We start from the raw sequence: 136,003 nt of genomic DNA, 5'->3' as shown, positions 1-136,003 counted from the left end.
GGGCAGGGAGGTTTTCGGGCTTGCATACGCTCCAGCTCGTGTCGCTGTGTGGTGTGCAAAGGCCTCTCTCGTGCCTGTGTGTGCGCACGCGTGTGCACGTGTGGTGGGATGTGTTTAGATTTACATGTTGTACAGAACATGTCCCTCATGGCATTTACATCGGTCGTTGTGGTTAGTTCAAAGCGGACTCAGGCCGGTTCTCGTCTGGTATTTACACTGGAAAAAAAGATGGCAGCCCGTGAGGTGGAAGGTCAACGGTAGAGGAGGTTCATAAAGTCAAGGGACGGGTGGGGTGGGGGGGTTGGGGTTAGGTTGGGTGGGGGGGAGGTGTCCAGGTCATGCACTTGTAATTTTACTTTGATGATTCATTACAGGTGAAAGATGAATTAACGCTCCCTGATGGTTTTACAGTGAAAGATGGGACTTTTCCCCTCGTGGTTTAAGATGTTTCAGCATTCTTGCTCTCTTTATACAACCTCTCACCTATGAAACATTTACTTTTTATATATTTATTTATATATTTTTGTGTTTTAAAGTCTTTCTCTGGTCCTGCTATATGTCACCTGGCTGCATGACCCACAGCAGTGGTGACTTTACTTTACGTTACTACACTACGTACTGTACAAGCACTGTATGCTACCTTTTTGGTTGAGAACACACACACACACACACGGTCCAGGTTTCCCAAAAGCATCTAAGCTGCATTTAAATACAGTCGACTTGATTTCTTTAACTCTCTGTGGCGCTAATGTCATCTGTCCTTTTCATGGCTGTACAGGCAGAAAAATGCCAAATTCTGACACCAGATCAGTGCCACAAAGGGTCAACAATCAGACTTTCTGACTGTGTGTAAATACAACCTTATTGCAGAGTCCAGCCTTTTGAGATCTGACCTCTTTTAAACACAGATCCAGAGGAAATGTCCTTAAATCTGACCCATTGTTCTATTGCAAACTAATAAACACAACAAGAGTTTTGTTCCAAAACATAATTTAAAAGAATATATATCAGATTTTTCACTTATGAAAAGTAGTTTGTGTTTCTTTGTGGGCTTAAAGAAGCTATTCCCGAGCAGATTTTGATTTGGAACACGACTCTATAAGTTTTATCTTTTGTTATCGTCTACGTTTGTGCTTCAGACACCTCTGATAAACCAGGCTGTGGCTCGGTGATTTTGCCCCCTGGTGATTGTTGCGGTCTGAACCGAAGTCCGTTGCGTTCCTGGATTTAGACAGACACCATGCAGAGTACAGACAGAGACTGGCTAGAGGGCAGTAACAGGATGGCTTTCTTCAGTGACTAGTATTGTAGTATAAAAGCCCTTGCTGCTATGCATATTTAAGTCACCTTCAGTGGCTGCATTCACACAGGAACAAAAAAATGTGACATTTTCTTTTTTTTAACGCAGATCTTGTTATTTATGACTTCAAGGCTGTGTCACTCAAATAGTACTGAATCCCTCTAGTCAACAGCAGTTATGGGAAGATCACATCTTTGTTGTTAAGTGTTAGAAATCTGATTTATTGCACCTGCATAAGCCCATCCATTATTTCCTATTGTCATTTGAACATCTCCGTTGCAATGCTGCATTTAGTGTGTGCTTTCCTGAGGCAAAAGTGATTGAGGAACATTATATTAAACCCTTTTTTTTATATATAAACTTCCAAAAACATACAACATACAATAGAGGAAGTTGGGAATAATTTGGGAAACTTTAAACTCTCTCTCATATTATTTGTTCTACCAGTCTAATTTTAAGCTTCTGTAGTAAAGCTACTGATCTGGCGGCTGCCTGTGAGGTGATGTCTCCAGGCTCGGTGCTGTTTGTCAGGGTCACAGCTGATGTGAAGGAGTACGGCCAGATCTAAACAGAGCCAGAGTAATCGGACTCTTGGCCAAGAAAAACGTGTGGAAGTCAAACTGTTTAAATGTTTTTAAAAATGTTTTTAAAAACAACCAATCACTTGACAGCACGTTAGCATTTCTCATATTCATCGCAAAGAAGAAAATGACGTTTTCACACCAAATGCTGAGGGAAAAATAAACAGACTGATGTATTGTTCTGTAGTGGCAGACTCTAAAACTTAAAAAAGAAAGAAAAATAGAATAATATTCAGATTAATTCATCTGATTATTTTGGTTGTGTGTAAATCCAGCGATCGATAACATCTGCATAAACATAATCTCTCACTCCACCTGTCTATAGATTTCAAACCTAAGTCTCTCTTCTTGCTTCACTCCCAGCCAGCTTTCTATCCCCTCTCAGTACAATAAAATACATTTTTAAATAGGTAAATCATCTCAGAAAAAAATTCACAAAAAATATACTCACTTCTTTTACAGTTTTAACGACTTGTTAGGCCATGCTGAAATAACTAGGTGTTGTAAAGGCGTCTGGGAGTTAGGGGATGTTTTCATACTGCATAAACAACCTCTTTTTAACTCTATATTTTCATAAATAGTTTCTATTATCTGTAAATTTGCAGATAACTCTGAGGTACAGAAACGTAGAAACAGTGTATTTAGCTTATCAATCCTAGTGTGTCGTGGCAGTGCACCTTCAAACACTCAAACACACACTCAAACAAACTCACTCTCACGACTTCATTTAATTTAGGAATGCTTTAAATTGAGCTGCGCTGGTTGCTTCCAGTAGCATTTTGGATCAAATAGATTCTATAAATACTATATTATAATCTGTTATATGTAGAAATGTTATATTATAATCTGCATTATGTATGTAACTGTATTTGAACTGGCTTGGTGTTGAACATAAATATTCTTTAAATACACAAGTGCACATTCATGTAGCCTGAACCTACGAGGAATTTCGGGCTGTAGTCATCAAAATAAATAAATAAATAAATAAATAAATAAATAACAGAGGAGCTTTCCTTCTTCACCCCTGAGCAGACACAAACCATTTTAGGGAATATACTTAAAACATTTATATATATATATATATATTCTATATTTAATAAACATCTTCATAAATGTATCTTTTTTTAAATAAATCTCTGGACATATTTTCTGTATACTCAGTTAACCCCTGCTTGAAGCAAAACAGAGCAAGATGGCCGACAGCCCTTCTGTGCATTCATGACAACCAGGATCTTTATGTACTGCTGTTGCAGCAGCCAAGAGTTTAAAATGTTATTTTAACTTTTATTTTTCTCTGTGAAATACTTCTCAAAAACTAGTGTTTAAAACAGCAAATGAGCCATTATTTAGTATATAACATCTTACTGAGACATTTAATGTTTATTTTTATGCAAGTTAACTATTCCCAATTGGAAACCCTTGTTGACGGCAAGGGTTGTAGAATTCAATTTTTATTTTACATGTTTTTGACGTTTTTTAGTTTGAAAACAGTGGTGCATCTCTGGAAGCAACACTGCTAAATCTTTACCCATCCACTAAGCTCTCACTGGCATTTTCCACCTCTCATGAACGCATGAGAGAGAAACTCCCAGTTGGGGAACAAAGGGGACCCTGAACATGCCAGGTTAACATAAGTAATACAGAGACCCTTCTTATTACTTCCTAACTTATACACAAACAAATTCACAGAATCGTCTTAGTTTGATCTACGAGGAATGCCATAACAATGCAGTCTTGATACCAGAATAACTCAGGTGTGATAAACAATGATTGTGTGACTTTTTCCATTTGTGTTTTCTCTTCGTTTTTCTCCTCATGTTTCTGTTTTTCCAAATATGATTCATTGCATAGAAGGACTGGAGATGAGAGGTCGCCTCTTCTGCCCACCATATTTGTTGTGGTTGAACTCGTTTGTTTTCTTTTCTTTTCCACATTAGATGATGGTCGTTAAATACACGCATACAGACCCCCACACACATACATACAAACATTAGGAACAGAACAATATAGAGGTGACTTTGAGGTTTTCTGCGCCGGGCGGCATGCGAAGGTTCCCAGCGAGCGTTCACACAGACAATATACAGCAGAAGTTGGTTGGTTCGTTGGTTTTGCTGAAGGCCTCGCAATGTTTGGCCCGACAGAGAATGTTTTGAGTACCGAACCGCAGATCCCACAATGCACTGCAGGAGCAACAGCAGGGAGAACACTGACCTGAGAAGTTTCCATGACAACTGACAGTCTGAGAGAGAGGTTTTCGGGGGTTGGGTTACAGGTCTGCACGCCACCACGATAGAAAATGAAAAGATAAAAAAAGGCGAGTGACTTTGTGACACAACCAAGTGTGTTATTTTTGGTTCCTCAGTCACATGAGTGCTGATTTTTTTTCTCTCTTTTTGACACCATTTTTTCGAGTGTGCTTTCACGTGCGCTGTGCACATTTGACAGAGTGAAGACACATGCTGATACACACTGATGCGTAAGGAGCTCGGCGGGGCTTTCTGCAAACTCCCAATAAACGTCCATCTTGGAGGGTCACATCGAAACCCAAACCCCCACAGGTTGACGATGTCAAGTCCAGTTCTGCCGCGATGTGTGACTGGTCTGCTTTTCAGTGCCTCTCTGCTGCCCTGCAGTGCTTTCAGATCAGACTCCAGCTGGCCAATACAAGCAGCGTATCACTCGATCCACTGACTGGCCGATTGAAGAAAGGATGTCTCACTGTCGGTTGGAGGAGAAGATCTGGGTGGTACCAAACTCTTGGTGAGCAGGTGAGCTCCTGCTCTCTGATGTATCAGTACAGCAGTGGTACAATATTAGAGTACATTTTGTGGTACGTTTAAGTCAGACTTGAGCGGTACATCAGTGGTAAGTTAGACAAACGGAGGCAACACATTTCTGTTCCACCAACTTTTGAAATGACACAAGATTGTGCTCTTTACTTCCCTACCTCTTACTCTATTGCTTTTATAAGTATTGATAATACATAAGAGTCAGAAAATTGACAGGGGGGGCTTGATGGAGGTAACAAAACATTACAAAACATAAATAAAAGAAAAATAATATCACAAACAATTATCAAAAACAAAGTTAATTCAAAAAATATAAATTAATCTCACTGTGGCCAGTGTTCCAGCTGATATTACTACATAAAAAAGGGTGTGATGAAAATATGTGTTCACAGGGTGTAATAAAAAATATGCCACTTTTACTTCAAAATAAAATATTTAAAAACGATTAAGGCGATATTGGTAACCTGCAACATAAAAACCAGGCAAATAACAAAACTGAAATCAGAAAAAAATTAAAAGAACAGAAGAGATGATAACTACCGACAACAACATGAGAAATATCTGAGAGCCAAATGTTGTGGAGTGGTTGGAGGAAACCCATCACCACAAGCACTGCAGGTAAGTGTTGTCTTAATGGCTTTGTAATGGCTGAAAAACAACCCAACCACATACGGCTTCACTCCAAATACCATTTTTTTCCTTAAAAAACAAAAGGCTCCTCTTATTCCCGTGGCCCGATTCCTGTGTGTTGCTCCGGAAATCTCTCTTCTTCCGTTATTGTTTACGTCGTCTAGCTAAGATGTGTTTCCCAGTGTCTTTATGGCCTCTGTTAAGTAATGATGAACAGTGTAAGGTCTTGGATATAAAGTTCCATGCATTCCAAATTCCTACATTTATTTTTAATCCACTATACACTTCTTTAAAGACATGGCAAGTTGAGGATCGTCGGGCGGGGGGTTAGAAAGAAAGAAATATCAGCATTCAAGAAACGCAGAGAGGTGAGGAAGAGGGGGAGCAAAAGGTTTTAACAGTTCCAATCTGGAATGTAGATAGAAACAGAGCAAACCGTGGAAAGAAGCATATGCCGACACACTTGTTCTCTCCGTGTGTCGGCTTCGTCATTTTAATTGTCTTATTCATTCAATGTGACATTTCCAAGAGGTCTTTCGTACCAGAAAAGCCTGCTTAGGCGAGTTTTATTCCATATTCCACACTCTTTTTTTTTACTTTGAGAAGAGATAGAAAAGAGGAGAGAGGCTTGGTTGTTGCTGAGTTTGAGGACAGGACTGTGAAACCAAGGATCCTAGCATGCCTGTGGTAACGCTACCAATTCCTGTTCGCAGGAAAAAGCAGCTCTCATATAAACAGCAAAGTCGTCGGCATATGGGAGTAGAATTACAGCACCCTTTTATTTCCTTCTTTTGAGGCTGCAGTGTTAAATCCACATGGAGTGCTGAGGTCAGAGATGGCTTTCATTGATTCTCCTTGTCTTCAGCAGACGGTAGATCTCTGGTGATGTAAGTAGAGCTCCCTCTACTGGCATGGAAGAGCAGCAAAAACAAAAACCTGTTTCTCTAAACTTGACAGACATTTTTGGCTGTCAGTTTCTTGTTTGTAAGGAAGGGGTGGAGATATTTCTAACTGCTACAGGTTGGATCTAGGGCTCCTTGGTCATCAAGGTGGAATCTAATTCTTTGGCTGGGATTTGGGATAGTCCTTCTGAAGGTGGATGTTGGCTTGGAATGATCTGTAAAAAACAAAAAACAAAAAACAAAAAGAAAAAGTAATTCAGTCAAAAAGATTGAACACAAACCTTTAGATAACCTTTTCTATGAGTTGATACAGGTCTTTGTAGATTACAGTATCAACAGTAGAATCTTTGCATGAAATGATTCAGTTGTCACTCCACCAAAGTGGCCACCTGTAACTGCCGTTTACCTTGTTTACAGTGTTAAGCAATAAGGGTTAGGGTTAGCGTGAATATTTCATGTAGATTAATGGCATAGCAAACATTGTTTCACACATAGCAACTGTTTTTTTCTTCCAACATGGTGGGACACTAACTTATAGAACAGAAGAATCTTCATTGTTACAGTGTACCCGGAGTACCCAAAAGTCATACTTGAGAGTCAAAGTAAAAATATTGTGTTAAAGGAGACTTAATATGCCTTTTGGTTTTCAGTGTTTTACATAGGTTTTTGTTGATGTAAAAGATCTTGAAACTTAAAAAGGTCAGAGTCTGCACCAACAGAAGCTCCTCTCTCCCACAGAAAACACTGCTCCTGAAGCATCTTATCAATAGTCCCGCCTTTAATTCTGTGACTATATGACATCATACTACATCACAAGGTCACACATTTGCATAATTTGTGCCTAGTGGCTAGTTTGGCACGTAAGAATTGATTAAGCACAGCTGCTCTGTTGTTGTTAGCATTTCTGGTTCAGATGTGTGAGCTTACCAATCAGAGGAGACTGGATGTTCAGGAGGGGGGCCTTAAAGAGACAGGAGCTAAAACAGAGCTATGACAGAGGGGGAATACAGAGCCGCAGCACTGGAGTAAAAAAGTATAATATTTAAATTAACAATTTCTTGGTGCATAAACCATTTAAAGTTGATAATGCATTAGGCACACAGGGAACCTTTCTACCTAAATGAAGGTAACTGCTGCATAGAGATAGAATGAAGCAAAATTAAGTTGGCCACTAGATGGTGGCTAAGTCTAAGAAATGCTCTGCTGATCTACAGTACTTTGTACACTAAGGTTCATAGTCATCAGTCAAAGGCAACTAGACTGTAATAAATCCTCTCTCAATTGTTCCCTTCAATAAAAAAGGGCAAATAAAATACATACATTATTTACATTTATATATTTATTCACCGTTGCATTCATACCACAGTGCAATGATGGGTTCTTGCTGAACAAAGCCTTTGTTTAATAAATCACCAGTGTCACTGATTTGTGTTCAGGAAGCCCACAGCACGCTGGTATCTGTCTTCCGTCCAGCATGTCATGCATCTTTGTGTGTCAGCATCTGGTCAGTGACTTGCATTTATTCAGTATAGGAAAATTCTGCCTTATGATCTTTCTACATCTAGTTGCAAAAAACAAGTATAATAGTAGAGCTGGAAGCAAATGTGCTTATCTAGACAAGAAAATAATGTGAAAATCCTGTGACAGCAAACAACAAAATTAAAACATGAACAGTATTTCGGCCATGTTTTATTTCACAATGTTCACAGTAGTGTTTCCAGCATGAACCAGCTGTACTAGGTAGCAGGAGAATGAGGCCAGAGCTATTCCTAACATCCCCAGACACCCTGTCAGCATGTGCTGACACAGCACTTGTCGCTATGATGGGACGGCCGCATGTTAAGTTGCTGCTTGAAATAACACAGCAGTGAAGTCACTTGTATGATCTGGCACTTCAACTTTGCTTCACAGCTCTGAGGTACAGTAGAAGCCCTTGATTGTGGAAAACAGTCATGTTTAGTGTTCCTTCTCTTATGTAGTGTTTGTTCAATTGTAATTTCTTTTCCATTCTTACTTTTGGTCATGGACCTTCTCCCTGCTTCAGGCTAACAGGGCAAACAGAATGAAAAAGCCCTTCAGTGCATACGTATATAGACAATGCAGTTATTAGCCCCAATGCAAAACACCTGTGTAGCCTGAACAAGACCTTGCTTCACCTGTGGCCACTTTGGCCTCCAGTGTCTACCAAAGTGCATTCAAACTCGGTGTCCTGCACATTTACATCTAAATGCAGATGTTCAATCTGGGATCTCTGGGCTTCTTGAGACTTGAATTCCATTTTTTCAGGGTTTTTTTTTTTTACGTTTAAAAACACCCCATCTACTTCAGTTGATTAGGAGAATGCTGGAACGCTCTTTTACTGTGAAGCTGCAGAAATGTTTTGTGGACTATGAAATTTAACCTGACTTTCCATCAGCATCAGGGTGAGCAGATGATGACTGAGTTTTTAAAATTTTGGTTGGTATGTCTGTAAATAACATAAATAATCATATTGATCTTGATAATCATCATGAAGAAAATAAGGTATTTCATAATAAATAAGGTATTAGGTATTTTTGAAGCTTTAGGACTCAGTCCCAGTAACAGGTTGTTTTTCTCCATGAAATAATGTTTCCTTGTAGGTCAAAGTACGTTTCCCAAATGGATGTACTGTATGCATCCTTTTAGAATCACTGCCTTCTGGTTTTCCCTCCCACTGTGCCTGACCCAGATTAACTGCTTCAAATATGCTGTATATTCATATGTGCCCAGCACCAGACTTAATCTGTTTCAGTGAATACAGGTCCCCCCAGGGCTAGTACACAACACTCACACATATACACACACACAAAGGCACAATGACGCACACAAAGATGTATGAATATAAGCATGGACACATACACACACACACACACACACACACACACACACACACACACACACACACACACAAGCTGAGTCACTGGACAGAGGAAGGAAGGGAGGACAAAACACTACATGGCCTAAAGTATGTGGACATGTACTGTTGTGTATTTATTATTTCTAATGATTTGGGTTGGGCTGAGATAAGTGGAGGCTGTTATGACAACTTATTAATATCCATGGTTCAACCATCATATTTGTGTGTGTGACGTTTGAGTGTCCACATACTTTTGGCCACATGGTGCACCAAAATGTAAGGATGGGGGATCAATGAGCGACAGGACAAGCAGGAAAGACACAGAATGGAATGAGAGAGCAAGGCGTCTTTCTCTCAATGGGTTAGGGGATAAAAGTAGAAATGGATGAGATGGAGAACTAAAATGGGGAGACCCTTACAGTTATAGAAGCAACAAGATAAGACACGCAGGGAGAGAAAAGCAAAGGAGTACGTGGGAATCTTGACAGAGAAAGAAAGTGAGAAAGCGAGAGCAGAAGAAGAGGAAAAAAAGCAGCGATGTTTGACAGCGGGAGTAGAGTGTGGGAGGAGAGAGCGTTCTCTTTGCAGCAGTCACATGAGGCAGTTAGTCAGCGCATGGCTGCACAGCAAACAGACACACACAGTCCAGGCTCACTACATTATCTTTTATGGCACATATGCAACATCAATGCCTGCTCATCCCCCCATTGTGAATCAAAAGCTTCAAAACCCACTGCACCAAGGCGAAGGACTGTACTACGGATGAACAAAACAACACAGACAGATTTTCCTAATGCTGGTTCTATCTTTACTGCCCCAGCTCACATCTACACCCTTTATCAGAGCCACATGCCATGTAATGAGCTGACACTGCTGTTCAAACCTGTCTGGTAAAATTTCAATCATACGTACACTAATGCTCAAACATTTGGAGTCACTTAGAAATTACCTTATTTTTTAAAGAAAAGCAACATTTTTAATTAAACAACATTACATTGATGAGAATTACAACCATTATTCATGTGGTAGATTGAAATGGCTGATTTTAATGGAATATGTACTTAGGTGTATAGAGGACCATTTTCAGCAACCATCACTCCTGTGGTCCAATGGCACTTTGTGTTAGCTAATACAAGTTTATTGTGTTAAAAGGCTAACTGATCATTGGGAAACCCATGTGCAATTATTTTGGCACAGCTGAAATTAGCGCTGATAAAAGAAGCAATAAAATTGATGGAAAAAAAGGAACTTTCTTCCAACACTCATCAGTCTATTCTTGTTCTGAGAAATGGAGGCCATACCGTGCAATAAATTGCCAGGAAACTAAATATCTCATTCAACGGTGTGCACTTCTCCCATCAAAGGACAGCTAACTGGCTCTAATCAGAATAGAAAGAGAAGTGGGAGGCCCCGGTGCACACCTGAGCAAAAGGACAAGTACATCAGTCTCTAGTTTGCCAAACAGACACCTCACAGGTCTGAACTGAACTGGCAGCTTCATTAATGGTAAATGAAAAAACACCAGTCTCAGAGTCAACAGTGAAGAGGCAACTCTAGGATGCTGGCCTTCTAGGCAGAGTGGCAAAAAAAAGCTCATATCTGAGACTGGCCAATAAAAAGAAAACATTAAGATGGGCAGATCACAAACACTGGACAGAGGAAGAAAATGTTAGGAACAGAAAATTCTAATTTTAAGTTGCTTGGAGAGAAGAACATTTGTGAGATGCAGAACAAATGAAAAAATCTTTGAGGAGTGCTTGACGCCATCTGTCAAGCATTATGAAGGAAATGTGACGGTCTGGGGTGCTTTGGTGCTGGTAGAGTGGGAAACTTGTACTGGGTTAAAGGGATCACTCCATTTTGTAACATCATGCCAAACCCTTTGAACGGCTCTTGACTGGAGGCAAATTCATCCTACAACAGGATAATGACCCGAAGCACGTATTGTTCTCATCAAACCAGTTCAACCTGTGGGAGGTGCTTCTGGAGGCATGAACTGAAATTTCTTCAGATGGCCTCAACAAACTGACAGCTAGAATGCCAAATTGCAAAGGTCTGCAAGGCTGTAAAAGCCCAAATAATTATTTCAAGTAAAAATCCTTCAGATGACTGAGATGATTCAAAACAGTAAATCCAGACAAGTCTAGTAAAGTGTAAAGGTAAATGATTGATAGTTGCATAGAATAAATGTTAATCGAGAATAAATGTGCGATACATTGAATCTCTTAATATCGACGTCTGGACCTTCCCACAACAAATTCTCTTTTTGTAAGACACTATAGAGTTGAAATTACTTAATGTGAACTGCAAAATATGGCAAACACCCAGGTACAGTCTGAATAAACTGGCACGATGCAAAACTGTTAGTTTGTTTTCATGTTTCAAACACACTTCTCTGCAGGTATTTTCAGGTTTGTATTATATAATAATAATAATAAGAACAAAAAAATACTTTTATACAATCTGAATCATTCGTCTCACTGGTTTATATTTGGGTTTGAGGTCTTTAGGTGTTCATCACACCTCAGAAATAATTACAAATGCTGTGATGTTGCTATCAAAGTGAAGATAGATAAACCCTAAAATATACCTTGAACATTTTTAGATTTTAGAAAGACACCAACGTGCATCGACATCACATCAGGTGCCCTTAGAGATGTCTCATACTGTTAGTCTGTTGGCTCAGTGTGTCACACTGAATGATGATTAAAGACAAACACTGATGCCAGTTTAGTTTGAGTTCAACATTTTACTTCGGTGCTTTCATCAAGAGACCGAATCAGCTACAAGCCAGATTCTGATCCTATTTGGAGTTTGATGTTTCATTGTCACTTTACTCTGATAGGTTAAAGTCACACAGTGGTTCATGGATCACTGGCATGCTCTTGGAACAACAAAGACTTTTGCTGATTCGTTTCCGGCCGAGCTGACTGCTGCAAAAACACAGAAGCAGCAACAAAACCGGCCTCAGGCTGCGCTGGAGGAACAGGCAACACAGGCAGCTTGTATCCACATGACAAAAATAGCGATCTAGAATTACCGATGTACAAATGTCCCGAAGACAAAGTGATAAGTAAATCAAAATTGTACTTTTGTACTCAGATTTGTTTCTGAAGGGTTAGTTTAATGTTGTTGTTATTCTTTAAAGGGGCCCTGTGGGGTTTCTTGTACAAAAGGTATGTTTACATTACATTAGGTGTTACTCATTAAAATGCACTGTATGTATTCTTGAGGTCTAAAAGCACATGTTGAACACATTTCCTTTGTAAAAAAAACAAGAGGTATCTAAAAGTATTTTTAGTCCTGCACTATTTACATCCTCCTTTACTACACCGCAGTCTTCTTCTTCTCTGCGTTTGTTGGCACACTGCAGCATATCTTAGTGCATTACTGCCACGTGTTGATCAGCAGAATAGTTGGACATTGTTTGCAGAATCAGTGCCAGCAGAGAGGATACACTGCTAAGATAACTTAGTTGTACAGCCAACCTTATTCACCCATCGTTACTGAAAAATCAAAGTGTAAAGCAGATGTTTAGATTTAAATTTTCTAAGGTCTTAGTGTCACAGTGTGGCTCTCTGCAGGTGTAAAAGATCTCAATGGGATGAGTTAGGCCAAGTTAAAGGTAACTTACTGTCTGGCCTGCCAGAGATAGCAGTGTGTTCTCTCTGCCAGCGTGTGCTCAGGCCTGAGACATGAAGTATCCAGAGGATTCCAGTCCTTGTTGGCTGCAACAGGAAGCAGCATTTTAGACTTAATGTTTTTTCTTCACAGTAAATATACTACAAGGAGTTCTCTATATGACTTAAAGATCAAAACAAGACTATCAGTGAGAAGATTGGCTATTCTTATATTTATTTTTAATTATTATAGTTGTTCTTAAGGCCCGTTACATTGTCAGATTCTGATACCCCTGCAGCAGCTGATTTGAATAATCAGCTGCCCTGGTTGACAATGAGTTAATTAATGAAAACAGTTGATGAAAGAAGACTGTTGACCATCTACTGTTTCTTGTCTGAAACTGAAGTACAAGATAAAATTAAGATTTACGATTCTGGCAGGTGAAACAGCAGTTTAAATACTCACCAGTATGCTTAGCTCTCCTCTCTGTTTCCCCCTCTCTCTCCTTCCTCTCACTCTCTCTTTAAGTAAAACAAAAGCAGGGGGAACTTCACAGGTTTTTCTGGTACGAAGCCTCGTGACTTCATCATTTGACATTTACATAGTCCTGAAAATACATGAATACATTCAGTCGGCTTACATCATTGGCTTCATCATTTTCTTTTTAATTTCATGTGAGACGGACTTCCTCAATCAAAGCAGCGTCGAGTCATTTGGGAAAAGTCTTCATAAACGCAAGTCAAGCTGCAAATCATTCACATCCCTAAACGCTGAGACCAATTCCTTCCAATTTACAGACCCAATAATTAAATATTTAAAGGCTGCGCAAGGCCATTGATTGCTGCTCTACTCATTGTTCATTGTTATGGGATTTAAAAACATCTAAACTTGAGAATTGTTTTTGCTTTCATGTCTTCGTATAGTCCAGTCTCAGGTAAATGGTGGTAGTGTGTCCAGTATATGTAACCCTTGACTTAATGCCACAACACTGTGTGTTCAGCAGTGGTAACCTGCTCTGTAAACACACACCCTGTTTGATGCAAACAGTGCGTCATGACAGGAATAGGATGTCATTGTCAGTGTTAAAATTTCAGAACCAAAGAATAAGAAACACAGACGCAGAAGAAAAGACACACACACACTCAGACAAAAACACACTGCTTTAGGAACACACCGCCTGTTCTGAGTAAACCACTTTAAGCCGCTCACTCTCTGCTGCCTACAAGAGTCAACACACAGCACGCTGTAGCTATCTGTCTACATCCCAGTAGACTTTAAACCAGCAGCATCTCAGAGATTTATCTTTGTACCTGATGTTGAGATGCACTTGTTCACTGGTGATTTCATTGATCAAAACTACCAGTGATTCCTTTGTATTCTTCGAAAGCAGAAAAAAGCACCTTTCTTTTTAGCCTTTTCAGATGTACAGTCATGCTATCGGCTCCAAGTGTGTGTTGACTTTTGTTTAAGACATCAACGCACTGCCTCTGCAAAAATCTTTGTATAGTTAATAAATAATGAACATGATCTTCAGCTCAGGTTAACCCGAGACAATAAAGTCAATTGATTTGAATTGCAAACTGCTCTTTACAAACTGCTTGAAGCTGTTTTGAATGTAAGAAACTCAGTGACAACCTTTCCCAGAAAATAAAGGCGCGGTAAAAAATAAATCACAGCCTGTTCTGTTTTCAGTGCTACGTTTATGAATGAACTGCAGCTCTGACTTGGCACATTACTCATTCAGATACATAGGAGAGAGTCAGGAAAGAAAAATACACACCTTAATGTTGGCAACTTAGAAGAAAGAGGTGAACTTCTTGCCAAAACCGGAGATAGCTGGAGGAGTGAACAAGAAAAAGTTAAACAGGTGTGAAATGAGGGGTGAGAACTGAGAACTCAGAAGTAAAACACCTCATTGAGATAAAAATGTATTGTTTGCATCGTAATGATGAGTTTTTTTTTAATTTTCTTTTAATTTTAACCTTCTCAATATGTCTGATGTAATAAAAAAAAACTTGTTTAAAGTTTGCTGTATGAGACGATTTGTTTGTGGTACCTTCTCCCAGTTTGCCGGCCTGCTCAGCGGCTCCTCCTGGCAGGATCTTGGACAGCATGCCTTCATCCATGCCAGGCTGTCCTGCTGCTGCACTGCCAATACCTCCTGGCCTAGGTGCTGCCTTGGAGCCTGGACAGAAAAACAGAGAGAAGACGAAAGGATGACGGTAGAGAGGAGAGCAAAAGAGGAGATGGAAGAAAAAGACAGAAGATTTAGACAAGAGCACATATTTTTTCTTTATGATGACATCTTTGGTGTCAAGTGCTGTTGCTGTGTCTTTTCATTGCACAATCCAGAGATTACTTGTAAATTAAACAGCGTGGACAGTAGAAAACAATATGTCAACCTTCAAATTGACTTGTAGCCCCTGTTAAATTTGTCCTGCCTTTTTCTGGGCTTTTGTACAGACTGATTACCTTTACCAAATTAACTAATTTACTAACTCACTAACTATGTAGTGACTTGGCACACTCAGGCTGATCGGCTGCCTTGAAGGGAAACCCCTCCCACTGTGGGATTATCTGCAGATTAATCTCAGCCTAGATGAGACAGCACACACCAGGTTACATAATACAGACACAGTGGGCAGCAGCTGGCCAGATGTGGGCGTAGTGCTCGTGTGATGATTATACTGTACCTATGCCTGTGAGCGGGGGCTGTCCGGCCTTTGTGGCCATGACAGGTGCTGCCTTTGCTCCAATGGCTGTTGCCGGAGGTGTGTCGATCTTGGCCTGCTGAAAGAGAGAGAGGGAGAGAATGAAACAGCTGGAGTGAGTGTGGAGGAGAGGCACACAAATCATCATTTAGTAACACAAATATCTTTTCACAATAAAACTGTGAAAGCTGTGAATGAGATGAATATGGGATTTTTCTCTATTTACTCAAAACAATAAAAATTGAAATGAGGGAGTGAGACAGAGACAGATAAGGAGAGACGGCAAGGAAAGGGAGAGAAAAGAAAGAGATGGAGCGATTGACCGAGGCCGAGAAAAGAGAAAGTGGCTCCACTATTGTGTTGTATTTTGACAGCTCGCTAAAAGACATGAACGATGACAGACTGAATGATGAGTTTCAACACTGTTGACACAGTCAGCTGTCAGTCTGTGGATCCCTGTTGAAAAAAGATCAGTTATCTACATCTTCCTGGAGGTCCATTCAGAATTTATGACTCAGGAAAAATCAGGTTTGCTTTGATCCAGCAAATCATATTTTATAATGAAACATTTTATAGCTTTAGGGGAAAAATCTCTTTTCAGGGGCCAAATATTTAATCACTGCATTTATAGTGTCTTGACAGCTCTCAGACAGATAGTTAAAATCGGCCATTAGACGATTGCTCGACTCACTCGAAGTGAAAAACAATCACTAATCACATGGACACATTTGACACATTCCCAGTGAAGTGATTTGGCAAATAAATACCATGATTTATGTACAGATGAATCAAAGAAGATCTGAGTCAAGCTAAACAGCCAACTTTTCAGTCTGGCATTTGATCTGGTTTTCTGTTATTGATTATTCTGGCTTAATTTTGATGCATTGTATTACTGTCTGTAACTTACTTCTCCTTTATCTTCATACTGGGAATTTCAATGTATCATTTATTATTTCTTTTGAAGAACTTCAAATTAAAGTTTGCATTTGCCTCTATTGTTGCAATGTTACACCTCCATGGCAACTGAGGAAACACTATCCTCAGATGAAGACCATGACATTCAGAGACAGATAAAAGCTAGTAGGTGGAATATTTTAACTAATATTTCAAAGGTAAAGAGTGAATATTCATGCACAAATGCTTGTGGTATTCATCATTTATTGAGTTCTGTTGTTGTTGTCAGTCCCATTTGCATTAAAGCAATTTTAATTACACTAACCTGAAAGAACTGTGGTGTATGAGTAAAGCGTTATTGATTGGCATTTTGCCTTAAAGGACAAGTAGTCGTTATCTACTGACCCTGATGTTGATGAAAAGTCTAGTGAAGTTTTGTAGTCGACAAAACATTTCTGGAGCTTCACAACAAAACATTGTTGAAGCATTCTTCTAAACAGTAGAGATAGATGGAGACTTAAATAACTGCCTGTAAATAAAACACACTTTTAAAAAAAACAAACATTTTAAAACAAGTCCCCATCTACTTCAGTTGTTTGCTGCAACACTGTTTTGCTGTGAAGCACCAGAAACATTTTGTGAACGATGAAATTTCACCCGACATAAAGGTGAATATATAATGACCGATGAATGAATTCTCATTTTTGGATAAACTTATCCTATAACTTCCACTTTGTCTTAGTGGTCTGGTTTGGAAATTTTGGTATCTGCTGAGTCACTGAGCAGTTTGAAAGTGTTTGTGTTGCTGTGTTTCTTTCCAGCTCTGACCTCAACATTTAAAGACTAAACTACAGCGGCTGCTGCTGCTGCACTAACAGAGAATAGCTTCAGGAAAGATGCAGACCAGACCTTTTCTGATATCCAGCACTGGTAATATCTGAGCACAGCAAGTAATCCAGTCTTTGCACTGATGTGATCTCTCTTTATGTTCTTACTTTGTGTGCTCTGTTTCCTGTAAAGCTCTTTGTGTCACTTACATTTAAAAAGAACTCCATAAATAAACAGACATTTGACAGACACGGGACTGATGCCAAATAATCACGTAATATTCTTTATTTGTTTCCCAGTTTGACTCCAGTTTAGCTGCAGCAAAGCAGAGGTAATCCATTACGATGCACCGTGCAGCACACAGCATTTCATCATTTACAGCCACTAAATCAATGCTTTTAATTACACAATGGACCTAACATAAGAGTGCAGCTGAATGAGTTTGCAGACTGAATAATAATCATATAACAAATTATTTTGACTGTTTATGGCCTCCTGTCAGAGATTTTCCACAGCAGAGCTTTCAGAATAATTTCCGAGACAAATTCCTGCATAATTTGATATCAGACCATATGAATTATTTCACTTTGCTTTCTTGCTGATAGTACAACAATGCAGCAATATGAAAATCACCAACGCCTTCCAGGAGCGAAAGCACATCATGAATAATTTAGGGGATATTCATAATGGACATGGTGACAGTAGCTTTGTGAACTTCACTGTCGGTTCATTCTTATATTTACTAGAGATGGATTTAATTCAGGAAGAGATCCATTAAACTATCTGAATTTCCTTGTTAAACATCATAATCAGATTTTTAGACTCCAATAGCAAATAGATTTACATGGATTTATGATTATGGAATAAAAGCTGGGTGAAATAGATTTTGCAGGGAGACATTTTTAGTGCCAATTTCTTGAGTGTCTCGCAGACAGTGAATCAGCTACATTCAGATATCAGCTGCCTCTGTGTTAATCACAGTGTTAGATAAGGCCTGCCAACAGAGGCACGGCAGAATATAAATAAACCATCTGAACCGGGAGAAGATGGACCAGCTCTTATCTCTGGGAGCATGGAGGGAGACGGGAGGATGAAGGGAAAGGAAGGGCTGAGAGTGAAGACTAGGGAAAGGTGAAAGGGGGAGGAAAGGTAGCGCTGGTGCAAAAAATTAAAGGAGACCTATAATGCTTTTTTGTTGTTTTCCTTTCCTTCAATGTTTTATATATGTTCTTGTGCATGTAAAAGATCTTGAAAGTTAGAAAGCCCAGAGTCAGTACCAACAGACCTCCTCTCTCCCAAAGAAAACACTGCTCCTGAAACACCTCGTCAGTAGTCCCGCCTTTAATTCTGTTACTTTGTGACATCACACTACGTCAGAGAGTCACACATTTGCATGATTTATGCGTAGTGGCTAGTTTGTCTAGTAAGAATTGATTTAGTGCAGCTCTGTTGTTGTTAGTGTGCTGACCAACAACAACAGAGGATGGGGCCTTAAAGAGACAGGAGCTAAAACAGAGCATTTCAGACAGAGGAGGAATACAGTGCTGCAGCACTGGACAGTATGAGAAAACCAACATGTTTTTTGAGCACTACAGCATGTAAACCTATTCTAGTAGTTACCCAAACTAAATTTATGAACTTAAAAATAAGCATAATATGGGACCTTTTAATGACTAGGAGGAAGAGGAGGACGGAGAGTTAAGGATTGAAAGGTGCAGGAGGTTGAACTAGCAAGCAAATTGTTTACAATGTTAAATTATTAAGATCAGGACAGATAGGCAGAGAGAGTGAACAACCTCCTCATCGTTTCAAAATATGATAAGACAGTTTTTTCATGATAATGATAAGTTTGTTTGAGAGAGAAATTTAACTACCATCTGTGGTGCATTAGTTCTGCAACACAACACCACTGACAGAGGAGGCATAAACCATGCTTCTCTTGTTTCAAAATGTCACATCAATCAAACACCACGTAATGATGGAGAAAAAAAGGAATCACTGTAAATCTGATCTGAATGCAGATAAGCTGCTGAACTGAATTTTTATTTTTGTTCAAACAGGAATACTAACCACATCATTTCTGCTATTTTCATGCCATGCCAAGTCAACTAGAAACAACCACTTAAAATTTGGTTCTCATTTTCCTTGTGTTTTCCTCTCTGTACTCACCATGGCGGGTGGTGTGGTTCCTGTTGGGCCTGTCTGCCTGGCCTGCCCCATGGGTCCACCTGCCGGTCCCATCTGCCCTGGCTTGGCCTGGCCTTGCCCCATGCCCATGCCCATGCCCATGCCCATGCCTTGTCCCTGGGCTGGAGGCTGCTGTTGAGGGCCGGTGGTTGCGACGGCACCGGGCTGCCCTGGCCTGGCAGCTGATGTCTGGGCTTGTTGTTGGAGCTGTGTCCTTTGTCCTGGAGCCCCGTCCGTCTGGGGACCTGTACCACTCTGTCGACCTGATCCCGTAGGGCCACCAGCGGGGCCCTGACCACGGGCAGAGCTGCCGGACCTGGAGGAGCCTGGATGGAGGGACATAGGGTGGATTTCTTTTTTTGGGGGAACAGTTTTGCACTCATTGTTAAAAAATTCAGCTGTCACCTCTCACAGTAGATAATAAAAAACAAGACTGAATATCAGCAGTACTCTGAGCCCTGCAGCCCTTTACATGGTGTTGAAATGCAGAGAATGATTGACAGGCCACAGTTATCATGTCTGCCAAAATAATTCAGTTGAGACATCTGTGATCTTCGCGTTATCTGTTCCCTGTCTTATGTGAACATTTCCCATGAAGAAAGCCTCAACTTATAAGCTACACTATGTGCAGTCTTACTTATCGAATCAGATTAGTTCATGAGTCTGCATCTGATAAAGTTCTGTATTTGTACAACAAAACTCTAATCTGCTGATTAAGGAACTGCAGTATTTATTTTACTGCATGGTTTTCTTCTAATTATAGAAGCCTTTCAGTGTTCGTTACAGTTTATACAATAGCAATTTGACAGGTGAAGCCAGAATGAAAGAGAGGACGACGTGCAACAAATGTTGTGAGCAAAGATCAAACCAACGATTTAATGAGTTCACTGCTAAGAACAGAGCCACAGCGCTGCCCTGGGAGAAAACATTTCCTTCAAAAGTTACGCTTGATATAGTTAATTAAAAACTGTTGATCCCTGAGGGGACAGTTGATTGTAAAAGAGCATCAAACTCAGTCTGAACAACAGGGGATATTAAATATTTGTGCCTCAGACCCAAATAAGAAATTCACAGGGATCTTATCCAAGGATCAAAGCTTATTATTTGTCCAGTAACAATCTGAGGGTGTAGGAAATGTCTTTAATAAATTGTCACTTCATTCAGGTTTGTAGTCTATTTGTAGTGTATTTGTAGCTGCCGCTAGCTAGTGAGCTCAGTTAGCCATGTAGCTAGCAGTCCAGACTGTGACCTCTGAGGGAGTGTTGGCGTTTACACCACTAGCACAAGAGCTTTGGACTGGGCAGAGGCTAGCTGCTTAGCAGGCTAACTTCATTAGATATCTTTGCTACACAATACACAGATTCCTTCACATTAAGTTGATGATTTTATCTAATTTTTGAACGTTTCCACTTAAATTCTTAGAGTCTCAGAATAACGTTGTCTTAATCATCGGAAAAAACACTATACAGTGCGTTTCTTATAATGTAACACAACGCCATTTTTTGATGTACCTGAGGACTCTGTTCTTGGCCCTCTGCCTTTCTCTCTTGGCCAAATCATAACATGAAACATATTTATGTTGGTCTTTTCAGCTGTATGTGCCTGTAAAGGCAGATGATCATACATATATATAAAATAAATATTAAATTCTGCTCCTACGTTGTGATAAAATTGAGATGATTGTCATCGGCCCTGCTCATCCCAGAAGTAACAGCGAACGTTTGCTGTCCAAGAATCTTGGCATTACGTTTGATTGTATTCTGTCTTTTCTGCCTTTGGCTGATGCAAAGACCCTAATTAATGTCTTTGTTTCATCCAGACTTCATTATTGTTAACATTTTATTGTCAGACCTGTCGTGTGCTTGTACTGAAAGTCTGCAAATGTTCAGAATACTGCAGCTAGAATTTTCATCTAAAACCTAAGAAATGTGTCCATATCTCACCAATTTTAACTTCCCTTCACTGTCCATGTCAGATCAAGGACTCTGAGGTGCTCTGAAGACTTACAAAACTGTATATGCTTGCCCCTTATACCCTTTCTGATCTTTTTAAAACTTTTATTCCTTTCTGTGTTGTCTGCTCTCAGAATACAGAGCTCCTGTTTGTCCTGTCTACAGAGGTAAGAAGAAGCCAGTGGGCTACAGGGTCTTTTACTCTCATGCCCCCTTCCTCTGGATTAACTTTCCTGTTGACATCAGATGGTCTGACTGTTGAGGCCTTTAAATCTAAAGTTAAAACTTGTCTTCTGGCCTTAACTATCAGTGGCCTGTTCTCTGACTACTTGAGGCATTGTACCTGTTACCATTATCCTTCCAGTGTGTCAATCGCGGTCTTAATTAATATGTTGAGTGTAGTAGTTAAAGTCCATGTTTGTCCTGCTGAGGAGAATACTGTAAACTTTCTGAGAAGCACTGCAGCTCTAACTCCCTCTGTTTTTTCATTGTCCCACAAGCACATGAGCACCCAAGCTGTCCCTCTTATCTGTCTCTTTCCCTTGTGTGCATGTTGTCCTTGTCTCTCTCTCCTTTTGTGTGTTTGTTTCCATTGTCCTATTGAATGGTGTGCTTGAGCTTTGCCTCTTGTGTAGTTGTGTGTCCTTTTTCCAGGTCCCAATGGTGGGGAGAAGATCATGTGGCTCAGGTCTGTTTTGACATCCTCCCATATCCATATTCTTCATATATGTTTACAATCTATGTATAATTTTCTCATCCTGATTAGCCATGCTGCAATCTTACAATTGCTGTCTGTCCTGGGTCCATGAGTGTTCGTATCCTGTATAGATTGTAAATAATATTAACTTAACTTGATTTTAATGTGATTAAGAAATTAAAGCAACATTATGTAGAAATTTACGAACAAAACTCATTACATCATAACAATGTTATGTGTTGAAAACTTGTATGTTGAAGTAAACATGTATGTAACGCTATGATCCCACCCTCTCACTGAAGTTACATAGTGCAGAAACAAGTGATAGGGGGACGGAGTGTGTACCATCAAAATGATTTTGAAAAGATATTTAAAGATAAGAAGCTTACATAATGGCTTACAACATTTTTACTGACCTAATTTTTCACTTTTATCTGATCAACTTTTACTTGAGTAAAATATTTTAGTACTTTTTCTAGTGCTACAAATACAAATTATCAAGTCACAGACATATAATGTGTTTTAAATTAAGACAGTTTGGCAACTCTCCTCATGCTGGATTGACTCCAGACTCCGTACACATGTACAAAATCTGAATGAGGCTTAATATTGTTGCAGTCATAAAATTGAAGGAGTAAATGACCTTTTGAGTGATCTATCTTTTACTACTTCTTCAGCATATTCCAAATCCCCAAATGACCTTACAATATATAATATTATACCATTATTTATAAGCTCTGGGTTAAATAGATGCTAAGTACTGTAGGTTAAAAAATGACTTTGCATCTATTTTGTAGAGTGTTTTGAGGTATAACTGAGACGAAAGGATATAACTATAGGTCAACTCAGTGCAAATGGGATGCTGTTACAGTACAAGCAGAGGTGCCCTGTAAGTACCTGGTGGTTGGCCCTGCATGTCCCCTGGCTGGGACTTGCTGCGTGAGGAGCGGTGTGGGTCTCCCTGTCTGGAGGAGCGCTGGCCATGGTGATGCCCAGATGGATCTCGGGAGTAGTCAGAAGAGTGGTAACTGCCAGACCTTGAGTCGCCACGCCTTCCTGCAGATGAGGATCGTCCTGAAGGGTCATGGCGCATTGATGGGTCTTTGGGGTGCCCCTTAGATGATCTCGAGGACCTTGGCTCATCTGAATGACGTGATGAGGATGAATGTCGGCTAGAGCTGCCATGGTGCCGGTGGTCACGGGATGAAGAGTGTCGCCCTCCATGGCCATACTCATCCTGGGGCCACAGGTCCTCCTCAGGAGGCTCATCATAATCATGGTAGGCGTGCTTGACACCGTGCCGGCTCCTCCCAGTCGAGTGACTGCTGTAGTGTCGAGAGCTGGTGCGTGGCTTCTCAAACCAGTCAGTTTCTTCTTGGCCCAGATGGTAGGCTTTGGAAACCGAGAGCAGATCACAGTCAATCTCCATGTCGTTTGGAGACAGCGGCATGCAGGCTGAGAGAAGGAAGGAGGCAGGAAGAAGAAGACCAACAGCATGCAAAAGAAAAGAATAGAAGGGAGGAGACACAGAAAGAAAGGCAGAAATAAAAATAAAAGTTTTACATCCATGCAGAATACACTTCACATCGCCTTCACACATTACAAGACGATATAAATAGGATAAAACAAACACTGCAAAACTGTCCGCTTTGGCAGCGGTTTATTTGCTCAAATGTTTCAGCTTCTAATTAAAGCCAACGACATGGAACATAATTTATGCGGGAAAAAACTTACTGTACTTTAAACAGCTGCCTTGCAGAGAACATTCACATGTTCTTTATTTCATATTTTCAAAAAGAGACAACAATACTGGCTATTTGTTGAAAGAAAAGGGTTTCAATATGGAAATGATTGTGCGCGACTGTTTTGCAGTGTAGACAAAGAATTAATAAATCAAAACACAGTAAATAAAACATCAATGCTAAAGACATAATTGAAGACCCTGTAAAGAAAAAAACAATGCATCTGTGTCGTGCAAAGAAGACCTTTCAGTGAATCAGAGTGTAGCAAGAAGAAAACGACCACGCCGAAGAACCATGCGAGTATTGGACAGACAGACGACTGGACGAACAGGCGGAAGGACGGACAGGCAGGCAGACAGACAGACAGCAGTCCACTGATATGAGAGCTCCAAGTGGCTCTCAGGAAGAAGTTAACATTAGCATGCAACGGCTATCTCTGTCTCTCTTTTTCTTTCTCTTTTTCCTTGCTAAGCCTAGCCTTTGGGTGGGTGGGGGACGTTTAGATATACGGTGGGGGCAGTAGTAGGTAGTGAGACTGTGTGGGCATTCAGCTCCCACAATTACCTTCGCTGTCTGACACAGCACAATGATAATCGTCTATAATGTATGTATCATCCGATTTGTAGACATGAGTCCGGGGAAGGTCCCGTATGTGGTCTTGTACATCTGGCAGCGAGTGGCTGGAACCATACTGGCCATAATAGTAATGATATCTACTGCTGCGACTGTCGTACGGGTCGGGACCTAAGCTGGATGATCGCCCAGAACCCATGAACCGCCCAAGGGGACTGAGCGGACTCTCCTCTTCAGAGTACTGCCGGGTTGGATGGCGCCCCCGGCTGTAGCCAGATCGGTAAGGGCGGTCGTCCCTCTCATAGGATCGGCTGCGATACCCAGGGTAGTCCCTGGATGAGATCTTGTCCATGCCGTAGCCAGTGGAACGGGAGCGGCCGGTGGAGGTGTAATAAATCCGATCGTCCTCCTCCATCCCTGAACCATAGTATCGACTACCATGAGTGGTAGTGCCACTGCTGCTGTCGTAAGGAGTCGTCTTAAAGCCGTAATCCTCGATCAGCTGGCGCCCTCGAATGTGAGTGGAGGGGTAAGCCCCACCTGTCGCTGAGGAATAGGAGGCCAGGTCTGCCTCCACATCCCGAGCCTCCTCAATGGGGGAAAACTTGGAGATTTTTTGCTCCATACTCCCCAGTTTCCTGTGCTTGCTGCGCTTGGTGGACATGACAGCAGGAGCCAGAAGGCTTCTGGCGGACGGCGAAGGTTTCTGTACCCCGGTGCGGATGCTGCCATGTTTGTAGTCGTAGTCATAGTAATAGGAGGATCCCCCACCCATGCTAGCGCTCACGCTGCTGCTGCTGCCCCCTAGTGGTCCGTGCCTGTAGCTGCTCTTACCCCTGCCATGCTGGTCGTACAGCTCTTCCTGCATCGCTGCTTCCTCTTCAGGTGCCCTGCCGTAGGAGGAGCTGCCAGTGCCCCCCCGCGTCGTACTGCCAATGGTGCTGTGGCCGTGGATGTCGCCTGGGTAACGCCCACTGCCGCCATGATGCATCATGTCCCCTGTCGTCGTGCCCAGCCCATCTTTTGCCGTCAGCTCACTGACATCGTCAATCATCATGTAGTTCCTTGGGATGTTTTGCTCTAAGCCAGGAGCCCCATACATTGCATCTGCAGTGCTGTAGGTAGAGGGACTGTCTACAGAGTGCCCATAGGCATTGGAAACTGTAGAAGTGTACTGTCCATAAGAGCTGGCTGTGGTGGTGGTGTAGCCATAAGTATTAGCAGTGGTTGTTGTATACTGGCCATATGAACTAGCTGAGGTTGAAGTATACTGGCCATAAGTACTGGGTGGCATGGTTGAGTACCCACCGTAGCTGCTGGACACTGGCGCTGAGCCATAAGGCCCATAAGAGCTGGCCATTGTTGTTGATCCAGTGTACTGACCATAAGAGGGGGCTGCACTGGAATAGGTAGCATCCTGGGCTGTGGTGGTGACCACAACTGTGGGGTTGCTGATCGTCTCGTAGTTGGTGGGCATCTTGTGCTCCAGATCGGCAAGAGAAGTCTGCCTTGGTCTTCCTGGATGGACTGTCAGGATATCAGCTTGGGGCTGCCCAGGATATGGGGTGGTCTGGCTGGGGTAGGAAGACACAGCGCTGGGATAGGGTGAGCTGTGGGTGGGGTATGGGGGCTGACCGGGTGGCGCAGGCCCAAAACCTGTATGCCCCGGCTGCGGCTGAGGTGCAGCTGGTATCCCCATGTCTGTCTGGGGGTATGGGGGCTGAGCTTGGGGGTAGGTATGGGAGGGGTAGGAGGATTGAGACTGGTAAGAAGGTCCAGGAGGAGGGACATGGCTCTGGAGGGGCGTAGGCTGTGGCAGTGCCTGGGACTGAGACACTGTTGGATAGGGAGGCTGGTTGAATGTTGAAGACTGGTATGGCAGACTTGATTGCTGAGATGGTGCTGCGGGTTGGCTCTGGGGGTACTGACAGGAGAGGAAGGATGAGGTGGGTGGGTACTGAGCTGCTGTATTGAGATCACTGGTGAACTGGCTGAGAGGGGCAGTGCTTGGCCTCGTTGACAGTAGCCCATTGGTCTCATGTGATGCAGCGGCAGCTGCTAAACGTAAGTTATTCAACTCACTATCAGACATATAGTCCCTAGTGTCCCCCATACACCTCAGGTAGGCAATATCCCTCCTCTCCCTCTCCTTGACCAGTGTCTCTTTCCTCTGATGGATCCCCAGTTCTAAATATCTGAGTTTAGCATCAATCTCTTTCTCCTCCTCCTCCAGTTCAGCTTGCTGCTTTCTCAGCTTGGTTGACTCTTGCTCCACGGCCTTCAGCTCGTGGGTGAGATCTTTGAGGAGGCTGGCTTTGGCAGCCAGGCCAGACCTGGAGCTGGGCTTGAGGCTGGGCACGGAGGGCAGGTAGACCTGTTGGAGGGCGGGTGTCATCATGGGCAGGTGAGCCGCTGTTGTAGTCTCGTCTGGAGGAGGGCTGGGCAGGGTTCGCTTGACTTTACGGAGCAGCGAGCTCTGCTGTAGGGCTGCCAGCTGGAGAGAGAGAGAGAGAGAGGGAAGGAGGGATTGGAGAGCAGGAGAATATGGGGAGACAAAGACACATGGAAAGCAAGGGATCGAAGCGATAAAACAGAAGAACAGGGGAGTGTAGAGAACGATCAATGGGAGAAGAGGATGAGTGAGTTCAATGTAGAGGGATGGGAGATGGGACATTAGTGAAAAACAAATGTCAATGTGAGACAGACAGGGACATGGAAGAGTAAGAGACAAAAGACATGAATAAGGAAGGAGACAGGATTAAAGAGATTGAAGGATGAAGAGAGAAGAGAAAAAGTGGAAGAAAAATGGGGAAGACAGAGAGGGAACAGAGGGAAGGTAGAGTAGAGAAGAGTTAGGAGGGGTAAGGAGGGATGTAGGGAGCAGATGAGTTGATAGAGAAAATCAAAGGAGTAAAGGTAAAAGGTAAAGGGGCAGAAGAGAAAGTAGAGGTGGTAGAGGGAGATTCATGGTGAGGGATCACATGATGACAACAGATGAATGGAACAGAAGGAAGAGGAGAGAGAAAAACTCAAAAAGAGAAAAAGGTCAAGGAACAGAAGAAACAAGGGAGGACACAAAGACAGGGATATACAAGGGAGACAAAGGAGACACATATAGACACAGAGACAAGGACAACAGGAAACAAGAGTGGAGCTTGTGTTAGAGGACATACAAAAACATTCAAATTAGTGATAATAGTGGTAAAGTATTTTGATAATCAATCGATTTATATTGTCGTAAAATATGGTTTCAGAAAAAGAAAGATGCAAGGGAATGATCAAATGGTCAAACCATCACTCTGATGGTCTTAAAAGGTCTTACGGGTTTAAACTGAATCCTGGTGCAGTTACTTGTTGTAAAAATGTATTAAAAAACAACAAAAAGAATTGTGATGTGGGGCATTTATATGAAAAGAAAAGCTTAGCCAAACAAATTTTGGAAATGCCTAGCAACTGTAAAGGAATAAATCTCCCTTCAGTTACGGATTATGAGACTAGCGACATGAACTCTTAGCCATTATAATAAATAGACGTAAACCCATTAGTGATGTCACCCCGTCACACCCTGTAGAGCACAAACTGGTGTTCTACCGCTTATACAGGTATACACAATAAAGTGGCCACAGATGTTTTGTAAATTTTCCATATGTTTGTAATATCTTTGAAGGTTGTTTCTGATAGCCTCATGTTTGTTGTGAACGGAAAACAAAAGACAAGAACTCTACTGTATCTGACAAGCATTTTAGCTGTGTATCTTAACTGCACAATATGGAACTAATAAAATACTAAATATGTGTGGGCTGCCGATTCTCCTGTCAAAAACAGCAAAGCAATTGTATCTTGTTCCGATGGGTCATTGTTTTCCTGTGGCTAATCAATATCATGAATGATAGGAACATCAGAGTGAATTGGTTTATCTTTGTTTTTTTTAATATGTGTAAAAACTGTATCTTCCCTTCTCTTACCAAACATGTTCACTGCATTTTGAATTTGTAAATAGATCACAGTGTGTGTCATGTGTTCTTTGTCATGTCAATATGTGTGGGGGCAACAACATAAAAAGGATGCCTGTTGGGACTTATTAATAATATAAACCTATCACATGGGCAGTGAAAACAAACTCAAAAGATTAGGAGAGAAAATACTGCACAGTTTGAACAAGTGATACATACCAAGGGGGTTGTTCATCACATCATTCATATAATACCTACTATAACTCAATATTGATGAGGGAAGATGGACCTTTCTTAATAAAATCAATGTTTTTAGGATTTTATTTTGCTGTATGCTGCAGATGTTGACACTGTTGATGGAAGTGATTTGACTATGCAACAGCCAATGATGTGAAAGACATCTTACATCAGCACTGGGAGCTTGCATAAGCGTTTTGAAAACAAAACACAAACTACTACACTATAATGCAGAAATGGTATTCAACTTCTCTAGCACACAAATTTTCTTTGAAAAATCTGATTCATTACTGAAAGACTCTTTCACAGGTCTAAAGTTTTTTGCAGTCACGGTTGCAAGACTCTGGATTGACCTGCCTAAGGAAGTAAGGCTGGCTGAGTACCATCTTTAAAATGAATTTCTAAGAGCACACATGCTTTTATCTGAATTTAAAAAAAAAAATAGATGTAACTTGAATTGTTTGTAAATTGTTTGTTAATTTATTATGGAAGTGGTTTTTCATTCTGGTCCAGTTAATTAACCCTAACCCTACATAAAAAACATTGACTCAATCTTTTTTCATTTTATTTTATAATCTGGTACCTTGTGCAAGGCACCTTTTGACTTTGGGTTTTAAAAGTAAATAAATTAAAATCAAGATCATTATTATTATGCATTGATTTAGCTATTAATATGATTTTTAATTATAAGTCTTAAGAAACAAAGCTTTTTGCTTCAAAGTCTGTTCATTGTGACAACAGCTTGCCACCTGCCATGTACCCTGTAAGAAGGGCACAGGGAGAGTTTTCATTTTAAAGATTTATCGCTCCTTGTTTGCAAGTATGATGACAATCAACTAGTTATTAACGTACAGAATTATGACAGCCTCAATCCAAGGTAAGAATTTTAAAGATGCCCAAAGAAACATTCAATAGCTACCTAGGTTAGTAATCAAATTGAGTTATTCCTTCTATAATAAAGGCTGGCAATAACTCATGAAAGCTCAACACTTTGTATTTCACTTTCATGGCAGCTATTCCTTCATAACACTTGGCCATAACAGTCACTTGTTCTAAACTGGGGATGGGGCAGACCTAATAAAGTAGGTACGCCCTAAAGGACGCACAAAACAAAACAATAGTAACATCAGAAACATAACAACAAAGGGAATTAGTCATCATAGTTTTCACATAAAATATTCATAGCACTCACAAAATAAAAACAGGGGCAAAGCGGAATGAAAGGAATGATTTCAATCAAAATTACATGGAGGCCATTCATTATTAATGCCTTTGGCAGATTTTGATGTGACTGCACAACATAAAAGTGAGCCAAACTATTGACAAGAGCCAACATAATGATTGTGAGAATGTTTGCTGGGGCCCTTTTCCCAGGTTTTAAAACATTATATAATAATATTTTTTTATTCTGTTGATGAACTTTTATATTGATTTATCAAATGTAGATTGTTGATGTTGATTTTGTTATTTGGGTTACTCCAGGAAGGCCTAATGATAAACTACCTCTCTAGGACGGTAGTATTAGCCACGATTACGAGTATTTCACATGAACATATGGAAAGAAAGCAAAACATCCAGTCTGATTAGTAGTTGGGGAGATGCATAAATGTGTTAAATATCAGAGGTGGTTGTGTAGGGTTGTGATGATGACAGTTTTGATATGTTTTTTACCGACCTGAACACTTTCTTTTTGACATAATTTTAGTTCATAATAGTGATGGGTTAAATCATATGCAAGGTACTACTAGTTCTATCAAAATGAATCAGATATTAGCAGTAATTTACAACTAAGCATTAATGCCTTACAGCTTAAAAACCTGTCCAAGTAGTCAATAAATAGTGTAATTTGTAGTCCAAAAAATGTCGTTGCACCATAATCTACATGCCTGTGTTTAAAAGAAACAAGTAGCAAGTAAAGCATAGATAGGCTTTTCTCAATCCAGTTGATAAAATGCATCATGCTGCCTTTAAAATATTCTCCCTTTTATTTTGAGAAAACCTTATCCTCTATCCTCACTGATCTTATCTAGGCTGTGTCATGAATCAATTTTAATTGCTTCATTCTCTACAATTCTATATTTATCTTCCAATGTGTGCTAATGCTTGTGTCAGCATGGTTTGAGTGACTTTACCTGGTTCTGAAGTGCTTGTTGTTGATAGAGGGACAGCCTGGCCTTGGTGTGCTCGTCTGTGGTGGGGCTGAGGGGCTTGGGATCTGACATGGACCTTTGGGTGCTCTTGATGGGGCGGGGCACAGAGGGGTGTCGCTGAGGGGACTCGGCTGTGTAGGACTTCTGCTGAGGTGTGACATGGGCCTTGTTTAGCCTTTCACTGGACAGAGAAGTCTCCAGCAGGCGATGAGGGGACACTGGCGAGACAGGCGAGTAGAGGACTTGGGGGGATTTGGGGGCTGTCTGCTGCTGACGGATGATGCTGGAGATGGACTCGTTGTGCAGGTGGTTGTGAGGCTGGTAGTTGATGTCGAGTGGGTCGGGGCGGCGTCGCTCAAACTTGGCTGCGTTTGCTGCAATATGCTGCTGCTGGCGCTGCTGGTTTAGAAGGTCGACGGAGCCGGATTGTTGTGTTCCGGTACTGGTAGAGGAAGAATATGGACTGACCGTGGTTGGTACACTGAGCTGGGGAGCTACAACACCCTGTGACTGGGCTTCTGGGTCAGTCTGACATGCTAGAGATTGTCCTTTTTGGGTTCGCTCAGGTCCGGAGATGTAGTGCACAATCTCTACTTTATTTGGGTCTGGTACTGTCACATGGATTGCTGGGGAGACTCTTCCTAGGTGCTCCACTTCTGTCTGGCAAGACATTTCCCTGATGGTCTGGATGGCGATACTGGAGGATACCATTTTGGAAGGGTCAGTTTTGGAGTCAGTAGCTGAGGTGCTCGTGGCAGCAGTGCTGCTGCCAGCGGCACTGGACTCAGAGTGTCTGGAAAATCGGGAACGTCTTCGTCGGACCGGCTGCTCTGTCTCAGCCTTGTCCTCATCGTCATCTGTCTGGACTGAGCAGTCAACACTGCGACCACGCCTTCTGGTGCGATGACGCATCATGTACCTGGTGATGGAAGGAGGAGAAGAAGAAAACAGTAAGTAAAAATAGCTGATTTCGTTTACACGCACACACATTTTCCACTATTATTCAGACTATGATATCCAGAATATACAAAATTTGATACAGGTCATGTAAACAGTATGTTTCGTTCGGATATTCCAAATTAGGCCTAAATCCAATGTAGCATTCTCCCATGAAGACATGAGGAACATGCCAAGAGTATTCAGGTTTTTTAGAGCGATCGATGAAAATGCATACAGTGCATTCAGAATATGTGTCTCATTTAGGGTTTTTATAGCAGTTTATGAGACACGGTTTCTTGCCAGTTGACAGTCAGCTCTGTGCGTTGCCTAGCCAACAGTGTGCAAAACTGAGGTAGAGATGTTTTTCTTTCTGTCCTTATTTCTTTTAAATACATCCAATGTATAGATCACAAAAGAAAAGGTCCATATTTCTATGAAAGACTTGGATATATATGTACTTGTATGTATATATGTATGTTAACATAATCATTGATGCTATATACAGTATTACAGCATGTAAATTACAACAACAATAATTGAAACTGGTAATTGTGACTCTCTTTTTATATTACTGAGTAACACATTGGGTGTGAGGTACAGTATTATTGTTACACATTAACACAATAAGTAGTGTGGTTAAACAGGGTATGATGTTATAAAGGTATAGGGTATAGAGTGTAATGTCATAAAGAGTAAACCTTATGATAAATTATGGTATTACGCCATACAAATATATTAAAGGATATATTATGAAGTGCTAACATAGCAACATATCATCGTACATTCATCTTCTAATACTAGATATTGTGTCACCTTTGTGTGTAACACAATGCTTTCACTCTCAGAAATGTGGTATCTTTATTCTCTGTGAAAATGTTTATAAATTATTCATAAAGTCAGCATCTACATCTCAGCTTGTGTCTTGTTTTTTAATTACAGAAATGTGTGAGGTAAATAGGAACACTATCAAGGTAATCCTTGCCTGATAAACACACACAAAACTGTCATCTACATCAACAACTCCACCCAATAAATACACACATCTATGTATCTTTCCACTCACTCCACCCACCAACACACACACACATCTCTACCTCTCTTCCCCATCTTCGTCGTCTGTCTGCACACAGCTGTCCACGATCCTGCGGGGGGAGCCGTAAAACACCACGCCATCGCCATCCAAGCTGTCCCTGCTCAGCCTGGTCATGGAGCTGTGTTTCCTCATGTTGCTCCTGGTCTCCATGTGCTCCTCCTGACTCCTCAGACACATCTCTGACGAAGAGTTGGGGAGAGAACGGGAGCTCATCTGAGAGTCGATGTAGGGGTTCAGTGGCTGTCCGTTCACATCCAGCTGAGGAGAAAAATATTTTTTTTTAGGGTTGTTAGTTGTTGATAGTGTTACCCCATCACCCATCTTGTTGTTCTGATTGATCTGATCTGATTTGATTCACCTAAGACATGGCATGTTTCCTCTGTATTTGGCACTCTCTATGCCATGACATCTTTTGCTGCTGCTGACCAAAAGTTGAAACCTTCAACATCAATACTTAAGTGTGTGTCACATAACTTTCCCTCACCGGTACATTGTGAGCTGCTGTTTTCTGTCTCTTCTGCTCTTCAAGCTGCTGCTGGAGCTGGTGCTGCAAAGACTGGATCTGGTCTAGCTGGGACTTCTGCTGGGCCAGCTGCTCCCTCTGGAGAACAAGTTGTTTCTCGCGTTCATGTTGCTGCTGCTGTAGAACCTAAAAAATGTTCAAAGGGGAACAGAAAGAAGTACACGTCGGCAAAAACAGAGTGAGAGGACAGGACAGACAAGTATGGAGAAGCATGGCACGAGGGAGGGGTAAGAGTGGGAAATGATTAAATAAATTATGGAAAAAGGACAAGATGGGAAACAAAGAGAAAAACAGACAGAGGGGGAGACAGTAAAGACAGAAAAGGACAAAGTTGTTGACTTTCGGCACATGTGGTTGTATAAAAGATGATCAAATCTCAAAAATGCAAACCAAGACTCCTGAAACTGAATGCGATATGGCGATGGATTAGTTTTGAAAATGGTTCCAAATTAGTCAAACTTCTATACATTGCAAAAACCAAGAATGGAAGCGCAACATAAATGAAGTGCAGCATGTACTGGTAATTGTTGTTGCCAGTCATACAATGCTTCTAAGAAAATATTGAATGTATTTTCTTGGTTGCATAAATGGCAGGCCGGTGCAATAAGGAGTTAGGGTTTTTGCTCATACGGTAGGTTATGAGATGCATATTAAACATTCCATCTCTAGTTCATTCTCATTAAGGAAGGCTTCCACACCTGTTTAACAGAGTTAACTTGAAAGATTTTCAACTGCTTGTTCTATCAAAAAAGAAGAAAATTGTCATGTTAGCCCTTATGTTTACTGTTAAAACATCTTCACAAGGCTACAAGGAGCTGAGAAAAGCCATATTTTCAAATGTGTTGCTATTGGTTATTAAATTATTAAATGTTAAGAACATAATGGGATCCATTTTTCTTCTGCATATAAATCAGACCAACAAATGGAATATGAAACCACTTTCCATTTTTCTTCTGAACATAAATCAGACCAATAAATGAAACATGAAACCACTTTACAAACACAATCAGAGCATTATCAGATTCTAGCACACATACATACTACAAGCATGTTCATGCACACTTCATATACAAGAAATGTCCAGTAAAGTGAACAACATACCATGCAGACTTTAGAGCTATATTTTGGGAAAGCAGGCTGGATGCAAATGTTCTTTGAACAAAAAAGCCATCAATCATTACATGAAAAAACATTTCGCTCACAATGACAGAATGTACCACCATCTTCTAAAGGGATATCTAAAGATCTCTCTCTGGTCAAAAATCTTCAATAAAACTGTCACAGTTTAAATGTACTTTTTTGTGGAATTGATAGAAGACATGCATTTACATACATGCATATACTCAATACAGTAAATAGACTTTTTTTTTGCATAATTATTGGGAGTTCTGTACTGTATCTTGCAGAGCAGGTCCATTTACTGGTTGCACATCAAAGATGTGATGTTGAAATAACAAAAGCAATTTAAAGAATATAAAAGGATAATAAATCAATAAGATACACCACAAGTAACACCACCACCACCACCACAATAAATATATAACACAAACCAATATCAAAAGCAAAAACAATAACCACAAAATATCAAACAAGACACCAACTATCAAATTCTCTATTCCTCCTCCTGTTTCCCCCTCTACCTGTTCCTTGATGTTCTGCAGCTCCTGTAACTCTCGATGCACCAGGATCTGCTCCTTCTCCCTGTGCAGCTTCAGCTCTATTCTTTCCCGTTCCAGCTCCTCCTGCAGGCGCATTTGCCGGAGTTTCTCCAGCTCTACGCGCTCCCTTTCCATCTGCAGGAGCTGCTCCTGCTGCCTGTGTAGCCTCTCAGCCTCGGTTTCACCCTCCTTGTGTATGGCACCTGGTGGAGGGAAGGGAGGAAGACCCCCTGCAATGGGTAAGCCACCGGTGGGGGCAGTGGGGCCCACTGGTGGTTGGGTGTATCCGTGAGTGTGTGAAGGAGCTGAGGGTGGGTAGGCATGCGCTGCTGGAGGTGGTTGTTGTTGCTGCTGAGAAGTTGTAACCTGCTGTTGTTGTTGACTGTGCAGGTGAGCCTGGGACAGGTTTATTGGCTGCTGCTGTGGCTCTGTTGGTATGACAACCATTCCTGGTGCTGAGGTGACCTCTGCTGTTGAGGTCAATGTAGCGCCTTTACCGAGGTAAACTGGTTCATCCTGGACTGTCGAGCTAGGTGTTGTCATGGAAACTGACACTGGTGCCGAAGTTGTGGCAGCACCAGCAATAGTGGCAGTAGTTGACGTTGTTTGGAGAAGACCTGGTGCTGGGTAACGGACTGGAGCTTGTCCAGCTATGGGCATTCTGGGGCTCATTGGAAGTCTACTAAGACTTGAAAGGGGCACAGGTGTCATGTTGGCAGAGGGGTATGGCCTGTAGACTCCCCTCAGTAGCGGGCGAAGAACAGAGGCAGGCTGGGTTGTGATGGGAAGTGTAGAAGCAATGGGGGTTTGAATGGTGGAGTAGATCATCCCATCAGAGGACCTAATAGCAGCAGGGTACATGGCTCTGAGACTGGCCTGCCTGGCATTGATAAGGTTGGTCAGTGCTTGACTGTGGGAGATTGGCTTCCCATCTAGTCCAAAGAGGAGGGTTTGTCTCATGCCGAGGCCTGCAAGTCTGGCGCTCCCAGGCCCAGTTCCTCTCCCCAAACTACCAAACTGCATCAAATCTGGGTTGCTTCCATACCGATCAATGGAATTAAGTGCTGCACACATTCGGCTGATCTCCCTGGCAGTTGTAGCACTATACTGAGCCAAGTTAGCTTCTTGGAAGCTAGCAATTTCACGAGGAGAGTAGCCGTAGTCTGTACTGATGTTAGATAGAGAATTATATCTCCGTATTGGCAGTGTTTGGGCTGCAATGTCTCCTCCATGCCGTAAATCTGTATAGGAGCCATACTGCATCCCTATATATCCTCCGTAGCCCTGCTTCATAGCAGTTAGATCTACAGCAAGTTCTCCAGGGGCTTGGATGTGTGGTTCCAGTTTAGAATGGTATGACTGTAGCCCAGCATCAGCTAGGTTTGTATCAGACATCGAAGGCTGGAGCCTACCAGGGAAAGGTAATGTGTAGGCCTTACGTCCATCCATTGGATACTCATGGTAGCCTCTAGGTTGGCTTTCTTGGTCAGACTCATAGGTGAGAGGTGGGGCAGAAGGAGGCCTTATGCCTTCTTGCTCAGATCCACCAACACAGCTTCCGCCAAATGGTAGTCTGTAAACAACATCACAGCAAGCTGGTTGGTTGTCAGGTTTAATTTGGCCTCCTGTGAGATCCATAGCATCCTGTCCCTCTTCTACCTTAACCAGCTGGGTCACTGCTCTGGCCTGCTCAGGCCCTCCATCCATCTGTACTACCATGCTATGTGGTGATTTACCTCCTGGCATCAAACCAGGAGGACTGGGCTTCCCTTTCAGCTCAATGGGACCAGTACCATACATCTCAGGGTTAATAACTGGTGATACTGCACTGACCACAGCTGACGCAGTGCTTGTCTGGCTGACTAGCAAGTCTTTTTTCAGTAAAGGTGAGATCTGGCCAGTAAGGTTGTATCTGGCCAAAGCAGATGCCTGATGCTGATGATGTTGCATCTGATGGTGGTGGTGCAGCTGCTGTTCAAGGAGCTCTTGCTGCTTCTGCAGCTTCTCTTGTTGTTTTTGTAGCTCTCTCTGTTGGACACTTAGGTCTTCCAGTTTGGCATCAATCTTTGGTATTGATGGGTCAACTGGAGTTGAAATTTGTGGTTTGTTCTGGGAAAGACACACAGCTGAACCCATGCCCTGACCCAGATCCACTCGGTTTTGATGGGGATCACCATAGACTGTTGGCTGTTTGGGCTGGGTCATGAACATGGAAGCAGCCACAGTTACACTCACAGTGGTTGGTGTGGTGGTCTCCTGGGTGTTCAGGTTCATAATCAATGGCTGTACAATTGTTGAATGTCTGCTACCTTCTGATCCACCATGGTATTTCCTGCTTTCAGTGGCCAAGGAGGTGAGATCCATTCCCTGGTCAGTCATGATAATAGGAGCAGGTTTGGTGGCTGTTCTGAGGTCCACAACACTTCCACCTTGGATCATATGGCCCTGCTCTACCCGAGATGTGCCTGGGACTGTTGAAATTCTACAGAGGGAGATGTTATCCATTGACATAGACCCTCTGGTGTAAATGCTGGCTGTAGTGACCATACTTGTTCCCACATTTACCTTCTCCACTCTTTGTGTTCGGTAGAAGCTGTGTGTTGGAGACTGTTGATAAGGTGGTGTGTCTGGAGGGCTGCCACATGGGGAGAAATTGTCAAACGTTGATTGGCGGCTAAATCTGGTAGGCGAAGACAGGGGAGAAGTAGCAGTGTTGACTGTCATTGGCCTAGCTGGGCTTGGTGGTGGGGAGTAAGGAGCATCCTGGGAAGACTGCTGTCGATAGAGCCGTGGGGAAACCGATCGATGTGATGTTTGGGTTCCCTGAGCCATGACTGGAGATGTAGGCCCAGAGCCAGACTCCATTCGTAATGCTGAACTGAAAGTCTGTGTAGAGAACTCAGCTGTATTCCTTCTGGAAGGTGAACGGGTAGGACTCTGTGGTGGTGGCGATGGAGAGAGAGGAGGACTGGTGCTCCTATAATAAGTAGTATACTTAGGAGAACGTGGCTCAATAATTCTCTCTGTAGAAGATGTTGAACTGTCTCGCACTTGGACACCCCTGGTGTCCCCTATCCTTCTGGTGATCACTTCTCTTTGACTGTAGGCCTGGGTAATCTCTGCAATCTTGCTGCATACACTTGAGACTGTGGCTGAGGATGTGGAAGTACTTCCAGTGTGCCGGCCATATATACCAGACTGAGTGGTGGTCATAGTGTGGCTTGTACTAGTCTGAGAAATAGTCACCGCATCTCTGGCATAAACTCCATAAGCCGCAATAGTGGTGGCAGCCACTGTTGGAGTTATTCCATTCTTTCCTGCTTGGCTTTTGATCCTGTCTTTGTGTCCGTCCTTTGTAGAGAAGTGCTGTGTTACTCGGACATCAGGAATCCGTCCACCAGTCTCAGCAAAGGAGACAGGAGCTGAGATCTGGGTGGGACTTGTACCTGGAGTTAGGAGGGCATTGCTTTGTTCCAGTAGCTTAGCAAAGGCTGAACCTGTGTCTAGGAGCTGTTTGTCCGGGTAGGAGCTTTCAATCTCAATCTCTACTTGCTCATCGGTGGCTTGCTGCATCTTGGTGATGTTCTGAGATGTTTGTCGGATCTCCTCATAGATATCTGTTTCTGTCTCTGCTGCCTCATTGTCATATCCTGTTTGATCTTGTTCATATTCGTACTCTTCATCATAACCTTGTCCATTAATGTCCTCCTCGTAGTACTGCCCATGCCTTCCATGTTGCTGCTGTTGCTGCTGTTGTTTCTGTTGTTTTTGAAGCATTTCTGCCTTCCTCATCATCTCCTCATAAACCTCCTCAGCGCTCTTTAGTGGTTTGGAAGTTGAAGATGGTGCTGTGGTGGTTGTTGTAGTTGATGATTTCTCCACTGGTGAATAAAGAGACATAAAGGTAGGCAGGTTGTACTCACTGCCTGACTTGTAAAGTTTGGACTCATATCCCTCAGCCTCGGAATCCAGACTCTGAGGGGAATATTCAGAGGCAGAGGAGCGATGGAGCTCTTCCATTTCTGCCGCTTGTCTCAGCTCTTCAGTTGGGGAAGCATCTTCAATAGGTGAGAGATTGCTTGGTGGTGTCTTTGACCTCTCTCTGCGCCTCTGAGCCCTTAGCTCCTCCTTATCCCGCTTGGTCTTTCGTGCTGTGCTCCTTATTCTCTGTTGTTCCACTTCCCTCATCTTCTCCTGCTCTCTCAGAAGTTCCTCTTCCTCTCTCAGCTCGTCCTCTTCTGAAGAGTCTTCGATAGTGGGGAGGAGAGGGCCATGGGAGCGGTGGCGTGCTTTCCTTTGCTGCTTGGCCTCTTCCAGCCTTTGCCTCCTGCTGGGGCTACTGTCACTGTCCTCCTCCATCGATGAGATCGAAGTTGGAGACTGACCTGAGCCATATGAGGATGAAGTGGCTGGCAGAGTGGAGGAGTAGTCACCCCGAGAACGCTCCTCAGGAGATCCTGTCAAACTCTCCATCTCTAGCTCTGGCTCCCGATCAAGGCTTAGGTCATTTTCACTACTCAGCTCCATGTCTCGGCTGTAGCTATTGGTGTTATTGAGTTCAATGGTTTTGAAGCGCCTCAGTCCTCCTTGTGATGCCATCAAATCTTCCTCACCCTCCTCCACTGAGCCTTTATAAACATCGGTAGAGCTCTTAGTTTCCTCCTCAAAACTACTGGAGTGGTGCTGAAGTCGTCTCTTCTCTTTCCCTGAGTCGGAGATGATGTGCTTATGGTGGCTCTTCTTGGGTTTCTGATAGCCATATCCTTCATCTTCCTCATCTTCCTCTTCCTCCATCTCTTCCTCCTCCTCCTCCTCCTCATTTTCTTCATCAGCGCTCATCTCCATTATTTGTCTCCTCATAAACTCCTCATCTGTCATCTCCGTGGGCTCAGCATCTTTCTCCTTCTTTTTCTTCTCCTTCTTCTCCTCCTTCACCTCCTTCCGTTTGCCTTCCCAGTCTCCTCCATCCTCTTCTTCCTCCACTATATCTTCTAGTTCTTCGTCAGAGTCGTATGCATCAGGTGGGATTGACAGGGAGCGTGGGCGTTGCTTTCCTCTGTCATCCAAGTCTCTGTCTCTGTGCTTCCTCCCCCTTCTGTCTGCCTTCTCTTCAGAAAGACTTTTCTCCAGCAAAGGCCTCATGGAGCTCTCTAGTTTAGTGATTTCAGATGGGCTTGGTGGGGAGCCCCGCCCACTGATACCCCTCTCACTCAGCTTCATCTCCTCTTCTTGGATTAGGCCTGTGATTTCACTATGGGAGCTGGAGATGCCATCAGAGGAGTAGCCGGTGTCACTGAGGCTCTGAGGGCTGCGTGACAAGTCATGGGTGCTGTTGTTTTTTGTATCCTATGGAAAAGAAGAAAGAAAGAAAAATGCATTACATTTGGGAAGTTAGAGTTTTAATTTAGGTCATAATTGATGCAAAGAGTTAGAATGTGTCGATGCTGGACAAGCATATGAGTATACATACAATTTAAGCCCACATATATTAAGATTCAGTTTTAAATTTAAATTTAATGTTTTGTTTTTTGTCTAATTGTAATCTTCATCCATGAACTAGTGTAAGTTTAAAAATTAAAAGTAGTTCTAGATTGAAGTGATAGATCTGATTATCGCCTGTGCAATACAGGACCTGGATATCTTGATTAAAATTTTTGAACATGTCATCATTCAGCTTGAACGAACAGACGTGCTAGAACTGCAGTCCTCTGGTTTTGATAAAAAGATTGGAGTAACTGTAGGTATGCACCGATCAGCCACAACGTTAAAACCACCTGCTTAATATTGTGTGGTTTTCCCTTGTTCATACCAAAATAGCTCTGACCCATCAAGGCATGGTCATAAGACCTCTGGGAGTGTCCTGTTGTGTCTGGTACCGGGATGTATGTAGTGGATCCATTGAGTCCTGTATGTCGGGTGATGGGGCTTCCATGGATCGGACTTGTTCCGGCACGTCCCACAGATGCGAGCCGTTCCTGAGCAGTTTTTGCCAGAGCTATTATTAGGGAGTGCCGTTGCCATGAGGGGGTGTACTTGGTCTGCAATGATGTTTGGATGGGTGTCGCATGCCAAGCGGCGTCCACATGAATGCCAGGACCCAAAGGTTTCCCAGCAGAACATTCCATTATAATGAGAAGATCAATGTAATTCACATCACCTGTCAGTGGTATTAATGTTGTGGCTGATTGGTGTATAACTGCACTACATCCTGATTTTAAAATTTCAAGAAGAGATAAAGCAATTACCGTGAAAGCTCTTTTGAACTCTGCATCTGAATATAACTCAATAATTACAAACTACAGTGAATTTTAATAGCCTTTTAAGAGGGTTAACGTCTATTTGGTGATTTTAATAGGTTTTGAATGGCATATGATTAATGTGAATTATCTATTATTTTTGGAACATTAGCTATCAAGTAATTAAGTGCTATTTATGTACTGAAAGTAGGGTTCTCTTCATTAGGTTTGATAGTTTGGGGGTCTATAAATAACATTTCTTGCAGTATTGTTGTAAACATATCTTTAATCCACTCCTGATAGCGAAGTCTGTACTTGAAAACAATTCACAAGCACAAAAAGTAACACAAAGTGACAGCATCCGATTTGATTCCCTGAAATCCTATTACATTACATTACATACATATCGCATTAAGTACAGTTTGTGGGCTAAAATTGGATGCTTACAATTTATCTCATAAAAAAAGCTGCACAAAGAACAAAGAAAAAGTGACAAGACTGAATTCACAGAGACAGGTACGAGACCAGGCTTGAAGCTGTTACTCAGTTACTCCATGGATGTAAATCTAAACAGGAAAACAATGAACACTTACACACAGTTAAAATACAAAATGCAAAGAGTTGCCCTTCCTATTTCCAAAACTGAATAAACCATCTTACAACTCAGATTCACTAACAGCTATGTCTGCCCTTTTAACAAAATTCTAGATAAATACAATTTTCATTACATTACAGTGTAATAACAATTCAGATATGCAAGACATCATATACGGTTATCATAAAGTAGCTTGTGTTTGTTACATTTGTGAACAATTTTTTGAGCCATTGATGGAAAGAGGTTTGTCAAACTATTTTTTAGGAGTGAGAAAATTAGTAAGACTGTGGAGTTAATCTGATTAAAACTACTGAAAACTCATTCATCAATGGCTCTGTCTCGTGTGTCTGCTAGTAACAAGCCAAATCATAATCTCAAAGAGACTAACCTGGTAAATGAAAGGGGATGGAGGAAAGAATACAAATGGGTAAAAATATGGAAATCTTTTCTAGAAAACCTTACGATGGTGACAGTACTTCAGAGGAGACTTTACTTTGAGCTCTCTGCACTTTAAATTCCTAGCAGCTTCGCAAATGAGAAAGGTCTGCTCTGCCTTTGAAAAGGCCCAAAGCAGCAAATCTTTATAAATATTTCAGCAGGAGCGATGGCTGCCTCTGAGTAAGAAGAGGCATTATTTCACTCCCTCTGTGTTTTTCACTCTCGCTCTCTCTCCCCCTATGAGTGCTTTGCTGCCACTTGCAGCCTCAGCACTCTGTGAGGACTGAATCATTGACATGCAACAGCCATGGATGTCTAACATTCAAGGAGAAATTAATTGCTTTAAATTACAATTTTAAATAACCAGGCCTGATAGAAAATTTTAGTGTCCTGTCACACCACAAGTCTCTGTGGCAGTTATTTTGTGATGGAAAATACCCACTGTTTGGCATACAAGGTAATCACCATTTTCACTTCATTTTCACTTGGCAAGAAAAAAAAAAGTTCAACAGTATCTGGTATAATGACCCAAATCTGAGTGATTTTAGAAGCAAGAAATGCAACAGAGAAAAACAAAAGCATCGGAAGTAACATTTTCTTTTCTTTTTTTTTTCCAGAGTGAAATCATTGTGGCAAAATATGGACAAAGACAAAACAATTCATCTGAAAAGGGGTTTCCTAAATTTTGTTATGTTATTTAATTAAAAACAATCCCATTTCACAGTAAATAAACAAAGGCTTCTGGTGCTGCTAAAAACCTTGAAGCATCTCATTCATCAGTGTTATCACAAAGTTGTTCCTTGTAATATGATAAACAGTTAAATGTTGCTGACAATAAAACAAATAAACCAAGGCATATGAACAAGAGCACATTGATTTGCAATTATTTAGTTTTAACTTTAGAAGAAAACTTTAAATTATTTTATGGATTAGTGACCAGCTATAAAACTATGCTATTTATAAAATTATACCAGCATGCAGCAGCAAGCAGGAAAGTAATTAAAATATTTATAAGAAAATAATGGAAGACTTGTGTCCAAAACATACAGCCGGAAGAAATTACTCTCTTTACCTGGAGAAAGACGAGTCTTTTAAAAAAATATCACAGTTTGGTTTGGTGTTGTGTTTACTCAATGTGTTGTGGGAAACAGGAATAGTGGGCCAAACTAATGTCATTTCATAGATCTGTTCAAAGTAACCTTAACAAGTGTTTATCTGCAAGCACAAGTCATCAAAAATATGTAATAAGGCCATGTTCACACTGTCATTTATTTACTTACATCTTGAGTCTAAATTCAAAACCATGAAGGAGACGTTGGAGGAAATCTAAAGAGGAAACAGGCAGTCGATGGCCGGATGCGATGTTAAAAGTTGCCATCCACTTCCCATGTGACGGGCACATGGTCCATATATTATATGCATCAATTTATTTTCCAAAGCCTTGTTCTGAGGATGCTGGTTTAGATCCTATTTATCAAACAGAACTTTTTTAGTAGTGGTCAGAGATGCTTCCTCATTTGTAGCCCCTCTGACCTGTGGTGTTCCCCAAGGCTCAATCCTTGGCCCTCAGTTGTTCTGTGTATATGTGATGCCACTGGATGAATTCAGTACCATTATTAAACAGACGAAACACAGATTTATGTCCTAATTAAAACCAGTGAAGAAGGCAATTTTTATCAATGATTATCTTGGCTGATAGAAATGAGGTCCTTCAAATTCTATCCCTATCTCACAAAAAGACCTTGGCTTCCTGTCTACAAATTGAAAAAAAGCCAAAAGAGCTTGTTCTTGGCAAAGGTGGCCACTGTGAGGCCTGCTCTGGTACCCGCTCTGCTGCTTGTGATTTGGGACAAATCAGCCAAGGATATACAGAATGTAAACATCAGTTGAAAGTGACCTTAGTTAAATACACGTTGGCCCCACCTGCCATCGGCACTGATTTTTCCCAATGTGCCATCCTTCAAAATAAAATGAACAAACTTTTGCTTTTTCAACAAACCAACAGAGACTGGGGACATTGCTCAGCTTTCTGTTTTTACCAAGACGTAGCTGGATCAATCCAGGCGGTAACCATCTTCAAAGCCAATAGGTCAGTCAGACTATCTGATAAATCAAAAGGTGGAGGTATTTGTCTCATGATCGATAACTGCTCGTGTAACAAGTCAACAGTACTTCCTGCTATTGCTCTCCTGTGAATGCCAATATAGCCATTAGCAAACTCTCACAACAAACTCCAACTCTGACACATCTGTCATCATGATCACCAGTCTCAATGACTTCGATTCATGTTTTCATATCTCAGCAGCAACGACTGTCAAGTGTTTGGAGGTTCAACATGGGCAATATCCTGTAGACTATGCATATCTGATGCTGGGCAAGAGTAGGAGTTTCCATTAAACTCATTAAGCTTGATGGAAAAAAACTGCATGAAGGTGAAGCAAGGCCACAGTGAAAAAGCCATGCATACTTAAATAACCTGCGAACACACTCTAAAAGGTCACAGTAGCCATTTTTGGTACAAAGTCCTGTATGTTACTCTATGGTTTCAACATGATATTCACTGAAATCAGCCTCATTTTTTGTATTTTCCTTTCATTGCATTGCTGTTGATGCATTTATAATTTGGTTCACTTTTGGCACTTTTCCATATATTAACATACAGAGTAGTACACTGAAGTAAAGCAATGAAAAGCAAAGAAGTCGGACTTACATCATAGTGCCTGGACTTCTTGATATCCTTGATCGGTGTAATCTGCTCTCCTTTCTTCTGGGAGGGTTTTGTGTCTTTGGGAGTTTGGCTCTCAGGCTCGATCTTGGGCTTCTCCTCTGTGGGTCTTGGCTGTTTCTGGGTCTCTGAGGTTGGTACTGGTGCCGTAGCTGGTGTCGTTGTCTTGGTGTCGGTTGGCTGTTTGGCAGCAGTGGGCGCAAACAGTCCGCTGATGCCAGTTCCCGCCTGTGGTTTCTGTGTCTGGGACTGGACCGGCTTTGGACCCTGCTGACTGGTGGGTTTGTGGAGAGGGCTTTGCTGACTGGTCGGCGCCTGGTGACGGGGTGAGCCCATTGGCTGGTGCTTGGGAGACGGATGAGGAACAGGAAGTGGAGGATCGTCAAGACCACCTCCTGACATCAGCCGCTGGGTCTGGCAGTTGAGACATAACCACTCCTTTTTCTGGAACACAGAAAAGACGAAACATAGTTAATGACATCCAGCCTGTTTTCTACATAAGTACATTTGTTTTCTTGTAATGCTATTATATACATATTGTGTGTGTGTGTGTGTGTGTGTGTGTGTATGACTAACATGCCCTTTAACTCTCCTTCCTTCTGTGACTTCTCCTGTTTAAAATGATACATTCTCATTCAACTTCTCGGGAGTTAAATAAGATTGACGGTTTAACGTGCTGATTAATATTCTGAACATTAAATATGTCGATTCCACTTAAACAGCAGACTGCAGAGACAGCAGCATACACACACACACACACACACACACACACACACACACACACACACACACACACACACACACACACACACACACACTCACATACAAGTACTGTTTAGACTCTGGAAATCTCAGTTCCAGACAGAGCTGTCGGAGCTGCTGCAGACTAAGCTAAGCTGACGTACTTTCTAAAAGGCAGTCACACTGACAGCTACACCGTATTTTCATCACATGAGCTCCACTCACTTCCCACACTGTGAGGATGGCTGATGGAAAATTAGACTGTGAGGCACACACACACACACACACACACACACACACACACACACACACACACACACACACACACACACACACACACACACGGATCTTAAAAAAATAAGCAGAAGAAGACTGACTTGGCATGAGCATTGGTAGCTACCATGGCTAAAAAAACTAAGAAAAACTAAGAAAATGTCATGCCCACAATGTTTGATTGACAGGTGGCAACCACAAACAAAAAAGCTGCAGGAGTGAGTTCATGGTGAAACAAAGTTTGAGTTATTAGTTTGTTTAAAAACAAGTAAAAGCCATGTAATATTCAATATTCCTTATCTCACTAGCATCCCTCCAACCTTCTGTTCACCCGATGTTATTGACAGATTCAGCTCTCAGCACTTATTTTCCATCTCCTCCCCTGAACAAAACTCCCCAAACCTCTCTGTAACTCTCCTCCTCTCATCATTCTATCTCTTCTCTTTCTCCCTCCTCCATCTCTGAGTCCCTACAATATTTTATCTTTGATGTGGTGTCATACAAATTCCTCCATTCTCCATCCTGGCTGGCATGACCATGACCATGCTGTTTTTTTTCAATCATTTTGACTGTGATCAAAAAAAGCAATAAGATTCCCACCAGGGAAGGTTATTTCAACACGCTATTTTCTGCTTTCGTATTTAAAACAACAAAAAAATCCTTGTCACATCTTTCTCCTACCAGAATGATTTCAGCATCAAAACAGAAGTACTTCTAAAAGTGGAACGAGTGACTGACGAGAGTGAAAGAAGAAAGTATCAAACATTTTGATAGTGTAACACTGAAAGTAATTTATATCTCATTGATCCTGAATAATGTGGCTTTTAATTCTTACAGCTTAATGTAAATTCTTACACATAAAGCATACTTTTAGTGTAGAGTATTTGACCTGCAGTTATAATAGATTAAAAAAAACTGTAGTTGAATATACTGTGAGATGATGACACCCTTTTAGCACATTCTGTGTGCATGTGGTACTATGCCATCACTCAACCACTTAACCTACACAGCACAATGAAGCCTCCTTATTCACAAGTCACAACTGCTCCTTTAACTGTCATATAATACCTCAAGTGTGTGTGTGTGTGTGTGTGTGTGTGTGTGTATCGCCTGAAGCAGCACACAGTACAGTAGCTTCTGCGACTGTCAGACTCTGAAGTGAAGACATTCCTCCCTTTTGCCATAACAAGTACATTCAGTCCTCCCATCATGTGTGCGTGTGTGTGTGTGTGTGTGCATTGTCCCGCAGAGTACCCCACTGCTGCACCACTTAACCTACATAGCACAAACAATCTGGCCTTTCTCCTCCTGTCAATAACGTTCACTAAAACGCTCCGTCAGTCCTCATCCTGCATTCAGTCTCTCTCCGCCTCTCTTCTCTTTCTTTCTAAATGTCTGTCTTTTTATGTTTCGTATTGCATTGTATTGTTTAGTAATGTATTTTTACTAAACCATTGCTATATCTCCATTTTCTCTGCAATTTGTTCCAAACCTCCACAAACATTTCATTTCATCTTGTTTTCCTTATGGCTCGTTTTTCTGCTGTTTCCTCTCCTTATCTTTTCTCATTTCATAATAGGAAAAAGCAACGGACCAACTTTTGTTTATTTGTGTACACTGTGCACCATATTTCCTGGGCCACTGGATTTGATTCACGATAAAACTATGTAAATAACTGAACCCATTTTACCCCTAGGCTGGACAATTACTCATCAGTGACGGAGACATATTCATCCCGATTGGCCCTGAGGGAGACTGCATCATCTGTGGGGGTACGTTTAGTATTGCCTTGTTTTCCCTCTCTGTCCCTCTTTTTTCTTTTCATACACTGCTACTACCTTTACAAACCCACTTAAACCCTTATTCAGTAAGGAAAACAAAAGATGTAATGATGAAACACATGGAAATGAAAGTGACAGAAGTGAGAGTGACAGTCTGACACTAGTAATGTAAGGATCAGTGCTTCAGTCTCAGCGAAGTGTTAAAGGTACAGATATAACAGACAGTAGCTCAGATGTTTGAACCGATGCAGGCGATCATGTGTGTGTCAATATCATCATATCATGTAGTAAACACTGTATACTGTATGTTTGCAAAGATTCTGATCGGGACATCAATGTCATGAATGTACCAAATCTGTTAGTAAGATATTTCATTCAAAACCAAAGTTCAATCCATCTGATAGTTGCTGAGCGATTCAGTCTGGAACAAAGAAATGGACGGAACAACTGACTGACATAGTACAAAACCCTGGAGTGGCCATAGAGAGACTACAGTGAGCTCTTCAAATGCCATTGTGTGCGCACAAGATACAATTTTTTCCCACCTTTTCAGTAGTCGCATCTACCAGTTTTCCAACCTACTTTTTTCGATGAAACCACTTCCACTTGACGAAACCCTCAGCTGCATATGACAGCGACGGTAGCACTCGATATAGTAAAACATGGCCTCAATAAATATTTTTTTCTGTGTGTGTGTGTTCACCTTAATATATTGTTTACAGTCATATGGAGAATGACAGGGATGACGTGTTTTTGTAGGCTAGCCTGGACATTAGCATCGCTCAGGTTCCCTCTGCAAAGCCAATGGGATTTTTGAATTGGAACTTGGATTATTGCAAATAATACACTCTGTGGCAAACACAACTGCACAGTAATGTAAACATAATATCTCCAAGATAATCAAATCTTAAATACAACTAGACACATAAGTACTGTATGACCTTATTGTGTGAACTCACTCACTCCCTCCATTTAAAATACTCAGTAGAATACTTCTCCTCCACTTCACTTCCAGTCTGACTCATCCTCATCCTTTTTTCTTTCACTTTCACACATTTGCACCTGCAGGTTTCTCTTTCCACTACATGATCACTAAACTTCTATCTTTCCCCTTCCTCTCAGCTCTTACCCTCTCTCTCTTCTCTCCCCCCTGTCACTCTCCGTCTCCTTTTCTCTCCCTCCAACAGAGCCGGGGCTATTTTTACCCAGAATTCAATTGTTCTGCTCGAGCGCACACTTCCCTGGCACTGGCTGGCTGCTGCTTTAGGCTGCACTCTACTGCACCACCCATACACTCATACTTACACACACACACGCGCGCGCTCACGTAGTCACAACGTTCACATCAATGCAAGATGGAGGAGGCCTGTGTAGCTGAAGGCTAACCAGAAGGAGAGAGAAATGACAAGCAGAGGAGGTGGAAGAGGAGGAGGGGAAGAAGAGAAGACCACTGGGTGGAGGAGGAAAATTGGGAAAGTGAGTGACACCACACGTGCACAAGTGTGTGTCTGCACACACAGTAATCCAGTTCAGCCTCTAGTAATGTGGCTCCCTGCTGAGTCTGATGTAACTGACTTTAAGTGGGAGCAGAGGAACCAGGGAAGAGGTGTTAGGCAGCTGAAATGGACAAGAGACAGGTGCTAATGATGATGATGATGATGATGATGATTGATGATGATGATGATGATGATGATTACAGTTTGGAGTGAAAAGGTTTTTGTCAATCCCTCAGTCTGATTTTTCTGTTTTTGTGTGGTAGTAATTGTTTTGCTCGATGTGGATGAATACCGTTCAATGCAGAGAAATGAGTCATTATGAGTCAGTTTACACAAATAAAACTAATTAGTCTGAGCAGTATCTGGTCAAGCAAACATTTTTGGTTTTATTAGATGAGTTTGGTTTTGAGATATGAGCTGCTGACATTTCTCCCAACAATGAAAATTAATGGAGTGTTGTTCGTTGCACTGAGAGCACTGAAAAATTATCCACCTTCGACCAAAGAAATGTACTGTGGTAACTTTTGTGGTTTACATATCATCACTATATGAGAGTTAACCCACAGTTTCACTGACAACAAGCAACGGCTACACAAACTACTTCAACGAATGACACAAAGTCGTGCATCATCTTCATCATCATCACCTCGACAACCTCTCAACCCTGGGTCAAACACTCTGATGAGCCAATCAGGGCGCAGACAGGTTATGATTGATGGCTGACCAGACCTGTCAATTCACTCAAAACACCACTACGTTATCTGCTGACCGGTGCACTTCCTCTGAAATATAGCTGGCAGCCAGTACAGCAGAACTCACACATGAAAGACTGTGTAATGATAATGATCTACCTGAGTGTAGCAACACAGTCTCCAATAACAGCCTGTAATGATGAAACATTAATATCAACTTCAGAGGAAAAAAATGGATATCCTGTCAAACTGAAAAGCTTTTACACAAAAATAAGAAAAAAAAGTGATTTCCATAAAATATGTTTTAAATATAAATGTTATTCCTGCCAGTCAAACACTCTCATATATCATTTCCTTTGAACATATCATCATTTGACTGTCTTCCATCCTCCCGTGGTTTTCTGACTTGCTAATTATTTTTTTAACACCAGTCTTGAACCCAAGTGACACTATGTGAGTTTTGGGGCAGGTTTCACCGCTCGGTGCGCGAGTTGCATCAGTCCTGTCGGCGTGCATGAGGAAACTCACTTATATGTGACAACAGAGAGAGATTTCACAGGAGCCCTCCCACATAAACTCTTTTTCCTCCTGCTATTTTCAGAACTACTTATTCTTGTTCTCTGTCTCCATCTTAATTCCTGCCTCTTGAGCTCCAGCTCCTCTTTACTGTTTTGTTTCCGTTCTCTACTTTTGTCCACTGGGATGCTTTTAGAATTCATTGGCTGCTTTCTCTTTCTACTCACTCCAACTTGTCCTTCTGTCCTCCTTCACCGCCTATCTGCTGTCCATCAATAACGTTTTGTGTGTTAAAAACACACAAGATGGATATAAGCGGGGGAGAGGAGAGAAACTGTAATAGACAACATACTATTATCACCTAAGCAGTGTTGGGAAGTAAACATATTTAAGTACTTTAAATGAAAGTGTTTTCATTTTATGCCACCATATACTCCACTATACCTCAGAGGGAAATTGTACTTTTTTCTACACTACATTATTCAAGCGTGGATACCCGACCCAGACAGGTTCGGACAAAAATTTAGAAATGATGTTTGGGTTCAGGTCAGCCCGTCACGTCATAGATATAAAATAGGCTATATGCATATTTTTTTAAATTTCATATCTACAGTATGTGTGTAGAAAAATCCCTGTTCTGTTGATCTACACTGTACATGTCTGTTATCAGTCAATTTTTTATGTTTGGACATATTCATTGCATTTAACTACGTAATTTGATTAGACATATGAACACACATAGACACACATGCACATGTATAAAACACAGCCTGCACACAATGCAGAAACACACACACACACACACACACACACACACACACACACACACACACACACACACTGCGTATGTCCCTCCCAGGGGAGGACAGACACCAGGGATCAGTGACATATGTGAAGAGAAAACAAGCTAATTCTGTTCAAAATCACACACACACACACACACACACACACACACACACACACACACACGCACACACACACACACTAGCTGGATTAAAGATGGAGGATTTAATCTAACACCCCTTTTGCACTGTTAGAGGAAAGAGAGGCAGGGAGAGACAGAATAAGAGGAGGAGAAGGATATAAAATAAAGGAGAGGAAGGAGGAGGAGGAGGGGATGGAAATAGAGAAATAAATTAGAGGAGGAGAGGAAATACTGAGGAGGAGGAGAAATAGAAGGGAATGAAATACAGGAGTGCAAAACCAGTGAAGGAGAGAATAAGCAGAGATAAATTAGAGGTGGAGAGGAAGAAAGGTAGAAGAGATAAACAAGTGGCAGAATGAAGGGGGAATAAATTACAGGAGGAGAATAAAAAAAAGGAGATAGTGAGAAGAGGGAGTTAGGAAGGAGAGGAGAGAGGACCGACACAAAGAGCAGAATCTGCTTCTTCTTCCTGGTTATGTAACCAAACAGGTTCCATTTCACAGATATTTCAAAAATCTCTCCTCGTTCGATCATCACAATGGAGCCTCTTTAATTATGTAACCTTGTTGTGAGAGGCAGAGGCGTGGGCACAAGGCTGTAAATGTGTGTGTGCATTTGTGTTAATGTTTACACATTATGCTTTATTGGCCACATTACACACCATCACCTCTTTCACTTCCTACCTATTTTCTGTCTGCAGTTGGCCGACCAGCCATTCTCCACAGAGGTGATATAAAACACAGATGAGGCTGATATCAATGGCTCTTTCTTGGCTCATGCTACGTGTAGGAGGATGCCATTAGCATATGTTGTCGATTTATAGCTGCCTTTATTATCAATTTAGACACAGGCGAAAACTCTTAATCTGATTTCAGATTAACGCTTGATCATTTGCATTTGTTTAGTTTAATTTGTGAGGACTTCAGGTTTCTTCATGTGTCTTCAATAGCTTTTGTTTTTACAAAGAAGCACCAAAGATGAAAGATGGATATCTGAAAAACATTGAAAGAATACAAAAAATAAGCTTTTTTCTGCTGTGTTACCAAGAAAAGATGAAGAGCTAAATATCAATTTAATTGGTGTGTTTACGAAAAAACTTTGTTTAAGAATTAGCTCAGGCTAGTGAAGCAAGAACTCACGAAGCAGGGAAACAGCGTGATTTACAAAAATGCCATTTATTCACTGAAAATCATCGTCTCCTTTTGGCCCTCGAGCAGCTCCACTGCTGGTAGATAGAGGCCCGCCCTCCCAAATATTCAGTATCCTTTGATCGGTCAGCTCATCTATGCCTGAGCCAGCATTGCCAACAACAGAGCAGATGTTCCAAATCAATTCTTACATGCAAAACTATGTGTGTGACATGGTGATGTAGCGTGATGGGCGGGATTACTGACGAGGCGTTTCAGGAGCAGCGTTTTCTGTGGGAGAGGGGAGCTTCTTTTGGACGGGACCTTTGTGGCATTTTTAACTTTCAAGATCTTTACATGCACATGAACCGATATTAAAAACTGAAGGAAAGGAAAAAAATTAAAATGCATAATAGGTCTCTTTAAATGCCACGCTCAACACTACTCTGACTTTAGCTTTTGAAGGAGAGTCTTCCAGCCTGGATTCACCCAGACAGACCAGGGATTTGAACCAGTGTACCCCTTCAAGACTTTGTGCATGCATTTGTGTGTGTGATGTGTCTGTGTGTGTGTGTATGGGCTGCAGGGATCAGAGGATTTTGACTCCTGCAGTAATAGGATGGCAACTAGCCAACAGCTAAACAAGGGCCTGGCTATCTCAGAGCTTGGCCAACAGGGAACACGAAGGCTGACAAGTCAACTAACTTCTACAGCTGCTTTATCATACGTATGGTTGTGTCATGGAAATAAATAAACTAAGGAGGCAGTACATAAGGTTTGTCCTGCTTCACATCGTTAATTTATGTATTAAATCAAATTATTATGTGAGAATTATCACCAGCTTTGGAGCTTTGGAGCCTCTTTTAGCTGATTGTTTTGGTTGGACATTTCCTCCAAGTCCAATGGGGATTTTAGTGATAAGCTGACGCCATTAGCAGCTAAAGAAAAAAAAAAATTCTCAGGTGTTTAAGGAGGCAAAGAAAGAGCAACAAGGAGAGTGAATGTTAGACTTCATCTGGTGGACAGAAACTCCAAGTGGGCAGCTGGATGCTAACGTGCTAGCCTTGACATCTTCATGCAGCTTTTAAAAGTAAACAACAGATACAGACTAACTTTTTAACTTAACTTGCAGAAACATCCTTCGTAATAAAATATACATTAAGTTTGCCAAGTCTGTGTTCCCCCTTTTTCCATTCAATACGCTGAACTTGAAGTTTTTGGTCACTACACCAAACACAGTCTGACCTTAATTTGTTTTGCTGCTGAGTCACTCAAAAATAAACGCTGCGCTGTTTGAAAACTGTACTTAAGCTAAATCTATCTATGTGGTCTCTGTGTTTTTGCCCAAAAATTTCCAAAGCTTCTGCTCTTACAATACAAGTCCTATTTTTTCCTGTTTTTATCCACAGAGCCGCAAAACAAATTGCCTCTTTAGGGACACAAAAGTTTACCGAGTTGAAGTTCTCGCCTTGCCCATATTTGAACCTCATCCTCAGGTTGGGGGCCTGCTGGGTATTATTAGGATTTAATTGATCTGGCCTTGGTTTTAGTCTGAGAGATGGCAGCCTTTGAAGTGCTGAAGTGTGTACTTTGAAGTGCAGGAGGCAGTCCTCACTTGGACAGGAGCATTATGGGTAGGGGAGATTGCTGGCTCATCCCGCAGGGCGAAGAAAAAGACACGATCAGACAGATGCTCGCAAAGGAAGTCGAAAGGAACAAATCTTGAGGAAAGTTTAGCCGGGAGCTTAGAGCAAGGAGAGGAGAGGAGAGGAGAAGAGAGGAGGGGAGAGGGAACGTCTTCTAGTATCAGATGAGTGAGTGAGATGGGAGAGGAGAGGAGGGATGAGGAGGGCTGAGGAAGTAGAGGTGGGGGTGGACATGAGAGAAGATGGAGTGTTGCTGCGAGAGAAAACATGGAAAACAGAGAGAGAGTGAATGGTGAGAGCTAAATAAGAGGGTGTGGAGGGTGAAATGAGAACAAAAGGGAACAAAGAACCTCTCTCAGCTCAGGTTTCATCCTGTTTATTCCAGCACTATAAATGAATCAATACAGGCACAATATACTGAACCAACAGTAAAATGTTTTATAGACTGGAATTTAATTCACCTAGAAGCCTGATTTTGGTGGAAAATAATTCATAAAATAACTGTTATGGGAGAAAGCTTACTTACTCACTTTGCCGAGTAAAGTCATAGCAAAAATAGTAAATCCAACAGCGAAGAAAATAGATTAAATATTATAATAAATATAATTTGTGGAGAAAAGATGTATTTTCGAAATTCAAAATATCAGTACATATCGTGTGCCATCGACACTTGCAATCTTGTATTAAGCTGAACTCTTGAGGTAAAAATTGAGAAAAACGTAACTATTTTTGTAGATGTGCTAGCATGAAAAAAACCCTAACCTCGAAAGAGAACTGCACCAGTTTAGCATTGTACCTCTACAAAACTGTCATGATGGACAATAAATAAAAAAATGGAGCAGCACAACCAGAAATATAACCCACATCCTCAAGTCGCAAACCTCAAGCAGAGAACACACACAAATGTCTTTCTTTTTCATGTCTTTAGCTCCAACAAATTATATACAGCTAACTGATTTTATCCAACTTTTTTCATTTATGCTGTAGACCTGATGAGGCGTTTCTGTTGAGCTTCTGTTGGTGCAGACTTTCAAGACTTTTTACATGCATAACCTAACCAAACTGAAACCGTTTCATTACATTTACCAGATGACAATAATGCTCCACTCCAGTTCGCCTGTTGCTGGTACTTTGCAACAGTCATATACGTATGGAGTAGTATTAAAGCATTAATACATGTTTAAATAGGTAGGATGGCGTGTTCTGACACTGAACAGTCAAAAAAGATAAACTACTACAATTGAAGTTAAGATGATGTTGCTGTTGAAATCACAACCGAAATCTCTTTCTAAAAATTGTATGATAGGAGGTTTCGTGCCAGTTTGACTAGCTCTTACACCGCACGTCACTGTCCATTAAATGCTTGCAGGAAGGAAAAGAGGAGATTTGGGTGGCACAAGGAGGGCAGAAGGACGCAAAACTGGGCTGAAAGAGAGTGAAAAGTGAGGGAAGTGCAAGGATGTATGAGGAGATGGGTAAAATGGAGGAGGATAGAACAGAGAAGGAGAGGAGGAGGGAGAAGAGAAGGGAGAAAAGAAGAAATCAGAGAACAGAGATGCAGGCAAAATGTCAGAGTGAAAGAGGGAGGCAGAGGGAGAGGATAAGGATATTAGCGAATTAGAAAGAGAGATGAGAGGAGGGTGAGGGGAGAGAAGAAAAGAGAGGAGAGGAGGAAGAGAGAAAAGAGAGGCGGATTCCAAAAATGTACAGTGAATTAGTTCAGCCTCATGAAACTGGCAGTTCTGGCTGAGAAATGCTTTGGGGGCAAGATTTCTGTGTGTGTGTGTGTGTGTGTGTGTGTGTGTGTGTGTGTGTGTGTGTGTGTGTGTGTGTGTGTGTGTGTGTGTGTGTGTGTGTGCGTGTGTGTGTGTGTGTGTTCGTGTGTGTGTGCATCCTAGTTTTCATGTTTGTGTATTTGCATGATAAAGCGTGTGCTGCTGTGTTTATCTACCTATAGTTAATGTGTATGTTGTGCATGTCAGGGTGCATGGATGTAAGGGTATGTGCGCTTCCTGTCTTTGCTGCTGGTGTTTGTGTGTGTATTTGTGTGTGTGTGTGTTTGTGTGCAAAGAGCATCACTGCCTCCCCAGAACAGAGCCGATGCCGTGTTGACATTTAGACAAAAACACAAGCTCGGTCTTTTAAAAGAGCAACTCTGAGAGTGAAGCTCGCAGAGAGCTGACGGGGTCAGACATGACTGCTCCTGCTGCTGCTGAGAACAAAACAGAAGGAAAGAAAAATCATAAACTGTACCTGTCACATCATGACACGTCATTTAGTCATCAACTAGTCCCTAAAGCTACTGAGGCTCATATTTAAAATGGAAAAACACACGTATTATTGACTCTAATCAGAAACTGGGGCTACAACAGGAATATATTTCTTTACCATCAACTGCCCCGACGGCACGAAAAAGAAAAACTAAAGAGAGAAATATGTTTTTCACCGATTCAACATTATCTGCTAAAACACTTTTTTGTTTACAAACATAGATTGAAACATTTTCATTTAGGCCTCCTCATAGGCCCAATCCCAAAACACCCCTTGCCCCCACCACTTAGCCCTAACCCTCTGTGTTTACACCTACTGGTAGGGTGTCCCGATTCTTGTTGGGACATAGGGGTAGGGCGAAGTGTTCGGGCTACATGGCCCTCCAAACCAAGTTTTTCAAAGGCACACTAACTTTACATTGTTATTATCGACGTATTACAAAGTTGCATTCAGCCACTTTGATGGCATATGGCGCCACATTTAACTAAGAGTCAAAGTGTGAAGTTGCTGCACTTGCTATCGCTCATCTCATATCAGTGCAGACCGGCAGGGTAGGAGCACAGGTTGCTAATGTTAGCCTATACACCGTCACTAGTGGTTCGGTAGTAAAGCAGTGATAATGTCAGGTTATACGAGGACGCGTCTGTTTACATAAACAGCACAACCTCTAATGACGTATCAGGGTCTTGAAGGATTGTCCCATTTCATAGGGAAAGATTTCAACCACTAGGTTACCCCTTGTACCCCTGGCACTCAAAACCGAGGGGTAGAGGTACAACATTGGAAATGAAAATAAATGCAACACTTTTGTCTTTGCTTCCTTTTTTTAACAAGTTAAAGTAAAAGACTTCTCTCGAATTTTAAACTCTAATGAAATCTGTGTTGGTACTCTTAAAACTGCACCTTTCAGAGTGGTCTTTAAGTGTAATCAGCACAAGGTGCGCCTGTGCATTAATCATGCTGTTTAATCAGCATCTTGATTTGCCACACCTGTCAGGTAGATGGATTATCTTGGCAAAGGAGAAGAGCTCACCAGCATGGAATTAAACAATGTTATGCTCAAAATTTGAGAGAAATAAGCCCTTTGTGTCCACTGAAAAGTTGACACTTTATAGTGTTAGTAATAAAGTATGAACATACACTCGCACAGACAGGAACAGTGTGTAAAGGTCAGTGTTGTGTGTCCTTCACCATCTAACTCAACCCCTCTGTGTGTGTATGTGTGTTTTTGACCCTGACTTACAGCGAGCTGAGTCAGCCTCTAACATCTCAGACACATTGTCAGTCTGCACTCTACTCTGAACAGGGTTCAGTGTCTTGCTCAAGGGCACTTCAACAGGTACACCTGTAATGCAGTGAGCCCTTCTGCTTGGTTAAGGTAAGATCTGGAAGGATAGGGGGACCCTCTGCTTGTATGGCTGCTTATTAGCCACATGCTAGTTGCGCTAACAAGCGAATATCAGCTATTTTTAAAGGTGTGTTTCCTACTTCTAGATACAGTCCTTCTTAGAGTATGTTAATAATAACTTTATTTAATATTTATGTTAATGTTTATGTTTACTGGCTAGCAATGGTCTGGAAAAGCAACCTTGTGAAGCATTTAACTGGCCACGAGAGTCTCATGTGTAAGAGCGGGCGTATAACTGGAAGAAAAGAAAAAAAAGAACTACATAAAATAATAAATACAAATAAATCCATGATTCTTTTCCCATATATTTGCATATATTTTTCAGATGCTGACTTGAGTTAAGTGTCATGCTGCATTTAAGCTTGAAAGTCCTTGTAAGACCACAACCTCAGCATCCGTCATGTGTGTCTGTGTGTATTTGTGTGTTTGTGTGTGTTTGTGTGTACGCTGCAGCTGCAGGGTGATGTTAGTGCAGCATTTGACATCAACTCCCCCAACACTACTAATAATACACCCCGTAACGTATTCAGACACCTGCGCAATCTCACGCACAGTGCACATGCACAAAGACACACTGATGAAGCAGAGACCTCTACCCTCCCGTCCAATCAGATCTCTCCGTAGTAGCGCGCTCACACTGTGCTGTGGAATCATCCACCTGCTCTGAGAGACGGGGGCTCCAGATGAATCACACTACTGCAGCTGTTTATCTCTTCATTTTTAACCCTTTTTATTCAATTTTTCTTAAACGTTCAGTGACTCTTGAATAGTCCTCTTATTCTTTCTCTTTCTTTTTTCTCTTCATTCACAAAATGTCTTTTTCTTGTAACAGTTGTTTTTAAGGTCAATTTAGCTTTTGTAATTTCAAATACATTGAGAAAAACACTGGCTACAGTGTTAGTTTCTGTTAAATATAAGGATATATAAGAGAGAGACAGAGGGAATTAGAAAGATTGTTTGGGTTAAAAAATTGGGGCTGAAAAAGAGATTTAGGAGGTTAAACCCAAAGTAGTGGTTTTTGGCTAATGCTGATGCTAATGCTGTGTATTTTTTATTTGCAGAGAATCATCTCCTTCCTCACTCTACATCTGTTTGTGCGTCCGTGTGTGTGTGTTGATTCAGCGACTGCTGAGTGTCATTCTGCAGTAGCTGCAGGGACAACCTGATTACTACCACTTCATAGTGATCATTTGTCATCTCTGTGCAGTGATGACACGCCGCCTGTCTGTCACTGCAGCTCAGATGGCCATTGATTAGGTGTCAGTGTCAATGCTCGCCCTCCATCAGTTGTTCATTACACACAGAGCAGGACAGGGAGGCCTAACCAGAGACTGCTGTCCCACTGCTGCGAGGGCAACCAAACGTGAAGACAGAAATGAAAGACGGAGTGAAGGGGAAAGGCTCTTTGAAGGATTATTCCACTAAATTACAAATTTGATCTCATTTTCACATTCAACGAGATAATCAGATGCGAACAAGCCATCAGTTTAGATTACCTAAACTGAGCAAACAAAGGTTTTCTCCTCAGATTGTATAAAGGTGTGTTTCTGTTACATTTAGCCTATATATTTTTTTGTTTTGATCTAAAGAACTAAAATGAAGAGGAAGCTGCTGTTAACAGATCGATAGCCAATAACCATTGATTCACACACATAGCTAGGAAGACCTCGCAAGCGCAATCAATAGGAAGAAAATGGGAAGGGACACACAGGAGAATACAGGAGGGCAGCATCCACTGATCTGAAATTACACACTGATGAGAAACAGGCATGAAGACAGACTGGTGTATGTGTTTTACTGGATCCATACAGATAGAAGCATATATATGAGAAGAGGTTATTTCTATCACAATTTGTAAATGGTCTTTCTTTGCCAGGGAGAAAATCAATAAAGGGGTTGGTCCAGGTTAAGAATAAATACAGGGTACTTGATAAATACAAGCTAACTGCTTGTTAAACCCAACCCAAGCCCTCATAACAAACAATAAGAAGAGATCTCCAAACAGACCAATATGACTGTGAGTTTTCCTGCAGTCATCTGAGGACAAAGACTTATAGAAGTAATTCACAGGCTTAATGAGAAAGTGATACAAAATTGGACAGCCATGTTTCATTATCCAAACATTAGCTGGTCACAAGATTTAGCTGAGCCAGCAAACTATACAGGGAAGTCACCCTGAAGTCCCTGCAGTCTGTTTTCATGTGCAAGATAATAATTCATGAGTGACAGCACAGCTGTAAACTGTGGTGAGGAGTCAAAGGTGAGATGAAGTAAACACAGGGGGAGGGGATGAGTGGGAAGAGGAAGGGAAGGGAGAGGTAGGCTGGGTGGATTTTTTATTTTTTTATTTAAGAAATGTGGAAAAAGTTTAAGAGGAGAGTGTTTGAATTTAGGCTTTAGTCCCACACGTGCATCTTCACTGACGTACTAACCTTTACAATGGCACGTCTAACCCTAATTAAAGATATAATATGTAACTTTTCCATATTTAAATGTCTAAAAAATTATTTTGTTTTATCTTTTGTTGAGTCATGTACTTACATTATCCCACATTTTCCCAATAATGTTAAAACTCAGAGAAATCCACAATTTTACTCAAGGCAACGGCATGTTTTGATTGGTGCCTGTTGAGGGTAAGGAAGGATGTCGGTGAACATGAATACAATTTTTGTAATATTTTTGCCTGCATCACATAAATAGATTTAAAGATTTAAAAAGGTAAACACATAACTTATACTGTACACACAAAGTCCTATGTTTTACTGTTGCTGACAACATATAGTCGCATGCCACTACACTACACTACACACACACACACACACACACACACACACACACACACACACACACACACACACACACACTGCACACCACTGTTATTTCTGTGTCCCTTGGGACAAATTAGTCTTAAACCTACCTTCAATCCTACAGGAAATCTACTGCCTACATGTGCACACACACACACACACACACACACACACACACACACACACACACACACACACACACTCCGACACAGGAAGTTTTATTGATTAAAACCCAAGAAAGCCTACTGGTCATTTACAGGCCGGAATCTGCTCCCATTGGATTCAGAGAAGCCTGGACTGTAATTTGACTCACCAAAGAGCTCCAGGGGGTGTTTTCTAATTGTTTTATGACTGTGTGCGCACGAGTAAGTGTGCTTGTGTGTGTACTGTATGCGTGTACGTGTGTGTGTGTGTTTGCTGGGGAGGAAAGATCAATTTACCCTCCTCTCCTCAGGGAGTTGCAGAGATAGTACACCTGCTCTTCTCTCTCCCTCGCTCTCTCTGTTTGCTGTAAAACTCTCTCTGCCATTCTGCTTTATCCTCATATTCCTCCCTTATCACAACTCTAATCCAATTTAAATGTGGTTTCATGAGTACGCATGCTTTTTTTTTACACTATAACATTTATATTACTTCTTGCTATTATTTCGCCGCTGTAGGTGAACACAAACGAGGGGAAAATAACGAAACCACTTACATGATATTTTGCTATATATTTATTTTATTTGTAACATATTAAAATGATATATCTACGTGAATGCAGATACACAATAATGTGTCACTTATTTTATCTGTTTTCACTTCAAGCTCTCTGATGAAAGCTGCAGGCTTTTTAAACATTTAAAAAGGTCTAGCTGCGGCAGTTATTCAACATCCATTATGTTCCATAAAAAAACAGACAACCCCTGGAAACCGACACTATTAGCATAATAAAGTGGAGGAAAGTGCACCATCTATTTGTGAAGATGGTAATTTGAGCTGTGGACAAGGAGAGAAGTGGAGCTGACAGTCTGCTGAGGAGATGTGTCACTAAATATAGTGATTCATAATAAATCTGAGGCTGCGGCAGGAGTCTGACAGCTGCACAGGAGCTCCTGCTGGGATACAGTTTTCACTCTTGCCATCTTTCTTCTTTGATCCCTCTTTCTGTTTCTGTTTTCTGCTCTCTCCCTCCTGATGTCCTCCCTCTTATTATCCCAAGACTTTTGCCTCTTTTATTTTACAGAGAAACTGAGTTTGGAACAAACTGAGAGTCAATATTTATTTAGCTGTTGACCAGCAGTTAGCAAACTCAAAAACATGGTTAGCTGTGATTATGGTGGGCAGCTCGCAGTGTATGATACAAAAGAATTCTTGTCCTTAAACACTGATTGCAAATCAAGATGTGCAAAAGATATAAATGGAAATTGAAATATGTGTGGCTGTGCAAGGTCGTCAGTCACTATTTGATTTGGTTTTTAATGGGATTTTATTTATTTTCGTACTGGATCCAAAAATATAACCACAACAACAAAACTTGAAAAATCGAAGTCCCAATCAAGTCTTGAGTCTTCATGTCTTGTGACAAAAGTCTGATCTAACCCAAAGCAGAAGTCTACAGCTCTGTTGTAAACAAGATAAACGGAGGCAACCTTGATCGAAGCTGATCAAAATACAGATACTGATTAGCCCAGTTAGCTGTGCAGCTAGTGGTCTGGCCTGAGAGCTTGGCACTGTGTTGGTGTTTACATGGTTTATATGATGGCATGGGTAGCACAGGAGCTTTGGACTGGGGTTAGCAAAACAGAAAAACTGTTATTCCCATTCTGTTGATAGTTTTAGTAAAAAAAATGTCATGTTTTCGACTCATATTCTTATATATTGCACCTTTAACGTTTCTGCAAACCAGTTACAGTGCCAGGCCAGTGACTGCAGTTCAAGCCTGGGCTCCAACATTTGAAGTGTTGAATCACTGGATGTTTTTAAGGAGACCTCGGGAAAAAATGTTCAGCTGTGTTTGTGGCAACCAAAACAGGTATTTTTTTTTTTTTTTTTTAAACCTAACTGAGGGGATTTTGTGCCTAAACCTGACCATAAGCCCAGCGGTGTCACAACATAAAACAGAAAATTGAACCTAAATTGATCTAAAGTTTCAACATATATGTAGTTTGCAGAAATATACAAGATTTATTCTGGCATTTAGGTGGCCAATGCACGGAGGTGTAACACCTGACTGTCTCTCTCAAAACACACCCCTGACACAGCTATCCTCTTTCATGCGGCATCACGTGAATTTCATTGCCAGAACAGAATTACGCTGAATAGTCAAACAAATCTTGAAATCTTGAAATACTTGAGTATTTGTTCCATACAGTACATGCATTAACCTCTGAATGAAAGAAGTCCATTCAATATTCGAAAATGTCATTCAGTTTTCAGTGTTCACACTGTCAAAGTGATGTAAGAATTTAAATATAACAACACTTTATAATTATAAAAGCTGCAGCATAGAAATCAAATCAAATAAATAAACTAAATAAATGTAGTCATGTATTATTCATGATAAATGACTCTATATACGAATAAAAATCAAGGCATCTTATTAAAATTGATCCAGTAAAAACATGATACGAGATATTCATTCAAGCAGCAGTCCAGAAACAGCTGAGATCAGCACCACGGACAGAGGCAACATCCAAGAGCAGTGACCACAAGCTGCCAGCAGGGGGACAGACAGCCACACTGTTAATATGAGGGCTATGTTTCCCATTTACTGTAGCCCAGATAGAGGAACATACTACACAGCATCCTTTGGTGCTAGTTGGTTTATCAGATAGGGAAAGAGGGAGTATGTTAGGATTTCAAAATCATAAAGAAATGATAGAGAGGGAGGGAGAGGAAGGGAACTGAGGGAGAGAGAGAGAGAAGAGAGCGCAGCAGTGGAATACAAACCACTGAGCCGCTGGTTGCAGCTGGATCTTTCTAGTTCTACACACATGCACGCACACAGGCACTGGGGAAGTCAAGGGCTCGAAAGCACCAATCAGAGGAAACCATTCAGGGGTTGCATGTCTGTGGTGGTGCATTTTAACCCATAGGACGTTATATTCCATCCATAGGCTTTGATAATTGGCTCACTTAAGATAATCCTGCCATGACGAGAAAGTCTATTTCATGTTTATTAGAAATACACTCAAATCAGTCCATCATTCAAATTTCAGTCCTGCTTTCAATTGAATTTTTAAGGGGAGTGTTCTTCAGGGGTTGATGGTAAAGAGAAATGAAAAAAAGAGGGTTTTTAGTGTGTGTGTGTGTGTCCTATCAGGACTTATGCACATGTACGCAAAAATGTATTTTCAAACAAATTATATCACTGGTAAAGGCAATAAAATGTAAAAACTATTACCAAGTCTAAAATATGCTATTTAATTCCATGTGGCAACCCTCAGAAATTAAAATTGCGACCCCCTCGATGGTCCAAGGATGAGAACCAGTGTTCATGTTTAAGTTACACAGGGTTTGCGATCCAATGAAATTACAGTTTTCATTTCAGCATTTTCAAATTTGAAAATGAAAATGTGATTTTATTTTTTAATTTCAGTTTTCAGTTTTTTAATTGATTTAATTATCTCATCTTAATATTGGCAGTATTGGACTTACACAACACATTTACATACACACAAAAACTCAAAATATACTCAGTCAATTCTTCTGTCCCTGTCCCTCTATCTTTTCCTTTCCCACCCCCGCTCAGCATCATGGTACAGTCCAGTCCTAACCTTTTAGCTTGTTTCCACCTCACTCTCCTTCAGCCATCCATCACTCTCTATGTGTGTTTAGCTCACTCTCTCGTGGTCTTTGTGACGACCATTATTGCTCAGATTTGTCACCATCTATGCAATAAAAGTGCAGGCGTTTATGTGTGAGTAGGTGTGTGTGTGTGTGTGTGTGTGTGTGTGTGTGTGAGAGAGAGAGAGAGTGTGTGCATGCAGTCGTCTTAGGCTGTGTGTGCTCTGCATGTGTGCTAACTGGTTTCTCCCTCTCTCTCTTTTTGGCTCTCTCTCTGTTTTTGCGAGCGCCATTATTGCTGAGATTTGTCACTGTGTACACAATGAGATCGAAGCAATGTGTGTATTTACTGTGTGTCTGTATGCTTATTGGTGGCTCTAAACCTTTATGGGACACTGCATGCATATATAGACACACACACACACACACACACAAACAGGTCTTTCCACACCGCCATTAGTCTCCCACTGAGCTGAGCAGATGAACAACATGCCAGTGACGGAGCTAATTCAACCGCCCACGCCTGAATTACACAAGGACAGAATTTATCTAAATAAACAGGACTGAGGTAGCTGCTCAGTTAGTCTGAACTCACTCTCCATTTGCTTCTTTTTGCCTTCTGCTTCCTGTGTGACTATAAATAACCTTTTATCAATTTTAGCACCGTTCCCTATCAATTTAGGTACCGTACTGTTGATTCTACACTATTTCACTGTTTGCTTTGAATGTAAATACAGAAATGTATCATTTGCAAAAATACATTGATTGTTTTTTATGTAATTTGATTATAAGCAGTCATCAAGGTGTCCTGATACAGTTAAATAACTGACGAAGTGGGGGTGAGCTTATTATTTTCTCTCTCTCGTACAACCAGAGGTTCTGTTTTTATTTGGTGCGCCAACTTTTTGTCAATCTTGTCCTGGTGTTGTTTGGATATTCTAATTGTCTTTATTTAAAATGTAGACTGCACATTGTTTCTAGAGGAGGAACAATGAGATTCTGTTACTGTAATTAAGCAGCATACATCTCGACATTTGTTGACTTATTTCTTATCTACTTAATGGAGGCAGATAAAGCAATACTTAGAATAGTGTTCTGTGTGACCACAGAACTGGACCAACCCTTGCAGTGGTGTGTGGGAGGGTTTTACTCACAACAGCTTCAGGGGTAAAAACTGTAATAAAATCTGACTTACACTGCCTTCAATAGCCTGCTAACCTTCCTGAAAGAGTTTCACGAGTCTGGATCTGAATGGAGCGTTTTAAAGGAGACCTATTGTGCTTTTTCTTTGAGCCTTTCCTTCAGGGTTTTTATATGTTCTTGTGCATGTAAAAGATCTTGAAAGTTAAAAAGGTCAGAGTCTACACCAACAGAAACACTGCTCCTGAAACGCCTCGTCAGTACTCAAGCCTGTAATGCTGTGACTTTGTGACATCACAATACATCACAAAGTCACACATTTGCATAATTTAATGCCGGCTTGTTTGGCACATAAGAATGCAGCTGCTTTGTCGATGTTAGCGGTGTTGACTCAAGTGTGTGTGAGCTGACCAATCAGAGCAGAGTGGGTATTCGGGAGGGGGGCCTTAAAGAGACAGGAGCTAAAACAGAGCGTTTCAGACAGAGGGGGAATACAGAGCTGCTGCACTGGACCGAATGCAAAAACGTATGTGTTTTTTGAGCATTAAAGTCAACTGGGATCAGCTCCATTCCCCAAGACCCTCCAAAGGATAGGCATAGCTAATGGAAGGATAAATGGGTATGGAAATTAAATTATATTTATGTTTTTTCATCCAGTTGTGTTTTAATTTTGTTAATACAAACTCAACACTTCTTCCTTCTTAACGTATTGTCTTGATACATTGAGTAGGAATTCAAAAAAGTTGAGTTATATGTACATTTCCACTGCACCAATCCAATCAACAACATATTGCAGTTTTTTTTTTCAACGCATTTAAACTTAAACTCAATACTTCCTGTACAGATGTTTCGGACTTAAATCCTTAAAGAGACATTTAAGCTCTTATGTTTACTGTTTCACTATTGTCTGATGTCACTGAGTATCAATATCAGCATGCATAATCCTGTGAACCTTAATGTCAACAGAGCAACAGAAAATAGATGCAGAGGGGAAAGGGGAGACAGAAGGAGAGAGCAGGAGTCTGAATGGGAGGAGAACAGCTGGAAGGAAGGAGGGAGGGATGAACGGAGGAGGTAATGGGGCAGAAACACATCAAGCTTCAGTCTCAGGGGCAGGACAGCCAGCAGAGAGAGGAAAAAAAGAACACCCCCACAAACACCAACAGAATGGCGCAGCCTCCCTGGGAATCATCCATTCAGTGAGCAGCACTGGGGGGCTGGAGGAAAACACAGTGAAAGTATCTGGCTGGGCATACCCGCTAATTTATCCCTCTCTCTCTTTCTCTCGTGAGATCCCACCGTCTCTCGCTCAGCACCCCGACCTCTGACCATGTCTCTCTCTCTCTGGTTAATTCTCCTGCTCGCTCTGTCAGATCGGCTCGCTCTTTCACGGCTGAGTCATCATCTAAGTCATTCCCTTGATTTCTCTCTTCTCTCAATCCTTCACTTTCAATCTCTCCCTTCTCATCTCCCATGGCTGTCTGGTACTTTTGGCTCTTTTCTCTCTTTCTTTTCCAAACTCTCTCTTTGCCTCTCCTGTCTCTCTCTGTCCATCTTGTTTTCTGTCTTTCAACCTCAAATGTAGCTAATGACGCAAAAATAATGCAACATACAGTACATGTATTTCTTTACAGAGCAACAACCTTGGCTGGGTAAACTCATGTCTCATCTGTTTATATCTATATGAGTTGTCTTGTATCCATGTGCATGTGCATCTTGGAAGTAAATGTGCGTGTTTGCATATGTGCACAGAGCTTACAGGTCAAGTGTGCACACATTTATCTGTCTCTACATATGTTTGAGAGATGGACTATTTATATTGGCATGCATGCGTCTCTTCTTTCTGTGTGTGTGTGTGTGTGTGTGTGTGTGTGTTTGGTTGTTACATCCCGGTTGCTGTCAGTGTCAGCGACAGGCAGCCACACACACAGAATATGACAGCTGATTGGCAGACGGACCACCAACATTCGTCATGGCAACCACAGAGGACATTGTCAGGCTGTCAGGGGGAGTTGATACAGAATACTTGGACTTATTAAGGTTTTGAGCTTTTTTTATTATTATGTGGTGATGAACAACTATAAAGGAGATTTTAGTGTTTTATATGAGTGTCAGCAGACAGAGCACCCAGGGAGCTGCAGCACCAGGGACATCAACCATCTGCCGCTCTGAAGCGTCTTTGAGCCTGACAGTGAATCCCTACCAGCTAGTGACCCCATGCCCTGCAAAAACATTCATTTATCCTCTCTACCACATTATGATTAAATTTGCCCCATTGCAATACGACTGCAGGATGGAAAAATGAATGACTTCTCTGCTGATAGGTATCATTTCCCTCAGAGTAACCTGCAGAGGATCCGTTTAATCACTCAGTGCCTCCAGCTTTCAGATCGCAGCCCGTTTTATGACAAATGGGTCTGTAGAAGTCTCATTTTGTGAGACTGATCTCTGCTGTTCCTTTCCTTTGCGTTGCTCATGGTTGCACTCATGTAAGTAGGTGATATGACATGTTTCCAAATGTGTGCAATGCAACCTGATTCCACATCTTAAGTTTTTATAATTTAGGTCAACACAACGTATTTATGCAACCAGTTTCTGAGGATGTCATGTGGTTGTACATTCAATCTGTGGAGGCTTTTGGATTCCTTTAATGTGGTCATGTTAAAAATCCTCTGTCTCTTAGTGAAGTATATCTTCCTATAATATATTTCTAGAAAATGCACTATAGTACAATTACTGTAAAATGTGTTATAAGTGTAAGAACAGCAATGTAATAATGAAGTATATTGATAATCAATTACAAAGTGTCCTTTTTTAACAATTGAAATAAACCGGAAGTATAACTGAGAATACTTACCAAGAACCAAGAATACTGTAAATTAACATGAATCTCGACATCCTCAGCATCCCCATGATGAAGCTTTGGATTCTACTTATTTAAAGTCACACTTAAAACATTTAAACTTTAATTCCTCAGGATGTCTCTAATTGATTCCTAACACGTGTATTTAACTGAAAAAAAAAAAAAAAATCCAAAATTTTGAATGGACCCTGGTGGAGAGCAGAGAGGTGAATCATCTGCTCTGCTTCTCTCTGGAGACAGGAAGTGGGTGAAAGCAAAGGCATGAATAAATGCTCTGCCAGTCTGTCACGACCCCAAAACACACACCTCTACCTCCCATCATTCACACACACACACACACACACAAACATGTACATACATATGTACACAGTGTAGGCGTATAAACGGTGCACAGACTGAAAAAATGAGAGTGGTGGCACCATTTAAGAAAGACAAAAGGCAGTTGGAGTGTGTCTGAGTCATTCACCCTTTTCACTCAGCGGTCGATGTGAGTCATGACTCTGCGTGTGTGTGTGTGTGTGTACTAGGTTTCCTTTAAAGTCCTTTGTATGATGTAAAGTACTGTGTCTGTTATTGTATGATCCCTCTTTACCACACACAAAAACAGTCACACACACAAGCAGAAATCAGCTCATGAGTCACTCATTTTGCAGACTTTAAAATGGTGTGTAAGAGAGAGATAACATGTAAAAGAAAGGGAGATCAACCTGTTTGTCTTTGATATGAAAACATCAGAAACTCGGAGAGAAGTAGAAAGAGCCGCGGTGGCAGAGAGACGTCAGAGGAGACAATGCTGTTTATTTCAGTCCCTATACCCACGCAGTATGGTAAGTCTCTTTGAGTTACAGCGGTTGCCAAGTTTCCTGCTGTCAGAGCTTGGATGTTGCTCCAGTAAAATGTATGCTGTGTTCAATGACCCTGGGAAATCAGAAACTCTGACAGAAACACAAGATGATTTGTAACTTAAACAAAAATGGGAAACCAAGCGATATAAATGCTTTTTGCCGTTCTCCTTTTGCTACATCATTTTTAACTTTTTGTCTTCAAGTCTGTGTTGTGACACAGAGGAAGTTCAGGCTATATCCTCCAGTTCCTATCTGCCTATCTATCCTCAGTACAACTGGGTGAAAGATTATCTTAGGGTATAGAGAGAAAGCGAGAGAGAGCGAGCCTACGTCACCCCTGTAGTCACTTCTAGTCAAAGCGAGTTTGAGCTGTGACGAGCAGAAAGCGGTGGATACACTTTTCAAACTCGACACACACCCACTCACTAAAATATTTGTAAAGTAAAATGCAAGCTGGCAAGGGCAACACATCTAACCTGTAGAAACTCTGGTCAAACATTAAATGTATCTTGAAGCTGAGGAGAGTACCGTGTTTGAAAGCAGAGTCCCTAGCCGCAGCTAAAGTTAGCAGACTTGCAGCCAGCACAAGAAGTTAAACCCTCTATGGACGTCAAAAGTTTAAATAAGCCATTGACATTTTTTTTACCTTCAGGTAGCCTAATTAATTAGCGAGTTGGATAAAAGGAAAATCGTTTGTTGACGTTAGAATTTTTACTAGTTTAAGTTAGATTTCTGTAAAGCCTGAGCAAAAGCCCTGTGCAGGATGCCATGTCTGCATATTCCTATAAATCCACCTAGGATTGGATTACCTTGTGATTTATTATAAATAAATGCAGATTTCTGCTAAATTTAAAGAGTAAAAATGCAAAGCAGTATCTTCTTATCAAAGCTACAATGCAATCTACAACAACAATGTATAACATGAGCCGCTAACTGCAGCCGTGTGCACACATTGCAAACAAAATGTTCATGGAGCCGTTTTTCTTGCCTGTTTTTCTGTGTTAGATGCTTGTGGTTGTACTGACCACCTGCCAGCAGTGAATTCTGACGTTTCACTTTGAATAAACGTAGCATCAAACCACAATTTCTCTGGTCAGCCATCACAGCTCAAGCTCCAGTTTAAGGTCGACATATTTCTCAAACAAAAACCTGCATTCTGGCTCTGCTGCAACCTCTTAGGGATAACAAGCTCCTTGTCACTATAAGACACTATAACTCCAGTCAGCTATAATGACTCAAGAAGATCAAGCATCAGCGCTGTGTTGCTCAGAGAGAATCCTTCATTAATGCTCAGCAGCAGCCTCAGTTACATTAATAGTATTTTTTTTTCTTCATCTCATCTGTGCCCTCAGGCTTCTTCTTGGCAAAACAGTGCTCATCTTGTTCTCCATCACTGGAAATTGGCAAAGCAGTTTCTGAGGTTCAGAACCTAACCACCGCTCTGGTTCTCCATTACGCTTCTTCTTCAGTGGTTGTAATGTGTGCTGAGCCTCATTTTGGCTCTCTGATCCCTACGGAGACCTGCTGCTTCATTTTTTAACTCTAACTCACTCTACCATCACGGCCCACAGTAATGGTCGAGTTCTACATTTAGTTTTTTGTGGGAGTCATTTTTCCATGTCACTGGTAATGTTGTGCAGGTGTATAACCCTGGGGAAGGTTGTTTTCTTCTTCTACTCCAGATGCAATGAAAACAATTACACAATTTTACACTGCCGTTTAGAACAAGTCTTTTTTTCCAAAGCATGCAGTCGACTGTCATAACACGCCAGTCATTGGTCCATTTTTATGAAAGATGAATATCAATCAGTCAACTCTTTACGCTTTCTACTGATGTGTCGAACTGAACATCAAATCTGCTTTTTTTGCCAAAATCCAAATAGTGTTGGGAGGTTATGCAGATGTATTTAAAATGTCAAACAATAATGACAAACCTGATTCACTGTGCTTGACAACGCAACTCGAGAATGAAATCAAATATATTTTAAAGGTCATGTTTATAACATTTTTATGCAGACAAATCATTTTAAAATAATATGTCTACAGAGCTGATAGAAAGACTCAGAATAAAAGTATCTCTTTTTCTTAAAAACATTTTTATGATTGTGAATTAATAATTTTACAGTGTTTGTTGGGTCCAAAATGATTGTTTTGTTCATCTCTGTTTAAGAACTCTGACGGCTGGTTCCAGCTTCTACCCAGGTTTATCAGCCAATAGTATAACGCTGTCACACTGTGTCTGTGTTTCGTCAGCAATCAGCGGTCTTGGTAGTCGCCAGTTTGTGGAAAAAAATGTAAGAATGGCTGAGTTCTACAGAATGAGCCCAGCTAGCTAGCGTTAGCTTATGTTTGCTATCCTTAGCAACGTCAATGTTTGCTAGCTTGCGTTAGCAAAATTAGCAAATGTTTCCTCGCTAAAGTAGCTCACATTAGCTTGCGTTAGCAGCGTTAGCTGGTGCTAGCAACGTTAGGTAGTGCACAAACTGACAACCACCTGAAGGGGCAGATCACTGAACAACAGTGTTGTTGACGTTGTAACGTCAATGCAATTGAAAGGGGAGAGATGGAACATTTAGTGGCTGAATGTTATCAATAACACCTTTAAAATACAAAACTATTCAATTGAATTCTGTGATTTGCATCTGCAAAAACCACACTGAAAGGTGTTTTTTTTTAAAAAGGCCTCCATTAGCTTCCCAGCACTGTCCTCCCAGTAGCTTCATGATCTTTGATTCTTCACCCCAGTGAGGGAATTCCCCTCTTCTCCTCTTTAGTGTAGCCCCTACACCTTTGGGTTTTAACTTGTTCAGAATCACACTCTGTGCTTCTGTGGGAGTCTCTCTCTCTCCCTCTTTCTGTGCGTGTGTGTGTGTCTGTGTGTGTGTGTGAGGGGGGCTGTTAATCAGCTGTGTAGCCCAGGGGAGGGAACAGCTCTCCTCACTGACCCATTTAAAGGCAACATGGTGGGGAGAGTAGAGAAAGTAGGACAGGAAAAAGACAGAACTTAAAAGTACTGCCTTTGCCTCTGCACCTATCTCCTCGCCTCCCTAGAGATCTGCTGTTTTTGTACCAAAGATGAACATATTGATCTGTCTCTCCACACATTATGTCTTTATGTCAAACATGTCTTCACACAAGTGCACCCTCGAGGGGGGCGTAAACTGGTACCGTTTCTCTTGTGTAGAGATGCTTTTGTTCCCCCCCCATTGTGGACGGTGTGGTAGCTCTGCACGTTCCTGTGTGTGATGTTGAAGCTCTCGGAGGGAGGCGCCACTTGATGGTCCCCAGGAGGGCTATTCTAACTCTTTTCCAGCCTCCACTTCAAAATAACACCACTAAAACTGACTGCAGGGGGGACAGTAACACACTCGATCATGGAAGGGCACAGTCTCACACACACACATGCACGGGGAAACGAGAAAATACTCTCATGGGGTTTCTTTTTTGACATATAGGTTAAATATCCTCTCAGTCTGGAGCTGTAACTCTGCAACACATTGCTGTTTTGCCAAGAAAATTAGCTCTGCTGATGAAGGATTATTTGAACAGATAACTATCCACCTCAGACTATTTATAGAGGATGTCCTAAACTGCAATCTTGAAAAATTTAGCAGGACACATTTTGGAACAGTATGTTTCCTCGCCAACATCCCGAGCCGCTCCTCTGGGGTTAGAAAGAGGGAACAAACTCACTGCCCTCCTTCTCATCCTCTTCTCCTGCCACGGTTGTCTTTCCATATGAGTTTATCTGTTGCAGGAGCTTGTAAATATAACTCATACGAAGTAAGTCAGTATATCACGTCTCTGCTGCTGCTGCAACACTCATTTCGAATTAAGGGTGAAAGTCTTTCTTTGATGCTGCTTTTAGTTCTGCTCTATAAATCTTATTCTTTCATTTCCTTCATCTTTTTTTCTTCACTTCACACATTGTCTTTGGTATATTTAATAGAAGTCAACTTGACTGTGTAGACATTTAGACGGATCTGTTTGTGTCATTACTAAGTCTGATCTCATGAAAGTCTGATGAAATGAAACCTTTATTTTACTCCCATAAGACAGTCTTTTATGAAATTATCTACTTCTTACTTTGCTGTCACAAAAGTAGCAGCAATAGTAATTTATTACAGAATACACATTGGCGACAAATTAGAGGAAATACATAGTGTCTTAGTTTTTGTCCTCTAGATTTCACGTCATTTCATGTAAGAAAGAAATATTTAATAAAGGAGAATTTGAGCTTTCTGAACTTGTGAGCTTGCCAAGAAACAATCTGCAACTTGTTATCTTTGCTTATCAATAACAAAAAGTTCACATAGTATATTTAAAGATCAGATTTGTATCTTGGACTCCTGTTTTGGACCAATCTACAATTCAAAAGACAGGTATTGTCGGATACATTTTATTTTATTTTATAAAATACGATAGGCCATACTCTATGTTAATCACAAGACAAAAACAAATCACAGTAAACTACTCCCCCTAGACCTGTTAGTCAAGTTCAAAGTGCTTACCTCAATTTAATTCTTAATTGGACCGGTCCTGTGTGAAGCCACAGATGACGCAAACTTATAGCTAGTCAGCATACCTGCAAACACTCCCGACTGTAGCAGGAGTTTGCCTATTTTTAACCCTTTCTCCCTCTGTGCTCCCGATTGGTAATCTCATAAAATAGATAAAATGGGCATTTCTCAGTTTCTGTGTGGGATATCTGTCACCTACTTGGTAACCTAACCAAGCGTCGGAGGTGAGCGTGCCTGAACGACACTGCCTGATGTGCGTCACTCGTCCCTGAGCTCTATCAAACCCTCTGCTCTGCTCAGTTTGTCGCTGAAAACCGACACAAAAGGTGAAAGAAAGAAAGAAAAAGAAAGAAAATCTCCCTATTTTTCACAGCCTAATGTGAAAATGACGAGTTAACGAGTTAACATTGCTGACTGAGTGTTTTCCAGTTTTATATGTTTTAATCCTGTGAAATAAACAGAGTACTTCTGCTAACATCACATGAATGCAGTAGATTCACATCATCATGTGCTGACTTTAAAACATGAAATGTAGTTTTGGGAATACTATTTTCAAAAGCAAGTACTCCAGTACTTTAAGACAAGTAAAAACTTTACTCAACAACTGTCACAACTAACTACACTTTAACTTCATCCACCACTGTTTACCTCAACCTCAAGGTCTTAAGCCTTGTGGTGTCTTATATGATCCAGTATGGAGTTTGTAAAGCGAGAAAACTCTATTAAATATCAAAAGTACTTTCCTTTGTGAGTAGATTGACTGAAAACTAACATGTGCTGCAGTGTCCTTCACTTTCCTCTCTCTCGGCCACCAAAACCTGTTTTCTAGTTTCAAAATCTTTCTTGTCACCGTCTCTCTACCACTTAATAAGGACTCCTGTGTCCACGGGGGCCAAAACTAAAGAGACAAAAATATCTCTTTGTGTGTGTGTTGATCTTTGTGTGTATGTGTGCTTTCTATCAAGGCCTTTGATTCCAGCACAAACAGTCAGAGAGAACAGGACCAGAGAGAGACGGCTCTGTGAAAAAACAAGTTACAGAGAAAGAAGAAGAAGAAGAAAAGTGAGTGTGATGGAGCTCTAACTCATCCACACAGCAAGAGCTGCTCACAAGAAAAGAGGAGGCAAAAATAGGGAGAAGGGACGGAGAGATGAGAGGATGAAAGAGGATGAAGGGGAGACAGATTGAGGGGTGGAGGCGGACTGAAGGGGGAGGACAGCGGGATGAACAGGGGCAGGAGAAGAAAGGGGAAGATGCAGGAGTGGGATGAGTAAGAGAGGAGGGGATGGAGGGTGACATGGAGGAGGTAGAGGAGGAGAGAAGGGCAGCATGGACCTGCAGGAGAGGAAGACGATGCAAACAGTAAGGTGGACGGACTGAGCGGGAGGAGAGACTGCGGAGTGGAAACAAGTAAAGTGAAGAGATGAGAGGCAGAGGAGGAGGAAGAGGGGGAGAGGGCTGAGGAAGAGGAGTGAATGGAGGTGAAGACGGGGAGAAGGAGTGATCAGAGGAGGCTGAGGTGATGGAGAGAGAAGGTGAGAAACATCACAAAACAACATGATCATAAAATTAAAATTCATGAGGGTGCATGAATGAAGCAACCTCAGAAGACCACTGATAACCTCAACTAGGAGCGCTTGATTTATGTATCAATTTAACACTTTTATAGCACTTACAGTATTTTAGGAACAGAGAAAAATAAAAATAACCGCCGTCACTTTGGATTTTTTGGGTTTATGTGACGATAAATGAATAACACTAACAGAAACATCTTCAGATGACACTTGCACCTCCCGCCTGACTAAAACAGAGACAAACCAAGCGCTCAGTTTACGTCATCAGCAGGTATTTAAAGAACTGACTGTGCAAAGTCAAGTTAGCACGCGATGCCGGGCACGGACGTCACTCGGAAAGGCAAAAACCCAACAGCACTGAGAACTCTAAGAGCTTAGGAGGTAAAAGTAGGGCGAGGATGCAAGAGTATACGGTGCATGCATATGGTTCAAGAGAGGCCAAACAGTCAGTTCAAGATATTTAAAGGGCTTGACAGAATCAGGACAGACACATCTGAGCACAGAAGTTTGAAGCTTGTAATGTTCAATACATTCAAATATTAAAGGCGTTCCTAATTTGGCCATCAGACTAAATCAGTTTAACCTTCGTCAGGGAGCGCGGTACATCAGAGTGATGTCATGGAGCAGTCGGGAAACCTGTTGGAAGAATCCAGGGTCACATTTTACAGTTTGAGAAACGTCTGTTCAGCAGTTCAAATACTGAGCAAACATTAAGTTGAAGGACATTATTCTACCTGCTTTCAAAAGTCCAAATATCTAATCATCATGTCACAGTTTGGGTTTTTGGTTAGTCATTTCCTGTTTTATTGTCGTCTGTGTCTCCTGCGTTTTTGTATTACTCCTTAGTGTTCTTGATTCTTCTTGTTGCCTTTTTGTTGGCAGCTTTTTTCTCGCCAGCCTTTTTGTTGTTTGCATTTTGTATTTTGTACTTCAGCTTTCAACTTTTTGTTGCCTGCCTCTGTGTGTCGTGTGCTTGAGTCCCTTTGTGATAACTCTAAGACATCATCCTCTGTCAAAGATGTTTTGTGTTAGAGAAAAGTAAAAGTCGACTTTATCTGTCTGTTAACAATGCTTTATTACATTTCAGGAATGTAAGATGATGCTGTCACCCACGCTGGGTTATGAGTAGGTCAGTGACACTTTGTAAGAGTGTCAGGACCAAATTCTTCTGCAACTTGAACTCTGAATAAAGTTATTTCAAATATTGAAACACTTAAAACATCTCAGTTTCTATGACTTCAGAGGTTTTTTTCTGCAATGTAATTCACTCTTTAGAGCCCAACACACCAAAAAGACATCAAAGAACTAGCTGCAAAGAACTCATGTCTCCTTTATCTCGGCCAAAAAGCTGCACTTGAACACACCGCAAAGACTACAACCGGTGGTGAACAAGCTTGTACGTTCTGTGTGAAAAGGCAATACTTCTCTGCCGACACATAAACCATTGTTATGATGAAGCAGCATTTTTTGACACCACTCTCACTAATATAGCCGCTTCTGATGGAGAATATATCTGATTAAAAAGTTGCAAATGGCGCTGGCCAAGGGGCGGAGAAGAAATATAAGGAGAAACTGTGCTAAATGGGTGTAATCTGGAATAGTACAGCGATAGGCTTCATTTTCAGTTTCTCTTTTCATGCACTGGTCCGCTTACCTGAACAGCCAATCTGAGCGGTTTGTCTCGACGATGAGCCAACGCCAATTCTACATGTTCAATTGGCCAAAAAGCTGCTGACAAGGGCTGTCCAGTGCCAGCATTTCTCTCCAGTGTATGTTAGGAATGTGGAAACTCGACCAGAATTCAAAATAAAGATTTGAATGAAAACTAAACCACGACATGTGCTTGAAAGGCTATGATGACGTACATAGGCAGAACATTAGTACGGTTCTGTTGATGTTTGATGACTAATTTGATAAACAAAAAAAGTGGAGAAAAAAAACCAGCAACACATGCAGAAAAGTTACTTGTCCTGCAGTTTTCTTAATGCATATTGAATGAAATCCTATAAAAAAGTGAGAGTTAGATGTGCTAAATAAGTCAAGAGAGAGAAAAAGAAAGAGAGCAGTGGAAGAACTAAGAGAAGTGAGGAGGCTGAAACTAACAAGGTTCAGTTTCCTGCAAAGACGTGAGAACAAATGAGGAAAAAGGAAGATAGAAAATAGAAATAACAGAGAAATGTAATAAAGAGAGGAGGAAGAGATGTCAAATGTGTGAAGGCTATATTTACACTCAAAGCAGGACAGTGATCAGAAAGTTGCCAGTTTGAATCCCACCTGGGAAAGTCTGGGTGGGAGGAAGAGGATGAAAAAGGCGGCAGAGAGGACGAGATGAAAGGAACAGATGGAGAGGAGGCGGGTGGACAGAGGCAGGAAGAGGAGGAAGAGGAGAGGAGGGGATGGAGGAGAGGATGGCGAGCCGTTGTATTATTAATTGTAGTGAGACGTCCTGAAGTGCAGGAGCGAACTGTCCGTCCATTAGGAGCTCTGTCGTCCCTGCTGCTGCTGCTCTCCTCCTCTATTCCTGTTCTCATTTCTTTCTAAATACAGAAGCATGACTCACTCCATCCTTATCTCCTACCTTGGACTCCTCTCTCCTTGTCACCTCTCTTCATTTATGGCCATGTAGTCTTTTATAGTGCATGACAGTCATTTTGAATCTTATATGAACACTTGAAGGTCAATAATACCTGTTGTTTTTAGATTCTTGGACCATTTTCAGACACAATGATTGAGTCTTAACCCATTTTAATCAACGCAGTGTGATCAGTTTGACTTAAATGTCTCAGGAATAGTAAAGAGTGAGGTAGTCATTGATTTCCTATTGATTGATGGTTTGATCATTTTTGCATGTTGACATCTCTTTGATTTGAACAGTAACACTCATCAACACATCTTTGGAAGAAATGACTGAACCACATTTAATACACATTAATACTGTAATACTTCTGCCACTACTACTGTAATACTACCACTACTACTGTAATACTACCACTACCACTACTACTGTAATACTACCACTGCCACTACTACTGTAATACTACTACTACTACTGTAATACCACTACTACTGTAATACTACTACTACTACTGTAATACCACTACTACTGTAATACTACCACTACCACTACTACTGTAATATTACTACTACTGTAATACTAATACTACCACTACTACTGTAATACAACTACTACTGTAATACTAATACTACCACTATAATACTACTACCACTACTACTGTAATATTACTACAACTGTAAATACTACTACTACTACCACTACTACTGTAATACTACTACTACTACTGTAATACCACTACTACTGTAATACTACCACTACCACTACTACTGTAATATTACTACTACTGTAATACTAATACTACCACTACTACTGTAATACAACTACTACTGTAATACTAATACTACCACTATAATACTACTACCACTACTACTGTAATATTACTACAACTGTAAATACTACTACTACTACCACTACTACTGTAATATTACTACTACTGTAATACTCCTACTACCACTACTACTGTAATACAACTACTACTACTGTAATACAGCTACTACCACTACTACTGTAATACAGCTACTACCACTACTACTGTAATACTACCACTACCACTACTACCGCTACTACTATTAGTACTACTATACTTCTGCTAATGCTATTACTTCTACTACACAGCTACTATTATACTGTTACTACTTCTATACTACAACTATTAATCCTACAATGTGACATCTGCTCCACCCGTGGTGGTGGATTATTGCACTGTGGACATCACAAGCTGATGATGACAGTGGCTACAATCAATTTAGTTACAGTTTGTGTGTCTATGTACAGTGTGTGTGTGTGTGTGTGCGCGCACGTGTGTGTGCATGTGTTGTTCTCTGACCATGTAAATTGCGATCAGACCTGGTCCTCATCTTTCAGGTGCAGACATGCAGTTTATTTGTTGTGTGATGACTAAATGTCACACAGTTTATGGAACATTATGCAGCTTTTGCCTTAGTTAAAATATTCTTCTTGCTGTGTCCTCGCTCCATTAGTTTGTGCCTCTGTGGATGTTCTGCCCTCTGCTCATCAATTTAAAGATGTTATTCTTTTATTTATTTTTGCCAGTGGAATAGAAAAGCAGGTGAAACGCTGAGTGAAAATAACAGACAACAGTTAGATGAAAGGAGGAGGTAAATGGACAGAAGATGGAAAGGTTAAAATAATGGACCATGTTAAATAAAATAAACACAAACTAACGCTTCATCTTCAACTCCATTAGCCCTAATGACCCTCGTAGTGCTGACAGCAACCTTTATAATGACCAATCAGCACTGTGGGAACCTCTCACACACGTACACACACATCATTTAAAAAACACACACAGAGAACCTCATTCAATTAGCCATGTTAACCTTTTGGCCGCCGTGGCATTTTCCTGAGTGGTGTGTCTGACTGTGTGAGTGATAAGACATTACAATAAGATGGTTACCATAGCAGCAACCACTGAGTCTAATGAGATAAAACTCCTTTGACTGTAATCTTAACTATGTGAGAAAAAAACATGGAAGCTGCCATTTTACACCTGGTGTTATGTGGTTCAAAACTTGAATGCTTTTAATTTGAAACAGCAGCAGTAGGAAATGTTGTCACTTTACTCACTTACTTTTTCTGTCTCCAAATGCTCTTTTATTGTTTCTATATATATTCTGTTCTTATTTTAGGTTCATGAACCTCTTTTTAATCTTTTCCTATTTATATGTATTTATTGCTGCCCTTGTCCTGCTGTAATAACTATATTCTCCACTGGGGATCAATAAAGGTATCTTATTTTATCTTAAAGTGGGCTTGCTGCCATAATATTCATCATTCTGTCTCTGGGTCATGCTAACGTTGCTATCTTTGCACTCACCACATCAGTTGTAGATATTCAGAAAATCCAGAAGATGTCCAAAATTAAGTACCATACGACATGTATCATTTCAAATGCTCAACTTGAACACATCCTCTGTGTCTTACTCATATAGTACTAACACACACAAACTCAGGCACAGATACAACACTCCACAAGACCACAAACACACACATGTAGATTAAATGTCATGACACACACAAACACAAGTGCTCACTCACAAACACACACATGTAGACACATATCCAGGTGGACTGGGTGCAGTAATCCTAATAATTGCTCGGACAGTAGTGATGACAGCTGTGAACACCAGAATGACAGACTGGACAGAGAAATGGCCTCATTCACTCATTCACTAACACCTGCTTATCGTGTAGTATGTGTGTATGTGTATGTGTGTTATGGTTTGTCATCATTCAGACCTTCATGAGGAGGCTGTGTACATCACCAGACACTGGGTTACTCTTCTAACATTACTTAAGACATTATTATGTTATTCATACGCCATTTGGTGAGTTCAGACAGACATCACATTTTCTCAAATACTCCCTGTCTCTCTCAAGCTCTATTTGACAAATATCCTTGCCTGAACATACAGAGTGATCAGCAAAAAACTCACAGACAGAAAGGCAGAATTAAAAGACGGAGGAAAAATGTTGTTAGGAAAAAAGAAGGGAATATTTCAGGGCAACAGGAATTAAGTTCAGAAGCAGAGAGGACAGAGGGAGCAGGATGAACCTAATGACTTTTTACTTTTCTGTTCCAGGAGACGCTGCCTATCCCTTGCATATTTCATCCCTCCCGCTATTTTTATAAAAAAAACAAAACCTTCGCTGAATTATTGATACATCAAGCGAGCTCTACACTCCATGTTCCTCTATCACACAGTGCTCCTGTCCTTCTCAAACACCGACTCTCATCTGCCCCGCCTGGTCAGACACATTCATATTTCAAGGTTGTTTTCTGTCACAGTGTATATCCATGTGTATGATGAAGAGAGGAGTGAGTGACCTGTTCAAAAACTTCCGAAAAGTAGACAAATATATCCTGAAGGTTTGATATTCACCTGCAACCACAGTGTGAAATGAGCTATATTAAGCACAATATGGCGAAGAGTCTACAGCTACAGTAGCTACAGCTTTGTGAGGATGTAAATGTTAAAATCGGCAAGCTAGCTTACCTGAAATGACAATGCTAACATGCTGGTATAATGTTTAAATGGTTTGCCATCTTAGTGAAGCTTATTAACATGCTAGCATTTACTAATAAGCATAAAATTCAAGTATAGCTGGGGCTCATCAGGATGTTTGAGGGGCAGGGGCGGAAAAAATGAAAGGGGGACTAGCGCACAGAAAGTCTTGATGTATTTATAGGGAAAAGAGGTCACTTCACCACATTTTGTCCAGTGGAAGGGCAACCTAGAGGGCACTTAATCATGTTTTATCTACCACAGGGGCATCCAAGAGGGCACTAATGTGGTGTTTTTTCAGGGAGCATGGAGGAGGGCAATCTATCCCCAATCTACCGCCCAAACAAACAAAAAGGTCAACTACATGATGTTGCTAGCTGAAACGTTACTGGGTCACCAAAGTCAGTGGGATTCAGTCTTGGGAGCAAAATTAAATCCATCCAATTTGCAGACCAACTCACTGACATCACCCTCCCAACACTAGCGTGGCTAAAAAAAGTACTACTTATGCATATTTTAGGGAATAAAAAGTCTGTCAACCTTTTAAGAATCAAGGCCTTTATATGAACAAATTTAGCTTCTCTGCCCTCCGTGTTAGTCAAACTTCCTCAGCAAGAACTGTGCTTCTGTGATCTCATCGCTTCTTTGTCGTCATCTTTCCTCCCCCTCTGTACTTCACTGACTTGATTTTTTCCCCCTCTCTTTCCCCTACTGTTCTACTTACTGTCTTTGGTGTGTTTGCGAGTGTGTGTGTGCGCTAGTGCCTGACTTCCCCGTGGGCCGAAGGCTGCACGTGATTCGGCTCTACATGTCTGGTTTCCCCCTCAGCCTCCATTCAGCTCTCTTTCCATCTGCTTCCAGCGCGCCTTCCCTCTTCATCTCACTTTAAAATGTGTCTATTTATTCATAATTGTGAGTTTTTCTTCATCACTTCCTGAGACTTTTTCTCTCTTAATCATCTACTGTTTCTTTTTTTCTTCTATTCTCTTTGCATCTCTATTCCCACTCTGCTCTCTATACATCTCCATTGATCCATCCTCATTCATTATCTTTGTTTATGGTTTCCATTTTTTTCCAGTCCAAATCACCATGTTTTTTGTTTTGAGTAGAGCTCAAACATTAGCAAATACTCTGTGCCATCATCATCATCATCTTTTCTCTAATGTGCTGGCAGAAAGACCTGTATCTGGTGGTCATTATACTTATTTCTAGTCCCTCTGACATCCCTCACTCCTCTCTTCATTCTGCCTATTTTCTCTTTTGGTTTCATTCACTTCTTCTGGAGAGCCTCAGGCCTTAACCCACATTGCACGCACACATTTGCACACACACTTTTTACATCATGGATCTTCTTTTGATCTGCATGTGTGTGTGACAGTTTCCATGGCGTAGATTTCTCACGGTCCAAATAACATTTTGACTCATTCTCTCTCTTCGCTTTCTGTGTGTATAATCATCGCTGTCCTGCACACAGTAATAGTAACTATATATAACCCTGTATATTATCTCTAGGTCTACCTTAAGGCAGTGACAGTACATTACAGTACAGTACTGTGAACAACCGTACTCCCCAGAGACCTTAAAGGCATCGTGCTGCCTCAAAGTAAAAACAACACGAGTCATCTTCAATCTGCCTGACTGACTGACTTACACGCATCCCTGCTTCTTTCTGTCTTCTCTTTCATCTGTTTCTTCCCTACTTCCTTCTGTTCTTCTTCCCTACTTTCTCACCCATCCTAGTTTCCTTTGCTTTCCTTCTATTTTTATTTCCTTAATAATTACTCTTTCCATCACATAGTTCCTTCCTCCCCTGCACCCACATATATCCCTTTATATATCCTTGACCTTCTCCTGTTCCTTGACTTCACTCCTTCCCTCCTTAAATCTTCCTTCTTCAGTCCTTACATGCTTTCCTACCTTCTTCAATACATACAGGGCTCTATCTTACGTCTGGCGCAAAGCGGCGCACAGCACAGTGCAAGTGTCATTGCTAGTTTCAGAACGACGCGGTTGTCATTTTCACTCGGATTTTATGATTAGTGTAGCTGCTTTTAGTCAAATTAAATGTCCATGCATGCAGTAATGCAGTAACACTTAAGCAGCAAAACTCAAAGCTGTATTAAGGAACTTGACAGGACAGAGGAAACTCTCCATAGGGAACAGAAATAAACTTTAAACTTCTGAAATAAATATTTCCTGACAGAATCTCAGGATTTATCAGGAGGACGGCTGCTTCATGCCAAACTCTTTTACTGTATGAATCTGAACTGTTTGCATTACTTTTTGATGCGTAGAAGAACACAGAACATTAATTAACATGAAATAAATGCCACTGTTTAATAGCATGTCCAGGTGCACCTGGCTCTTAAACTGAAAGGGAGATAATGATCGGTTTGGTTCAATTTATGTTACGCCCAAAACACACCCATGACTAGTCTTAATACAACCCCTTTTGAGCCTTACTTTGCAAGGAGCCGCTGTTTAACTAGCAAAAAGGAGTTGGACATGCCCTAAATGCACATGTGCCATGCGCTTTAGACCATGCACCATAGATTGTTTAAATTGGGCCCACAGCCTGAAATCTTCACAATCTTCTCCCTCTCTATCTTCCTTTGCTTATTTCTATTCCTTGCTTTGCTTTTCTCTTGCTTTCCCTCCTCCTTCTTTTCACCTCTAAGCCTGCATGTGTCTGGATCGATTAAGGGGAGGTGAGAGAGCAGTCGGCCTTTACACTCCTTTCATTGTGGCATGAGCACAATCACTTTGGAGGAGAGAAAGAAGGCATAACTGAAAAAACTATGTCTGTGTTTTGTGATTCAGCTTCTCTTGAAAGATTCATTCTCTCTCATTCTTCACCTTTTTGAACTTGCTTCATCCACATTCGTTATCTTTATTTTCCTATATCTCTTCCTTCTTTCTGTCGCCTTTTCTCTTCCTCTCATGCTTTCTTACCCTCCTCTGTCTCCATTTCTTGCTCATTTTGTTATTTCACCCTTCATCTTTATTACTTGCTTTCATGAACTGAGTGTCCTTGAAAATTCAATAGGTTTTTTGGCCTGTTTTGACATTTTTAAAAACGAGGCTTCAATCATTTAACAGCTAATGGGCTGTTGGAGGCCATGTTACATGTAAGTGACACAGTGACTTTGTGATTGTTCGTTTTTTTTGAATAATAAGAATTGAGGATTTTTTGGATATTATGGCATTGATGAAAAAGACAGCTCATATTTTTTTAAGTTTGTATTATGAATTTTTGTCTCAGAGGGTCATGAAACTTATCAGGCATATTAGGAGGAGATGGTCTGAATAACAAAAACTGAAACAGAAAATGAATGGAATGAGACTTAACCAAGAGCAGAGGTTCAAGGTGCATGTACATAGATGTAAATGTAAGCATAATATTCAGCTCAAGAAAAAAACAGACAACCGATAATGGTCCAGACACACAGAAAGAAAAACAGAGTTTGTAAAAGAGCAAAAAGGATAAAATCTGAAGTGAAATGCAGGACACTATCTTTTACTATCTTATGTTGATAAGAGAGTAAGAATGGACGGAAGAAAGTGAATTCCTCAGAGAAAAGAAAAGATGAGAGGTTCAGGTCTAACTGTGTCCACACAGTGGAGAGGAAGAAGTCCAACAGTGGAATGAAAAGCATTTTCTATTTGTGCTGAATGATATCGATTGTCTGGGAGCAGAGGATTCTGTCTGTTGTGTGTGTGTGTCTGTGTGCGAGTTCTAAAATATATATCGTGAAACACATTTTGCTCTCATCATATACACGTTATCTGTGTGTGAGAGACTTTGTGTGCACACTGTACTCCATGTATGTGTAATAATCATCTTACCTCCACCAGATGTGGCGTGGGGTTGAAGCCACACAGGTTGCACACTTGGCTGTGACACTGCGTACAGCTGTTGTAGTTGGGTGGGTCGGAGCTGCCGATGTTGAGCTCCGTTTTACAAAGAGGACAGTTCACTTTAGGCTTTGCAGGCTCTGGGGCGGGCGCAGGAGCAGCCATGGGCTCCTGCTTTTGCAGTGTTTTCTGCATATGAGTAGGTGTCTGCTGATTCTGTTGACCTTGCAGCCCTTTCTGATGATGCGCGGGCGACTGCTGTTGCGGCATTCCTTGTTGGTGGGGCATGGTCTGCTGTTTCTGGGTTGGCCCATGCGGTCCACCCATTTGGGGACCTCCCATTTGGCTCGGTGCATGAGGACCCCCCATTTGGCTGGGTGCATGAGGACCCCCCATTTGGGTCGGTGGATAAGGGCCCCCCATCTGGCTGGGCCCATGAGGACCCCCCATTTGACTGGGCGCATGAGGACCCCCCATTTGGCTCGATGGATGAGGACCCCCCATTTGGCTGGGCGCATGAGGACCCCCCATTTGGCTTGGTGCATGAGAAACCCCCATTTGGCTTGGCGCATGAGGACCTCCCATCTGGCTCGGTGCATGAGGGCCACCCATTTGAGTTGGAGCATGAGGGCCACCCATTTGAGTTGGAGCATGAGGGCCCCCCATCCCAAATGGCTTGGTGCCAGGAGCCCCTTGTTGTTGCTGCCTGTTGTCAGGAGTTGCATTACTGAACACCACCTTGCCTCGTGCAGGGCTTGGCTGGGTGGAGGCAGTGGGTAGAGGGTCAACATTTATCAAGGTACTAGCCTGATTGAGCAGCGATGCCCCGAAGCCAAACAGTTTGGTCAGGCCATCCTGAGCAGGAGGAGGGGCCTGACTCTGAGGTCTGTGGGCTGGGGAGGAGCCAGCACTCCTGGTCTGGTCATGGTGTCGGGCCATGGACTGGTGCATTGGAGAACCGCGACCCAAATCAGGCTGGGAGGGAGCCTTGGTCAAGCCAGGAAGGGGCACAGCACCAGGGTGGGGAATCCGTGGACCTCCCGGCTGGCTGGGGCCTCCTGTGGGACCTCCGACAGCTCCTGGTGCTCCGGGACCTCTCTGGGAGTACGGGTCGGACCTCATACCCTGCTGAAGGGTCCCTGTCTGCGTCTGGGGGCCGCCAGACCTCATGCCCTGCTGAAGGGGCCCTGTTTGCGTCTGGGGGCCGCCAGGGCCTGGGTGTCTCTGCAAGCCTGGGGAGGTATGAGGCTGAGTCTGGGGCCCTGGCTGGGATGCAGGGTACAACTGGGGCTGAGACTGGGGATACTGCTGGGACTGTGAGTATGGCTGCGACTGGGAGTAGGGTTGAGTCTGTCCGTAGGGCTGCTGCTGCTGCTGCTGATGAGGCTGCTGCTGCTGCTGCTGACGTTGGGTCGGCTGACTCTGTGCCAAAGGTTTGGGCTGTGCTGCTGCCGGCTGTGTTGGCTGTGTTGGCTGAGGTGCGGGCTGCTGAGGCTGGACGATGGGTTTGGCTTGGTGGGACGGAGAGTGAATCTGCTGTTGGCTCTTGGAGCGAGGCGTGGTCATATCAATGCCAAGAGCTCTCTGCATCTGACAATTCAGACACAGCCACTCCTGGACCTGCAGACAAAAAACAGATTTTTATGTTAGTTTAAACCTCTCAAAATCCAGTTTTCCCCTTTGAGAAATCATTTCTGTATATTCTGTATCAACTTGCTCCTACTCATTGAAGCTTTGTATTTATACTGAGTCAAATATCTAAAACCCAAAACTGTTTTTTATGTCCTGACAAATTCAGTATCTTTTGGATTTCCATTGGCATTTAAAACAAGGTTCTGTATGTATGAACAATGCTTGGCATATGTTTGTAATGATGTTGAAGAGCTTATGACTGTTGGAAGTTTGCTTTAGCAATGTAAGAATGTCTTAGTCCTGAAACCAGGTCAAAGACAGCATATAAAAAAAGTCAAGGAGGAAAAGAAAGAATCAATGAACGTCTGTAAAGATAGAACAGTGTAGGTATAAAACATCACTATGACTCATTAATTTTCTCTTTGAAAGCAGATTGCTATTGATTACTTTAAATATCATTGCTGACTCAGACAGGATACACAGGCATCTCTATTCATCTAAGCCCAATGTATTCATTCATCCAACTTCAAAGTCGCACATGATAGAGAGTGCATTTGGATGGCTACACATAGAATATTGTCCATCTTCCTCTTCTTCTGGAGAACAGAAGTGCAGAGAGAATATTTGTAATCAACCAGAAATAGAGGGAGAGAGGTGTAAATCAACCACAAATTGACTGCAGCGCTGAGTGATTGCTGTGCCGAAACCGCAACCTGAGTGAAGAGCATTACATCTCTCACAGACACAGACATAAATCCACATGCGTACACAGGTATGCACACACATAGAAATCAAGTGTAGTCACAAGCGAGACACAAACAGATATGATAAGAGACACACACAGTCGAATGAAATGAATACAAAACACCCCTCTAAAAATAAATAAAAAAACATCACCCCTCCTCCTCCTCTTCTCCTGTCTTCCTCCTTCCTTCTCTTCTTCCTCCAGATGAGAGCTGATACTCCCTTGTGTCCGGACCTCGCTTGGCTCTCTAATTTCTCCCGACTGCGAGAAAACACACAGCTCCTCTTTGAACTGTGTCAACCTGCTCTCGTCCTGTCTGTCCTACAGCAGCTCTGCATCCACCACAGCAACCCAGCTGCCATAAATAGTGTTATTTTAGCTCCTCTGCAATCAGAGCAAAGCTAGTAAATCTCTGCACGTTCAAAGCGTTTCTCCCATCCCCTTTCCTTCCCATAGTGCACTGCGCGAATGTACTGTATCACCCCACTCGCTATCCTACTGAACCCCCTCCCTACTTGATTTTTTTTTTTTTGCGAGGTACAGGACAAGGTGGCTCCTTGAATATGAGGGGAAGATGTGAAAAGCACGGGGAGAGGAAAAGAGAAAAAAATGCCTGCATCAGTCACGTACCCTAACTAAGCAGTTCCTCCCACTGTGCTGCCCCAGCCTGCTTTGCTGTCTGGCATTTTCTAGCTTGACAGCATCACTGATCCTATGTTCTGTTAACTCAGCGGCTACAGCCACTGCTACAGCCTGACATCCTCCTTTCCTCCTTAACATATTCTCTTTGTAGCTGTCTCTCCTCTCAGCTTCTCTTCTCCCTGTTTTTTCCCCTCTCCTTCACGCCCCCTCTCGTTTTTCCCCTACATTTGTTCTTTTCTGTCTTTACCCCCATTTTTCTGTGCTCTCTCTGATCAGGTTGAAAATGTAGGTCTCGTTCTTTGAATAGCTGAAGCAGAAGGAGATTTGAAAGTATAATTTTGCCATGCAGGCTCCTCCCACGTCGTGCTGCCATAATTACATCTGATGAAGATGGCGAGAGGGAGATGAAGAGAAGCAGATAGGGAGAAAGAGAAAGGGGGGAGCTGATTTTAATGAGTCCCTGTCTATCCCTCTGCTTTATAAGCAACATCACAAGAGACACTCAAAGGAATGAGGGATAGAGCGAGGGATGGAGGGACGGGATGGAGCAGGGAGGAGGTGGAGAGGGAGCGAACGGTGGAGGAGAGAGGAGTCAGCAGTTTTTTAATCCAGGCAGCTCTTCAGCTCTCATCATGTCAAGCTTAATCAACAGCGCGGCAGCACAGAATATCCACTTCTGCTTCACTGTGGTTAAAACCAGTGAATCCTTTACACACCTGAGCCCTGTTGCTAACAGGTGAGGAAGCGTCACGTTGCTAACAGTTTGTTTCAAGTAATGAAAAAATGGATTTTTCCCACTTACTGCAAGTGGTATCTAGCCATATAAGATAGTTATGGTTTCATTGTTGGTCTTATGTTATGCTGTTATTTTTATGCACAGTACAATGGAGGCAAATGGAATTTAATTTGTGTTGCTTATTACATTTAGCAATTTGCCTCTCCAGTGTTACTACTCTTTGGTAATCTGTCTAGGGACTACTTCTTTGGTAGAAAGTGGTTCCAGTGAAAAGTTTCCACAGTGAGGTTCACTGTATTAAGGTGACAGCAGAAAGACGTACATATCTTTAACCCGAGACAAATAAAACCCAAACTGTCAGCCTGGCTGGATAACACCAATGCTTTTCAACATTATTATTATTCGTTTTTGGTAATTAACTCCACCATTTTTACACATTTACACAAGTGTGTTTACAGGTTTTGTTGAGTACTACTGCATATATGAAAGTAGTATAAAGCCTTTGTGACTCCAGAGGAAGCTGGACATCATCTGATAAAATACCTCTAGTGATCTCATGCAGTTGTTAAGTTGCATTTTGGGTAATGTAGGCACCATGTTTTGAAAAGCAGTCCATTGCACTCCTTTAACACTGTCGGACTCATTGTGGACGTTTATAAACAAATCAATCAAATCAAAATAAATTGTTGGCACCTACATTACCAGCCTTGCAACTTGACATTGCTTGAGGTAATTCAGTTACCCTTGAAGTCCATCCAACATTTCAGTCTGTGTCAATGTAATGACATAATATTTTTTTCCCCTGTGGTTTTTTTTTTCAGTATGGCAAGTTTTTTCTCACTCAAATCCGGGGTCTGAGGACAGAGGATGTCGTTCACTGTACATATTGTAAAGCCCACTGAGGCAATGTGATTGTGATTGTGGCTGTATAAATAAAATTGATTTGATTTGATGTGGTTTATAATATTTGGACAGAGCTATAGCACAAAGCCAAACATAGATCAAGAGTTGTTAAGAAAACTTGCTCTAAAGCCACAAAATGCAAAGCCTTTGAGCTAACTCAGCTCAGTGGAGGATTATTACCTTGGTCAGGTCTTTCCTATCATTAGCTAGCTCATGTCGTTGACATTAAAATGTATCTTATTGTTTGTATCAACAAGTCCTTCATGACAGTTGGACTTGCCATAGACGGAAAAGCTCAGGTGTTACTATTAACATGAATGATTGCTCAGTTCTATCCACTTGTACCAGTAAGTATGCAAAATACCAGAGCCATTAAACTGAAGCAGCTAAAAAGAATCCAGCCATTGTTCATTCATCCTTGTATACTAACTGCTAACACATACACTGAACCAAAACATAGATGCAGCACCTTTGTTTTCACTCTCATATTCATGACTTGGAGTCAAATATCTAAGAACTTTTCTGTGCACTTTTCATTTGCCAAGATACTGCATCCCCCTGACAGGTGTGGTATATCAAGATGCTGATTGAACAGCATGATGATTGCACAGGTGTACCTTGGACTGGTCACAATAAAAGACTAGTTTTATCACACAACACAATTCTACAGATGTCACAAATGATGAAAAAATTGATGCATTTATTGTTGTGTTCAATGTAAAATAGAGATTGATATACTGGAGCCATTATGTAGTATAGAATTGGGACACAATATTACTGTTTGCAGATGGAGGTCAATAAAGACCACACAAATATACACCAATGTGCAACGTGAGACGAACTGCAGACAAACGACATCCAACCTTGTTTATGAGCAATCCCCATCATCTGACCGCCAGAAAACTGCCTCAGGCTCATTCCAGAGTTCTGACCACCATATTGAAAACCAGAGCTCTGACAGAGACTGATAAGCCTGTCACAGAGCAGCTTTGACAGGTGTCTTATGTAACTTAAAGCATTAAAGTGCAGGTGTCACCTCAAGTTATAGCCCATTTACTACTCTGTGTGTACAGTTCACAAACCAGTCGGTCGGTGTGTCGGCCAGGCTCAGGCAATTTTCAGGCCTGTGGAAGTTATTACAAGAACAAATGGCACCAAATATCTTTTCTGAGAGGAGGAAAATGAGCCCTGACAATCTTCACTGATGCTGACTCTGCACTCCCAGCAGGAAGAAATGTAAAAGAGAGAGAAACCAGTGCCCCATTTTCTCTAAGTAGAAAAAAGGACATCTGTGCCCATTTCTGCCTGTGTAATTGTATTCAAAGCTTCATCACATTTTATGCATACTTCACAGAACCATGGATAATGGCTTCAAATAAAGAAGAAACTTGTACCATTGCATGTCAAAATTGGAGTTGTTGGATTTTTTAGGCTAATATAGATTAAAGCAAAGGGCAGCAGAAACAGTTCCCTAGAATTTACTTGCATCATATATCATAATAGTTCTGAGTCACAAAAGAGTAGACAGATGGTTTGAAAGAGGAGTAAAATAATCCATCTATGTCAAACTGGAACGACCGTCTTTGAACAGAGGAGGTGGCCTAAGACATTACTTATCACCCACCTACAATGTAGTACTGAGTTCTCTCCCCAGGCAGCTTAACAACCATTCACCTAGGCTCACCTAGCCTTAGAAACCACATGGAGGCCGGTTTGACCAACGAGCCACAAGTGGCCCTAACGACTCTGTAAGGACACTCCCACACACAGTTTAAAAGCCTGCAACTCCCCTCCAGTTAGTTAGAACTGAGGAAGCCTCTTGGATGAGAGGTGAAACTGAAACACATCCAGTTGCCTACGATATAGGACTTATAACCATGACCTGGATGACAACAACAACAAAAAGTCATTAAAATATAAAGTTTCTTGTTCACAAACTTGAAATCCACAATTTTGCCATATTTGAGGCATACAGTATAATGAGAAGCACTCAGGTTTTAGGAGGCTCTTAGTATGCAGTGTATTTTGGCATCCCGTTGTGAGAAATCTTTCCAAAATGGGTAAAATATGCTTTTCAACATTTTGTGAAATAATAAATACAATTTCCTTTGTCAGTGCCTTCCAAAATTACTCACATTTTCAATCTGGTATAAAGTCTCATTATCAGACTGACAAAACATGAACAGATGTCTTCTCCTGTACCTTGGCTTGTTGAATGAGCCACCGAACAAATGTTCTTTGGGAAAAAGTGCACTGCTAATGTTAATTTTCAGGTTAATTTAGATAGCTAATTAGCTGATCAGCTGCAGCACAATACAACAGCATGTAAACACATTTGGAAATGTTATTTTCAGTCTGATTAGATACTGGTGCGGTCCTTATTCTTCAGTACAACTGCCAACAACAAACTTCCTCATATAACTTGCGAAGCTACATCTTGAGTTTGTTGACTATGTCTCACACTCCCCTGCCGGAGCTCAGCCTGTCAACTGCATCAATCAAATTGTCAATCAAATACAGACACTTTGTGACAACATAACACAGTATTTATGCCTTTTCTTATGAGAGAGAACATCTTGACTCCATGTTTGTATGATACAGTCATTGGTACTTTAGATGAATGAACTATACTATACATGATAGACATGTAAATAAATTGTGAACATCAGTGTCCCTATACAAAGGGTCATGCAGTAGATTTAAAGCAACAAAATGCTAATTTCTTTAACCAATTTTAAAAGCCTAAACTGAATATGTGTAAGAATTGTGGATGGAGGGTTCACACATAAACACACTCTGGTCCTATATGAAATCATCTCACACAGAAAAACATGTGAATGCATGCACACAGTGACTAGAAGAAGACTAGAAATACTGCTTTCCAATACACACAAACACACTGCAGTCTATGACTGCAGCCTCTCATCTCCAGCTTATTCTAAGTAGCTCAGCTCTGCTCAAACCTGCAGGACTCTGATTTCCTCAATCACATTTCTGTTTATCTTTTTTTGTCACTGTCACTCTCCATGCACACTCAAACAGGCACAGGCAACCACACAAACACAGGCCTGAGCTGTTAAAATCATTAACTTGGAGGTCAGGTGATCTATTTAAGAGGCTGAACTCTGTCAGTAAAGTCAGTGTCTCTATCACACACACACACACCAAGAAGAACCTTCAACTGGATTCATTTCATCAGGTCTACAGGTGAAACACGTATTGTGGAATTGATTTAACAATGATCAAATTCAACCAGCTGTGTAAAATAGTTAAATCACCATGTGTTAATGTCTCTTATGAACAGAGTTCACTTTTCAAACTTCATAATATCAGGTCAAAATAGAGAGTCAGAGTGTGGGTAATTTGTTGCACTGTTACGCTGAACAATGGGAAGCCACTGTATCAGGATGCAATAAAACATAAAGTTACAATCTACAACTTCCTGTTTTTAAATTTTTGGCGTACCACTGTGAAATCTGCATACTGTGCTTCTTGGAGATCTGCCATCAATCAAAAGAATCTTTCTGTAAGTGTGTTGGTGAGTTTTTATAAAAACTCAAATATAACACACACTTCGTTTATCCATACAAGTTTTACATTACATCAACTTCTGTTGAAGCAACTGGCTTTAACACATTACCACAGTGGAGAGTGAGAGCAATTAATTGAATCAAACTGCCGAATCAGTCAAAATAGTTGGATGATGCCACTTAGCTCATTATCATGCAGCTCTACTCTTGAGTCCAAAAGGCGAGTGGAAGTTTAACGGAGCAGAGTTCACTGTGACTAATTTAATTTGTCATTAATTAGCCTGGTGAAACAGAGAGATCAGCGGTGAGGAAGTGGGAGGATCAAGATCCAATCAAAGAGCTAAAGCAGCAGAGAGGAGGAAATCTATGAGGCCGGCCTTCCTTCCATCTCCCAATCCCTGTTGGGTTTTCCTGCTGCTCTCTACCAATTAGGAAAGAAGCTAATTGGACATCAACTGTGCAGCCTGATTGAATACAGCACCTGGTACTGCATGTGGTTCAATAGCCTACATTACATGGGATACAGTGCTTATAGAAACAAACAATAATGATAAACAAAACAAAACAATATTTAGAGAGAGAATATGGCAAATCATATTGTTGCGCAAGTGGATAATAATAGTATGCATACCCTCATCTTTACACTTTCTTTTTGGACTGGTGGCCTTATCTCACTCACGCACTGTGTCCCTGTAAACTCCACACACACACACACACACACACACACACACTAACCTTAGAAAAGAAGCCACCGTTCTGTCATCAGGAAAGACGAAAAAAAGGAAGTCTGACACTTTAGGCCTTGATGACAGGATGAGCTTTTTCCTGTGGCTGTAGCACGCAAAGTGTGACATGAATAAAAACCCAGTCACACTCAGAAACACACACACACACACACACACACACATACAGTACACACTCAAACACACACACATGCACGGCCACCAGCTGTCAACATAAAATATTCACATCGCAGATCTCCAAACACTACGAGTGCTGAACAGGTGTTAACGCCGTTTCATGGAGAAAACTTGAGGTGTGATTCACAGCATCGTCTGCAGCGACATCCGCAGACATTTCACCTTTGACTTCCAATAAACACTTTAAACATGACTTCAAAATACACCCCAATAACACTCATTCATATTTAATTCTGAAAATGTCTCAATTTCCAGGAAGTTGTCGACCATGCTGCTGCCTCAAGCTGCAGGTAATATTATTGCAACTATATAGTATACTGTGAACAGTGTAGAGTATACGGTATGATGAAACAGGGTTGTAACAAACACTTGGCCCCAGCACCTTATTTGAGACTGCATTGCACAGGGTTTGTCAAAGGAAAGTCCAACAAATGCAGACCTACACTAACATTTTGCTACTTTATTTATAAATGAAAATGAATGCCTATTTTAATCAATTAATGTTAATTATAACAGTGCCCTTTATTTAGAGACACACACAATAGCGTGTAGCTAGTCCATCAAGAGTCACATCCCATTACTGATCTACAATTAATGTTTGTAAGTTATAACAATTTTAAAATATCGGCATTCAACATAATCCAGGATTTTTTCATGGTTCGGATTTCTGATTTTGTCATTTTTATTTTGTAGATGTCATCTTCATGTCTCATGGTATGTTTTCGACGGAAGCCCTAAAGGGCCATGCATTCATACATTTTATTTCCTCTGTTTTCTTGAGATCTCGAGTTCATTTCATTTGTTTTCTTGAGATCTCGATTTATTATCTCGAAATAATAACTGCTGTTTTCCCGAAATAACAGGATCATTTTCTCGAGATCTCGAGATAACGAAACTTTGTTTTCCCGAGATAATGATATAATTAATTCGAGATCTTGAGCTGTTGTAACATTCATTCATCCCTTCATCAAAAAGTAATTTAGTATAGAAAGCATAAACGCACAAATAAAACGGAGAAATAGACTTACCTACAGTAGTGTTCAAGAAACCCATCAGTCAGCATGCCATGCCACTTGTTTGTGATAGAAATCTCAGGCCTATCATATCACAGTCATTATCTCGAGATCTCAAATTAATTATATCGTTATCTCGGGAAAACAAAGTTTCGTTATCTCGAGATCTTGAGAAAATTATCCCGTTATCTCGGGAAAATGGCAGTTGTTATTTCGAGATAATAACTCGAGATCTTGAGAAAACAAATGAAATTAACTCGTTATCACGGGAAAACGGAGGAAATAAAATGTATGAATGCATGGCCCTTTAGGGCTTCCGTAGTTTTCCACTTCCTGTCTTTGTCTTTTTTTAACGCCCTTTTGCCTGTGTCGGTTCCTAGGGACTGCATTTTTGTATTTTTTCTTTAGTTTTTCTTGGATTCTCCTTTGCCTGCCTCTTCATTGCCAGTATTTGTCGCCTGCCTTTATGTTACCTGCACTTTGGAAATTTTGGGATTTCAGCTTTGTTAATAACGCTCGCCTTTTGTTTTTTAATCTGCCTGCTTCTGTGTCTTCCGCTTGGGTCCTTTTTGCCAAAGCGTTCAGTGTTCTTGTCTGGTGATAAGGCGGCTGATTTAGTGTGGTGGTTAAGCTGGATGTTTTAGATGGCGTGCTGTATTTTAAGGGACACCTGCCAACTAATCAAAAAAAAATATTTCTTCTCAACTGAGAATAAAATACACATGGAGGAGTGTCAGGAGTGCAGTGAAGTGAAAGAAAGATTCAGTAGGAGTTTGTCTACCATTAGGGTTTTTGCTCATTTAAAATGACACATGATGGATTTTATCAATATGACTTTGCATCTCTCCATATTGAATTATAATTTAAGAAACCTTGATGATATTTTTATCTCTTATGCCGCCTTCCATGTTACAGTAACTGAGACTTGTCATTGCACAGTTTCACTCACTATAGAGAAACAGAGGGAGGTCTATTACAGAAATGCCAGTACAAAATGGTTACAGGTGCCTTTATTACATCAAAGTGAGCTTGAATTAGGTTGCCATGCGCCGTAATTGGCTCAGAGTGGCTGGAAATGTCACATATAATGTAAAGTAAATGAAGCCCACCGCAGGTATTAGAAGCAGTTTGTGGTTTGGTGCTGTGGTCTGAGCTGAGTGGCTCACTTTCTCTGTCGTGGGAATCGGCTACACACACATTAATGTACATACTGTAAACACACACACACACTCTATACATATTCACACACATACCCACATGTAGTGCACACAGCTTCACATGCTCTTGCAGAATCCATATGAACCTCTGCACAGGGTAACAGTGCGCAGCTTTTAATAGACCTGTCTATCAAGATGGTGCGGAGGAGCGAAGGAGGAGGGGAACGAGGGTAAGCACAGTAAAGTAAGTTTTTGTAGGCATGCAGGTCGAGGAGGAGGAGGAGGAGGAGGAGGAGGAGAAGAAGTCTAAGTGTTTAGACATCAACAGAGGAGAGAAGAACGCCTGCTTTTTAGGGTAAAGTTGAGTTTGTTAGTGGGGCCATTTTATGTAGGAGGGTACAATGTGGTTTACAAAAAGCAAAACAAAAAAGCACCAAATGAATTGAGAAACATAAGAACAGCTACTTAAAAAAAATTAAAGAAACTATGACATTGTGTGGGATTGTGTGTTTTCACTTATTTTGGTTGATTAAATCTCTCCTCAGGACTCTGTGGGTGTGAACAGATGGTAGTTGATTGACACCTCTGATGGGACAATTTACATCATTTTGACTCTGTGAAAGCTTAAAGAAATCTAAAATTGGGTGTTTAATGAGTGAATAGTCTGACATTATATATAGATAATTCACTTTTAAGTGGCTTTTATATATTTTATTGGGTTTTTCTTCGTGGTTGAAGCATTTGTTGGCTGAAAATGACTTCATAACAGAATAGGAAAATTTCCATATATGAAATACTGCTCTTACTCAGCTGATAAACAGACTGAATCACTGTTTTGTTTCATTTCATTCATCCAGCCTGACATTGCTTACATCTGCTGAGATGTTGGAGGTGGTTTTTTTTTTTTTTTAACCATTCAATAACAAGAGATGTGTCTGTCCCATCAATACCATTGCAGTCACTGTGGCAACTGTAGAAGCTGCTGCTAGGAAAAGATAACTAAAAAATGTTCACAATCATAAAAGGGATTCTGTGTAGCAATTTGTAACAATTTACGCGTATTCATCACTTTTTTAACTGGCCACACATAAGAGGATTGTAACATGACGTGCCTTGTTTCAGTGCCTCCCTCTCCTCCGCTAAAAGAGAGCAACAGTAGCTAACATTAGTTTAGAAATGCAGTCTGCTAACATAAACAAATGACCAGCACAACACAGGAGTTTCACAGAGATCCTTTAAAGAAACATTATTATATCGTTTGTTCTTTCTCTAAGGTGATTTACAACTACCCGTACTACAAATTTTGTCGTAATTTTTCAGTCGCTATTTTTCATTGATGTAGCCTGAAAGCTAGCTAGTTATTATGGAAAGGAATAATATCTCTATTTTTAATCCTGCCTACAAGGCTTTGATTGGTCGATTGTTTCTCTAACCGGGAAAAACACCCGGCGACACAACAATAGATGAATTGCTAAACAAATCAGTAATGTGGGTGGCGATTCAGAGGACTGGAACTTGGCTCTTATTCGGCTGTTGCCTTTGATGAACATTAGTGCACACTCTTTGAACGAGATGTTTTACTTCCTACTGTGGAAAATTAGTTTAGAAAAATTAGTAAAATTTAAGTAAAATTAAGTAAAATTTACAGAAAACATCCTGACAGTATGAGACATGTGCGTGAAAAATTAATGCATAAAAATAACTAAATATCTCTGCTACGAGATTTATAATGATGAGACGTATAGTATATGATGATGGCCACCAAATGAAATGTAGCATTAGCGGTAGTCTGCGAAGGCCACATGTGGGCTAAATGCATGTTTCACATTTATCTTGACTTTTAGTCATTGAGTGGAGGCTCTTATGTAGAGTGACTCCAGCGAGCGAACAGTTTGTCTGGCCGCTCACAGTCATGGCAGCAGACTAATGTACTGATCAATATTCCACACACAGAGAGGGAGGACGTTCCAGGAAGTATTCCCATGATGAAGCACTGAGATTCTACAGCTAATTATGGAAACACTCACACACACATACACATTTTTATTTCTTCTCCATACTTAAATGCAGCCTATAAGCATAACCTTGACCACCACAGCAACATGCATAGCCTAACCTTAATTGAATTCTAAGTCATAACTCTAAAGAAGCCCTTTGAAGAAGTGGGGACCAGCCAACATGTCCTCACTTTGCAAAGATGTCCCCACTCTGCGGTAAAAAATCACACATAAACAAAAATGTCCTTACTTTTCAAAGATGTCCTCATTCTCCAGGTAAAAAAATCACACATATACAAACAATGTCTAAGCTTATCTCTCTCAACAAGATGAGATGACAAAACGACACTGATACAGACTTAAGGTTTATCAGAACACTAACTAAAGTCTCTGCTGGCAAAAACTTCAGTCAGCTCATTTTGAAAACTTAATATTTCACACAAGCCTGGCATTGCCAGGTCAGTTCGCAAATGTGAATTAGTCCGAATGGAAGAGGGCCCAGACTCATTTGCCATTGCAAATAATACATGACCTCGCAGATTCGTCTGGTTCCCAGGCTAATTTTACACTACTAATGACTGCAATGCAAAAATATAAACAAAAACCTGAATAAGATTTGTTGAGGTAAAAAGGGAATAATAAGATAAGATGACTTTTATTTAATTTAATTAACAACTGTGTATTCTGTAAGAATCTGTAATCTAATTACATCTTTTTTCTGTAACTTTACAGTTACAAGGATACAGTTAACTTTTTTTGTATCCTAATTAAGTAATCCCATTACATGTATTCCGTTAGTCCCTACGCCTATAAATAAGTATATTATATAAGTCGTTACAGTAAGAAAAGTGTAAATAATATAATAGTTTAATTAATTCAGATTCAAGGTCATGGTATTATGCACACTTGCTTTTTGTTACATGACATGTCATGACAGGGACACTCAAACACAACACACCCATTGGTAAAAGTAATTGCTTTTCCTTCAATGACAAGTCAAATATGATCACAAGATTATCACCATTTAGGAAAGGCTTAACATACCTAGCAGCAAAGTCAACATACTGTTGTTATGATATTATAAATATCACTTAAAAAGATTTATGCTGCCAATTAAAACCTGCTGCTGAGCATCAATCAAAAGATTGAAGGTGTCAAAATGAAAACAAACTGCAGAGTTTAAAGGGAGGGTCATGTAAGTCTCTGTTTGACAGAATTAGATCACTTTGACTGATTAGATGCTCAAGATCTTAATGATGCTGGATTATCAACTGTAATAAAAGTGAATACATGAAGAAACTGATAAATTGATACATATCATTTTGAAAACTACGGGTGTCATCACACTTAATCATTCATTTACTGGTAATTTGTAGAATATGATTTTGTTCATTTGAGCGCGCTGGCCTTTACAACGGGGTTCACACTGTTCAATTACAAATGAGGCTGTTGGTGAGCAGGAGTTTGGACCTGTGTCAATCTGCTACATTTTCGCTCTATAAATTACAGTATATGCATTGAGCAAGAGACATTGTGGGATGTTTGTCAGCAGCAGGATGCTGAGCAAAATCTGATCCCATTTACCTGTTAATTTGTCTGCCTTTTTGTGGTTTTGATTTTGAGAATATTGGAGGAAATAATGGCTATCAGGACAAAAGGCATCTATGTGCAGTTCCTGAGCATCCTGAGCTGTAACTAAAAAAAAAAAACAACTTTATAATTCTAGAGTGGGATTAAAAACTGCTAAACCGAGCTCTACATTCACTTGAACAGAGAGAAACATCCTAAGACACAGAAAACGACTCTTCCTTCATTCAGAACCTAATAGCACTGCAGCTGACAGTTCATTCTCTGCTCTGTCCTGATGAATGGACCACAGTGGCACACACACACACACACACACACACACACACAAAGGTCTATCTCAGCATGATTACCATCAGCAAGCTCCTGGCCAAGAGAAAGTCATAAAACACACTCACCTCTCACTTCTGAGGCACACACAAACTTACACATACACACACACATACACACACTCCAACGTCTGTTTCAATTTCATAAATCCTATCTTATCATGCCATCTCAGTCCACACTGTGTTGCCACAGTCTAGCACATAAACACACCCCCGTCCTCAGTGTCATCCACACACACACACACACACACACACACACACACACACACACACACACACACAAACCACACCTCCTCTGCCATTCATCCATTGCCTCCCTTCACTGAATAACCCCAACTGGTCGATTGTATTGACGACTATCACACTATAATGCATGTTTCTTAATTAAAATCTGCCTCAGCACTTTGGGCCCGATCCAATATGATCACAGCCTCTGTGTGAAGTCCTTGTGTGTGAGGAAGTGTGTATAGATAGATAGATAGATAGATAGATAGATAGATAGATAGATAGATAGAAGCAGTATAGCATAAAGGGAATTTTTCTGTTCGATTTGTCTGAGTGAGACTGACAGACACACAAAGAGTGAGAGAAAAGAGAGAGAGAAAGTGTGTGTGTGTGTGTGTGTGTGTGTGTGTGTGTGTGTGTGTGTGTGTGTGTGCGCACAACTTGTGATTAAAAGCCTGGGTCTAATCCTGTGCTGTTAGATCAATAGTAGATTTGAGTCAGACTGAAAAACAATACCACGAGGTATTGTGATGGATGGATGGGTGGATGGATGGATGGATGGATGGATGGATGGATGGATGGATGGATGGATAAAAATGCAAATGTAAAGAGTGAGCAAAGGATATATTGAATAGGAGGAAAACAAGGGAAGTGAGAAAAGGAGCAGGAGGCAGGACAGAAGGAAGGATGACAGAGAACGAGATAAACAAGTGAGAATCAGGGTGGATGATGGGATTTCAATGCATTTTTAATGAGACGATAAAGAAAGTCGTGTATCCTGTTTGTTTACAGTACATACAATACACTACCACAAAGGATCATTTGAATATTTATGTGTATGTGTTCACTTGCCTGTCATGCACGCGTTTTGCTCTGCAGTCCTAATGAAGTACAGCAACTACATCAGAACCCACAAGAGAAACAGTTTTCTCTTCAGGAATGAGATCTGCTAATTATAGCTTCTGTGCACTCGTTCAGTGATTTTTATATATACTGTATATCAGCTCAGGCCACCTTTACTCCACTACTGCTATTTTTCATTCATTACATCTGCCGGCCTGACTCTACTCGGTTTGACTTGACGTGGCAGCCTAGCAAGGCTGGGATTTTGCATTTCCACCACAACTGGGCTATCTGCTTGAAGGTGTGTCTTAAACCAATGACGTGCTTGTCTCGATCAGTACTATCGAAGAATAGATTCAAAAGATTCAGTTAGAAACTACAAAAGTACTGAGAGCTGAACACACTGACTTTTAAATACTTCTTTCTCTCAGGTTTCATACATAGACATGAGTTCAGTATCGATTTAAGGGGGAGACGGGTGCTTGTTACGGGTTGGTCACAGTCGTGAGACGTCACTGTGGCCCACTTGGAGGCGGGGTGGCCGCAGCTTGGCCCTGCTCCAGAGCAGGTCCATGGCCGGCATGGCTTGGCTCAACTCGGTGCAGTAAAACTGGTGATAGAGATGCTAATCAGCATTTTATTATTATGTATAATCTATTTATTTCATTTATATGTATCATATTTCATTGTATCTGTTGGGAATGCATTTTATGCAGGAGGACCTTGAAAAAGAAAGCTTGCTTTCAATTGCTCTTTGAAATGAAATGGATATTACCTCTCAGGACAAATAAAGAAAAGAAAACACATGGTATCTATTTGTGCCTTCTGTATGTCTCCAGGTACAATTATCCACAAACTGACAACCAGCTCAAGGGATGCGCCTCTACCAAAACAGGAATAGCAACGTATTTATTTTGGAAGCTCACAAAAGCTTCCCAATCTGGCAGATTGTAAAAAATTGGAATACATGCAGCTGTACCCTTTCACTGAAACGCAAAAAGCACTTTTTGACAGAGAAAGAAAAAGGAAAGGAGGAGGAGAGCGTGACGAGCTGGGAGAAGACCAGAGTGAACCTCAACTTGCCAATTATTCATTAAAGAGAGCTCTGCCAGTTCAAAACTGATATTTGAGTTTATTTCTATCTGGAGGGATGTCAGTCTACTACATATTTAGCAGAGGGAGGAGAGACTGTTTTCTTCAGAAAATCAGCAACATTGGTATTATGATCAAACTGCTCGATGTTTATTTTGAGCATCAATGGAACATTTAGTGTGATAGTCTTATAGCAAAAATGAAAAGTTAGGATGTGGAGGCCTTGATGAAACAGCATACATGTTTTTCTTATTTAGGGATGAACTGTCCCTTTAAACAAATTTCTCTGCCCTTGCCACCATGTAACAAGTGGCACACCCACACGGGCAAATGCAGCCAGATCCAAGTTATTTTGGGTGTGTTGGAAATAAAAGAAATGTGGAAAGTTAGACACATGTTAGGTTTTTGGACTTTTCTCAGAGGGGAAGAGTGACCTGTTAACAGAGTTTGATTAATTGATTTAACATTTTAATTTTCTGCTTTGATTAGATTCCTTTGATGACTCGAACAACCCCATGAGGCAGACGTGTTATTGAGGACATTGCACCAAAGGGTGTCTGCAGTCTTCAAGAGAGAGAGACTGATAAGACATCTATCCACGCAGGAAGCCAGCCAGACAGTGCAGACCTGTTTGCAGAAGTATAAGACTGTGAATGAGTCGTATCACCTCCACCTCAAACAGTCTTATCACGCAGGGACAGCACACAGTCAGCCTTTAAAAAAAACCTCCTACGGCCAGTCTCTCCCTCTCCATCAACCAGCGGTCTCCCTCATTCTCTCCTCTTGTCCTTTTATCTCCAACATATTCCTCCCCTTGTGTGTGTGTGTGTGTGTGTGTGATAGGAGTGGACATCAGTGGCGTCTGTGTGAGTCTGTTTCGGAGAGGGAGGATGATCAAAAGTGTGTGGACACACACAAATATGTGTGTAAGACATCAGTGACACGGAGAGGAAGTGTCTGCGGCTGTGTCCTTAAATGACTTCTCTGGGCTGACAGCTGGTTGACTGACTGATGTGACGAGCAGCATCAGTCAGTTCAGCAAGTGCCCAAAACAGCATCTGTGTATGTTAAAGCCAAGAAGCCCTCTAGCGGCTGTGCTCATGTCTCATGTCACAGGTTGACTTAGCACAGGAGCTTGGACACAGGAAGCCGAGGTGCTGAGAGGGCTGCAGCTACCCCTAAAACAAGGCATTACAAAAAACGTCAATTGATTGTCCATAGGATATAAAAAGTTTGTTGACGACTCTCTGGTTTATCAGTCAAGCGTATGCACTGCACTGCAGACTGGAGTCTTTGTTAACATTGAAAAACAGGCAGATCGGAGTTATATATGCTCCACATATTTGCAGACATTTGCAGAATTCACAAGAAGTCTCAAATAATAATAGGAAATTGTCATAGACAGGGTTTCACAAAGTTTAAGTTTCTCCTAACTCAACAACTCACTAACTTGAGCGATTTTATAAGGGAGTCTGGGGAAATTCTCTCCCTCTTCATCGCCTTGCTGATTTTGATTGATCAGAAATCAGAAAATCAGAAACAGATTTATTGCCAAGAGGGATTTTACATCGACGAGGAATTTTTCTTGGTGAATAAGGTGCATGCACTGAAGACAATAAACAATAAACAAACAAACAGTGACTATAATATATACAATATAAACAATATAAACACACAGAGGCAAAAAGTTAAATTAACAAACAAAACATGACAAAACAACGCGCACCAACACACCGTGGCGCCATCTTGGATCGAATCGAATCGAATTGCAGTTGCTAAGACTGCTTTGACCTTTAGTATTTTGGCGTTGACGTTTGCTGTCTGCTGTATTGCAAAACATTTTCAAATTGTTGTAAATCTTTGTTAATAACTATTAGATATAAGTTGTCCTAGCCATTCAAATATACACAAAAAACATGAACGTCGCACTCCAACCCTGACTGACTTCCAGCGTCCCTGCATAGGAGACCGCTGTTCGTTCCCCGCCTCCTTCTAACAGTCGATGTTTTAAAGCATGTCTACCATCATGTCTTAACCTAAACCACATGGTTATTGTCCTGACCATGAAAATGAAGGTCAATGCGATCCAAACCATGATCTTTATCTAACCTTCACAAAGTTGTTTTTGTGGCTCAACTTAGTGTTGTAAAAAGCACCCAAAAGATGTTATTGCAATAACATGTCAGTTTGGTCAAGGTGGAAGTAACCCATAAACGTAAATGTTGATAGCACAATGTAATGCCAACAGAAAAATGACATCATCGACTTTTAGATTGATTCCCTTTAAGCCTTGCTTTCACTGTGCCATTTTGTCTGGCACTGGGCACAAAATCTCAAGGTTGACTGGAGATCCAGTCAGGCTGGCAGCCTGGCACCATTTCTATCTGCTTTCACGTCTCCATTAGAGACTAAATAAATGAAGAAACTCAAGTTTTGTCCTGTGTGGTTGGTAGATGCTACTCTGAGGAAAACACAAAGCGGTCCAGTTGTCTTTTTCCGACTTTTGGGGATGTTGTATGTTACCACGTTAAGCAAGCCCAAGTATTGCCATATCATAAAGTGTATTTATTTTTCAACATGCATTTGTACTTTTTTGTGATTTGTGTTTTGAAGGCAGTGACAAATGAGGTTGTCCTGCCCAGAGAGAGGTGTCAAACCAGAAAACTCATAGTCGCTTCATTATAAAGACTTGTTGGGTGTAGCCTGCCCACAAGAAAAAAATGAATGGGAAATAAGGTGAGGTCATCGTGGACACGCACACCTCATATTTCACTTTTCATTGTAAGCAGACAAACCCTTCGCTGGAAAATCAAAGACTCATTGCTTCACAAGAGGGTGTAGTTTTTCCAACAGAAGTGTGATTCAGTCAGTTCTGTTCTAAAATGTGTTTTGTTCTCAGTGAAGCCAACAAAATGAGGTGAAGCCACTTTGCCACAAGTGAAGTTAAAGGGCAGAGAGAAAAATCTGCAATTGTTATTTAATGATTCAAAACTTTACGCCAGAGGCTATCAACTAACAATATCTAAATTTCACTTTCTAATGAAAGGAATAATTAAAGACACTTTGAGCGATATTTGTTACATTAACACTGAATAAAGTGACTCCAGGTTATGTGAAATGGTCACATCTGTCTCTTCTTCTCATCTCTCTGGTTTTCTTTTTGCAGACTGTCTGTCCGTCCATCTGTCTGTCTGCTGGCATCTGTGAGTGCCAGCAAAAGGCATTAATCATTTAAAGCAGCTCATTATAAATTCCCGCGCTTGAACTCCTGGGCTTGCAGCTGCAGTCATGTTGTGTGTGTGTGTGTGCGCAATCATGTATCGATGTTGGTGCATGTGAACTGAGTAAAGTATACATGTGTCTGGATGCATGCGTGTTTATTTTTCTAAGTGGGTGTGTTGAAGCAGATGTGTAGAAGAAGCGTGTGTGTGTGTGTCTCCAGGTGTGTGCTGCTTGCCTGGGGCCTCTCTCTCTCCAGCTCTCGCCTGGCTGGAGCCTCTCTGCTGCTCTGTTCTCATGGTTAATGCATGTGGAGAGAGAACCCTCGTCCCTCAAGTTTTCTCCCCCTCTGTCTCCCCTGTACCACCCTACTTCCTCAGAATAGACTGATCCGCACCACATGTGAAGAAAGATAACCCCGTTCCTTCCCCATTTTGGAGGATAAGTTAGAAAAGCATAGAGTAGGAGAGAGAAACAGAGAGAGAGAGTGATAAGGGGAGAAAGAAAGGGCAGGAAGATGAAAACAAGTAAGAGGAGGTACAACAGAGGGGAGAGGAGCCCTCCTTTAAAAGACAGCAGAGAAACTCCCCGATCCATCTCTGGATCAAGAACAGCGACATCTGATCTAAGTACAATTTTATGTGCCATGTGTTGCAGGTTGGTACACTAGGAGGCTCCACTAGGAAGTTAGAAGAAAGCAATCATATCATGGAGTTAGCATGGTGAGCTAGTGCAAGGTATTGTGGGGGCTGAGAAGAAGGTGGATAAAGTTCTTTTCAGGACTATAACTGTTTGTACTACAGTCAAGTTCAGGTGGAAAGAGTTTAGCATCTGGCCAATACTAAGAAAATCGGATCTGTTAGAGGCTAAGGCCTGGCTTTAAACCCAGGGAGAAATCCAACGCAAAGTTCTGTTTGCAGTACCAGGAACTCATGCATGACAATAAATGTTTCCGTTTGCAGTGGGAAGCCGTTGAGGGATCGTGCCGTTGAGGGATCGTGTCGTCGACTGTCGATGGCACATTCCGAGATGAGAGAGAGCCAGAGAAAACCCACAACAAAAAATGTAAAAGCCAAATGTTTATGATTATCAATGTGGGAAAAGTTATTATTTGAATATTATCATGGTATTATTTTGATATCAGTATGTTAAGAATTGTGTGCAGGAGTTGTTAAAATAACATGTTCATCTATCTCTGTTGCTATTTAAACCCAAATATAAATAAAATATATTCCTACATACAAACCTTCTCAAGTGCTTAAAATGAGACATATTTCACTAAGATTTTACTTGTTAACTCTCATTTGGACTCCAAATTATAACAACATGGAGAAGATGAAAGTAATAATATTGAAGTATGACCCTGCTTTAAAATCAGGGTTTTTTTTTCCTGCTCTATTTCTGGCTCTTCGGTAGCTGCCTCTGCCAAGTGGGTTCAGCTTTAACCAGTGCCAGGTTACAGAAGCAGAACAGACACAGGCCACACACACACACACACACACACACACACACACACACACACAGGGCAGCCACCAATATGGTACTTCCTCTGGGCTATATTAAGAGATCATTCTGAACTGGCCTTACAGTGAGACACACACAAACCGACACCATTTCCCATAACTCATATCTACTATTTAGTGGGAAATTTATTCCACAACAACAAAGCAGGCAGGTGCACTGGTGTTTCCTGTAATGTTTTCCATAACTGGCATTAATTATCTAGAAGAATAAAAACGCCATTTGCCATTTGGAAAATACTTCTCTCAAAAGCTGCTCAATTAACCACAAGAGTCAGTTTTCATGCGAAAAGCCCCTGTCGAAAAAATACAGGTGTGTTTGAGTCCAGTTTTTGTCAAATCTGTTTGGCATGATATTTAAATCACAGCCTTTTTGCACCATTTCAACTTCTGGCTAGTATGCGTCTCAAACCATCTCCATTTCAGCTATCGTGAATTCTTCTTGGATGCTTTTACAGTACATCAAACAATGATTGAGTGCAATTGGGGTGAACTTCCATATAGGACTAGTATTTTTAATAAATATTAAAGGTGCAATATGTGGGAATTTTAATTTAAAACATTCAAAAATGTAGAATGTGAAGAAATAACAGTTGACATATCGAGGACATCTATGTATTGCGTTGCAGGGATATCTATTGAAGTTAGCATGCTAACCAGCTAGCTCCTAGCCAGTTTGTACCTCAAGAGGTGATGGTCCGATGGTAAACAACACCGACCCTGCCCACTCGCTCCGAGCTCCCGGTCCAAGCAGAGTTGGCTAATACGACCGCTGTTGCAGCTTCAGTTAGCAGCAGTTAGCGGTTACCCTGATGATATGCTGGCCGCTATTTGTTTGGAGTATGAATCCAACAGGTGGGCAATTCTTACATATTGCACCTTTAAAATCCTACAGCCTCTCATGACCTAAGAAACATGCACAGATAGTAAAAAACACAAATGTCAAGCTTGTTGAGTGTGGTTAAAGGTGACATTATGCTTCATACATCCCATTGCATTAAAAAACAAACTTCTATGTAACAGTTTGATAATTAGCTGAATATAATAGCTGCATTAAATCACATTTTACAAGCTGTTAGATGTCAGCTAACAACATAAAAGTAACATGAAGGGTCTGTTGCCATGCTAGCTATTAGCCTAACACACTGTAAATGAAATTAATCTGTTAGCAACAACCACAGTTAGGTTATTTTTTGATGATGCTGATTACGTTCTGTAGGAAGCAGTTGTTTTGGAAGCATTTTGCTCGTGTTGCATTGAATTTAATATGTGCAGATTGCTCATATTGATGCAACACACTTTAATAAATAAATGTTCAGTATAAGGCCTGCATTTGATGTTGAGTCAGCTTTTGAGGTATTCCTGGAAACAGGAACGGAAAGTAATCATTTCTCAGAATTGTCACTCAAATGCATAATATCCTGAAACAACAGACTCAATGACAAGGCAGGAGTAAACAATACAGGCTACAAGCTGTGAGTGAGCTCTGTGAAGACGGGAAAGTAAAAGAGGATGGATGGTCTTGTTATTTTTGTGTGCGCGTGTCTTGCGTGCAAGATTACTGTACACGCATGTTTGTTTCTGTGTTTGCATGTACAGTCCGTGTCCCTGGTGCCGTTGCCATTACACTCACTCCCAGCAGATATCTCCGCCTCGATGTCCCAATGTGCCCACAGAGCTTCAGACATGGAAACAAGCAGACACCCGGCCGCCATCTCAGCATACACACACTCAAACACGCGTTATAGATACAGTGACCTTCACCGTGGATGACCTGGTTTCCATGGCGACATTAGTGTCCCTCTGTCAAGGTGTGAAAATTATTAACAGCCAGGGAGTGAGACGAATAGAGGGAAAGGGATAAAGGTGTCAGGAAGATATGACAGGAGGAAAAATAAGAGGAAGCAGCGTAGCAGAGAGAAAGGTGAGAGCTCAGAGGGGAAACAGAAGAATGTCAAGTGGAGATTTTTTTAAAAGGAATATCGTGTGCTTCTGTGTGCTTAATTGGGAGGAACAGGGCTTTAACGCAGTCAGGGTTAAAGGTGTTATCCCTACTGGGGCCACTCATAGTCAGGAGGAGTCTGGTAAAGATGAATGTGTCCTACAAAATAGTGTCAGGGCTATTTAAAGTCTGATCTGCAGCATGCATTTGTGATTCCCTCAGTAACTGATACAACAGAGGAGCCTATTAATTCAACCAACTGGCAGCTCATGAAATCTCGAACATTTACTATTCTCGAGGTGTGCGGCATGTATGTTTTGAGGATGGCCCGGTCATCCACAGGGAGTGATGCTTTTTGTGTTTCGCTAATACTTAAACACATGTAAATAAGAGACATGAAATATGTTGGCGATTATGCAATTAAATGTTTATTTTAATCATTTATTAACCTTGTTTATTTTATTTTCCCACAGCCTTATATGTGTTTAGATTGATGTAATGCACTTCTGTTAATTGAGCCACAGAGGATGCATCACTAACAGATCTTAAAACTTTATTTTGATGTTGAAACTTTAATTAATTGTGGCCATTGTGAGCACGAGAAAGCAAATTCGGCTTCCCATATTTAGAAATATTCAACAGCCCACAAGCTTTGCTGGTTTGCTGGTTTTTAACCTATTTTTCCTCACAAAGACATGGGAAGAATCTCCTCAACAGCTCTAGCATCTTAAAATGTTTTCATTCAAAGATAATGTTTTAAATATAAAGTGTATTTCAGTGATATTAGAGGCAGGAACAAGACGCATATTTCTCTCTCTCTCTCTGGATATTTCTTCTGGTGTTGCTTTTGCAGCCTTTGCTTTAATCTGATGGCATTCATTTCAGTCTTGCTCTGTGTTGAATGCCTTACCTGGCTGAAACAACAGGATTAAAAAAAGGAAGAAGCTAAAGAAAAAAGTGGCCGTAAGGAGTTAAACCACCGGTGCAGCCTTTTTCAGATTGATCTACTTTGGGGTGATGCCAAAGATGCTTGTTTGTGGCTGGACTGTGATTAAGCAAATTAATGACTTCCAGCCAACTAACCAAATAAATCTTTTCATGGAGCCGTCTTCTGTCGGTACAGAACGATGACATATCGGTTGTGGTTGCGGTGAAGAAAAATCCACAGGGAAAATGTGCTTACCCTTTTTAAGCAAGTCCAAACCTACTATTGTACATTCATCTGCTGATACCACATGCATGTGTGTCAATGCCCACATGTGGGAATTTACATACAGCGTGCGGACATTTTTCCTCTAAAGATTTGTTCATGAATGTATGTAAATGCGTCCATATGTGTGTGCGTTAGCGTGTGAGCTGTCAGTGCAACTGGAGGCTTTCAAATAGGATTAGAAAAATAGATTTCTGCTGCTTGGTGGCGGTTTATGCCGACGCTGGGGCTTTTGATTCGCCGCTCACTCACGGACAGCCATGCATGACAGACTGCCTCCTCTACCGCAGAGAAGGAGGAAGGAAACGAAGGGAGAGGCCAACTGAAGACGAGCAGATAGAAAGAGGAGAGGTAGGTAAAAGGCAGAGGGTGTTAGAAAAGAGAGGAATGTGGACCTAAATGCCAAGAATGAGGGAGGACGAGAGAGACGGGGGGAGACAGGGTGATGGACAGAGAGGAACTTGGTAGTTAGTTTGGAGAAGAGGAGAAAAAGGATATTACTAACACTGTTTGCTTTACCCACATTTCAGCGAAGTTGAAAGTTGGCGTTTGAGATGTGATTACTTTCACCACTATAAAATGAAACCTAATTGCATGTCAGGATTCAGGCAATCGCTTTAAATTCTCACTGGCAGCGACAACCCGGTAATGACTAATATAAATTATTTGCGGCTGCTTTTTTTTTGTTCCTTCGGTGCAGTTTCACCTAAGCCAGTGTTTCTGCATCTCATTTCGGATTACTTTTATTGGTAGGAAGCTTTCAGACAGTTCAAATGGTGTGAAAGAGTTTGCCAATAATAATTTGCAGTGGTTCGGACTGGCTCCTTTTAATACAGTTGGCTCGACTTCAGCTGCTGAGCGATTTTGGAGCCATTTAGTTAGAAACGTATAATATGACGAGCATATTTTTGTGTTTCTGTTTTAGCACAAAGAGAAAGATCATGGTTTAGATACATTTTTGACAAAATGAACACATTCTGCCTTGATCTTTCCTATAAAACACCGGCACACTGCAGTATATAGCCTTTAATATAATTTGTTCTGGCACATTTCATAAAGACTTGGGCAGAAAAGTGTGAAACAATGGAGCAGTGATGAGCTGACACCAGACACTATATTTAACTCAGTTCTAGGTGTCGTCTGAATTATAATCATTATCCTCCGTCTGAGCTGATGAAAATATATCCTCTCATTTAGGTCAGAGCGGTCGTGTCCGTCATTACAGAGAAAAACGTCATTGTTTTTGGTCCTTATTAGCGATCGGGTCCGTTCCTCTGGGTGGGAAAGTGCCATTAGGGTGATAAATATATTATGTTGTGAGCGAGAAATGTAAGTTGTAATTACCAAAGCGTCATTCCTGTAACCTGTGTCATTAGTGTTATTATTATTATTATCATCATCAGTAGGTCTGCTATCAGCCACCATTGAAACCAAACACGCTATTGAGATGAATATTGAGATGAGTATTGAGTATTCGTGGTGAGTCTTGTCATGGCCCAGCTGGTGTTTTATCTATTTACACTGTACTACTGAATTAGATAGTCAGTTATTATTATTGTTATTATTTTCACAAGACTTGTTCACTAGTATCACTGTGATAAGAATAAAAAAAGTACCATATTTACCTCCAAACTGTAGTAGAGAGGAAGTATAAAGTAGCAGAAAATGGAAATACTTACATTGAATCACTGATTCTGTCACCTTCTCCCTTTTCTCTTTTTTCTCAGCCTCCTGCTGATTTGTTCTCTCACTTTCTTTCTCGCTGTACCTGTCAGTGTCTCTCAAGTTTTTTCTCACACTCTTACACCTTCTCTCCCTTTGTTCGGTGCTCATTCACACATAGTTTGAGAAGTCATAGTCCAAAACAAAGAGTGAGAGATTGAACTGTGCTGGATACATTTGGCAAAACTGACAATAAGACATGTCAGTAACAGGGCGGTGTTCATTAATTGTAACATTGCCAATATAGCAGCAAAATATTCCAATGACAATGGATTTCATTTTGTTTCTCAACACACTCATAGCAACTCCAACATGATTTAAGTTGACATGGTTGTGTTTCAGCACCCAAAGCACCTGATTTAAGGATCGTGGTCTTGAAAAGGAGACTGTCCTCAAAGAAAAACAAGAGCATCAGTTGGTTCAGCAAATAGGTCGCGTTCTTTAATCTTTAATATGTGCTTATTTTTAGAAGCATGACGACAAAGTTCCCTTAAACTGAACAAAATCATTATTTTAACCTAAACCACGATGTTTCCCTGAACCAATCAATTTGTTTTCGTGCCTTAACCTGACCAAACTTTGACCATATCACTAAAGGTGATTCAAACCAAAGAGAAATATTATTAATACATTGTTGTATTTTAGGTCTGGTCCGGTTCCTGTTCAAACAAACTAAGAGGAGTAAGCATGAAGTCATACAGACTGACAGGTAACTCGTTGATTGGACAGTTTTGGACAGTATTTTCATACTGCATCATTCACAGAAGAAGATGTCTATATATGATCTTTGGCATCACAAAGAGATCATAACTGATTATTAGCATTTTTCATATTATTAGGCTGCAAATGAATCACATGTTATGAATAATGACTAACAGGTAGAGACAGGATGAAAAGGAGGCTTCTTATACAGTAATCTGGGGCTTATTAGTGTGGGATTGCTGTCACACACTGTTTTAATGGGCAGCACAGCAGTTTAAACAGCTTTAGACCTATAATCCAGGAAAATTACCTTGTTGACATGCATATGTGCTCCATGAAGTGATCTTACGTAAATACACAGCTTATAGGTCAGTGATCAGATGGATTTATTAGTAATTTAGCTTTTGAAATCACACTAAAATCCGATTGGTCCAGAGTTAGTATAGTGTAATATAGTGATGAATTGAGATATTAAGATAATTACAGAGCAATGATGTGATATGCTAAAACCTGTGTGTGGCAACAACATATTAATGGCTATTTGGTCCAATGAAACATTAAAATGTTCCAGTGTTAACAGTGTTAATCTGCTGCCACAGGAAAGCACTGTGCGTATGTGTGTTACTGCCAACTGAACAAAATGAAGACACACATACTCGCATAAATAGAGTGTGTGACAGGCAGGTGCGAAGATTTGAGAGGAGGGAACAGAAAAGCACAATCTGCAGATTTCACCGGAAACTAATTAATCAAGCACACATACACACACACACATATCTATTAGCAGCCCTACGTGCACGCTGAGTCTAAAATTAGCACGCAGTCTGCTGAACAACAAACAGGCTACAGGGAGGAAGACGTGCTGCCAAAAGGCTGAGATGACAAAGGGCTCAGAGACAATGAAGAGATGGAAGCAGGTAGCCAAGACCAACAGTGGCCATTTCTCTTATACTTTAGTTTTAGTTTTGTTCATCGGTGTTAGCTGAAAACCAATGATCAGGGCAGTTGAGGCTCATCTGCCTTCATCTGCATAGACACACACAGGTGCAGCTGGCCAGTAAGTACAAGGGAACAGGGAATGACCACGTAATGCAGAGAAACTGACAGAAATTGACAGGGATGCACAATATTAGATTTTTGCCTTTATCCAATATGCTGATATTTTCCTACTCATTTGCCTGATTGCTGATGCCCGTATGCACATTTTTCCCACCTAACTGCAGAGTACATCAAATCTCTCCTGTGTTGGAATTAACTTATTATTATGCTTGCTCTTATCATGACAGCCCACTTCCAGATGCATAATGTTTTGCATTTTTTGCTTTTCAAAAATACAGACATTCACTAGGCAAAAAAAGAAAACTACTTAGATAACGGTTCACATAATGTGCATAATTAAAATGACATTTTACGGCGTAACAGCAGAAATGTGAAACCAGGCTGATTATTTCATTTTAAAGCCCTTATTGGCTGATTCCATTGACGTGCTGATATTATGACATTGTCATCGTAGCTTTGTCAGGTTTAGGCACAAAAACGACTTTGTTATGTTTAGGAAAAAATCCTGCTTTGTGTTAAAATAGTTCAGTCACGTCACTTACAGTAGGTAACTTAACTATAATCAATGTGGGTTAACTTACGCAACATAACTTAAAAACAATTCAGTGTTAACACTTTCATCACACATGGGATGCAAACTCTGGTCTCCTGCGGGAAAGTGCTGCATACAGTATGATCCACCCAACCAAGCAAACCACCTGACTGACTGAGACTTTTCTCAGTTCTTAAGACTTCTATGCTAAAGAGGAGCTTCCAGAAATGACACTAGAAGGGTAACTACAGCGTCAAACTATGTTGCGTATGGTGCAACTGACCAGGCTGTATTTGACGCGTTGGGAATGAGAACAGGCTGAATATTATAATGCATCCCTGTTTTATACATATGTACACTATAAAATCTGACAAAGGGATCTTACTTGGAAAAAAAAGCTGAAACTTTTTAGCTTGTACAACTTAAACTTGATAGTCTACCTGACTTGGTTATTCTGAGGTAATTGGTTTCCTGACATTTTTACAGTAAAGTTAACTATTCAAATTTACAGTGTGTATGTCTTTAAGAGTCCTCTCTCATATAGACAAATGTCTCTTTTATCACTTTCCTTCTGTTTAACTGCCACAATACCGACCTTGTGAAGCTTTTCACATTTGCAGTTTGAAACATTGTCTGGCACTCAGGAAGGGACCTTTCATTCTTTTTATCTGATTTAATGAGTAAATACATTTTAGTGGGCAATGATTGAAGCTGTAGGAAAACTAATCAAAAAGGCACATTGAATTTGAGAATCACTTACAATTGTTTCTTCTCTCGTCCGCCTCGTTACTTGTTAAACTCTGTCTGTCTTATGACAACAAATTATGTTTCCATTTCCAGTGGGCCGCCCACTCAAGGCACTTTGGTTAAAAGCCTCCACAAAATTGCATGCATTACATTTCCCTTACTAATGGCTTGTAAAGTCACTTTTATCAAGATATTCACATAGAGGTTCACACTTGCTTTAGCACACTTGCTAAAAACAGTATGATCAATGCGTCAGTTTGCAAAACCACAGGCTGCTGATGTGTTTTCCATCTCTGAGACTGACAAAGCATTTGAATCCCAGTTGACACAAATCATGTGATTTAGTGAACAACAATTAGCACATTGATGGAGGAAAAGCACCGCATAATTTTGCAAGTTTCAGACTGTACTGTACTGTACTTGTACAGCAGTTCAGACAACATTTAACATTTGAGGACTTTTATTAAAAGAATAAGGGTTTTAAGAGAAAAGGTTGTTTATATTTCTTGAAGTAAGATACTAAAAGAATTGTTTGGGTATCATATCAAGAGAGGAAGAAGCTAATTATACAGTATGAAGCTAGTTAGTCTGTTGACCTTCAATATCGCTTGTGCCTCTATAACAAATGAAGATATCACTGTATATTGATTTATCATATTGAAACCAACTGTCTGCCTTTAAAGTGTTGTTGACCTGTCCTTTGCCCTCTCAAGCTGAACAAAAAACAACGACATTACTTTAGTCTCTACAGGTGATCTGCCACTTAGAAATCAGGACGTCCTGCAAGAGGGACGTTGAGCAAACACAAGACATTGAAAGTTGAAGTTGTTCTCTCAATGCCAAAACATCTGAAGAGGGTGACAACCTGCAACCCTACACATCATTTTTATGCCCAGTATTCAGATCTGAGCCACCGCACTGAGAGTTTTCAGCATCTTTCCCAGGTGTACTTTCTCAGGGATTGAATAACTCATATAAATGAGTTGCAAATGCTTGGCGTGTGGGTGTTTCAGTATCCCTCATCCATATTCATAAGCGCCGCAACACTCAGGGTTTATCCTTTTAAGGTGCTAAACTGACAACGCCAGCACACATCACACACAAAAACATCAAATGAAAAGGTGTTCATCTGGTTCATTCCGAGATGCTGTTTATCCATTTTAGAGAGAAAAATGCTACCTTTAATTTTGTAGAAGACATTTCTAAAAGAGTCAAGTATTTTCTCAGTAAAATGACTCAACTGCTAATGTGCCTCATAATGATGAGGGAAATTATCTCACAGGTTACGTAACAGCATTCTCTTTTGATAAACATGTTAGTGTCGAACCAGACAACTTTTACATATGGTGTCCAGTAACAACATCAGGAGTCTACATCCATGCTACCAGTTCTACGAGGCTGTACTTACTGCAGGCTTTACTCTACATGGTACAAAGCTGAGACTAATGGAAATATCCTCTCCATAGTTCTGCACGTATTTGACGAAAAACTAAAGTATTACACATTTACAAATTGAAATTTTGGCCGGATTATAGCAATAGATGAACAGTTAAGGGATCACAAAAGTTCAATCTACATTATTGTATCATAGGAACATTGCTCAAAGGTCAGGCTATCCCTAAAGTCATGAGGATTAATCTTCTGCAAACCATGAATGTTTGTACAAAATGTCATGGCAATTCATCCAGTAGATGTTGAGGTATTTAAATGTGTATATTAAACCCTTAAATCACTGGTAGCATTAGAGAAACCAAAGACTAGGTTCATCATGTTGCACCATGAATATTGAACAATGAAGACTGGAATTTGCACCAAACGAACTTGATGTGAACTGTAGACCTCAAAGCTATTTATCTCAGAGTCAGAACTCAAACTGAGTTCTTGCCTAAACTTTCATAAATCTGATTCAGGACTTCAGTTACAAAACAACCTTGAATCATAACAGGAGGTCAATTTTGGGGCAACAAACAACCCAATATTATACTTCAGTCTTCACTTAGTACATGTCCATTCCAGATATATTCCACAAACTAAATTACTCATCATTAGGTCATGAAGGTCAATTAAAATCATGAAAGCCATTTTCCTAAATGCCACCCTTCCTGAATCAGATATTCTTCATCATGTTTAATCTCTCTGATCCTCCTCTGGCCTGATAACTGGTGTCACCCTCCTGGTTGAGTCTTCTGAATGTAATCTGATGCAAAAGGCGTCAGAATGTAACAAGATATGGATTCTGGCAGTGCTTATTGGATTACTAGGACTGAAAGTACTTTGATTAGGTTCAATAATGATAGAGGACACAGAGTTAGTAAGTATTAATCTGTAATTCTAGACAGAACAGGGCGACTGACCCTCAACACACAGCTGTGAAGTAGTAATTCTGTACCTTTAAGATTAAAATATTAGATTTAGGTATTTTTCCTTCAATCAAGTCAACATGGTTTTAATGTTTAGAAGCCATAAGAGGACTATGTGCAGCTTTGTGCTTGTTAAACAAATTCTTAATGAAACATACCTGACCTGTTAATATAAAATAATCTCTCTGGCTTGCCTGGCTAAATCTGCTAAATGTTATCTGATGCAAATGAAATCAGAGCATAGTGTGACAGATATGGAGCCTGGCGCTGCTTATTAGATTACCAGGACACACAGTACATTGATTAGCTGTGATAATAACGGATAATGTTCAGTTTAAGCATTAATCCATAGCTGCAGACACAACAAGGCTGCAGCTCTGAAACACAGCTGAGGAAAGGTTGGGTTTTTTCAGTTCTGTTTTGTTTGTTTGTTTCTAGGTTTTTTGCTGACAAATATTGACTCTAAGCAAGGATAGTTGTGTTGGGTTTCTGACATCTAAAATTAAGTTTCTAAATAAACCTGTATATTTATTATATTCTAAAACACCTCAGGGAACGTATGCACATTCTCATGGCCTTTTAACTCCAAGTCACAACTGTAAATATGATTTTTCAACTTATCCTCTGAATTAAAAGATAAACAAAAATGAAAAACAGTTAAAGGTACAAAAAACTTGACAATGTTGGAATTGTGCAACTCTTATTGCAACTCTTATTATTACAGTATTGTCACTGGTTAGTGTTTTCATGCTATTGTAAATTCATTGCTGTAAATAAGTGTATGTGACATGCCAATAGTCCATATTCGCACGGCAGCCATTTTCCTTTGACACAGGGTGTGAAGCTTGAATGCCAGGATAATGTTTTGCTAGTGCGTTCCTGGTTGCAAGTCATATAAACGTAGGGAATCTGACAAATTGTTATCAATTTACCACTTGCCAGTTGGTCAGCAACAGAACAGATAATGGCTTGTGAAAATCTGGGGGGAAATTGAGTCATTTTTAAAGATAAAACTATTAGCCAACATTAGCATTCACCACTTCCTAGCTAACATTACTGTTTAATGCCTTTCACATGAAGGCTTAAATAAATGTGTTCAAGATGCACGTTGATTTTTTGGAATTAATTTACCCCTTTCCTATTGTATCGTGTAACACTATCAAACAGCAATGTTTGCTAGAGAGTGGTTAAATGCTAAATTTTGCTGTTGTCTAGTGGCTTATCAAACAAGTTTTGCCTCCATCCCTCCGGATTTTCACTTTTCACAGTCTTTTCTGTTACTGACCAATCAGGAGGCAGTGAAATATTAACAAATAAGTCAGATTTTCTTTGTTTATATTACTTGAAATCCTGGAAAACAGCATTACGACATTTAAGCTCCCCAGCCTCACTTGGATGTCAGAGGAAAATGGCCGCCATGTGAATAGAGTCTAAGTGTATTAATCTCATGCAGCAGGGCTTCAGGACTAAATCACCTTAATGTTGTAAACTGCAGCAGACAGTAATAGGGTCTGCAGGGTGGGACTGTTCATTAGATTATCAGGATTGAGAGAACATTGATTAGCAAGGACAATAATGGAGAAAATAGTGAATATTAATAGGAATAGGGAGCTAATCCATAATTCATTGTAACACAAACAATGACAGGACCAGTGGCGGAGTTAGGGCTTTGTGTGCAGTGCACGTTTGTGTGTGTTGTGTATTGCTCCTGTAAAGGGTTTTCTTGTTGTAACTAAGCTGGTGGTTGGATCTGATGCTGCATTTCATGTTATGTTTTCCATTTTGCTCTACAGGAAATCCCTGCGGGTTCCTTCAATTAATTAACATCACAATTTATTGCACAGGCGTCTTGCATGAATTATGTTGAGCCAAGTGGGGGTAACGTTATGTGAGTTGTGTGTGGGTGTCTACATATCTGCCCTTGTGATAGTGTCTGAGTGTGCGTGCATGTGCGTGTGTGTGTTAATCTAAAGTGCAGTCCAAATCCCTAAGTCAGAGGCTTATCAACTCCTCACTCCTTCCACTTCATTAGCATTATCCACCATTATTAACCTGTAGTACTCTGTCTGTCTCTCTCTGTGTCTCTGTCTCACACACACTTGTACACACACTTGTACACAAGGGTGTGTACAAGTGTGTGTGAGACCTGAACAGAGATCAAAGCTTGGTCTTAAAGATTATCCCACATGAGCCAGACAGAAGCCGCCATACTGTAAATACACGACCAATGAAACCTTCCTGACATGCTGTGCTAAGAATGACTTATGCAAAAAATCACTGCTGACTCTTTCATGTGTTTGACAGCCTGCTTGTTGGTGATGAGAGCACAAAGACTCAAAATCACACACTCAGTGCTAACGTTGCATAACATGTAGGAAGAGGGCAGCCGGCATTAGGTGGAAGTGGTAATGCAAATTAACAGCACTAAACAAAAACTAAAACTGAAAATATTAAATATTACTGAAATATTAGCATTGTGTGTTTAGAGTGCATGAGTGTACCAAATGAAGTGTTCCTGTTTGAGAGGTAGACTGTCTGAAGCATCACTTGCCTCAAACATATTTGCACTCAAGATGTTTTGTGCTACACAGGTAACCTTCAAGTATCATTCGCATTTTTGCTTTTCTTCTGTGACATTTTCTTGAGTTTCTTTGATAAAAAGAAAGTTTGATTCAGTCGCAATAAAGAGAAACTGCATTATAATCAAGAGAATGACCAGTTTGTGTGGTTGTTAAATTGTATGTTGTAAGATTTGTTATAGGTCAACTCTTGATAACTTAGGGAGTGGGGTGTGTCAGCCAAGGAGGTTGTGCTTTCAGTTGGTTGGTTTGTCAGCAAAATTACACAAAAACATACAAACAAGAGGGAGATTTTGTAAGGGAACCTGCAAATCTCTGGGTCGAGTTGCCAGGTACAACAACACAGAAACAGAGACACACCCATTTGATATGTATCACTATGAAATCACACTGAAATCGAGGGATTAACGGGACAAACTACCAAACCCCACACAGACCTGGGAATTTTCTTCGCACTTTCTTTAACATCGCAGGACAGGACGTTTTTCAATAACTGGCTGTTGTTAACGAGTGAGTACAAAAGGGTCTTGACCGAGGTATGCATTCTTCTGAGATCCACTCTAGTCGGTAATGGGACATTTTGTAAAGCTAATACGCGATGACAGTCAAGCAAGATTTACTCAGAATGATTATAATGTATAATTGGCAGCACATTTGGATCATGTCCAAAACATATGAATCTGCAAACTATCGATAATCAGTAAAATACAACAATGACTTCTCATCACCAGCACAGTGTATCACTGTTGTTATTAACTCTATTAGTCATTAACTGATGCTCAGCACTCGATGTTAATTATTTGGCGTGGAGCATCAGGGTGAATGATGTACCAGGTACACATGGATGATTCTGGTGCCAATGTTCTCCCTCACAAAGCAAATGATAAACACAACCACAGTTGTTTGTTTAATCCAGCAGATTGTTTATCGTGCTGTCTGCCAATTATATGCCCCTGGACTTGACATCAGTGGCAATCAATGGCTGCCAGCCATGCTAATATATCAGACGTAGCCTCGCGCTTCTGCGCAGTACATTGTTGTGTCCTCTGTCTGAAGCCTTTCCTGTCTGCCCAGGGAGACTGAGAATTTGATATTTGTCACCCGGCGCTGACACCGGGCTGATAGTTTGAACCCGTCACCAGAGGCAGGAGTCAACATCCTCTCAATCAAAGAGAGCCTCTTAACCTCGTCTCTCCTTCCCGCCCCTCAGTTCATCTCTGAATAACTTTAAAGTCGCATTAATCTGTCCTTTCTTTACTTCTCAGTCTGTTTCCTATTTCTGTCTGAATGTCAAATGCTGTAGTGTTTGGCTTCCTGTCTACACATCACACCTGAGTACAATGGACTCACAACACACACACACACACACACACTGTCACGACCCGTGTGTCTTGCCTTGGCACATTAATGGAGATTCTGTCAGTGCCTCAGGAAGGAATTACTGCCACTTGCTGAGCCCTTACACTCACCGTCGATCACAAATACACACAAAGACCTACAGTACAAAGTCATATATACACACCACACACACACACTCAGCTTCTATACTTTCATGTACTTTCTATTCCTTCAATTATTCTCTTTAAATTACAAACACACAGTTAAACCTTGCTCTCTCTCTCTCTTTCTCTCTCTCTCTCTCTCCCTGACCTAATTTATCTCCCTCGCCTGAAACCATTTCTCTCACTTCCTCCATCACTGTCTCTGCACTTCACTCATCTAAGTCATAGGTGCTTTATTGGCAGCACCGGGCTGGAGTAGCCACTGCCAAATGACACATTTCTCTCTCTTTTCCCTCGTTAACTCTATAGCAACAGGCGAGACACAGTCTCCATCCTGTCTCTGGTCGATCTGTTTCCAGACTCAGACTTAAGTCGTGTGCGTCCGGTTGTTTATCATCTAAACCTGAAACATTAATCAACAGAGACTTGTGTCCGCCTGCAGGATTAAATTATATTAATGCCCAAACACTTAGTCCCTCACTATAAATCAGCATGATTTGATTATTGATTCCATTTATGCAGCCAGTAAACTACAACAACCTTCCCATTGTTGCGTGAATGTAAAGTGGCAAAGTAAACAGAAAAAAATGTTCAAGCCTCCTGCACATACACACACAAATAAACACACTCATACACACAAGCCCGTTTCAAACCTGACCTACCTCAGTGAGGTGCGGGTTGGGGTTGAATCCGCACTGGTTACAGACGGTGGCCTTACACTGGGTGCAGGTGTTGTAGTTGGGTACAGCCGGTGGGTTGGACAGCTCTGTAGTGGTGCACACTGGGCACAGCTTGCTGCTCGGCATCGGGGCGATCTGCGGTACCGAGTAGGGCGAGGTGGGCGTCACTCCGCGGTCAGGAGACACTGAAGGAGATCGTCCTGTCCTGGAGCCCGAACCGCTGAAGTCGACTTGGAGGTTTCGACGGGAGGCATGCTGACCAGGACTTTGACCTGCATGGCCTCCCATGCCGGACCCAGCTGGACCATGGCCTCCCATGCCGGACCCAGCTGGACCATGGCCTCCCATGCCGGACCCAGCTTGACCATGGCCTCCCATGCTGGACCCAGCTGGACCGTGACCCATCCCATGACCAGACCCAGGGCCGTGCCCAATGCCAGGCCCCTGGCTTGACTGCATATGTCGGGGTGAAACTGGACTCTCGTGGGTGGCCAGGCGGTAGGGCTCACCAGCTCTGGACCCTATTCCTCCACCAGTGCCCATGCCTGCTCCTATTCCTCCTCCACCCATTCCACCTCCCATTCCTCCACCCATTCCACCTCCCATTCCTGCACCCATTCCTCCTCCCATTCCTCCCATACCACCTCCTCCCATCCCTCCCATCCCTCCTCCTCCTATTCCTCCCATACCACCTCCTCCCATTCCTCCTCCTCCCATTCCCATTCCTCCTTGTTGCATGCCAGGCTTGGGGCTACCCATCGGACCCATTGGACCCCTGGAAAAGAGGGACAAAGAGAAAGAAAAGAGATGAATATCAAATCAGATTACAACTTTCCAGTTGCTGGTCAATTCTATAGTAGTCTTACACATCCGAGAACCATTTCAGTTAGGTGCTGGACCAACAGAAGGTGATGTTACGCTCCATAAGGAGTTCAGATGATGGTTTCTTTATTTAACCCTGAACCGAAAATACTAGAGAAGAAGTGTAAGGAATGGAATAAACATGTTGGTCTGAATAAGTTGTGAAATTTGTTGCTAGTCTTTTCTCAAAAATGTCAATAATCAATAATTAATCACTAATCAATAGTCAATAATAATTTAGTGAGAAAGTCACCAAGTTTGCATTAACTGGCTAGCTTTTTGACAACAAACTTGACAACAGACCCTTTTAAAGGCACATTTCTGACTTGTCAAAGCACAGCAGAGAAGCACAGGTGGAATTCCTGACACTAATAACGGCTGCATTCCATTTAGCTGAGCTACTTCCAGGGCTTTGCTATTGTGCATGCTCATTCACTGACATGGCTACCTGGGAGACTTAATAGAATGGAGGCATCGTTAATGTTATTCGCACACCTGTGCTTTTCCTGCTTTGACAAGTCAAAATGTCTGCCATGAAGAGGGTCTACTGGCGGCTAAGAATGACAAGGCTGGTTACGTCTGTCACCGTCTGATTTCAAAGAGCCATTGTTTCAAACTGTCAAAGAGTTTTGAGTTGTAAATCTATTATCACTGGTAACTGCATATTTACTGTTCAATAATGGGTCAATTTAAAAATGTATAGAAGAAATTGATGGCTTTTGCTTTTCTTCCACTGGGGCCTACAAAGTGTTGTTTGACGCCACCGTAGTATCTAATGAGAAAAATATCTTATTTTATTCAATGTGTTATTAAATGAATGCAGACTGGTAGTTGTCATTCTGACAAATTCAATTACAGGCTCCCTGCCAGAGAAACAGCAGCAGAAACAACATTAAAAACAAAATAATTACCGATTCATTTATTGGTAGCTGCTGAAAGCTGTGAAAGGACCTCAGCACATCCACAGGCATCAACAAATTAAAGTGGAAAACAGGCTGCGGCAACACAGACCACGCACACACACACACTCATTCATACACAGTTCTTCTATGTGTCAAAGGCGACATGCACACACACACACACACCTCAGGCAGAAAATAACACACATACACACACCTAGACAACATTAATTCAGCGCACACCTCAGGCAGAAGACACAAACAGACCTGAGGGGAAGCAAATCGGTACAAAACTCTGCCTGAGGACACTTCCAAATTATTAAGAGAAGTTGATGTTAACAATCACAAAATATGGTAATAAAAAGTGAGTGACTCTTCTTGATAGTATGACACATATATATGTCAGTGTGTACTGTATTTCAGCACAGTTTTTATCATAAAAATCAGAATGCAATCTCAGAACCCATCAGCTATTGTCTGTCCATAATTTAGCCTCTGGCGGCAAAGGACAATGTTTTGGGGCTTCTGGTGTAGCCAGAGGATTTCTAGATAACCGACATCCAGGCCAAGACTTCTTCCATGTGATGGTCATTGTTTACAGTCTGATTGTCATGGTTTGGTATTTTGGTTGGTCATTTCCTGTTTTATTTTGTAGGTTGCATGCTCATGTGTCACTTTCCACTTCCTGTCTTTGTCTGTTTCCTCCTGGTGTTGTTCGTCTGCGTTTGCTCCTTGCGTGTCCTCAGTGTTTCGGGTTTTGTTCCCTGTCACTTTCTGGTTCTTTGTTCTAGCATTCTCAGTTTCTTCTTAAATTCTGGTTTGTTGCCTTTTGTCACCAGCCATTTATTGCCTGCATTTTGGTTTTTTTGCAAAGCTTGCTTTTCTGTTTCCAACCTGCATGCCTCTCGGTGTCACATTTTGCAATCCATAACACTGATTAGCAACTTGAGACACCAGAATGCAGTCGGTGTTGAGGGACGACAAATCTCTATAAACAGAATGCAGATAAATCTTTTGAAAAGCTAATAAAGAGTAAACTCAACGATAGCCGATGGGTTCTGAGATTTCATTTCAGCCAGTATGTTCCCCCATTTACTCCAAACAGACTGTTTAACTGCATGCAACCAAAATCTGCTCAAACATGATTAATCAATACTACTCATACTACAAATGTACTACAATTAAACCAGGACGCCTCAGAATGTGCAGAGATTCTCCATTCATATGCCACTATCTGTTTAAACAGATTTGAAGGTATGGCAACATTTTAAATCTCAATTTCGAGAGTGGAATTTGGCTTATTTTCTATTGATTTAACTTCATTTCAGTACATCCATAACTTCTATGACTCACAGCACTACTTTTAAAAGGGAACTAATTGAATCAGTGCATAATAACAACCAAAGTTTTTTCACAAAGAAACCATTTAAGTTTCAATCTTCAGGCTTTAATAAAACTCCTGCCTCAATACAGGACATGTTTTTTTGCCCTGCCTCCAATCTAACTGCAGCTCTGAAACATAAAATGACACTTGATGACTGTAATCAGATGAAAAAGCGAACCATATTGTCAATGCTGTTTTTATCTTTGAAAGGAAAAGAAGAAGGAAATCTCATTCTTCTGACGCCTCACTCTTCAAGCCGATGTTTGGTAGTTTTAGGTTCCATTTTTATCAACTTGTTCCACAATTATGTCCCAAGTTGGCTGATTTTAAGAGTGTCGTACAGTTGTGTATCTCATGTACAGTATCATGTTTAGGCAAGGAACTACTCTATGCTTTTGCCGGTACTGTCATTTATTGAATGGCGTGTTACCAACTTTAAATGGTTAAAGCACAACAAAAGAGTCTCACCAGAGTCACAAAGTTCCAATCTGCTTCCTCTTTCACTGAAATGACTTCTTCTTGTGGACAGTCTGGTCGTGACAAAATCTCCCCCTCAGTCCCTCTTTTATTTTATTTGTCTTTCTCCTCTGCAAACTTTTCTTTTCCTCCATCACATCCCCTCTCTTTGCACAACTGCTCCTCTCTTCATTGCCTCTCCATCTCTCATTCTCAATTATTTTTTCAGTCTGCACAGACCACGGCCTCGTTCCCCCAATGTTTTCTTTTCTCCTTCCTTGAACTTCTTTTCCGGACATTTTTATTTCCGCTCTCAAAGGTGGATTGAACCTTAGTTGAACCTGTTGTTTCTGCTTATACCCAGCCTACCAGTCCAGGAAATGTTATTTTTTCCTCGTTTCACTTTTCACAGCCTTATTGGTCAAAGTCAGAGTCTGTGAAACTTTGTATGTTACAAATTCCTAATGACTCACCATGATCAAGAGGTGTGGAAGTTTCTCGAATATAAACTGCATCGTAATGCTGACTTGGAAGATTCTGCATCGATGCAGAGCATAATCGAGAGTCTGCAGCTTATGTTGATTGTTGATTGTCCACCTCAGCTGGACAATAAAGTTACGTTGCAACGTTCCTCCCATGCTTTGAATTGTGGGCGGACATTAGGTCAACGTTACTTATGTAGGAGGCATGTCGGAGGGAGGCAGAGATCATCTACGTGTGGTTTAAAAAAAACTCACCAACTTTTTTATACGGACATCTCGGGGAAAATGTCGGATTTTATGAACTTGCTGGGAAGCACAAACTGGACGAGCCGCACGCTGAGCGTGACTTCTGCCTCACATCTATTACTAATCACGTTAGCCATTTTCACCTGAAGCTAATGTCTGCAGCCATAAACAATAATTCTTACAGCAAGCCCAGCTGATCAGCCAAGATCTGAGGAGGCACTGTCAACCTTACCGTCCAACTCTAAAGCTGCCTTGTGAAAACAATGTTACTGTAGACAAACGTGTAAGGCTCTGCAGATTGAAGCTTCACACCTCTACAGTGATCTCGAAACATTTCCAACACAACAGTGTTGACAGCATTGATGTCAGTTTCAGTAAATTTTGCTTTTGATAGCCCAACACCTCTGACTAACCGCTTCATTATAGAGGAAAAAAGGCAAAATGATACAGGAGTTGCGAAAAGACATAGTATTGTCAAGCACCACCAGTACTACGTGTTTCTAACGTAACTCATGCAGACATCTGCAATGTGTGCTATTGGGGGAAGAAATTCTTGGATTTGTCCCTTTATCTGGTGGTTAACAGGGTCTATTCTGGGCAGAGACCCATTGTGTAGTCCTGCTGACAAACCAACAAACCAATCAACCAACCAACAAAAGGACACCAGCCAAAACACAAACATCTTGGTGGAGGTAACAAACACAGCAGTACAGGAGGAGTCATATGAGTGTGTGTGTGTGTGTGTGTGTGTGTGTGTGTGTGTGTGTGTGTGTGTGTGTGTGTGTGTGCGTGTGCGTGTGTTTAACGGGGAATCGGGTGACTCAACAAAAACCTCAAAGCTGCACTGATTCACCCAGCAGAGACACTGAAGAAGACGGGATAAGAGACTTAAACCTGACAGGGAGAGGAGGAAGAAAGAGAAACAGAGGAGGAGAAGATGAGCTACAGTACTCACAGTAGAACTAGTTCTATATTCTGCCAGAAATTATTCTGTTTGTACTCCTGGTTTCAGTTCGGTACAGTATATCAGTTATATTTAAACATTTAGGAATAATGCTGAAATAGAAAGAGAATGGGAGATTAGAAGAGAGAGCTAGATACTCGTTTTCATTTTCAGGAAGACCGTCACTAATTGTAGTGAGAAACCGAGGCTGACGTCGGTGACAAGCCAAATAATAGGAACAGTCCTTCTCTCCGTGTGTTTACACACTTGCCTCTGCGTTGCGCTGGGGACATTCATCACTGTCCCACCCGGCCCTTTAATGACCCAATACACATGCTTGTCCAGTCAAAGTGATTTCATCCACTCCCATTATAACCCTCAATTTACTGTGTGATTGTAGGAGAGAGGGATGAAGCTCGTCTGCCAATCACATGTAAGTGACAAAGACAGGGACAAATGAATAGAGACGGGAGGAGACAGAGAGAGAAAAATGGGGTGAGGATGTGACATTGTCTTAACCGGGGCTCCACAGCAGACACTGATAACCTCAGTGTGACTTTTTCATGGAGTTTTAATTAATGTCTAAAAACGGCTTCACTGCAGCGAGCACTTTAGTTTTTCTCAGACTGTTTGGAGCTGCTTCCCATATGCGACAGATGCACACGGTATGTTGTATGTAGGTCAGTGTATACTACATCCTGTAGGTAGTATGTACACGTACAGTACATGGGATAGCTACTGTAGCTGACTGAAGAACCAGTTTTTTAGATCAATTCTTGCGCTGAGAAGGAGGGTGGAAGAAGTGAGATACAGTCTGCTGTCTGACTGTAGTTTTTCATTTGCAGTCCCAGAACGTCCCCAGAGGAGGTGCTTTCACTTTTTATTGATGTCAGATTTAGTGTCCTTCTCTTCCAGTTGATTCACAGAGCAAACAGAGGTTTGGGTAGGATTTACCTGATCTTGTTGGCCCTGGCCGGGTACATTCCTTATTCCACCTCTCGACCAGGAGCAGAACAAGTCTATTTAGGTTGCTGGTGGAGCCAAACTAAACATCTATTTCCTCCTCCTCCTCTATTCCTCTGCTGCCTCCATTACTTCCCACTCAGGGCTGTTGACAGAATTGCTTTTGTACGGCCCATTTATTCCCATCTGCCTCCTCTTCTCTCCACCTCACCTCCCATTATTTTCTGTTCTCTCTTCGTCTCCGCTCTTCCCTCTGTTTAGTTCGCCTTTCTTCATTCCCTGTCACTCCGTTCTCGAGAGTTGTGCAAATGTAGTAATGAGAGCACAAATTAGCTAATTAATCTCAATAGAAAACGTTTTTTTTTTGTTTCTCATGCATTCCTTCCCCGTGACATTCATGATCTTCGAAGGTTAGCAGACTCACTACCTAGCAACAGAAAGTTGAGTCTGCTAGTTCCCACTTGGTTAGCTTTGACATATTAATAGAAAACATACTCTAACAGGTTGGTTGGCATGTTGTTAGCTTCATGGATTAACACATTCTGAGCTTAGCATAGCACAAATTTCTATCCGTCTTCTTTTCTCTCCAACCTTACCTTTCATTTCCTGGTCCCCTTTTGTCAAATGTTGAAATTTGGCAGACACTGGGGGACAAGTAACTAATTACCCTGTATAACAATAAATTAAACCTAAACTGCATAAAATTAAAATAAATTAATTCTTCTCTCTTCTCCTCTTCTCACTTGAAGAATCAACACGCTGGCTAACAAGCTAACAACACAGAATCAGTCTTGTTACATTAGCTTCCAAAGACAAGCAGGGTCAACCTGGGTTCAATTTACTGGACAGAAAAACTGTTAAGCAGGAAAAGCTTGGTACTTTGAATTCCGCGTGAATTATTGGCTGAGACTGAGAGGCTCAGCTAATGCTAAGAGCAGTTTGAAGACTCTGCTAACCCTCAGTGACCTTCACACTGCGGAGTCACTCCTCAGCTCATCTTCTGAAGAAGTGTATCAGGAGGTCACTTTCTGAATTATCTTACCTCTCTCCTTAGTTCTCCGCTCTGTGGTCACTTGAATATTTCCAGGCTCTTGTTTTTCCTTTTGCTGATTGCTTGTAATGTCTGTGATGCTGATATCACTGGATATTATAATGCAAGAGCAGATAAGCTAATCGAGGGGAGAAAATGTGAAGGCAGCCCGTCATCAACACTGTTTACTGGCTTCACCTGCAAGCCAGAGAGCTGATAGACTTGGCAGCCGGCGCTCTTTTCTCCTCCTCGCTCCTCTAACAGATGATTCAACACAAGCACACCCTGTTAATGCTTGTTACTATGGGCACAGGGTCTATTGGGTACATGCAAACATGTACCGAATGCATGCACGAGCGGCGGCCATGTATGCACATAAATTTAAGCACGTGCACATAAGGATATATATTTTGAATGCTTTATTGATCCCCAAGGGTAAACTAGGCCTCAACCGCAGCAGCAAATTTAAACAGGAAGAAATGATATTTATGGAGAAAGAGGAGCAGTGAAGTTGACAAAGTAAACATGCACACGTGCCCACGCGCACATATTCTCACTTATGCCTTTCACTTTTTAAAAGACTGACGTGGGCAGCTTGGCAGGCTATTTTTTCTCCAACAATACACTATCACACCACGCTGTGTTTTCTGGTGCTCTGCCATACATTCAAAAGTGGGAGGAAGAGAAGGGAAGGAGTCAGGAGCTCGTCATTCAGAGGATGTTATTGTGGAGCCGCGAGGCTTGAATTGCTTTTTTTTTCAATCAAACCAGTCTACACCAGGCGATTTCACCAATTTACGCCATCAGAGTGGAAATAATCAATGAAATCAGGCTCCGGAGAGAAAACCTGTATTGTCCCAGGTCTCTGTGGCACATCTAATCTATCATGTATCCATCACATAGAAGGTGATAATCACCTCCTTTCTTCTGTCTTACAGCAGAAATGTTTAACACCGGTGTAAATACAGATATTTTTTTGTAATTAAGAAATGTCAAATGTATTTACATGGCAGACGATACGATAAAAATGGCAAACTAATATCCAAACCAGCCACATGATAAGCTGAATGCGACCTCAAGCGTTTAAACAAACCAAAAATAACAACAACAACAAAAAGAGCTAAAAGATCTTACAGTGTGATCTCAAGCCTACACTTCGCTGTTTGATTCATCTTGCTTAAGCTAACGTTATATAACAGCTGTGTCTGTTCCACACACTCGAGCTCGGAAAGTACATAATCTCTTCTTTTGCAGTTGGTGGCAATAAAGCTGTGGTGGGAATTTGACATTAAATGGAAAAAGAGCAAAACAAAAAGGAGGAAGAGGAGGATCTCAGATGGATCCACCTTCACTAATTTAAGCACATAATGCTGATAAAAACACACAGTGTGGCTTTGATGTCGCTGTTACAGTCCTGTTCATGGTATATGACACAGCAAGTTTTCATTTCAAGCACTGCATGATAGCAAAACAGATGATGAACTTTACATTTGGACTAATGTAACAACAGAGAGGCAAAGATATAATCAAGAGGTCAAAAGAAATAACCTGCGATGCATTTTTACAGCATGTAAGCATTGTGTAAAGACAAAGCTTTGTTATGTAATCCGCGAACACGATCGCACCGACACACACAGACATGTAGGCATGTGTCTCAATCCCCTCATGTATTGTTTAGGCTACACAGAAATGCACATGTACGACATAACAACATCTACAACTGTACTGTAACAGCACGTGTACTGATGGCGGCTAGTCTGAGGCCGTGCACTGTAAGAGGCTTTGCTGCAAATGACTTTGTAATGATCCCACATGGTGCTGAGTAAAGGCCACAAACACTGACCTCCATTTAAACACAGACGCACGTTACAAGGCTAAAGACTGAGTTTGTTCCCAAATATTAAGTGATATCCACCTCTCCCCCCAAAAACTGACGCCTACTCCCTCCAAATGGCTTGAAACGGAAATAAAAAGTAGGATAGATGAGAGCTGCAGTAAATCTCCCATTTAAATCACGTTCAGTGCGATGCAGTGTATAGGCCCGTCACACCAGGTGCCTGATGGTTGCTGTTTGATTTACAGCCAGAGTGGCTGGAGACCAACACTTAGAGCAGTAACTTTATTGTACAATACTCTGGTGCCTGTCTCTGCCAAGGCACTTGTATACACACATACACACACACACACACACAAACACATACAAACAAACACACACGCTTACTGTGTTCTGCAGCAGTCAGACTCTCCGTCAGCCAGATGTTTAATGTACTTCTCCATCTATTTATGTCTTCAGCCCATATCTTTGTAACCTTCTGATGCATTCTCAGCAGATGGCTGCTATAAATGACTACTACTGTTCTGCCATTTCAATGTTGTGTGTGTGTGCGTGCGTGTGTGTGTGTGTGTGTGTGTGTGTGTGTGTGTGTGTGTGTGTGTGTGTGTGTGTGTGTGATTTTGTGTTTGATATGCAAAATGCAAGGAGGCGTTTGTGCATCGCTTTTATTGATAAATGCATGAGTGTACTCTGTTTGTGTGTGTGTGTGTGTGTGTGTGTGTGTGTGTGTGTGTGTGTGTGTGTGTGTGTGTGTGTGTGTGCGTGTGTGTCCTGGCTTTTGTCACTCATGCATCTATGTTCTTCCCTGTGCTAAATCCGACTCCAGCAGATGTGCTACTCCACGTGAACAGTGTGATGACATGACAGTAACCCGCACACACACACACACACACACACGCACACCTGTCTACGTTTACCTCTCTGTGTGAGAACAGGCTCACAATGTTTGGAGCAGTTAGAGACGCCATCAACGTCCCAGTGTGTAACATACTGTTCATTATGAACCATATAAACACACACAAACACACACGCACACACACAAACACACACAGAGACAGCTGCTTGCACCTATGCCTAGAGCTTGCAATTAAAAAAAAGTAGACCTATATACAAATTTACACAAACAACCCCCTCCACCTTTCTCTCTCTCTCACACACACACACACACACACACACATGGCGGCAGCAGCAGACACTGAATGAGATGTATAATGCCTCATCAACTCTCCTCCCAGTCAAATCTTGTCCCCAAGAAAAGAAAAGGCCAGAACAGAAATTGGATTTTGAAAATGATGTCTGTCTGTCTGACTTGTAGCCCAGGCTGCCTGACTGACTGACTGACTGACTGACTGCCTGACTGAATTACTTGTCAGCTTACTTTCTTTCTCACAGTCTAACTAGCAACTTGACTCGCTAACCTGTCGGCTTAGAATACAGGAGCCTGCTATACTGATCTTGACCGACTGTCTACTGTCTGATTGGTCAGTTTATTGACTGATTGACTGGCTTGCAGAATGACTGATGACTAAGTGATTATCTTGTTAGTTCATTGACTGACAAAGTAGCTAACTGGCTTAGTGAGGGCTAACTAGTTGAACTGGCTAACTAGTTTCTTGCCTGACCAAGTGGCATTTCAACTGATTCGAAGACATGTTGACTCCCAGCGGACTGGCTGACTTATTGACTGACTTGTTAGCTGAATAGTGAAATTGTTTACTGAGGAGATAATTCAAGTGAAAAATAGGGTCATTTTCTCATAAGCTTACATACAATCTGACTTCTTTTTGCAACCAGTGGTCGTCCCCTGCTGGACATCAATAACAATGCAGGTTTAAGGCACTTCTTCACTTTTCAGGCCTGGAAGCTCCGTCCACTATACAGTCTATGGATTTTTCCACACACATAGCATGCAACCGTAAGGCCATACAGAAATAGTCAAGGATGTAGGGAAATCGGTAGCCTCATCCTCTAGAGATTACTTTTATATAGTTTGCAACAGCATCTTGGTTTTGACCCCCTGTATACCAGCTGCAGCACAACGCTTCCAACACAAGAAAATAAGATATAATTGGGGGGAAAATTTTATATAAAGGTAATATCTAGGAGATAGAGTTGAACTGGGACAATGGCATATTCTGGCACGTTGACAAGGCTCTGTGTGCCATCTTTCATAGAAAACAATAGGTGATAGTTTGATGGACCTCGGCTGTGTTTCACTGTATTCCTGATTTTGTGCTAAGCTAGGCTAAGCTTCTCCCAGTCCCATCTCTGTAAGATACTGGACAAGTGTGGCCTGCAGATCAATTATCTTACCGACTGACTACACTGCTAACTACTGGATAAAATGATTGCCAACGGATCATCCTAGACTGTGACTGGTTAACCTGACTGGCTTTACTGATGATGTACAGTAGGCTACAGACTGGGTGATTGCTTTGCTACCTTAATGACCGGCTGCCTGTCTGAGCGAATGAATAGCTACCCGACTACCTGACCGGCTGTCTCAATACCAAGCTGGCTGACTGACTACAGGCGCCGCCTCGGTCGGCTCAGACTCTGAAATGAAAGCAGCCAAATTCTGACAAATGGAGGCTGGGTGAAAATGATCAAAGGGAAAAGCAGTGAGATGTCGGAGAGAGGAGAGGAGAGAGGGACGGTCTCAGGGAGGAATTACCCTGCTTAGCATGCTGCTGCACACTTGGAAACATCTCCATACATCCTCACATCCCCACATGTATACATATTTATGTCTGCAGACACACACACACACAAATGGAAATCCATTTCAAGGTGTTTCCCCTCCTGCTGTACCTGTTAATCGAATTCAATCTGAGTCTGCGACATCGTGAAGCAATATCAACCGATCTGAAGCCTTGTCAGTATTTCAGGTAACTAATGTTTTATGGACGGATTCAGCCGGTTAACACCACGTTATGGAGAGATAAACACAAAGAACAACAAGTTAAATAGTGGGACTGCATAATAAAAGTAATCCCACTCATTGTAAATCATAATATCTGTAAAACAATCGCAGCATGATTTTTTTTAGCATATCGTGCAGCCCTATTAAAGAGTAGATGTGATACCTGGAAATGAAGGATGTGAGTAAAAGAAGTCTAAATCAACTTTAAGCCATCTGTCTAAATTTTAAAGAGACATCAAATGTCAATTGTAATGTGAAAATGAAACAGCGCATATCAAACAGTTTTCTGTATTTTCACATAAGAAGCATTAGCCGGGGATCAAAGTGGTTTCCCCCTCAATGCAGAGTAAACTCCCCCCGACGTCTCCTCTGCACTTTAATTGAAATTCATATCAGTGGTGTGTCGTCTCAAGAGGAGGGGCGTACAAATGCATTAAACAGAAGAGAGAAAAAGCCAAGAGAGAGAATGGACTGAGCCGGTGTGCACGCAGCGGAATAAGCAAGTGTGAAAAAGAAATAAACAGGCGACCAGTGTGTGTGTGCGTGTGTGTGTGTGTGTGTAATGTGATATATTTCAGAGGGAAATATATAAACACGAGCAGTGCAAAGGTATGAGAGAGATTTAAACGACATCCTACAGATCTGATTGGATCGCTCTAAAGTGGGTGTGGCCAATACAAGAAAAGCAGCTAGAGGACTGTGCTAACTCAAGATAATGGCTCGCTGGTCATCCCAAGCCAGACCTATATCCACAGCACTGTGTCAGCGCTGGGTACTGCTGCACTAATTCTCATTCTGGTATAGCGTAAAAATAAATAAATAAATAAAAGAAAAACACTCTGACTTGTTTGCATGTCTTTAAACCACTCACAATCGTTTTGGGCAGCGCTTAACCAAGGATGCAGCAAAATAGTGTTGGGGGATGGTTCGCACGTTGGGAGGTGAGCTCTGGCATGAAAATGACTTAATCCCCGCAAAAGAAAAGATAACAGCTGCTAGCTTGTTTACGTTTGTGCCATTAGCAGCCAGATTAGTCTGTCTGTGTCCAAGGTCTGCATCATACTGTGTTTAGTGTCCACTGTAACGCCTTCATACTGACTTTTGGAATCTCAAAGAAACTAATTTCCTTTCAGTTGAACTTGTGCTCAGTTTGATGTATTTTATCAGCAGGAAAACAGGAGGACAAAACTACTAAACATCGAGACACACCAACAATATTTGCAGATGAAATGGAGAACACACCACCATTTTCTCCTTCCCTGTACAGTTTCTGCCCTCACTTGCATTCGTCCGTCTCTCCTCTCTTCTCTCTGCATCTATGATCTGTGTTTAGAGAGCGGCTTGTTTAGCCTTAATAAGAGTCATCTCATAATTACTCTCATTAAGTCAACCAACAGGCCCACGAGGGGATCAACAAAAACAAAGGCAGCATTGTGTTGCGGGTAAGTGAGCGAAAAGCACCAACAACATATATTCACCCCACAAAATCAGAGACGCACCTGAGTGGAGGACCAGTGAGGGTTTGGTCAAAGAGAGACGGAAGTCATAATGTGCTCAGAGTCAGAGAGACTCCACATCAATCAAAACTTAAGCCTTGTTAACATTAGGACAAGAGTTATTAACCCTATTTAACAAAACTTTGGGAGAAAATTAAAACTTTGGGCTGACACAGATGTCC

The 136,003-nt window shown here is 41.2% G+C and overlaps 1 protein-coding gene across 1 annotated transcript; it reads right to left on the bottom strand.

The window, feature by feature from the left end:
* Positions 1-14,496: 14,496 nt before the first annotated feature.
* bsna (bassoon presynaptic cytomatrix protein a) lies at positions 14,497-122,967 on the bottom strand. The gene is made up of 16 exons (XM_073470690.1): positions 122,706-122,967; positions 122,287-122,615; positions 86,348-86,802; positions 85,830-86,299; positions 85,174-85,667; positions 44,818-45,276; positions 34,821-40,184; positions 33,142-33,306; positions 32,659-32,915; positions 30,608-31,544; positions 24,277-26,779; positions 22,868-23,362; positions 19,304-19,647; positions 15,395-15,488; positions 14,758-14,886; positions 14,497-14,537 (listed from the first exon to the last, which is right to left on the bottom strand). The coding sequence occupies exons 1-16, from the start codon at positions 122,965-122,967 to the stop codon at positions 14,497-14,499; spliced, it is 12,798 nt and encodes a 4,265-aa protein (XP_073326791.1).
* Between the last annotated feature and the right edge of the window lie 13,036 nt (positions 122,968-136,003).

The sequence above is a fragment of the Pagrus major genome, chromosome 7, assembly GCF_040436345.1.
Source record: "Pagrus major chromosome 7, Pma_NU_1.0".
NCBI classification, from domain to species: Eukaryota; Metazoa; Chordata; class Actinopteri; order Spariformes; family Sparidae; genus Pagrus; species Pagrus major.
Note: the sequence above shows the minus strand (reverse complement) of the source record. Positions and strands in the feature narration are given on the sequence as shown.

Bases quoted from the DNA above. Each gene is read 5' to 3' on its own strand.
- bsna (XM_073470690.1), bottom strand. From the start codon at position 122,967: ATGGGAGGGATGGGAGGAGGTGGTATGGGAGGAATGGGAGGAGGAATG. The intron at 86,300-86,347 runs GTCTGGCGGCCC...GCAGGGTATGAG, and splicing joins CCCCTTCAGCAGGGCATGAG to GTCCGACCCGTACTCCCAGA. The intron at 26,780-30,607 runs GTAAAGTCACTC...CTCTCTCTCCAG, and splicing joins AACAAGCACTTCAGAACCAG to CTGGCAGCCCTACAGCAGAG.